The 144,179-nt window shown below is 38.7% G+C and overlaps 4 protein-coding genes, 1 long non-coding RNA gene and 1 pseudogene across 21 annotated transcripts in view; 4 read left to right on the top strand and 2 right to left on the bottom strand.

Moving 5' to 3' along the window:
• The window catches only part of LOC5574086 (collagen alpha-1(XVIII) chain), a 980,207-nt gene extending 941,055 nt beyond the window's left edge, over positions 1-39,152 (top strand). For 10 of the 16 annotated variants that reach the window (XM_021840445.1, XM_021840446.1, XM_021840452.1 and 7 more), the window contains 6 exons: positions 14,836-14,862; positions 20,465-20,482; positions 22,368-22,498; positions 26,113-26,292; positions 35,316-35,540; positions 37,522-39,152. In XM_021840445.1, the coding sequence (XP_021696137.1) occupies positions 14,836-14,862; positions 20,465-20,482; positions 22,368-22,498; positions 26,113-26,292; positions 35,316-35,540; positions 37,522-37,591 (651 nt within the window). In that variant the 3' untranslated portion in view covers positions 37,592-39,152. Of the gene's footprint in view, positions 34-14,835; positions 14,863-20,464; positions 20,483-22,367; positions 22,499-26,112; positions 26,293-35,315; positions 35,541-37,521 lie in introns of those variants that run through there. The other 6 variants (XM_021840451.1, XM_021840456.1, XM_021840444.1 and 3 more) reach the window with 5 other exon arrangements.
• Positions 39,153-62,708: 23,556 nt separating this feature from the next.
• On the top strand, positions 62,709-101,641 carry LOC5574085 (trafficking protein particle complex subunit 11). Of its 2 annotated transcripts, XM_021840441.1 has the most exons (10): positions 62,709-63,224; positions 75,631-76,651; positions 87,468-88,522; positions 88,584-88,735; positions 88,798-89,321; positions 99,478-99,772; positions 99,890-100,294; positions 100,355-100,521; positions 100,578-100,907; positions 100,970-101,641. In XM_021840441.1, the coding sequence occupies exons 1-10, from the start codon at positions 63,082-63,084 to the stop codon at positions 100,985-100,987; spliced, it is 4,110 nt and encodes a 1,369-aa protein (XP_021696133.1). In that variant the 5' UTR covers positions 62,709-63,081; the 3' UTR covers positions 100,988-101,641. The 2 variants fall into 2 exon arrangements, with proteins under 2 accessions (XP_021696133.1, XP_021696132.1); XM_021840440.1 differs by having other exon boundaries at positions 99,478-100,294.
• Positions 101,642-120,435: 18,794 nt separating this feature from the next.
• Positions 120,436-121,420, bottom strand: LOC110675431 (annotated as a pseudogene).
• Positions 121,421-121,608: 188 nt separating this feature from the next.
• LOC110675432 lies at positions 121,609-122,468 on the top strand. Its single transcript, XR_002499486.1, has 3 exons — positions 121,609-121,691; positions 121,873-121,996; positions 122,060-122,468. It is a non-coding gene; the product is annotated as an uncharacterized LOC110675432 (long non-coding RNA).
• Positions 122,469-124,118: 1,650 nt separating this feature from the next.
• On the top strand, positions 124,119-125,410 carry LOC110675430. The gene is made up of 2 exons (XM_021840438.1): positions 124,119-124,214; positions 124,282-125,410. Exons 1-2 carry the CDS (start codon positions 124,205-124,207, stop codon positions 125,376-125,378), a joined length of 1,107 nt encoding a protein of 368 aa, XP_021696130.1. The 5' UTR covers positions 124,119-124,204; the 3' UTR covers positions 125,379-125,410.
• Positions 125,411-125,419: 9 nt separating this feature from the next.
• LOC5574084 (transcription factor grauzone) lies at positions 125,420-138,455 on the bottom strand. Its single transcript, XM_001661106.2, has 3 exons — positions 138,065-138,455; positions 136,720-138,003; positions 125,420-125,660 (listed from the first exon to the last, which is right to left on the bottom strand). The coding sequence occupies exons 1-3, from the start codon at positions 138,161-138,163 to the stop codon at positions 125,502-125,504; spliced, it is 1,542 nt and encodes a 513-aa protein (XP_001661156.1). The 5' UTR covers positions 138,164-138,455; the 3' UTR covers positions 125,420-125,501.
• Positions 138,456-144,179: the final 5,724 nt, after the last annotated feature.

The raw sequence follows: 144,179 nt of genomic DNA, 5'->3' as shown, positions 1-144,179 counted from the left end.
CCGTAATTTATTTTTATATATCAAGCGCGTGCTAGAATAAGGGCGTTAGTCGCATGATCGATTTCTCTTCATCGATCCTTTCTTCTGTGAATAAAGGTGACAATGGGCGGTCCTCCTCCCCCATTAACCCTTACGTAATTAATGGGTGGCCCCCAAGATACAAATTGGTTAGAATTTTTACACCTCAGACCACTTGGCATCGATGCAATCTTGCGTTCTAAGGTGAAAAAATGCTAACCAACTTGCATCTTGTCACATTCATTCACAGAAGAGAGGATCGAGGAAGAGAAATTGATCAAGCGGCTTACGCCCTTATTCTAGCACACGCTTGATCTGTGCTGTTACGTCAATAGGGCCTATCTAACATGAGCGATTCGCTAATAACTTCGCTAAATTAGATAAAAAAATATTACAGATTATATTTTTTGTTAATCAAGCATTTCATGTCAAATCGGTCAGTCACAGAACTCGACCATCTTCGATTTGGATTAAATTTTGCACAAGTTTTTGGTATGGTAGAATAAGTGTTTTCCATAGAAAAATTTATCATTATGACTCAAGTGTAAATTTTGAAGATGGCCTATAAATTTTTGCATACAACTTATTCGAAAAATTCCAACTCCGAAACTAATGATTTTAGAGAAAAATGTTCTATGAAGAAGTTGTAGTGAACCTTTTAGATTATAAGAAAAAAAATATACACTGAAAAAATATTTTATTTATTTTCATAGAAAAATAAAAAATAAAACTTAAATTTCAAATTACACAAAAATTCCATTTTTAATTTTTTTTAAATTTTTACCATAGAATCTTGATAGTAAAAAGATGTTTGGGACAATGTTTCATGATGGAGAAATTTTTAATAAAAAAGTTTTTCTAAGAACAATTTGATTTTTTGTCAAAATACGATGATCGTGAAATGATTCTAAGCCATGATGATTGTATGAATAATTTCTCTAGAAGTAGCCATTTTCGAATTATATCGAGTTAAATGCAAAAAATATTGTTTAAATATTAAAATCGGCCATTTTCATTAGTTATTCGCTTTACATACAAGAAAATTCTCAAAAGATTAGTTCCGTTTTCAAAGATACTACGGATTCAGACAGTGCTAAAAGAATTCCTCCAGCAGACCCTATGTTTATTTTTCTAGCGTTTTTTTCCAACCATCTTCACATGCACATGAATCTTTTCAAGAATATTTCAACAGCTTCTCTAAGGAATTTCCCCGGAGATTATTCCAGAACTCTCAAAAAAGATCCTTTATATATCTCGGTGGGAGTTTACCCGACATTCCGAACAGGGGATTATTCGTGCAGTTTTTCCTAACTTTTCTCCAGTAATGTTTATATAAGATTCCACACTAGCGAAGCAAATATCGTTAAGAATTCTGCCCAATATTTTTAAGGCATTCTTGAATATTATTTAGGGATTAGATTGATTATTTTTCCAATAATTGTTCAAACAGTTCATCTGAAAAATTCTCTTTGACTTCCTCAAGAATCCATGAATTTGTTCAGTATTTCCATAAAAAAAATTCATCAGAGTTGTGTTTATGATTTTCTCCACAGTTTTTTGTTTCGGAAATATCTCCAATAATGTCCGAAGGAAATCCTTGATAATTCTCTGAAAGGATTCCTAGTAAATTATGTGAATTTTTCTTAATTAATTTACGGAAGAGTTCCTGAAGGAATCATAAGAGAAAACTCTGGAGTAACTTCTGAATGTCAAAGAATCACTGGATATAATCCTAACTTTGGAGTTTCTAGAGACATTTCTGAAATAGTTCCTAACAAAATCTTTACAGTATGTTTTGGGGCTATCACTAAAAAATCTAGTATGAATTCTTGAAGTTTGACTTGGACTTTTAATGAAGTTTTTGGAGGAATTTCCAAGTCCGAATTGGTAGCTCGTAAAATAATCACTCAATGGACTCCTAAATAGATCTACGAAATAATGTCCGGAGGAAAATTTAAGCAAATAGAGTGGTTCATACAGTGGTAGTGTGTGTCCAATAATAGTGATGGAAAACTACTTTTCTGTATCCAGCGATTACAGTTTTAAATTTTATTAAAGTAACTTATGAACCACTTTAAGACGCTTTGAAAAGGCGTTTTTGCAGAGCATAGAAGAAACTCGCTTTCTCTTTTCTTTCAGGAATATTGACGTTTTTCTTACAAAAAACACGTCTACTTCAAATGCGAATATCTCTTACTAGTGTAAAAATATAAAAATTTTTAACAGCATCCGAATGTCTAAAATTTGTATGTAATTTTTCTGTCGATATATTCATCCACTTCAACGGAACGATAGTAAAGATAAACACAACATTGATCCCATTTTTTTTAAATTTTCAATGTTGTACAGTCAACTCTCCATAATTCGATATTGAAAGGATCATCAAGTTAGGAAGGTATCGAGTTACAGAACACATAAGCAGTTCAACTACAATCCAACTACCAACGAGTTAGCCATTAAAACCAACTTTCACTATGGTTCGCTAACTCGATATTGAGAAACGAAGTGTCGTGTAAGGCAGAGTTGACTGTATTTAAATAGTTCCAGGATTTAAAAGTTATTGTAAATTTGGATTTTGTGATCAATTTACAATAATAAACCTAAAAATGGAAACAATTGATTGGGCTAGTTCTTCTTTTTCTTTCTGGCGTTACGTCCCAGCCTGCTTCTCAGATTAGTGTTCTTATGAGCACTTCCACAGTTATTAACTGAGAGCTTTCTTTGCCGATTGACCATTTTTGCATGTGTATATCGTGTGGCAGGTACGATGATACTCTATGCCCTGGGAATCGAGAAAATTTCCTTTACGAAAAGATCCTCGACAAGTGGGATTCGAACCCACGACCCTCAGCATGGTCATGCTGAATAGCTGCGCGTTTACCGCTACGGCTATCTGGGCCCCTGACTGATTGGGCTAGTAGGTAACCTTTTATTGGGTTGTTATGGATAGGGTTAAAGTCAGTTTTTTATATGTTCTGAATCTACCAATAATCTGGAACCACCTGAAATTATTTCTAAAATGTATTTGAAGTGAATCACTTTTGAATCACCCCTCGTCAAATTTTACTTCGGGATGAGCTGTCAATATGTGAATGGAAGTGGCATTGTGCTCTTTCGAGAAATCTAAAAAAGTGTAATTTTTTCATCACTTTACAACCCTATTTAAGCTCATTCCATGGAAAACTTAACATTTTAGGGGTGAAATCAGACAAAAATGTTCTATCTGTAAAATTGGTTTGTTTAGGAGTAGGTATCCATTTTTTTATATATTCTGATTGATGTCCGGACATTTGACCGAATCTCGTTTGGTCGAACGCTATTTGCGGGATGCCATCTGGCCGAAAAGGTCGTTTAGCCGAATCACGAACTTAAAATGATGTGCATATTTCACTGAGCAGAAAAATTAACTATTTAGTTTGAAGGTTTTTAATGATCTTTCCGGACATGTTTGGCACTACATAGAGCTCCAAGTGAAAGATAAAATCGACTTCTTAATTAAGGAATAAGCTCTGAATTCCGCCTACCGTTTTGAGACTCTTAACATATGGCTGGTTTATGTTTGGGTTACTAACGGTGTGCTAAAGCTAAATTTCAATAATTTCATCAGAAAATTTTCCTCCTTTTAATACATAGACATAGGCATTACTATTAGCAAACTTTAGCTTACATTTTATTTAGGAATTTATCTTCTTTGAGTCATTGGCAGCTTTTGGTAGTTATATTGATATAACGATTGTTTTCATACAAGATTTTTCCTTCTTTTGATCATAGGATGTTCTTTCAAAACTTACTATTCTCATAATGATTGGCAATGAAGCTCATAAAACGATCTTTAAAAGATTTTTTTTTTTTCAAAACATACATGTTCTATCCGACTTCTGCCTTTTAAGTGAATACTGGCGTAATAAATGATAACATTTTCATCCGAGAATTTGCCTTCTCTCATAAAAATTTATTCTTTCAATTTTTGCGCCTTCCGCACTGGTTATTTTTTAACTCATACTAGCTCTTCAGTATGAGTCAAAAAATAACCAGTTTTTTGTTTATCAGTGATGAGTTGTTTTTCTTTAAGAATAAGCTGTACTATGGGGGGCTTCCTTAGATGAGTTGTTAGAGTCCACGACTACAAAGCAAAGCCATGCTGAAGGTGTCTGGGTTCGATTCCCGGTCGGTCCAGGATCTTTTCGTAATGTAAATATCCTTGACTTCCCTGGGCATAGAGTATCATAGTACTTGCCACACGAGATACGAATGCGAAAAATGGCAACTTTGGCAGAGAAAACTCTCAGTTAATAACTGTGGAAGTACTCATTGAACACTAAACTGAGAAGCAGGCTCTGTCCCAGTGAGGACGTAAGACGCCAAGAAGAAGAAGATGCAATGTAGCTTTAGAATTCATTTGAAATATACATACTTTACTTAACTGATTTCATTTACTTACGGCATTCGCAATGGAAATGACAATGACATTCGACCAAATGACCCGCAAATGTTTGCAGTTGGTATGTAAATCGCTTTTGAATCACCCCTCGGAAAATTTTACTACGGGACGAGCTGTCATTGCGAAAATTGAAATGTCATTGAGTCTACAGATTGAAATATTCATTAAGCATTAATAATGTCAAAATTAAGATATTGAAGCGCAATATAATTGTTGGTTGGTTGGTTTGACTTTATTAATGAGATTTTTAGCCCTGGGCTAGTTCATCTCGGAACCAACGGCTTTACTTCCCTTCCTAAGGAAGTCGTCACTATAACTTTTTACGTCATAAGTGACTATGTCGGGGACGGGATTCGATCCCAGGTCCTCGGCGTGAGAGCAGCCCTGTCGTCCTGCTTAGTCGCGCTTAGTCGACGACTAAGAAGCTTTTCTCAGACTTTTTATTAACGCCCTTTGGGACATCAGTTGAGAATTCAAGCTGTATCATCGACCTGAATTAATTTAACTTTGTTGCATGTAGATCAGGTGCAACTAAACGCCCTGTGTAACATCAATCGAAATTGTCAAGCTGTATCAACGCCCTGGAGTAATTTGACCTTGTCTCAATTAGATCAGTGGCCTTTAACGCCCTGTAGGATATCATTAAATAATTACAAGCATATTAACGCCCTGGAATAGTTTGAACTATGTAGATCAGGTGCATCTTAACGGTCTGAAACCATCAATTCCTAGTTGTATCAACGCCATGGAGTATTTTAATTTTGTTCTATGTAGATCAAGTGCAGCTCAACGCCCTGTATGACATCAATCGATCAAGCTGTATCAACGCCCTAGAATAGTTTGACGTTATTATACACAGATCTTTTCGAAATCGGGAGCATCTTTATGCCCTGTAGAAAATCAATTGAAATGTCTCTGTATCAACGCCCTGTAGTTATTTGACCTTATTATGTATGTATATCAGGTGCATCTCGACGCTCTGTAGGACATCGATTGAAATTTTCAAATTGTTTCAACACCCTAGACTAATTTGCGAGATCTGGAGCATCTTTACGCCTTGTAGAAAATCGATCTAAATTTCCGAGCTGTTTAAACGCCCTGGAGTATTTTGACTTTGCCCTATGTAGATCAGGTTCATCTCAACGCTTTGTAGGACAACAATTGAAAATTCCAAGTTTTATCAACGCCGTGCAGTAATTTGATATTGTTTCACGTAGATCAGATGCATCTTAACTCCCTGTATGAAATATACCGATCCATCTGTGTCGACGCCCTGGAGAAGCTTGACGTTATTCCACATAGATCTTTGCGAGATCTGGAACATCTCAACGCCCTGTAGAAAATCAATCGAAATTTTCATGCTGTATTAACGTCATGGAGTAATTTGAACTTATTCCATGTAAATCTGGTGCATCTTGACGCTCTGTAGGACATTAATTGTAAATTCCTATCTTTTTCAACGCCCTGGCTCTATTCGACACAGCTCTTTGCGAGATCTATAGCATCTGAACGCTCTGTAGAAAATAAATCCAAACCTACGTGTTCCAGGGCGTTGGAGTAATTTGAGCTTATTTAAACATCAATTAAAATTGGTAAGCTATATCAACGCCCTTGAGTAATTTGACTTTATCTCACCTATATCTTTGCAAGATCTGAAGGATCTTAAAACCCCTTTGGAAAATCAATCGAAATTTTTCATGCTGCTTCAACACACTGATTTTTTTTTATCTTGTGTTATGTGAATCAACTGCATTTTAACGCCCTGATTAAGATCAATTGCAAATTCTAATCGGTACATACAACAAATTTGACCTTATCCTATGTAGATAAAGTGCGCCTTGACGCCCTAAATCAATTAAAAATTCCAAGCTGTATCGACGCCCTGGAGTAATTTAATTTAAGAAGATCAGGTGCATCTTAACGCCCTGAAGGATATCAATTGTAAAATACAGTACTGGACAGAATAAAGTACGCATTGGCCGTTTTTCCATACAAAATGATCAAGTTTGGAGTCTTATATCTCGGTTTCTAGTTGTCCGATTGACCTGAAATTTTCACCGCAGCTTTTTTTTTCCTCTGTGGGGACATGATACCACTGCGACCATTAAGTTGATCTATTGTGGTGTTATCCTCTTTGTTTTTGCCGTACTGTAGAAATATGTTTCTACATGAAGTAACTATCTCCACAGCTATTGGCGTGCATCCCAATCAGGTACTACGTTTCGGATAAAATGTAGTACCTGTTTTGGATGATAGTACTGAATTTCATTAGGCTCTAGCAAGCCTTTACCTAAATATCTACAACGCTTATGGTATAGTGCAACACACTTGCACAACAAATGTTCAGTGCTTTCGCTTTCTAATTTACAGAAACGACACATGTCTTCTGGCAATTTACCTATAGTTTTAAGGTAACGTTTGCTGGGGCAGTGGCCTGTTAATAAGCCAGTATAAGTACTTAGATCGTGTTTATTGAGGTTTAACAACCTCAGCGTTTGATAGGCGTCTGGTTCGATGAATCGTTTGGACTGACGAGAGTCCATTGCGTTCTTAAAGTTTAGTTTAATTTTTGCCTTCATCCAGCTCTTTAATTGCATTTTCAGAGCACAAGAGGCCATTCCGAAGAACGGTTGAGGCCCTATAAATTGCATGGAAGAACCTTGTTTTGCTAACTGATCAGCTTTTTCATTTCCTTCTATTCCGCAATGGCCAGGAACCCAATATAGATTAACCTTATTACGATAGGACAACTGCTGCAGTAGCTTGGAACACTCCCAAACAAGTCTTGATGTGTAAGTTCTAGACTTCAAAGCGTTCAAGGCTGCTTTGCTATCCGAACAAATACATATATTAGCATTCCGGTAGCGCCTTTTAAGACAAATGTCAGCGCATTCAAGAATGGCATAAATTTCGGCCTGAAAAACTGTTGGCCAACTTCCCAGTGCATAAGATACATTTACTCCTGGGCCAAACACTCCTGACCCTACCATGTTATCTTGTTTTGAACCATCAGTGAAAAAAATTAATGATCCAGATCGGAAAGTTGGTCCTCCTGTGTCCCAATCCTGGCGAGTTACATCAGCAACCCAAAAACGATGATCAAAAAAGTTACGCTTCAACATATAATCTTCGTTCACTAAGTACACTGGACTTATTTTGAAGTGCTTCAATATAGTCATATGTCCTTTTAGTTCACTATCAGCGCTATCTAAGGACCTTCGGACTCTGATAGCACTCTTAACTGCATCCATTTGTATATAGTCATGAAGTGGAAGAAGATTTAACATTGCGTTCAACGCATTTGAAGGTGTGTTTCGTATTGCCCCAGTAATTGAAATAGTAGCAAGCCTTTGTAGTTTATTTAACTTAGCTTGAGTAGCGACTTGTTTGGTTTTTTCCCACCAAAAAATTGATGCGTATGAAATAATGGGTTTAACAATGGCCGAATAGATCCAGCATATCATCTTCGGTTTCAGACCCCATTTTTTACCAAAGGTTCTTTTGCAGCCCCAGAAAGCATTTCTTGCTTTTTCTATCTGTTGTTCTATATGCTTATTCCAAACAAGCTTACAATCTAATACAACACCTACAAATTTGGCACTAAGAGATAAGGATAGTTTAGTATCTCCTATTTTGAGAGCTGAAATGCAGACTTTACGTTTTCTTGTAAACGGTACTATTGTAGTTTTATCAGGATTTATACTTAACCCTTCATTATTGCACCATGCTAAGGTTAAGTTGAGTGCTGTTTGCATTCTCTCGGAAACAGTTTTATCGAATTTTCCGCGGACTATAATAATAATATCATCTGCAAATCCAATTATTTCGAATCCTTGAAGCTTTAGCTTTACAAGTAGGTCATCAACAATCAGAGACCAGAGAAGAGGAGAGAGAACTCCCCCTTGCGGACAGCCTTGAACAGCTGTTACCTTTACAACTGAATCTCCTAGATATGCTGATATTTCCCTTCTAGATAGCATCTCTTCTATCCACTCAATCATTTTTTCAGGGAAATCTCGATTTCTCATGGCGTTTTTCATCGATGTAAAACTAGCGTTGTCAAACGCGCCTTCTACATCGAGAAAAGCAGCCAATAGTATCTCCTTAGTGTCAAAAGTTTTTTCAATTTTTGAAACCAGCGAATGTAGAGCTGAAAGTGTCGACTCACCAGTCTGATAAGCGAATTGAGCTCTACTTAATGGCTTATTTTTAGGTATATTTGATTTAATGTACTCATCTATAAGCTTTTCCATTATTTTTAAAAATATTGATGTAAGACTTATTGGTCACCGCAGCTTGAAAGTAACCTCAAATTTGCTAGGCTAGAAATTCATAGTTTTTCATTAACGAACTTTTAAGTTATAGCAAATCTCAAATTTCGACAAAAATGACAAAATTTTAAAGTAAAAATAATTTTTATATGAAAATATTTAGAGCAATATGTCCTTCTGCAAAAATGTACAATTTGATAAGACACACAAGTTTGTAGAACATCATTTTTCGGTAAAACTGATTGTTTTCAAAATATTTTCAAAATTAAATTTTGCAATTTTTTGCAAATTGAGAGATTTTCAATAATTTAAAAGATTGTGTTTCAAATGCAGTGATATTTTAATTGAGTGAAATCTTTGTTATATCTAGGCTGTGGTGAAAATTTCAGATCAATCGGACCACTAAAAGCTGAGATTCAGATCTCCAAACTTGACCATTTTGTATGGAAAAACGGTCAATGCGTACTTTATTCTGACCAGTACTGTACATGCTTCTAAAACACATTAGAGTAATCTGACATTGTCTTATGTAGATCATTTACATCTTAACACTCTGTATCATTTGAAAATTTCAAGCTGTATCAAGGCACTGGATTTATGTGACCTTTATGGCATCAATCAAAATTGTTAAGCTTCATTAAAATCATGAAGTTTGATCATGTCTCATTTAGGTCAGACCTGAGGACATAAGCTGAAAATTCAAAGCAGTGTCAACGTTCTGGAGTAATTTGACTTTATTATATGTACACTCCCGTGCAAAAGTTTGGGTTCACCCCCTCAAAAACATCCAAAAGTGTTCTGTTCATATCTCTGTGATTACACGTCCAATTGAAACTCTTTAAGCCGCATTAGAAAGGCAAAGAGTTATTCTCACTTCGTATGTATTTTTCCAAAAACATTTTGTATACTAAATTTTTAATTAAAGTTGTTACAATTTTCAAAAAACACCCTAAAAAATCATATCTAATTTCCTCAGCCCAGAATCGTAATCTTATATTCCTTGAAGAGACCCCACGAAATTTTGGCGGACAAATCAGGAAAGTATTCAAAATCAATGAAACAGTCAGTCAAGTCATCGTGCAAAAGTTTGGGTTCACCTGATCCGCACGTACATCATTTTTGTCAATATCTCGGCCATTTTTCAACCGATTTTAATAGTTTAAAGCTTTTTTGAGCGCAAATAATGGCGCGTACATGATTGGTCTGAGATTTTACAGATTTAAGTAAGTTCAGGTGAACCCAAACTTTTGCACGATACACCATACTGAGGGGTGAACCCAAACTTTTGCACGATGACTTGACTGACCGTTTTATTGATTTTGAATACTTTTCAGATTTTTCCGCCAAAACTTCTTGAGTGCCTTCAAAGTATATAAGATTAAGATTCTAATGACACCTTGATATAAAATTTTGGTCGATCCAATGCTGAGGAAATTAAATATGATTTTTCAGTGTGTTTTTTGAAAAATGTCAAAACTTTAAGTACAAATTTAGTATACAAAGTTCAAATAATATTTTTGGAAAAATACATACGAAGTAAGAATAACTCTTTGCCTTTCGAATGCGACTTAGAGAGTTTCAATTGAACGTGTAATCACAGAGATATGGCCAGAACACTTTTGCATGTTTTTTAGGGGGTGAACCCAAACTTATGCACGGGAGTGTAGATCGGCTGCATTTCGTCGCCCTGTAGGGCATCAATTAAATATTTCAAACTTTATCAACGCTCTGAAGTATATTGACCTAATTCCATGTAGATCATATGCATATCAACGCTCTGTATGGTATGAATCAACATTGTCAAGCTGTATAAATCCCTTGGAGTATATTTTAGATCAGCTGCATCTTAACGCCCTCTATGACAACAATTGAAACTAACCCGAGCTGTATTAACGCACTGGAGTAATTCAATATTGTCTCAGTAACTCAAAATCATCTCAAGTAACTCTTGAAGTTTGATGAGATACATGAAATTTTTAAGCAGAAAAAAATAATGTACCTAATATGTTCTAAAGACAATCAGTTCGTATTCTTGTTCGTTTTGGGCCAATAGTTTTCATGAAGTTCGAACCTCTTGTTTAATCCAAAAATAAGGTTCAAACTTTCTAGATGTCCTGCTTCAAAAAACCTTGAGCATTTGTTCGTGATTTTAATTTTTCGATTCTATTTTTATATAAAATAATATAGAGGAATTTACGCATTTTCAGCATTCTAAGCCAATGCCGTGTTTCATTTGTAATTTTTTCCCACAAAATTGGCCATATCTCAAAAATGAAAAATAAAGTACTTGTCAAAAATTTCAGCGATGAAAGCTTATGAAATTACCTTCTCAAAAATAGATTTGGAACATTCTTCGGCTTTTCTTTACGAATTTTCTCAACGGTGGAAAATTTTGTGGAAAACTTTTTCCAGTTAATTTTTTTTATTCCTGAGAAAATTAGCTTTAATTTTCATAAAAAAAAACTTTGTTTCTATGATACTTCGTTCTTGAGTTATGATTTTTCAAAGTAAGTAGTGTCAGGGGAAAACAAAAAAAAAATACAACTGAGTTTTCCGGGAAAATAGGCGACCATGAATTTTTCTCAATTTTTTTTATTCATATAATGATGAGCCCTGCCTGTGCAAAAAGTTTCATGAAAATCTGAGACCTTTCGGCCCAAACCCGTACGAAAATAAGAAAAAATCCCCGTATCCTAAAACACAAATCAAACTGAGAAAGTATGTAGCTTTCATATGCAATAATTTTGGTCATTTTAAACTTGGTCATCTTGAATTTTATCAGAAAAAAAAAATCACCATTAGTGCACCATTCGTTTTTAATTTCACCATCAAAAAGCTAACTACCCGAGCAAAGTTGAATAACAAAATGATAGTAAATCTTGTTACCTGGTTATTATCATTTGATAACTGATTTTGTTATGATCTTGGCTGAATTAACAGTCAACATAACAAAATTGAGAACTCAAATTTGTTTGTCAAATAACAAAGTAATAGTAAATTATGTTATCTTTGAGTTCAAGTTGATAACTAAATTTAAAGTATCATATTTTTAAGAAGTTTATGGTCATAAATCACGGACAAGTTTTGGGAAGTGAGTGTTTTGGATTAGACTTATGCTTCAAATAATTTTACAAAATTTTGTATGGCGAAAAGTCAACTTTGGAAAGAAGTGCGGTAACATATTTTGTTATCAATCTGTTATCAATAATGTCTGTCACGGATACAATTATAACCAATTTTGTTATCATTCGGTTATCATTGATAACAGAATATCAAATTGATAACAGTGATAATGAAGGTAGCTATCATTTTGATATCATCCAGTTATCCGCCTTTGCTCGGGTAAGGTGTCACCCAAAAATGACATTCATCATTTGAGGGAGGGCGATGGTCTACGAAAGTGTGACAGTGCTTTTATTAGGTATTAAAAGGCATGAAAGAGGGGGTGGGGGGTCTAGAAATCCCGAAAAATGATGGAAGTCATATTTGAAACTTCCCTAAGAAAGAACAGCTTCAAAAACTAGGTGAGCAATGGTATTAGCCGTTTGAAATGAACGATTTTCTAAATTTATGGAAACAACATATTTCGTACAACAAAGTAAAAAGTATTAAATCGCTGGTTCTTTCCTCGAGTAAACTGTAAAATGCGATTAAATTTTGGGTAAAAAATCTGGCGGCCGTCTTAATTTTAAGCAAAAGTATGAGTTACATAGTATGATGATACTCATCGTGTTGAAATGAAATAAAAATTGAGTTGAAGCAAATACTCTCCATTTTGAAAAACTGTGTGAATTTTGATCATTTTTCCCTGGTTTTGAAGATATTCCGATGTATCTAAAGGGTTCGACATAATACATATATTTTTTTTAAATTATAGGTGTTTCTCCGTTTCACATTTGAATTGGAATGAGCATTGAACACAAACTAAACACGTGCAAATGCATATTAGTTTTCATGTGTTTGGAATATATATTAATTTGATGCAATTTTCGTGTGAGACTCCCTCATTAACGCCTTGGAGTACAACCGCCCTCTGGGCTATAGCAACGCCCTCCTCAAAAGGGAATGACTAAGAAGGTCAAATTTTACGACGACAGGGCTGCGTGAGAGGCGAGTGTTCTAACCACTACATCGAGTCCGTCCCCACAATATAATTGTGTTAAACTTAGACAAATGTGCTCTTTCGACCAAGCTATGAAAACGTATAACTTTTTCATCTCTAACTAAACAACCCGATTTTCATGCAAGAAATTTGAGAAAGTCAAAGAAATTACAAATTATCAAAAACGACGGAACAATACGGAGAGAACATAAAAATATTCAAAAGAGTCAAAAATCAATGTCAAACTGTCTATCGAAGACATAGTTTTAGAGATATCGAGGAAGATCCATTAAGTCCCTTGTTACACTTATGCCCCAAATAAGACTAAGCTAAGCTGAACCAACCGAAGCATGAACAATGTTGTTGTTTCGACGGAGCTCATCTGGCTCTAACGTAAAGGGCACCGGTCCCAACATCGGTCCAATCGAGTGAATCCCACGAACCATAAGTTACTGCCGTCAGAAAAAGCGGTCCAAGCCCGGATCCCTGCTCCCGAACGAAAGCGTAGCCATTGTATCCCGTCCGGAATCCACGTTCCCCAGCATAACGCTGCTTCTGGATCCTGCGAGCAGATTTGGACGCGATAAGCCCCGCGGGATAATATTTTCATCTCTACAATTTCTCTATTTTATGCGCCCGGTGCTTTGTGGCCGCCAACGAGTATCCTCTGTCGTGCAGGCAGGAGCCGGCCACCGTCAGAGTCAATCCCACGTGGGAATTTCATAAAGCGACTAGTCTCTTTTTTCGCCACCGGAAAACGCGAAAAAAATGACAATCACAAAACAGCTGGATCGTGATGGGGAGGAGAGGCGGTTTTTAATATGCCACGCTGAATTTGAAAACTGTGCAAATATCCGCTAGGAATATCCTGTTATAAAAATTTCAGGGAATTCCCTTCGGGCTTCATATTAGTCTGATGTTCTAGTAGATTAAAAAACAATTTCGAAAAAAATCTATTAATATAAAATACGCTATAGATTCAATAGGCTTGCGGACATATGGTTGAGTAATATATTTTAGTATGTTTTAGCACGATTTTAGAGTTTACCAAGCAAAAGACGTCACAATATAGGCTTATTCACAAGACGTTCCAAATCACCTGATCGGGAAGCGCTTTGTCAGTTCTTCTATGGAAATGACGACCTCGTGTTTGCACCGGTCCTCCGCCGATGTAAACAAATGCATAGACGGATCTATCACATGAAAAGGCCTACCCATGGCCGAGATTACAATCAGAAATTTCTTTTGTCCACAGCCTTCAAAAGCCTATTATGAAATCTATAGTGTCTGTAATTTATATGCGATCCTATTTTTCTTCTAATTTGTCTTTGCTTTGCCCCTCTTACGAGAATTATGTAAATTGAGCATCCCCTGAAATATATTTTTTCCGTCAAAAAGTTCATTTGTAGGGATGCTCAATTAATACAATATACAATTTTGTTCAGAATAATATCAACGAAAGCCGAAAAAGCTGAACTTTGAAATGGTGTAACTTTGTCCTCGTTTAAGCAATTAAAATTTTTTTTCTAGTTAATTATTAACATGCTCAATTATGTTATCATTGATTATTATTATTATTATCTTTATTATCGAGACTTTCAGCCATTGGCTGATTCGTCTCCGATCGATATCATTTGTTGTATTTCGACTAAAAATCAAAAAAAAAATCATAAAAGTTAAAGTAAGAATGCAAGTTGAAGACGACAGATTTGAAGAAAATTATATATTTAAATATTTTAAGAAACTTAGTATTTATTAAGTGTATTCCATTACAACAAAAAATCATCATCCAAACGTTACTAAAAGCACGCAAAGATTGTGTAAACTCTAAGCCCAAACTAACATTGGTAAATAAAAACCTCATTTTCCTTTCCTCTTTTCATCCGCTGTCGACCAAATGTAACAACCTCCCACGTCAAATACTAACCAACGAACCCAACAACCCGAAAATTGCGTAAACACCACCTGCATGCCTGCCTGCCACGCCTTTCACGCCCGCATAGTTCACAGCGTCCCCGGAATACGAATCGGTAAATATATCCTTTCGCTCTATTTCTCTCGAAGCATCCATCCATCCTTCGTAGTGACCTTCCCGGAACCATTAAGGTTGCAGGGAACATAAATCGGCGGAAAAAGCTTTTCATCTTCAAGCCTTCCTACGCGGAAACCCCAACTCCCCCACATACAATATGTTACAACTGCTGCAAGCGTTTACTTTTGGATCCTAAAGGCCCAAACGCAATGACAGCGTAACGGCAACGGAATGCGGAACCGGCTCGCCAGCACGAATCACATCATCTCGACTGAGCTGTCAACGAATGAAAGTGAACCAACACTGTGTCGACTAGCATGTTATAGTTCATCCTAGCGGACCGGTTCCGCTTTCCGTTGCCGTTCCGCTATAATTGCGATTGGGCCTTAACTTTTTCTTTCGCTTTATTTAACCTTTCAAATCCCGAATTACAGTTGCACATCTCAGTTATTTAATGGATTTTCTCTTTTTTTCATCAGAAGCACATCATTTCACATAGAATCATTTCACATCAAATCACACTCAAAATGGGTTTCACGCTTCCGGTGCTAAGTACATACAATCCTGTCGGTTTGTGTTGAATTTTTGTAGGAGTTCAGTCAAGATACCGGGTACCCCTGTTTGATCACATTTATTCTGAACACACAGGGTTCAATGCTAATCTACACAAAACAGTCAAAGAGGTGACCAGAAGCACGGTTGTAGGGTGACTAGAAATTCACATGAAAAGTGAACCCCGATGGTTTGCATGAAGTATAAATTTGCGGGGTGTACAGTACCATTTTTTTATCAAACCTCATTTTATTCGAAAGGGTCCGTCCATAAATGACGTGGAATTTTTTGGTCACCCCCGCTCTCTCATCATAGCCTATTTTCCCATATCTAATGCATGGTCCGTAGCAAATTTGTAGACTTCCCCCTCCTCTCTAAAATGCTGCGTCATTTATGGATGGCCACAAACATAAATAATTTTATTAATTATAGACGGAATGAAGTTTTTCGTAATACAGCGGGTATTTGCTGGTTGGGACACTACTGCCTTCCGACTAGTGAATCCGACCTTTTAGTTGGAATTACTGATACCTGGTGAAAATGCTCCATATTCACGCATCTGGAGAGCAAATCGTCAAGAAACGCAAATACACATGCACATTTGTTCTACATAAGGAGACTTCAATGCAACGGTTCTCAGACGTCAAAGTCTGAGTTTCTTTTCGCAGATTCAATTTCAATTTGTACAATTGACACGTGCCGTCGTGTACATGTAAACTTCAAAACGTCGAAACCTTATAACAGCAAGATTCCTTAGGCGCCTATAACTTGACCATTACTTAACTGTGCGAGTCAGTTTGACATCTACTCTTGACATTCGAGTGCTTTTTAGTTGGATTTTTTTTTCTAACCACCGAACATCCAACGATAGAGTCATTCCATGTAGCGGAGCCCCAACGAGTGAATCCCCACCGTATGCCGTTTTGATTTCATAGAATTTTTAGAAAACACAGATTTCAATTTTTGAAATTTGTCTACCAAATACCCTTGTTCGAAATTTATGTAAAATCAGCATATCTTGTTGATTAAAAGTGTTCATTCGTAGAGATACTCAATAGGTTTGTCTAGTATGGTATCCTGTTTTTAACATATCCTGAGTCAATGTAAAAAATCGAATAATGGAAGAAGTTTCAAAGTTGATAATAAAATGCTAAACCAATCACTGTGTAATACACAGAAAAAAAATATCTTAAATCATCGAAAGTAATCTGAATTGTTTGAAAACAAATATAACAAATAGGCTCCTGTTGGAAACATATAAACGCAATGATGAATTTAAACATCGAAAACTAATTGAAAACAGTAAAAACACATTCAAGACTGCCCTGCCAAATCACACTTTCGCAAAAGGCATAAAATTTCAATTTTTGTCCAGATCAACAATTTACATAATATCCCCCTGCGGCAATCAAACTTGCCCAGCCTTAATTGCTGTCGACACTGCGAAACGATTCCGATGAGCCGACAACGACAGTAACGAAAAGTTATTCCCGGCGTGGTGGATGATTGCGAGATTTCCAGCCGAAGGCGTGTGAAAATTATGACCTCAAACTTTTCACCGTCGTCGTCGTCGCCACCACCGTTTCTAACCAACATCCACCGGGTTTTTACCAAATGTTAATGGTTAGAAGGAAAAAAATCGCTCTTTCTCCCGTGTCTCGAAAGGACAATTGCTTGTCTCCGAAAAATCTGACAACTGGTCAAAACTTTTTCTTCGTACCGAGCGCTTTTGTGGAGCAGACTATCGAGACAGTCCAATTATTAAATATACTGTTTTTCTCGATTTAATATCACCTTTACATTGTATTCAAAAAATACAATAAATTTTAATGATTTTCGAAATTATATGTTTGCATTTGTAACTTATAGTGTCTTTCTGTGTTGAAAAACAACATTTCGCAAAAGTTTTAAATTTTGAGCATCCCTAAAATAAATTACATCGAAAAAGTGCATTTCTGCAAAGAATATGCAAATTGAGCATCTCTATTTATAAATCTTCTAATGAACTAATCTACGATGACGTCACGCTGCAACTTCCAACGAGAAGAAAACCTTTACTGCGGGCCGTGTTTACAAAAAATGAACGATTTCGTTGTACATTCATCCACTTCGTGTTCATTCGGTGAACATTCGTGGTCCGGATGTTGGTCCGGATGTCATTTAATGTAAACATTGCCCGCATTTAGAGCAGAAAAGAAAAAGAAAGTCGTGGATAAAAGAAGACCGTGGATAAGTCCTTTTTAGCAAAGCTAGTTTATAGGGATGTTCAATAAACATGATATTAGTTCAAAATGCGAAACAATAATTATATGAAGATTTCAAAAATTACTAATACCGTGCATCCCCGCTCATTTGACTCAAACTATCGGAATTCATTTTTAATTTGAGCCTCTAGTCCTAAGTTTTGATTCTGCGTTTCGTTTCACGACGTTTCATTTAGCAGGAGTTAAATTGGAAAGCGTTCAGATTAAAAGCGCTCGAACTAACAGGAATACCCGGTACAACCAGAGCACAAAAAAAGGAATATCTGACAATAAATAGTCTAGGTTTTAGAATCGTCTGATCCCATTGTTCAATCATGGCCACTGCCAGACAAACCTCCGCTGATGGTCTCCGTCAGCCAAAAAGTATCCTAATTTATGATAATAAACGATAATTTTATAGCCGACATAATTTTCACTGCGCTGTTGAAATGTGACGACTGCCGCTCGACTATACGACAAACTCCGGAAAAGAGCTTCAACTTTTCCTATTTTATTCGTTCATTTGAACAACGGCAGTAGAGGGAAAAAAACCGACAACCGAAGAATAACCACAAATCGCTTTCGCGCGTACGAATAATGGCTTTTTTCGTCGGTCCAGATGAGCAAAACTTGTTTTTCCGCTGCTCGCCGCGTGGCGTGTGGCTTGTGTGCACTTTGAGCTTCAACTTTGGCCCCACTTTGGCAGCAAAAAAAAGAATAACGACGAACGATGGTGGTAAAAGTTTAAAAGCCAGGTTTGACCAGACCAAGCGGATCCTGACTGACCAACTGACTGCAGCTGTCATCGAGATTTCGGCTTTCACGGTTTTTCGATGGAAGAGACAGTGGCGGTTTGCTACACCGAAAAAGTGCTTTTTGAATCATTTTTGGCAGTTTTCATGCTTTTTCATTTCTCTTTTTCAGAGTTCGATAAGTTTTTGACAACAGTTTCATAGAAATGGTACGATATGTTCATAGTGGAGTGCTAGAGACTAAAGACTTAATTGTAAGAAGGGAAATAGAAGGAGAGGCAAACAGCATGTCATAAAGGTAGAAAAATTTAAAGTTGGGAAGATATGAAGATAGAAAACAAGGTAGCTAGATTACCAGGCAAGGAGTAAATTAATAATGAAGAAAGATTGAAGTAGGTTAGAAGAATATAAAATAGAAAAAAGGAAAACAAAGATAAGATGCCTTGTCGTACAATTAAAATTTTGCTAATTGGTGTGTTGAAGACAAAACCATATTACTAAACACTAGAAGCAAATTAATAAACTAGAAACTAGTAGCTAGATAATGATAGGAAGTAGAACAGATGAATTAAAACTAGAAACTAGAATAGACGATAGAAACTAGAGACAAGAATCTAGTACCAGAAAAAAAGTAGAAACAGGAACAAGTAGAATGTAAAAGCTAGAGCGTAGATTACTGAAAGCTCGAAGTTTTAGTTAAACTTTAAAGGTTAAAAGCAAGAAAAGACACAAGATAGACGTTTAGCAGACGAAAGATTATTAACGACTGACGACTCACGATTGGCGATTGGCATTTGACGAATGAAGATTGACAGTTGATTATTGACGGTTGACGAATTAACGACGATTAACGATTGATTGTTCTCAATGTTAACGTGATACTGATTGTTCGTCAGAGATTGCAAACTATCGATCATCATTCTTATGTACGAAGATCATACAAATTGATCAAACCGTTGAAGCTTTCACAGTACAGTTCAAAAAATGTCTTTACAATAAGTATAATTTATAACAAAATCAAATGGGTCATTAAAATAACCAAAACGGCCGCTATGGAAAGCATAGATAGCGCCACCGTAGCCTTGTGTGTTTGACAGAACAGCAATGCTGTCACAATGTTAAATCCCATATACAGTGGCGCCATTGTTTTGATGCGGTGAGCACTGGCAAAAACTGCCTTCAATGATCCATTTGCAAACAAAAACTATTGTAACTTATGAGTAGCACGAATAAAGAATAAGTAATAGCATCAATAATCATTTGAAGCGCATAATAACAAAAATTTAGATAAGATCCGACGGAAATGTACCATCTATGTGGATGAATGCATTCTCATCAAACTTTTTCTTGATTGAAATCCATACCAACAAATCGAATTACCATCTACACGATTCATTAATAGCACTGCAATATCAAAAAGCACTCACTTCCACCTCATTTCCCATCTAAATTAAAAACGATCAATAACGATTATGATCTCACAACTGCAGTGTGACCATTTTCTTAAGTATTCCAAGGGTACCATAATCATCTCCCCACCATCATCAGCAAAAGAAAGCTCTCTCTCAACATCGAAGCACCGAAGTAGAAAAATCATTTCTTCAGCCTTGGCTGGCCCTTCCCATCGTCATCTAAATGTCTCTTTTTAAATCCTGCCACCATCATTAGAATCACGATTAAAATAATTGAATTTCAGCAATTACAATTCCAGATAACGACCCACCACCGCCTACCCTCACAGAGCTTTCACCTTTTGCTTCCCACTCACAGATCGCGCGCTTGCTGCACCGTCGTTTTCAGTTTTTTTTTTCGTCCTTCATTTTTATGACACTGATTCCTATCGACTTTTGTAGGAAAAATCTTAAAAGCATCTTCTTGGGGAAGGCTTAACCTTTCTGTTCTTATCTCTGGCATTCTTGTCTTTTCTCTTTTTCTCCTGTTTTCACCTCCGTCCTGCCTCTCGCGACTTGTCCCTGTTTGTTGAACCGACACTCCAACTCCCTTCACCTGGGTTGGAATGTGGGTGCGGATCCGGTTGGAACAAAAACCTAAGCAGTGGTATCCCCGAATGGTAAAGGAAATGGCAAAAATTCAAATTTATTACACATTCTCTGTGTTGGTTGGTGTGGCCCTTGTTATACGAAAAAAGACCCTCCAAACAAATATAGCACACGCACCCTCATCGCATACATAGTACACAGTAGAGACACAAAGCACACGAGGTTTGGTCATTTGTCATGAGGAAATATGATGGAAAAACTTATTGAAAAATGTGTAATGGTGCCCATTTTTTAGCCCTAATTGAGTATTTCCGAGAGATCCATTTCATTTTTACATTTTCCTTTGAATGACGATTAGTTTTTTGATCTTTTTCTATAGGTAGTTACTACTATAATATTCATCGAAAATAATGGATATAATTTTCTTAATTCAAATTCATCTTTTTTTTTTTTCATCAATCCAACACACAATCTTTATTTTTTTTTCTGGCAATCCTTTTTAATGTTGCTGTAGTTTGTATATGCATTAAAGATCTTTCGAAAAAAAATGGAAACTTTTGTTTTACACATGCATTGTTCTCGTTTTTCTACTTCAGTACGAGAATAATAAATATGGGCATCCCTAAAAATGAACTCTTCATGAATGAACTGCGCAGTCAAAAAGTCATTCATAGGGATGTCTATTACGATTTTTTTTTTCATAAAAGTGTTATAAAAGGGAAAGACCACAAACGTGAAAAGATTACCTTTCAATGTAAACATTACAAAAATCAAGTGTGTGCTAGAAAAAGGGCGTATGATACATGATCGATTCCTCTTCATCAATCCTCTCTTCATTGAATAAAGGTGATCATATGCAAGTTTGTTGGAACCTTTTCACCTAAGGACGCAAGATTGCATCACTACCAAGCGTCCTTAAGTGAAAAATTGCTATCAAACTTGCGTCTTGTCACTCGATCATGTTACATACGCCTTTATTGTAGCACACGTTTGAAATGTGAGCGCGATCCACGTATATGGCAACCCCAATCCCACCTATTGGATTTGACAGTAGCCAAGATCAATGGACCTATGCACGGGTTCACCAATCTGACGTTTGAGCGGTGCCAAATTCACGCGTTGCCATGGGCACATAAATAACATGGACCGCTCAAACGTCAAATAATGAACTCATGCACTGGTCCATTGCGTATCCGCAGCACAATGCATTGTAGTATCCAATGGTTGCTTAGAACATGTTGGATTCAAAAGATGACGTTTTAGCGGTGCCGTGTTATTTATGTGACCATGGAAACCAGTTCACCAGGGTTCACTAATTTGACGTTTGAGCAGTGCCAAATTCATTCGTTGCCATGGTCACGTAAATAACACGGCACCGCTCAAACATCAAATAATGAACTCATGCACTGGTCCATTGCGTATCCGCAGCACAATGCATTGTAGTATCCAATGGTTGCTTAGAACATGTTGGATTCAAAAGATGGCGGCTTCGCATACTGGTGGCACGATCTCTCATCATTCAGGGATGTTCATTAAGTTTTCAAATGGGCGCTGAAAATAAAAAAAAAACGAATGTTCACATCGTTTATGACAAATGACCAACATCTTCAAAAAATACTGTAGCCTCATAAGATGACTTCTTGACAAATGAGGAACAATTTCACTTTTTTCACTTTCAATGTTTGTTTCTTTCGATTCTGTTCACTCATTTAAGTTTGGCAGTGTTTCCGAACTCAGTTTTCCCATCAGTTAGTTTTGTTTGTTGATCCCGTGAGTGCGCATTTATAAAGCATTCTACTTTACGATAATTTGATTATGCTCCCCATGTCCCCCATGATTGTTGTCTTGCCCGCTTGTTTTTAAGAGACAGCCAAAAAAAACAATCGAAAAGAGAGACAAAAAACGCCGAAACAAATCTGATCGCAATCTCATTTTGTATTCCACCATCACCCACAGCTGCGGATGGGAGCACTTAACGAACCGTACTCGGGCGACATCCAGGGCATCCGTGGAGCAGATTATGCCTGTTACCGGCAGGCGCGACGGGCCGGGCTCCTGGGAACGTTCCGGGCGTTCCTGTCGTCGAGGTAAGTTGATCGAAAAAGTTTCAATCTTTGTTTTTATGAACCATGACGTAAGTACAGGGAAAGCTGCGGCATTGGGAGGGGTTGGAATTAACAAAGAGATTGAATGACTGAATGAATGCTCATTGCAGGAAAAATCTATCACACTTTAAAAATTTACGAAAATTTCTTGAAGTTAGAATTCACATTAGGACTAGATGGTATATAATTTATGTTTTAAAATGACAGTAAAGTTGGTTAAAGGAAATATTTTTGACAAGAAATAAATTTTACGATGTATTTGTTTTGTACTGCATTTGTAGTTTTATGGCAATAGATAAATGACCTCAAATTTCAAATATATTATTAAAAAAAATCCAAACCTATCACAGTTGTATTTTAAGTATACTCTTGAAATGTATTTTTAATTTTCAAATTTCCGCATTTTTTAATATGAAAATAATATTTTTTTTAAATTTTCAATTTTTTGTAAAATTTTAAACTTATTAAACAGTTTTAAATTGAAAAACATATATGTCTTATTAGTTTTCTCAGTCTTTTTGTACATCTTAAAAAATAAACTCTTCAATCCATACGTTTTCAGACTACAGAAAAAAAGTAATTTCAAATGATCGCGGATGAATTTATTTTTGATAAACTCGTTCAAGCACTAAACCGAATGACGCCTTCCATTTTTTACTAGCTCTACCATTCTTGTACGTTAATCCTGATGTCGGAGATAGTGCGCTGTTTAGTGCAACTACATCCAATTTAGTCAACAGGCACCTCTTTTGAATATAATTTTCTTTCAAGATATTCTTGAAAATATATTTTTGTCATAAATAAGAATGATTTTTCATTCAGTATTAAAAAGATTTGTCTTGTAAATTCTCATCCCCATTCATCTTTTTGCCTTAGCCAAAAAATATAATCAGACATGATATCTATTGAGTGAAACGGTTTGACTTCAACCTACTATCTTGAGAATCTACAAATCCGAATAATGATTATTGTATTTAAAGTTGTATTACATGTAAATTCTCCCAACAGCGACAGTTGAATGGGTCGTAAAGAAATTCTCTTCCACAGTTCCGTTGCCGACATCTGCCTCACAGAAGCCACGACATTATGCAAAAAACACTTCTTAATTAAATTTAAAACAGTTTCGGGTTTTCTCAAAACTGGAGCGTTCTTTCACAGTCGCTGCAACTGGTGAAAGGATCTCGGTTTCCAAGAGTTCGTACTCTGATGATGCGTGGAAAAGTTTCCACGGAGCACTTGAGTCTGGAAACGACGGAGACGTGTCACGACCAATGCAATGAGTAACACAAGACTCGACATCTTTTCATTACAGGTGTATGTGGAAAGGGACGAATGTTGAATTTTGTGAATATTGTAAATTTTGTGTGAAGGTGTTTAATTTAATTTTCAGTTAAATGGAAGGCTAACGGACATATTTTTAGTCTTCAGTACACAATATTTTATATTAAAGTACAGCGTGCTATCTATTTGAGTGTATGAAATTTTTTCACATTTTCTTTTGTGAACAGAAAATTCGAAAGAACTAAGTTCGTGAAACCTTAAAATTCAGAACTGCTTGGAGATTTCCCAAAAACAAGCCAGTCTTAGCAAATTTCCATCCACATGTGCAATCGTCTACAATGATGAAATTTTAATAACCGTCAAATGTTCGCATGTTCTGCTTGATAGGTACGAATCTCGATCCAGACTCTCGTTTGAATTGCATAATAGATAGAACCAAGAACGAAGCCAGTCAGGCAACGAAACATCTCTTGTTTGTTGATATGGCCTAGTTCTCTTTTACAGAAAAAAAAAATATGGGAAGAACTCGAACAGTGAAATGGAAAAGTAGCAAAAGCGAAAATTGAAGTCATTCAGAGGAAGCATGCTGAATTGTGTGTCTCAGTCCTTGCCTGCGCCGACCGAATGAAAGTCTAGCCTTGGTGCAGGTGATGATACTGATGATGATACTCACTAGAAGCAATGATACTGAAATTTCAATGAATAATAAAACTGCACAAATGCATCGCTAAAATATTTAAATCAATTGATATAGATACAGGTACGACGAGACTGAGAGAACTGCTTCCGAAGCAGAAATCTCCGTTGCATGTGTAACAGATATGAAACTGTAGAACTCGATTTGCACCATTAGGAATCTTAATTTTTCATGTGAATTCTACTTAGAGTAGTGAAGCATTGAAGAACTTCTGTTCTGTTTTCTTGGATGTGGTACAGCATCTTAGTTCTAAATGCAAAGGCTTTCTTTGGAACTTTGAAAGATGATTATTTCGGAATCACAGAACTGCCATGAATCGCAAGTCAGTTCCATCTGTAAAAAGTAGGCATTGAAAAAATGAGCTGTGAATTTTCCAAACTAGTTTTCCATACAAATATTCATAAAATTCCAGAAGATTGGAACATGTTCAAATCTTAATGAAACTTCCACAGTTTGCTTTTGACTAAGATATCTTTCTGAGAAAAATATAAAGATGATCGAACCACGGTTCATTTTTGTGTTACACGGTGCGAAAATTTGTAGTGGGACTGATATGCGGTTATTTTTAATTATGGGACTGACTTGCGATTCACGGCAGAGAATAGCTACGCAAATTGTGATCAATTGGAACTTATTCGTAATGTTTCGTTTTGAGCAAACATAAAGCGAATTGAACATCACTAGAAATGTACTTTGCGACGAATAGTAATTATCACGCCCAATGGTATGGGTGCCCTAGTGTAGAAGTAGTTGTGAACCTTAGAGGAAAACAATATGCATATGTCTCGAAAAACACCTAGAATCCTGGTGTAAATCTTTCAAATTGGGTAATATTTCCAAATGCATTTTGATGAGTCTGGAAAGCGTGTGCAAGTTTCTTTGAGGAAAACAAAAACAAACTGTGTATGACGAGCGTATGCTAGTCTACGTGTGTTCAAATGTCACTAAGCTCTATTGAATCACTAGAATGAAGTTTATTTCTAGATATGCTCAATTATTTGCATAATTTTCGCACAAAGGGAGTTGACGCTTTAAGTAGCTGATAAAGACAACCAAATGTACATATATCATACAATATAAATAGCTATTGAATTTGATAATAAATTTACAAGTTTGTTAGAACCACGTAAGTACACAGAAAAAATACTTCTTTATTTCGAAACTGTGTCGGTAGATGTTTTAAATTTCCTTGGGGGAACGATACTTAACCCACGTCAATATCTCACTATTTTTTTTTTCAAATTTTTCGTCATTGTTTTTGTTCTACTTTTCGAAACAATAATTTGATAAGAGTGTGTAGTAAAAAAAAGAAACAAATTGGTACAAAAGTTTTTGAGGAATGAGCAGCATATATGTATTTATGCAGCATGATGCCATTATGCTCGAACAAAAATCTTAAAAACTTTAAAATACGTCTAAATTTCTTGGAAACAACTCAACTGATTTGTATGTATGCCGCCGGTAGAAAGGTTAATAAAACCAAATTCAGTCTACTGAAAACGGATCAAAAACATCAAAGATTCCTAGTCATCTGCTCTGTTTTAAATTCACATCAAATCAACATCATCACATGTGACTCACAAGATCCACTCGCTTCTTTCTCTACTATCATCCACAGAATAACGAATCTGGACACCATCGTGCGGATAGCGGACCGAGAGCTTCCAGTAGTGAACACCCGAGGCGATGTGCTATTCAACTCGTGGAATAGCATTTTCAACGGCCAGGGTGGCTACTTCCCGCAGACCCCGCGGATATACAGCTTTAGCGGGAAGAATGTCCTCACCGACATCAGCTGGTAAGTGTGTCAATCTGTTTTCTCTGCCCTACAGCCCCTGTCGCCTTCGGAGGTACACGTGGGGATGTTACAAATGGTGGCTTACGTGACCGATCCTCCCACATCCGCATGTGGCCCCAAGCTTGATTAACTTCCTATGATGGGGTCGCATTAGCTGTCAAACGACAGTCATAAATTTGGAAACAATACAAGCTCATCATGTTGAGGCGATGATGAGAGGTGTCAAAAAAGGGCACAGCATAAAGCCGAAAGGTCAACAATCAATCAGATTGACATCCTCTCAGTCTCGAGTCCCAACATGTATACGTTTCTAGATGAAGGCATTTACAATGGTAGACGATAAATGTGCAACAGAATGGGTTTCCCTTTCCCTTACAGAAAACTACCGTTGTCATTTCTTGATTTATCGATTCCAAGGAAATATTTGTTAATTTTCGATATTATCAACATGTTTCGAACCTCTTGTAATTCTAAATGTAAATAAAAAAAAAACATTTTATACAATTTAATACAAAAGCTAAACGATTTGGGCATCTCTACAAATGAACTTTTCAGTCACGGTAAATGGTCACTGGTCAGTATTAACCCTCTAATACCCAAATTTTTATTTTCGATTTAAGTATTATTTTTCGTTATCTAAAATCGTTCTAAACACGTTTTGGGCAATTATTTATTTTTATTCGCAAATTTTTAAATTTTGGTTTTTGATTTTTATAATTTTTATATTTGAACATCCCTAGCTTTTTTCATTTTTTCTTGAAGCCTTTTCAAGTTGTTTATTATTGGCAATAATAAAAATTTGAATTTTTACGGCACTTTTTAAAACATTAATTTTTTTTTCGGAGCGTATTTTATTTTTCGTGTAACTAACGGAAAAACAGGTTTGAAATTATATTAATACCATCAGGCTCTTCTTTTGTAGGTTATATAAGAATGCAATTTTACAAACAATTTCTAAAAATACAAAAAAGTTTCAAAAGTCATAAAAAACTTTTCTAATATGCCTGTTGTTGAGTCAAAGTATAAGCCAAAAATAAAAACATTTTGATTTCCGAGCTACGAAAAAATATACAAAATTCCAAAGTGTACCCCGTCTAAAGGCGGGGTTGAGTATTAGAGGGTTAATAGTTCTGCTCCTGGATTTGCACTACTGTACAATCTTGACAATATCAAAGAAACGGTTCTTGAATTCAACGTTGCATTATATAGCTTGAAAATAAAAAAAAAGTCAAAAGTCCGTTTGTATTAAATTGTATAAAATGTTTTTTTTTTATTTACATTTAGAATTACAAGAGGTTCGAAACATGTTGATAATATCGAAAATTAACCAACCCAGATTTGAACCTTCATCCTCGGAATGCAAATCTTCGACACCAAATCACATCTGTTGGAAGTGGTTGAAATGGGTTTTGGTAGCTTTATCGAAAGAGCACATTTTTCTAAGTTAATTCAAAAGTGATACCCATCTATATATGGTCGGCGTTAAGTCAGAGTGGACCAAGTGACATTTTTGATATTTTCAGAAAAATGGGTTTAAAGTCTAAAGCTCTGTAATTTTTGAACTTGTTTAAATTTAGGTTCAATATTTCTACACGCCTTTATGTTACTTCCAAACAATATAATGTGAAGTGATAATCATGAAAAATCATAATCCAAACCACTAATAGAACGATTTTTTGATGGACTATGTGTACTTGGTCCACTCTGACTGAACTAAAGACCACCATTCAGTGAGTTGGTTCACTCTGACTGAACAATTTCTAGGAAAATTACAATCATTTCATGCTTGCATGGTCAAATTGGGTGCATATCTCTAAGATAAACAGATTATCGAGACCCTTTTAAACGAGTATGATGAATTCCTAAATAATGCATATAGTAAATACCAACGTCAGTGACATTACGATAGCTTGAAAATGAAGGTTTCCCAGGGTCAGGGCATTGAAGACCAGAAATATTCAAATATGCGTTCAGTCAGAGTGGACCAAGTGAATATATTGAGTACCGACCAAAATATGCTGGCCCAATAAGCGGGTTCTAGGACATGCCCTATATACACTATAGGACTACCGTAAACTTCTATCGGACTTTGAAATTGACTCAAAAAATGCAGTAATCTATCTTTGTATTGCTTTTCAACACTTGGTCTGCTCTGTCTGCATAGAATTTGTTGCAATTTCTGACCACCCATCCGAATATGGTAAATGGTCAAAAATGAAATTCAAATGCATCGAATTAAGCAATATTTATAAATTTCTATTGATGGATAAGTAGAAGAATGATTCGATGTCGAAAAATCAGACAAATCTCCTGAAATATTTTTCATTTCCTCACATTCCTCAGCGCGCTGATCATTTTCGCTGTTATGGTAATAAGCACTTGGTCCATTCTGACTGCACACATTATCGATTTTTGTTGATCATCCAAAGTAAATTTATTACACATCTCTCGCAGTTTACAGCATTCTTCAAATCTGATCAAAGTGTAACGGAGGTAAGTTAATTTCGCATCTAATGAGAGAATAATCCAATTTTTCCAAGTTTTGTACTTGGTCCCCTCTGACTAAACGCCGACCATATATATAAATAAAAATGGAACGGTGTTTGTATGTCACGAAATGGCTTACGAACGGGTCAGTGGATTTGGATGATTCTTTCTCCATTTTGTTCTTCAAGGGTTCCGACGTGTTTGTGTGTATAAAAGCTCCAGGATATTCACCGAGGAAGTCGAAAAACGAGAGTGAACGGAACTGTCATTTTGTATGGGACGATTTGTAGCGGTTTGCAACAGCCTACTTGGTGACAAGACGAAGTTTGCCGGGACCACTAGTATTAACCTTCCAGCGCCCAAAAGTGAACTGTTATAAATAAAAATTTAATTCCAACGGGAGGTAAAACGTTATGCTTGATCTCGATTTTTGATGAATCGGTTCAATTTACCGATTCACTTTCGAACCGGAAATCAGGAGATAACCGCTGAAGTTTGCTGCTATAATTTGGTAGCAGTTTAATCGTAAATTCAAACGTGTAACTTTTTGAACCATTTCATTCTACCGATCCAATTTTGAATCGGTTGAAACATTCAATTTTATTTCAGAAAATATTCCGTGAAGTTGAATGTTAAAATTTGATAGAAGATTAATCCTACAAATGTAATCTCTAACTTGTTGCACCGGTTCATTTTACCGATTTATTTTTGATCCGGTAAAATAATTTACACAAGATAATTAGAAAAAATGCTGTTTTATTTTGATGGAAGAAAAGTCGTTCGACTGAAATGTGTAATATTTTGAACCGATATTTTTAAAATAATGAGAATTAACGTGTAATGCTATATCTTGTTATTTGATGGGCCGGTTCATTACACATATTGTTTTAATCAAAGTTTAATTTCTAAGTTTTATGAAATAATAAATCTTGTTTTTTGATCAACCGCTTCGGTTTACCGGTTCACTTTCGAACCGGTAAAATCAATAATTTTTAATTCAAAAGATAACCGCCAAAGTTTGCTGCTATCATTTGTAACTTTTTGAACCGATTCATTTAACAGATGCACTTGTGAACCGATAAAATAATTTATTTTTATTTCAGAAAATAACCCGTGACATGTACTGTTATCAATTGATAGCATCGTACTACTGAAATGTGTTGTTTTCAGACCGGTTCATTGTATCGATTCACTTTTAAGCTGGCATATAAGAAAACTTGTGCAATTAGTAATTCTTCAGTTAGACGATAATGATGAAATATGTTTATAAAGATGAATATCAAAGTATAATGATAAATCTTGTTATTAGATGAACCGTTTCAGGAAATGAAATGTTGAGGAAAATCTTTCGTTCTAAATCGGTTTACATTTAAAGCTTAACCAACTAGGTTAAGCGGATTAGCCAACTCATCCATGATGTTTTACGTTTTGGCTATTGAGTTGCGTGAGCTACAATCCATTCGTGAAAAATCTCAAGTAAGAGGTATGAGCATTTGAGATTTTTGCAACGCTGCTTAGACGATAATCGCTGTAGTTTGTTGCTATAATTTAGTATACGTTTTATCGTAAAACTGAAATGTGTAACTTTTTGAACAGGTTTTTTTTCTATAAGATAGCCCGTCAAATTTACTGTTATCATTGGATAGCAAATTAATAATACAACTGTAATGTTGTACTCTTTGTACTTCATCACTTCTGATCCTGTATATTTTTCATTTTTAGTTTTTAAGATAGTCAGTAAAGTTTGCTGTTTTATTGTGATGGAAGTTTGTAACTTATATGTAACTTTTTGAACTGGTTCATATTACCGTTTTGTTTTTGAACCGATGAAACCTTTCATTTCTTATTTAAAACGATTTCTTTCAGAATATAAGCGGTAAAGTTTACTGGCATTATTTGATGGATATTTAGTCGTACAACTGAAACGTGCTATGTATTTGATCGGTTCATTTTGCCGATTCCCTTTAGATCCAGTAAAATCATTTTTATTTCAGAAGACGACAGTTAAAGTTTGCTGTTATAATTTGAAAGCAGTTTAGTCGTACAACTGTAATGTGTAACTTTTTGAACCGGTTCATTTTACTAATTCACTTTTGAACCAGTAAAATAACAATATCGGCATTTAAGGGAAGTTGTACAGTTAGTGATTCTATTTTGGTTGTACGTATTTTCATAATAGTAAACATGTAGTGTAGTGTAATAACATCTTGTTATTTGATGAACTGGTCTATTAGTCATGCCGATTTACTCTTGAATTGGTGTTTTTTTCTCTTTGCTAATATCAATTTGATTGTACGACTGGAATGCGTACTGAAATGCGTTACAGATTTATTCTTGAAACGGTCCATTTCATCGCTCCCAAAAGCGTTATATATGAAATAAATGTCCCTATAAATGGCATATACGTCATGTAATAAAAGAAGATTGTATTATTAACTTTCTGTTTTTTGTATTTTGATAATAATAAGAATTCAATAACGTACATTGTTCTAAAAAGAAGTTGTAGTGAACTGTTTGGCCTACAAGAAAAAAAATACACACTGAAAAAATATTTGATGTTTTTTCAAGAAGAAATCAAAAATAAAACTTAAATTTAAATTACACAAAAAAGCCATTTGAATATCATTAATAATACGTTTTCAAGAGTTAAGACCATACTTCTTTGCACTTACTTATTTTCCTTGATGGAGAATCGCGAATAACTAGTGAAAATGGCCTATTTTAATATTTAAACAGTTCACTTCAAAAACATTTTTATTAACAATTTCTCCATCATGAAACTTTGTCTCAAATATCTGTTTACTATCAAGATTCAATGGTGAAAATTTGAAAAATTTTAAAAGTGGGGTTTTGTGTAATTTAAAATTTAAGTTTTTTTTTTGTTTTTTTTTTATGGAAATAAATAAATTATTTTTTCATTGTGTATTTTTTTCTTATAGTCCTAACGGTTCACTACAACTTCTTCGTAGAACATTTTTCTCTTAAATCAACAGTTTTGGAGTTAGATTTTTTTAAATGATTTGCTTGCAAAAAATTATAGGTTATTTTCAAAAGTTATTCTTTAGTCAAAATGATCAATTTCTATGGAAAACACTTATTCTACCATAGCAAAAACATGTGCAAAATCTAATCCAAATCGAAGTCTATCGATTACGATCTTTATTTATTTTTCGACACTTCTGGATGGAAGTCGTCTTTCGGGACTCTGAGGTGCTTCCCAAAACAGGTTCTGGGTACCATAATAAAGACTGCGGTGGCCATTTCTGATTTTTCTCGACATCTTACGACTATTATTCATCGTTTCTCACAGTTACTTTCTGAATATCCATTGCCATGTTAAATGCATAGACGAAAATTTGTCAGAGATGAAAAAATCGGACTAAAAAGACATACTGTGTCCAAAAATTTAATACCTCAAATATATTTGAAGCACATCTGAAAACAAATCAAACCACGTTTGGTTTGAAATAAAATGTCGTTTTGATTTCCTTTTATAATAGAAAACAGAAAATTGACTTTTTCTGCTTGGAAGCGATTCCCGGTGACCACGGTTCTCTGTTAATTTTAAATCGGCTGATCAACGTAAGAAAAATCGGGTTGCGTACACGCATGAAGTTGTAGGTGTAGTGGAAATGGTGAATTAAGAAACTATTCCTAAATTTGTTTATAGAAGTAAATGGTGGACGAAAAATTTTCTTTGTTTGAAAGTGTTTATCGCGGATGAGCGGATGGGCAGAAGTTTGGTGCTGACTTCCCTGAAGATTACGAAGGCTCGCGTTTGCAGTTCCTTGGAGAGTTTGAATTTAGTATTGAAGCTAACGACAGAAGTGACCGGAATAATCAAGAAAGGATCTGCTGCTGGTGCTGCAGTTTGAACTTCATCAGAAGGCTTCTGTAGCTGCATCAATGCCTTCAGATTGTGGAATCTACTTAAGGAACTTGGTGAGAGATTTCTAATGAAAACTTTATTTGTTATATTAATAATTGTTTTTGCACATTTGCACATTTATTTTAATTTGTAGTTACAATTTCTGTATAACGGGAAAGGGGCAAAATAAATTTTCATCTCATTTCAGAGAGCGAGCAAAGGCGCTTAAACCAAGGCTGTAGGGCCAGGACATGAGGAAGAAATGCCTATGTCCCAGCCCAGGAGAACAATAATGGAGTGTGCATTAACTTTCTTAGCAACGCCACTCCCAACAATTTTACCTACAACCCTGAATAGAAACGTTTGGTACGATTGTCCCCGTTTCTTCCTTTCTGAATTGAAAATGTTTTGGCTATCAATTTTTTCATGCGTGAATAACCTGATCGTCATGATTTTTATCAATTATCTTCAACCCCAAAGTCTGCACAGTGGACCTGGCCATTTTAATATTTGTATCATATCGCTGATATTCTGCAAATATTAATGCTGACAAGAAAATACCTGAATAAATTTAGGTATTTCCAGGATGCTTTTCAATATTGGCTGTGCAAGCGCTTAGATTAGATTAGATTAGATTAGAAGCGATTCCCGGTGGCCACTCCGGATTTGACAAGCAAAACAAAACAGGTGACAGTGGGCGTTGGGGGGTTATTTAAAATAAAAAGGAGTTTCAAAAATAGTTCCAGGGCACGAAAAAAATTGGAAACTTCAGATTCTGGCTGAATTTTTAATGTAGAATCATAAAATGTAAAAATCTAGATACCCCTATACAAGCTGATTGAACTCAAAATACGTCTACAATGAGCTGTCAATGATTACTTTCACACAAGAGAAGTAATGTTCAAAATTTACAACTTTTCACACTTCAAACTCTAGTGCTAAAGACAGTAGTGCTTATCCAAAGTAAAAATGATTAAAATCACGGGGATTTTTTTTATTGAATTGTGTCAAGCGTTCAATCCTTATCGATCGTCCTGTTTTCCCCTTGAGGTTGTTCATTTCTAGATATGTGAATTTTAACAATGTTTGTTCCCGAGATGGAAAACAAAATCAAGTTTCTTTATTTTTCAGTAGAAAGAAGAAAACATGTTTCCTTTCGAAAAATAAAGACTATTACGAACAAAAATTGCCACTTTCAAAAAAATAATTGTGGGTAACATTTGCGGTACAGTTCGGATACCGACCGATCGTTGGATTCTAACTTGTCTGAACGAACTTTTTTTCAGTTTAACAGTTCGTCCAGATCATGATCTGAACTCCAAAAACTAATTGAAAATTCGAAAATAAAATTTCGTAAAGCTCGACTCTTTAACTAAGATATAGAAATATTTTACATAGTCGTATTAAGGAAAAAATAATCTTAAGATGGCTCTAAAAATATTCTTAGAAATGAGTTTTTAGTCAAACTAGGGATGTTCAGGTTTTTTTTGTGTCAATCTAGAAACAGTGAATAAGTTAAAAATAAAAACATTTCAATTAATAAATATTTGTTGAAGAAACATAGAGACAAATAGAGGTCCTAATGTCCACCAACAATACCAACTATAAGAAAAATCTTTACAGAAACGCATGTACCTTCTGTATCGGTCTGGCAGTAACGGCTAAAGAAGCTTCTTAATCATTATGTGATGCGTGTTGCGGCCCCATCTTTCGTGGATGAGGAGTTCTGCTCGTTGTTCCGTTTTTCACCATAGTACGTTTTTTTTCTTGTTTCGTTTGACTGCCAGATCTTTGAACGATAAGTTGATATATATTTTTCGCATCTTATCCAATTAATCATCGGAAAATGAGTGAAATTTATTACCAAACGCAGACGTGCGACGATAATGTACGCCCTGTTGCAAGACAATCGATTGTTGTTATTATTTTGGGTAGAGGCCCACAAAAATTAAAGAATAAGATAAATGCCTCAATCTTTTCATTTGTTTTTTTTTTAGGAATTATCAAATTTTTTACTATTTTCTATCTGTTTCTCTTTTATTCTGCTTTTTTTTAAACCTAACTGTTATTTCGACTGGGTTTATGCTTAGCGATGCTTCAACCCACGGTAAAAAGAAGCAAGGTATTATACTCCGACAAATGACATTTGGTAGTGACGTCATTCCTAAGGCAAACAAGAACGAGTGCAAAAGAAAGCAAGGCCTACTCTCCTTTACTATCATCAAGGCCTCATGCTTGACGATAGGAATGACGGCACATGTTTTGATGAAAAGCCATTGTTTATAGGTGGGAATAACCTACCTTGTTATGTCTACCGTGGATTCAACCAAGGCATTTGAGAAATAGCATAAAAACTCACAGCAGAGTGAAAGAGAGGTAGATAGAGAATATTCATAAATCACTAAAATTTAGTGATTCTGTGTCTGTCCTTGGTGCGAGAATGAACACGAAGATATAATGACCTATGAACTTTTTATCCCAATTTGCACATATATTAAGTATATACCTAGTTCTCGTAAATGTGATCAAAAATGTAAACAGTTTTTAAAAAATGTTTAAGAAGTTTGTAAAATGTTAACCAAAGCTAAAATAATTTCATCTTGAATGACCATTTCTATTTCTATATTTTCAAATCTGTGAATGACCGTTACCCGTTTTTCCCCCGCAGGCCCCAGAAGCTGGTGTGGCACGGTGCCAGTGCCCTCGGTGAACGTGCGATGGACACGTATTGCGACGCGTGGCATACGGCCTCGCCGGACAAGGTCGGCATGGCCAGCAGCTTGCTCGGCAATAAATTACTCGATCAGGACCGGTACTCCTGCGATAATCGGTTCATCGTGCTCTGCGTTGAGGCGTTACCCCATGACCAGCGACGGAAACGGGACACTTATAGGTATGTATCCTATAAGAACGAATTGAGGATTGGAAATTTATGTATTTAGTGAGCATGTTGTCAAAAACAGTGATGTGTGAGGTATTTCGGAAAATGCAGCGATGCTACTTATGCTTAGTTCTATCAAAACAGACTGGATTACTGAGCAGAAGAAGAAAATTAGTCACGTCATTTCATATTAAACACGTTTGCAGAATAACCTATAGCTGGCAGACGTTTTAAGATCTATCATGTTTTTGTCGTTTGTGAGGATAACTGTAACAGCATCATTTGTAACCATATCTATACCATATGGTTACTCATAAAACGGAATGTTTTGGAGCATATAACGAAAAATGTGAAGTTTTTGCCGTGTACAGGTTTCCAAGTATCGTAAATATTCAAAAACTGTTTTTTCGTAAAACTTTTTTACAAAACGTAACGTAAGTTAAATATTTTCTTAAATACTGATATCTAAATTCAGACATATCATAGGCTCTACACTAGACTGATGCAAATTTTGAAGTTTTTGCTCCCCTATGCTTAAACGATGTCAATTATGATGAAAATGATCCTCCCAAAATTTAAAGCGATTCGGAAGAAATTTGGTTGTGCACACGCTATTTAAAGTTTATATGGAAATTACTATGGGAAAGGCAAACCTTTTGTATTCAGTCCTCTAACTGCTCGTCATAATAATCTATGGAAAAGTGAACACACTCATCTCATGTGAAAACTTCCCAGCTACAACTTTGCCGAAGATCACATTTTGATAGGACGTAAGGATAATTTGTTATTATTGATAACAAAGTCTAAATCATGCTGAGATGATCATTCAATTACATTCAGAGCAACACTGCTTTTTTGCTGTAGAACATAGTAGCCTGGATTACTTTGATCTATTCTTCCCGCCAGGAGCACCACTGTTGCCTGCCGAATAGTTGGTGGAGCATGCTACATGCAAACCAACTTTATGATGATGAATAACAATTTATCCTGACGTCCAATCAAAAAGTGGTCTTCGGCAAAGTTGTAGCTGGGAGAATTTCACATTAGAAGAATTTGTTCACTTTTCCATAAAATATTATGACGAAGAGATAGAGAGCTGAACACAAAAGATTGGCGTTCTCCATAGTAATCTCCATATAAACTTCAAATGGCTTGTGCACAGTCAAATTTATTCCGAATCATTTCAAACTTTGGGAGGATGCTATTTACCTTAATACAAATCGTTTAAGCATAGGGGAGCCAACATTTCAAAATTTGCATCAATCTACTCTACACTGTACAGTCTACAGTATATGAATGGTATTACAACCATTTTGTGCAACGTTGACGTATTATTTTAAACTTAATTTGCATGTTTTTAATAAGTACAATACAAAACGAATACATTCTAATGTAAATTGAATTCTGTTTATTAATACTGTTACCAAGATTCAGATAGGTGTACTAGAGATTCTACAATATATACGAACCACCAAGTAAAAATCGAGTATTTTTCAAAACTCAACAAATTACGAGAAAACTATTGCTAAACTGTTTTTTCGTCTATTCATAACCGTTCTTTTTCTTTCGTTCACTATATCGATTTTGTTAGTTTTTTCCCACGTTTTGCTCATTGACAGCTCAATGTCTATTTCATAAACGCTTGATAACAACAATCGAGGCAGAATGTGGATTGAACGTAACAGGAAGTATACAATGTATTGTTCCATGTTGAGAAGAAATGACGCGTATAAATTTTCACATACGATACATTCTATCGAAATTGATGTATTCTTCGGTGATTGAAATGTTTTATCGTACAACAAATGGTTTATTTCAATATGAGCTATAATGAACAATGACAATGATTTTGAGCAACATAAACAGGTTCTAATTTGTTGGAATGCTAGCTATTTCCCTTCCAAACAAGGATAAACCAAATCTAAACTGGTTCACTGAATTCAAATCTTGCTTCGAATATAAGATATTAACTAGTTTTTTTCTTTCATTTTAGTCACACGTACGAGTTTACCAATGAGCACGATTACAGCCGCCATCTTGCCGAAGTAATGAAGCAAGCGTAAGCAGACACGACGCGATATCGGCAACCATAAGTCAAACCGAGAGTTACCCATCCTACAGAGCCACAAACATTCGAGTCACACAACAATATCACACGAACAATAAAACAAAAAAAAAAACAATAGTGTATAGAGCCCCCCACTAGAGATTCATCACAAGGACGATAAAGAAGACGTTAAGACAAAATGCAACCCAAGGCTGCCAAAGTAAAGTGAACGAGTGATACTACTGGTGGTGGACCCTCCGCCACAATCGACGAACCCGCATCGAAAGATGAGAATTAAAAATGAAAACAATATTAAACAGATCGATCATGGCCTACTGCAGTTCCATGAGTCAGGCGAATGTCATTGTACGCGCGAAGAGTGGATTGGAAGTGTTCAGTAGGGGAGAGGTTTTTTTCTACAGGTATTTTTCATGAACCGCGGAAATAAAGGCCGAGCAAACAATGCCAACAATATTGAATATAAAATAATTAAAGCAAAAATGGACGATAAAATTGTACACAATAATGATGATAAGAAATGTAGTCAAATTATGGTTATTATTAATGTTTCGCTCCTCGCTTGTAAGCCAGAAAAATAGGAAGTTTTCCAAACGGAAAGTTCAAAAGTGCCATAGCGCGTTTCGCCCAAAAGTATTCCACAAAACCCATGAAACAGAGTGTTTGGTACTTTTGAACTTCCCAACAGTCATTGATTGTAAAAATGAATTCTTCTGCTGCATTTAATATAGTAAAACTTGTTTATTTTCCCGTGCTACCATATGAATGCGAAATGCGTGAATGTTTGAACGATATAATCGAGAATTTTACAACCAAAAGAAATGAGAAAACTTTATTTATTCTTCCGTCTCTTCCATGAACGAAACTAAACAAGTGAAAATCTACACGTGTGTAAACAATGAAAAAGTCTCTAGATTTAAGCCGAACATTGTATGTAGAGAATGAAAGATTTTGTTGAACGTTTTGAGCAAAACATAAATAAAACAAGCGTTGTGAGACGGAATACAAAACATCCGTACAGTGAACCATTTTAGTCATTTCCATTTGAGAATCGAGATACTTCGCTTTAGAAACACAAATCAGCAAAGTTTTCCACAATTTGATGTCAATTTATTTTTCGTTAGTATCTAGAACAACGGAGAACAAAACTACTTTGGTGTGAAGAAGAGAAAGAAATCAAACAAAGAGAAAACACTTTAGCTAATCTAATTCGTTTGCATTATATGATCAAAAATGTTGCAAAAAGATAACAAATTTGATAAGTACGAATGGTTAGTTGTATTGGAAAATGAATCTTTACGAATCAAACTTTTATCACTTGTCATGATTTGTATCGCTGTTTTATTTAACTACAAAATTGAAAAAAGAATACCAAGCCAGTTCATTTTGGAAAAGCGATTTAGATAAAATTTGGATTTAGCATTTCAAGAATTAAACGGAGTATAATCCACAAAATTGAGATGAAAAAGAATGCTCTTTAGTGTTAATGGCGGAAGCGCTAATTGTAACAATAAGAAAGTTTTTTTTTTGTAAATAAATGAGTAAGATCAACATCTGGAGTGAACTTCGTTTTATTCAATCCGAAAAAAGAATCACATGTCGCCTTAGTGCAGCCTACTGCCCGGATAAAAACGTACCATTCATTGGAATTCTTTGTTGTGGTGACGATTCAATCGATGCATAACTGATAAAGGAGACCAAAACGCAGTATTTTTAAACTAAAGTTTTGTTTATTAAAAACCTTTCCACATTAAATTTATCATTATTTCTCACAATTTACAGTGCTTCTTTCCTCTTACTACGTTTCATTAATTCTTCTAGATGTATAAAAACAGTCTTTCAATTTCTAATTGAATTGTCGTTCTCGTAACTATACTCTTCTTATTAGTTTTCTAATATTATCATTTAGGGTGACCATATATGGCTAGCGCGCAAACACCATGATTATATAATTTAACGAAAAGGATACAATACAGCGTATTGTAATTGAATATTGAAAAAAGTTGAGATTGGCTATTTCAAACTTATTATCTTGGTCTAAAACAAAATAAAGCATTAGTTCAAGCGTGTGCTAGAATAAGGGCGTAAGTCGCATGATCGATTTCTCTTCGCCTTTATTCTAGCACACGCTTGAGTTGTTTTCACAAACGTCAAAATAAACAACTATTTTATTTTGGTCGATTTTTAAAAACTTCACTAAAATAAATAAATCTGCAATATTGGTTGTTGATGAAGCAAGATATAGTGATCCTAAAGCACAAAAATATGTTACGAAAAGAGTTTCTGCAATAACGCAAAGAGAGCAACAATGAAGAGAAATCGGTGAATGCAGACAAGCCCTTATGAAAAAACAATCCAGAATCACAGACAAACAGATGTAACACTTAGAACAAATTTCTTCAAAATCCATCGCCCAGTTTACACTATCATCATCTGGTGAGCATGTTGCACGAAAAGGTGTAGAGTAACACAGCGAGATTTGTAACACAGCGAATTTGAAATGACCATTAAATGAGTGGTCGATGAAAATTTCGTAAGTGTTACGTCTGTTTGTCTGTGCCAGAATTGTTTGTTTCAACCACTCCAAGAGGTTGAAAGAAATTAAAATTGTGTTTGTGCGACATTCAACCTAAACTTTAGTTTGAAAATAACTAGAATTTGTTTGCGTTAACCATTATTTTTTCTCCGTGATGGTACAGGGGATAGGCAAAATGATTGAGATAGGCATAATTTTGCCCAAATTCAAATGCTTATAACTTTATGAAAAATGGATGAAATTGGATGCATCTGGAAGCAGTCGACGGCAAATTTGGTCCAGTTTTAGGAACTTTCTGGACCATGCATATTTGCCACTGGACACCGGAGATGTTCCGGATTTTCTGAGGTCATGTCCAAATGTCATTTTTTCTGTCGCTTGTATTTTTGTGCGGTGTAAAGTTAGATAGATGTTTGCAATTTTCCTAGAAACTAGAACTAATAGGAAGTTGAATGCCACTGGACGCATTAAGATTGGTTGGAAATCTTCTGAAATATGACCATTTCCGTAAAACTGGTTCCGGAAAGCATGGTCAGTCATGTTTGTATTTCCAATCATGTTAATATTATCCGGAGCTATATCCAAGTGGACATCAACCTTAAAATGATGTTTCCTGCAGCGTATTCAGAACCATTAGATGCACAGACCACTCTATAGAAGGTTCCAGGTACCCCGGGGGAAGTGGTCAATTAGGAACATATCCGGAACCATATCAATATGGGCATCAAACTTCATGATTTTCAAAGGTTATGCTTTCCGAAGCATTTCCAGCATCACCGGCTGCCATGACCTTTTTATAGTCGGTTCCAGGTTCCCCGGGGGATGTGGCCAATTCAAAACATGCCCGAAAACACTTCAATATGGGTATAAACATCAAGATTTTTGAAGGTGATGCTAATAGAAGTATTTACAGCGCAACTTATTTATACGACCACTGTATAGTAGGTTCCATGGGCCCTGGGGGATGAGGTCATATTTCGAATTGGCCACATCTCTAGGAGCCCCTGGAATCTACTATAGAAAGGTTATTACATCATGTGGTTATTAGAATGTTGATTCAATGAGTGGAATGCCGCAAGTATGCTTGAGGAAAAACTTCCTCCACAGCATACGTCAGCCAACCAAAGTGGACGAGGAAAGAGTCAGACTGTGCCTGACTTCCTCCAACCAAGCTAGAAACACAAAAGACTTTTCTCATAAAGTTCGATGGTAATCCTACCACTCGAACATCCATAAATAGTACTCAGAAATTCTTAGAAAAAGTATAAAACTATGTATTCACAAGAATTCTGTACATATACAAAGGATACATTGATTAGTCATGAGGTCCCTACTACCTATTGGACTACAAGGTACATTAGTGATTGGTATCGTTATTTTACTTGTGTACACTACAGACGGGAGAGAGCAAAAACTAAATGAGAGAGATATTGCTCCGCCTTTGGCGGTGAGAGAAAATCTGATTGGAAATGATCCCTACTAAATCTAAATGATAAATTGAAATTTAACACTTCCCCTCAATTTTCATATTCAATTCTTTTGTAAATCTGTCAAACTTTGCTCTAGCTAGAGGTTTAGTAAAATAATCAGCAATTTGGTCAACGGTCGGCACATATTTCACAATAAGCTTCTTCTCCTTTATCTGTTCCCTAACGTACATGAATTTTACGTCCACGTGCTTCGTCCTCTGATGTTCTCGTGGTTCCTCTGCAATTCTAATACAGGGTATATTGTCTTCAAATATAGTGAATGGAATTGAATGAATTCCAATCTCACTCAATAATTTGGACAACCATACACCTTCTTTAGACGCATTGCAAAGAGAAACGAGTTCGGCTTCAGTTGATGAAAGAGTCACAACTTGTTGACGCTTGCTGCTCCAAGATACGACGTTTCCATACACCATAAATAGGCATCCCGAATTCGATTTTCGTCCTTCTTCGTCGTTTGCAAAATCGGCGTCTGCAAAACCGGTCAAGGGGGCCGATTCGTTCGACCTTTCGTATATCATCCGTAGCTGCTTCGTTCCTTTGAGGTAACGGAGAATACGCTTGAGTCCTGTCCAATGTTCTTCTCCCGATTCACTCTGAAATTGACTAAGAATACTGACTGAAACGGTTATGTCCGGCCTTGAGATGAGGGCCAAATATTGCAGACATCCAAGCAATTCTTTAAACGGTTCTTTGGTTCGATTACCTGATTTCTTCCATTTAATATTCGGATCCATAGGAATAGAAACCGGGTTGCAATCAGACATACTAAATCTTCGCAAAACCTTATCGATGTATGATTCTTGGGATAATGTCATTCTTCCAACAGCTACATCAAAATGAATATCCAAACCAAGGAAATTACTCACCTCATTCAGATCCTTCATTTTGAAATGCTTGGAAAGTTCATTTTTGACCCAACGAACCTCTTCCAACTCTTCCCCAAAAATCAAAATATCATCAACATATAAAATGATAATGATTTTTCCGTTTTTACTTACATAAACGCAAGAATCACTATTTAGTCTCCGAAAATTCATTTCTTTCATTGTTTGGCAACAAGATTTGCGCCCTCCTGTGCCGTAGCAATGCTTACCTCGTCGCAGTCCCACAAATCGTTAAAGGCGCGCATTTCTCTGAGCATGTGCTCCGAGGCACCACTGTCCAGGAAGCAGGGGAAACTCGTTGGTACCTTCACTGGCATCTCGTGCATCGCCATATTCCGGAGTCGCTGATCTTGCTTGATGTCTTCTTTCGTCTTCCATTCCAAGCGTGTCTCGGATCTCTTTTTGCCTTCAGTGGCCACAGAGTAGGTCACCGGTACACGTACCATGAACGACCCCCCTCCGCGAGCTACTAAAGCCACACGCTGGGTCGAAATGTCCCGCGTCCTTGCTGATTGGTTTGGGTCTGGTCGTTGCTCCCGTGCCTTCTTCCGCCGCAAGACGAAGCATGACTTCTTCTTATGGCCAACATTTCCGCATTCGAAGCAAGTTACTTGTCTTTTCGGCTTCTCTCGGGGATCCATTCGCTGACGGTTACCTACCAGTGCAACAGGCACTCTTCCGTGGTTCGGGCCAGCTGCATTGTCGCGCTCCACTTCCGCATCCAGGAACATTCTCTTCACTGCCTCCAAAGCCATCGCCTTCCGTAAAACCGAGAGTGCTGTCACTACATGCCGATATCCACTGGGGATGGCCACCAATAGCTTATTAAGCTTATCCATATCCGAAACTATTTCACCCATACCCTCGAGCTGCCGGATCAATTCATCATGTGCCTGGAATAGTTCCCTTAGTGATGCATATGAACCATCTTTCAAAGTATACAACCGGGAACGAAGCCCGAGCATGGCTACAGTTCCTTTCGGTTGGTAGATGCATTTTAGCCGATCAATTATTTCTTTGGCAAATTTGCATTCAAATACATGGGCCATGGCTTCATCACCAATAGCCATAAAAAGTTCATTAATGGCGGCGCCATCATCTTTTAATCGATTTTGCATTTTTATTTTCCTTTGAGCCTCAGCCGCAGCATCCGCTTCCGGCGTGGCATAGACTTCGTCGCTAGGAAGTTTTTCGAGAGTGTAAAACAATTCCTCTTGTAAAAGGTGGTGTTCCATTCGTTTGAGCCAGAACGGAAATGATTTCTCATCTCCTCTGAATACCGGAACCATCACACGCCTTACTTTGTCCATCTTTATCAGAAGCTCGAATCCAATAGATCACAAGTAATAATCTTATTAGATTTAACTTCGTAGAAATCTTATTGGATTCTTATTCTGGGCTCATAACCTATTAGAATGTTGATTCAATGAGTGGAATGCCGCAAGTATGCTTGAGGAAAAACTTCCTCCACAGCATGCGTCAGCCACCCAAAGTGGACGAGGAAAGAGTCAGACTGTGCCTGACTTCCTCCAACCAAGCTAGAAACACAAAAGACTTTTCTCATAAAGTTCGATGGTAATCCTACCACTCGAACATCCATAAATAGTACTCAGAAATTCTTGGAAAAAGTACAAAACTATGTATTCACGAGAATTCTGTACATATACAAAGGATACATTGATTAGTCATGAGGTCCCTACTGTTGAAGGGGACAATGCTCACCTCTCCGTAAGCACACCTTGTTCCTTTTGCACAACCCTATCACACACACACATGTGCATGTACGGGGCACGCACCTCGAGCCATGTGTTGCGCGCCAACAGAGAGGTCATTCTGTGTTCGTTTGCTACCGAGTATGCAACTGTACTTTTCCATTCTTATTTTTCGCTCATTAAAACCACGATATTTAGTTAGTAACTTCGCGTGTGATTTCTCCACCAAATATCCGAAACTCCTTTAGGGTATTCCACTGCCGCAAGTTGGAATCTGCCAACAGGTTTTGGCCCCAGCAAGCGACCCAGAAAGGAAGAAAATTTGTGTGGAAAGATTCGGCCGGGAAGAGCCGAATTGGTCGTCGTGCGTTATTTTTTCCGCTGCTGCGTCAGCTCGGAAGGTGCCGCGTCGTGGAGTGAAAAGTATAGCAACGAGTTGCGGACAGGTGTTCCACTCCAGGTGAGGGTGAAGAAAATTGTTTTCCGAGCTAGTGCTCGAAGAAAGTGACGAAGAGTGTTTGCTTCTCCGGGTAGAGAGAAAAGCGATTTCCGTGCAAGGGACGCTCGATAAAAGTGTGTAAAAGTGATTACTTTTCCAGGGGGAGAAAGGGAAGGTGTTCCGAATCACAGTCATTCGAAGAATAGTGATTGCTTCTCCAGGTGGAGAAAGAGACAGTGTGTCAAGCATCATCGCTTGAAGAAGAAGAAGAAGCAAAGTGTGTTCCCCAGTGCATCTAGCCGCCGCCGCTCGAGGAAGGGAAGAGAAAGAAGAAGTGCCGAGTGGAGCTGGAGCAGGTGAACAACAACAAAGTGGTTGCCAACCGGTTCGGTTAGTGTGTTGACTGATCACCCGAGTAAAAAAAAAAAAAAAAAAGTTTTTGCCGGTCAGAATGAGTGACGCAAAATTCTCGATTCCGAAATTAAATGGTTCCAACTGGCAAACATGGAAAGTGCGTGTGGAGATGTTATTGGCTCGTGACGATTTGTGGTACGTTATCGACGAGCCGGTGTTCGAAGAAGAAGAAGATCGTACCGATGAATGGAAGAAAGACAACAGAAAGGCCAAAGCGACGATCATCTTGCTTCTCGAAGACAGTCAGTTACCGTTGGTTAAAAATTGTGTCCTCGCGCGTGATGTGTACGATGCGTTGAAGCGATACCATCAAAAGACGACACGATCGGTTCGGGTGTCGCTCTTGAAAAAGTTATGTGCCTGTGATCTCGCGGAAGACGGTGATGTTGAAGCACATCTACGTGATTTTGACGATCTTTTCGATCGTCTCGATGCGGCTGGTACGACCTTGGATAAGGATACCAAAATATGCATGCTACTCCGAAGCCTCCCGCCGTCATTTGACGGTCTAGTTACCGCATTGGACAGTCGCTCAGACGACGATGTCTCGCTCGATGTTGTTAAATCGAGATTGATCGACGAGTACAACCGACAGCTGGAAAGGAAAGGAGGTAAATCTGCCAAAATTGAAAAAGCGCTGCGGTCCACGGAAGGCAAACCGGACTTCGAATCCCGTGTCTGCCATTTCTGCAAAAATCCCGGTCATATCAAGCGGAACTGCCGGAAGTTTTTGGCCACGCTGAAGAAAGAAGTAGACTCTTCGTGTACCTGTTGCGGAGAATGTGGCAAAGCGAAAACAGCACATAGTGATTCGCGGAGTGTTGCATTCACCGTCGGTGGAGGAAATTCGAGTTCCTGGGTGATCGACAGTGGCGCATGTGCGCATATGTGTAGCGACAAGTCATTTTTCACGACCTTGGAGAAATATGCTGGTGATCACGTCGTTTTGGCGGATGGGAAGAATATTCCGATCAAAGGTGAAGGAAGTGGTGTACTGTATGGCATAGACGGTTCAGGCGAAGCCATGAAGATCGAAATGAACAAAGTGAAATACGTGCCAGAACTTTCAGCAAATCTTATTTCCGTCGAACAGTTGGCACAGAAGAAGTTCAGAGTACTATTCACCGGTGATGGATGTGACATAGTGAGCGCTGATGGAGCAGTTGTTGCTACAGGACACCAACATGGCGGGTTGTACTATCTCAACACGATAACTCCTCCGACCGCCTTGGATGGTCGGCATCAGCAGCGAAAGCAGTTAAATTCCCGTTATTGGATTGAAACTCAACGTGTGCCGAAGGAAGAATCAACCGTGGACAACGGTTCTCCGTCGGTGAATGTGTCATTTCAGGACGAAGTCGTGTGGTACGACGCAATCGATGAACCGGAGGACGACCGGATTCTAACCGGAGGAGGAGATGATTCGGTCAACAGCAAGCAAAGTCTAACAGAGCGTTCCCCGACAAGCTTGACACCGACGGGCATCATGGACAGGAAGCTATGTCTCATGAAGTTCGAGGGATTGCGTAAGCTGTTCAGACTTGATAAGAACAAACCAGGTAATGCGTCTTCGCATTGAGGGGGAGTGTTGAAGGGGACAATGCTCACCTCTCCGTAAGCACACCTTGTTCCTTTTGCACAACCCTATCACACACACACACATGTGCATGTACGGGGCACGCACCTCGAGCCATGTGTTGCGCGCCAACAGAGAGGTCATTCTGTGTTCGTTTGCTACCGAGTATGCAACTGTACTTTTCCATTCTTATTTTTCGCTCATTAAAACCACGATATTTAGTTAGTAACTTCGCGTGTGATTTCTCCACCAAATATCCGAAACTCCTTTAGGGTATTCCACTGCCGCAAGTTGGAATCTGCCAACACCTACTACCTATTGAACTACAAGGTACATTAGTGACTGGTATCGTTATTTTACTTGTGTACACTACAAACGGGAGAGAGCAAAAACTAAATGAGAGAGATATTGCTCCGCCTTTGGCGGTGAGAGAAAATCTGATTGGAAATGATCCCTACTAAATCTAAATGATAAGTTGAAATTTAACAGTGGTTTTGAAAATGATCGCCATTTTCCAAGTCCCATGGATCTTACTGTTTATGGTAGAATGTGATTCTAAACACATGAACGGACATGTTCCGAATCGGCCACATTCCCCGGGGCACCTGGAACCTACTATAAAGTGGTCATGGCAGCCGGTGATGCTGGAAATGCTTCGGAAAGCATAAACTTTAAAAATCATGAAGTTTGATGCCCATATTGATATGGTTCCGGATATGTTCCTAATTGACCACCTCCCCCAGGGTACTTGGAACCTTCTATAGTGTAGTCTGTGCATCTAATGGTTCTGAATATGCTGCAGGAATCATCATTTTTAGGTTAGTGTCCGCTTGGATATAGCTCCGTATAATATTAACATGATTGGAAATACAAACATGACTGACCATGCTTTCAAGAACCAGTTTTTCTGAAGATTTCCAACCAATCTTAATGCGTCCGGTGGCATTCGACTTCCTATTAGTTCTAGTTTCTAGGAAAATTGCAAACATCTATCGAACTTTACACCGCACAAAAATACAAGCGACAGAAAAAATGACATTTGGACATGACCTCAGAAAATCCGGAACATCTCCGGTGTCCAGTGGCCAATATGCATGGCCAAGGAAGTTCCTAAAACTGGACCAAATTTGCCGTCGACTGCTTCCAGATGCATCCAATTTCATCCATTTTTCATAAAGTTATAAGCATTTGAATTTGGGCAAAATTTTGCCTATCTCAATCATTTTGCCTATCCCCTGTATATGAGGTTTTTACAATATACCTTATGGATTGTTAAACACAACACATTTTTTCTTATTTCTTTGTTATTGTGGGTGGATTTCCTTATCGAACACGACGGTTCGAAACGGTCGTAAAAATAGCCGCTTTTTGCCTTCACAGCTGACTTCACTCTAAAATATGTCAAAACTGACAAATCAACCACGTTTTTTTTTGTTCACTCTTTTATTGAGATTTTCCTTGGCCACTGGAGTCAAAGGTCGGTTTAACTTCCTATACTCCACTGCACTGTGACGTCACGCATCAATTTTGACAGGTACTGGTCCGGTTGTTTACAGTTTGCACTTAGTACTTTTTTTTCGAATCATTCTTAATTTCGTGAAAGTTTGCTGCGAGGAGAGGTCAAATCCACTGCAGATACCCAAGGATCGTATTATTTTATCTGCCTACCGTGGAAAATCGTCACCATCAGCATGCTGGTGATAGAAATGCGAAGATGAAAAAATGATGGAAAAAACGACTAAGTCCGAAACGTAAACAACAGGACCAGCAGCTGTCAAATAAGTGAGGTTAGGCTCGTCAAATGCAGCGCTCTATATTGGAACCCAATGTCATATATAACAGGTCCGGCTCTTAGTATGTGTTTGCTTGTATTAGTCACGAAAAAGATGTAAACAAAACGATCAGCTGATGGTGACGACAAGGCTGCGAAAAAATTTGTTCGCAGCTTGCTCAACGTGACATCGTGACAACGTGTTCGATAAGGAAATCCACCCACAATACTTTTCTCTGGTTTCTCTTTCTTTTTTCGATGCAATGACATTATTGTTTTGGGGGGGGGGGCAAGGTAAGAAAAATGTGGTGATTGATGAAAACCAAGGGTGATTTTGGGATATTTAGAGGTGTGCGCAAACATCAAATTAGTATTTGTGATAACATCAGTTTTGAAGTGGTAGTTGCGCAATGCCAACTTCGGCGAGCCGAATGTTCACGAAGTAGCCGAAGATGTCACGTTGAGCAAGCTGCGAACAAATTTTTTCGCAGCCTTGTCGTCACCATCAGCTGATCGTTTTGTTTACATCTTTTTCGTGACTAATAAAAGCAAACACATACTAAGAGCCGGACCTGTTATATATGACATTGGGTTCCAATAGAAAGTTAAACCGATCTTTGACTCCAGTGGCCAAGGAAAATCTCAATAGTATTATTCCAAACATTACATTCATTTCTTATATCTAGGTGTTCTGTGTTCGATAACACTATCATCCTAATTTGGTAAAACAAATTTATGATTTTATTAACATTTTGTTAACAACATACAGTGAAATGACCATTAAATGAGTGGTCGATGAAAATTTCGTAAGTGTTACGTCTGTTTGTCTGTGCCAGAATTGTTTGTTTCAACCACTCCAAGAGGTTGAAAGAAATTAAAATTGTGTTTGTGCGACATTCAACCTAAACTTTAGTTTGAAAATAACTAGAATTTGTTTGCGTTAACCATTATTTTTTCTCCGTGATGGTACAGGGGATAGGCAAAATGATTGAGATAGGCATAATTTTGCCCAAATTCAAATGCTTATAACTTTATGAAAAATGGATGAAATTGGATGCATCTGGAAGCAGTCGACGGCAAATTTGGTCCAGTTTTAGGAACTTTCTGGACCATGCATATTTGCCACTGGACACCGGAGATGTTCCGGATTTTCTGAGGTCATGTCCAAATGTCATTTTTTCTGTCGCTTGTATTTTTGTGCGGTGTAAAGTTAGATAGATGTTTGCAATTTTCCTAGAAACTAGAACTAATAGGAAGTTGAATGCCACTGGACGCATTAAGATTGGTTGGAAATCTTCAGAAATATGACCATTTCCGTAAAACTGGTTCCGGAAAGCATGGTCAGTCATGTTTGTATTTCCAATCATGTTAATATTATCCGGAGCTATATCCAAGTGGACATCAACCTTAAAATGATGTTTCCTGCAGCGTATTCAGAACCATTAGATGCACAGACCACTCTATAGAAGGTTCCAGGTACCCCGGGGGAAGTGGTCAATTAGGAACATATCCGGAACCATATCAATATGGGCATCAAACTTCATGATTTTCAAAGGTTATGCTTTCCGAAGCATTTCCAGCATCACCGGCTGCCATGACCTTTTTATAGTCGGTTCCAGGTTCCCCGGGGGATGTGGCCAATTCAAAACATGCCCGAAAACACTTCAATATGGGTATAAACATCAAGATTTTTGAAGGTGATGCTAATAGAAGTATTTACAGCGCAACTTATTTATACGACCACTGTATAGTAGGTTCCATGGGCCCTGGGGGATGAGGTCATATTTCGAATTGGCCACATCTCTAGGAGCCCCTGGAATCTACTATAGAAAGGTTATTACATCATGTGGTTATTAGAATGTTGATTCAATGAGTGGAATGCCGCAAGTATGCTTGAGGAAAAACTTCCTCCACAGCATACGTCAGCCAACCAAAGTGGACGAGGAAAGAGTCAGACTGTGCCTGACTTCCTCCAACCAAGCTAGAAACACAAAAGACTTTTCTCATAAAGTTCGATGGTAATCCTACCACTCGAACATCCATAAATAGTACTCAGAAATTCTTAGAAAAAGTATAAAACTATGTATTCACAAGAATTCTGTACATATACAAAGGATACATTGATTAGTCATGAGGTCCCTACTACCTATTGGACTACAAGGTACATTAGTGATTGGTATCGTTATTTTACTTGTGTACACTACAGACGGGAGAGAGCAAAAACTAAATGAGAGAGATATTGCTCCGCCTTTGGCGGTGAGAGAAAATCTGATTGGAAATGATCCCTACTAAATCTAAATGATAAATTGAAATTTAACACTTCCCCTCAATTTTCATATTCAATTCTTTTGTAAATCTGTCAAACTTTGCTCTAGCTAGAGGTTTAGTAAAATAATCAGCAATTTGGTCAACGGTCGGCACATATTTCACAATAAGCTTCTTCTCCTTTATCTGTTCCCTAACGTACATGAATTTTACGTCCACGTGCTTCGTCCTCTGATGTTCTCGTGGTTCCTCTGCAATTCTAATACAGGGTATATTGTCTTCAAATATAGTGAATGGAATTGAATGAATTCCAATCTCACTCAATAATTTGGACAACCATACACCTTCTTTAGACGCATTGCAAAGAGAAACGAGTTCGGCTTCAGTTGATGAAAGAGTCACAACTTGTTGACGCTTGCTGCTCCAAGATACGACGTTTCCATACACCATAAATAGGCATCCCGAATTCGATTTTCGTCCTTCTTCGTCGTTTGCAAAATCGGCGTCTGCAAAACCGGTCAAGGGGGCCGATTCGTTCGACCTTTCGTATATCATCCGTAGCTGCTTCGTTCCTTTGAGGTAACGGAGAATACGCTTGAGTCCTGTCCAATGTTCTTCTCCCGATTCACTCTGAAATTGACTAAGAATACTGACTGAAACGGTTATGTCCGGCCTTGAGATGAGGGCCAAATATTGCAGACATCCAAGCAATTCTTTAAACGGTTCTTTGGTTCGATTACCTGATTTCTTCCATTTAATATTCGGATCCATAGGAATAGAAACCGGGTTGCAATCAGACATACTAAATCTTCGCAAAACCTTATCGATGTATGATTCTTGGGATAATGTCATTCTTCCAACAGCTACATCAAAATGAATATCCAAACCAAGGAAATTACTCACCTCATTCAGATCCTTCATTTTGAAATGCTTGGAAAGTTCATTTTTGACCCAACGAACCTCTTCCAACTCTTCCCCAAAAATCAAAATATCATCAACATATAAAATGATAATGATTTTTCCGTTTTTACTTACATAAACGCAAGAATCACTATTTAGTCTCCGAAAATTCATTTCTTTCATTGTTTGGCAACAAGATTTGCGCCCTCCTGTGCCGTAGCAATGCTTACCTCGTCGCAGTCCCACAAATCGTTAAAGGCGCGCATTTCTCTGAGCATGTGCTCCGAGGCACCACTGTCCAGGAAGCAGGGGAAACTCGTTGGTACCTTCACTGGCATCTCGTGCATCGCCATATTCCGGAGTCGCTGATCTTGCTTGATGTCTTCTTTCGTCTTCCATTCCAAGCGTGTCTCGGATCTCTTTTTGCCTTCAGTGGCCACAGAGTAGGTCACCGGTACACGTACCATGAACGACCCCCCTCCGCGAGCTACTAAAGCCACACGCTGGGTCGAAATGTCCCGCGTCCTTGCTGATTGGTTTGGGTCTGGTCGTTGCTCCCGTGCCTTCTTCCGCCGCAAGACGAAGCATGACTTCTTCTCATGGCCAACATTTCCGCATTCGAAGCAAGTTACTTGTCTTTTCGGCTTCTCTCGGGGATCCATTCGCTGACGGTTACCTACCAGTGCAACAGGCACTCTTCCGTGGTTCGGGCCAGCTGCATTGTCGCGCTCCACTTCCGCATCCAGGAACATTCTCTTCACTGCCTCCAAAGCCATCGCCTTCCGTAAAACCGAGAGTGCTGTCACTACATGCCGATATCCACTGGGGATGGCCACCAATAGCTTATTAAGCTTATCCGTATCCGAAACTATTTCACCCATACCCTCGAGCTGCCGGATCAATTCATCATGTGCCTGGAATAGTTCCCTTAGTGATGCATATGAACCATCTTTCAAAGTATACAACCGGGAACGAAGCCCGAGCATGGCTACAGTTCCTTTCGGTTGGTAGATGCATTTTAGCCGATCAATTATTTCTTTGGCAAATTTGCATTCAAATACATGGGCCATGGCTTCATCACCAATAGCCATAAAAAGTTCATTAATGGCGGCGCCATCATCTTTTAATCGCTTTTGCATTTTTATTTTCCTTTGAGCCTCAGCCGCAGCATCCGCTTCCGGCGTGGCATAGACTTCGTCGCTAGGAAGTTTTTCGAGAGTGTAAAACAATTCCTCTTGTAAAAGGTGGTGTTCCATTCGTTTGAGCCAGAACGGAAATGATTTCTCATCTCCTCTGAATACCGGAACCATCACACGCCTTACTTTGTCCATCTTTATCAGAAGCTCGAATCCAATAGATCACAAGTAATAATCTTATTAGATTTAACTTCGTAGAAATCTTATTGGATTCTTATTCTGGGCTCATAACCTATTAGAATGTTGATTCAATGAGTGGAATGCCGCAAGTATGCTTGAGGAAAAACTTCCTCCACAGCATGCGTCAGCCACCCAAAGTGGACGAGGAAAGAGTCAGACTGTGCCTGACTTCCTCCAACCAAGCTAGAAACACAAAAGACTTTTCTCATAAAGTTCGATGGTAATCCTACCACTCGAACATCCATAAATAGTACTCAGAAATTCTTGGAAAAAGTACAAAACTATGTATTCACGAGAATTCTGTACATATACAAAGGATACATTGATTAGTCATGAGGTCCCTACTGTTGAAGGGGACAATGCTCACCTCTCCGTAAGCACACCTTGTTCCTTTTGCACAACCCTATCACACACACACATGTGCATGTACGGGGCACGCACCTCGAGCCATGTGTTGCGCGCCAACAGAGAGGTCATTCTGTGTTCGTTTGCTACCGAGTATGCAACTGTACTTTTCCATTCTTATTTTTCGCTCATTAAAACCACGATATTTAGTTAGTAACTTCGCGTGTGATTTCTCCACCAAATATCCGAAACTCCTTTAGGGTATTCCACTGCCGCAAGTTGGAATCTGCCAACAGGTTTTGGCCCCAGCAAGCGACCCAGAAAGGAAGAAAATTTGTGTGGAAAGATTCGGCCGGGAAGAGCCGAATTGGTCGTCGTGCGTTATTTTTTCCGCTGCTGCGTCAGCTCGGAAGGTGCCGCGTCGTGGAGTGAAAAGTATAGCAACGAGTTGCGGACAGGTGTTCCACTCCAGGTGAGGGTGAAGAAAATTGTTTTCCGAGCTAGTGCTCGAAGAAAGTGACGAAGAGTGTTTGCTTCTCCGGGTAGAGAGAAAAGCGATTTCCGTGCAAGGGACGCTCGATAAAAGTGTGTAAAAGTGATTACTTTTCCAGGGGGAGAAAGGGAAGGTGTTCCGAATCACAGTCATTCGAAGAATAGTGATTGCTTCTCCAGGTGGAGAAAGAGACAGTGTGTCAAGCATCATCGCTTGAAGAAGAAGAAGAAGCAAAGTGTGTTCCCCAGTGCATCTAGCCGCCGCCGCTCGAGGAAGGGAAGAGAAAGAAGAAGTGCCGAGTGGAGCTGGAGCAGGTGAACAACAACAAAGTGGTTGCCAACCGGTTCGGTTAGTGTGTTGACTGATCACCCGAGTAAAAAAAAAAAAAAAAAGTTTTTGCCGGTCAGAATGAGTGACGCAAAATTCTCGATTCCGAAATTAAATGGTTCCAACTGGCAAACATGGAAAGTGCGTGTGGAGATGTTATTGGCTCGTGACGATTTGTGGTACGTTATCGACGAGCCGGTGTTCGAAGAAGAAGAAGATCGTACCGATGAATGGAAGAAAGACAACAGAAAGGCCAAAGCGACGATCATCTTGCTTCTCGAAGACAGTCAGTTACCGTTGGTTAAAAATTGTGTCCTCGCGCGTGATGTGTACGATGCGTTGAAGCGATACCATCAAAAGACGACACGATCGGTTCGGGTGTCGCTCTTGAAAAAGTTATGTGCCTGTGATCTCGCGGAAGACGGTGATGTTAAAGCACATCTACGTGATTTTGACGATCTTTTCGATCGTCTCGATGCGGCTGGTACGACCTTGGATAAGGATACCAAAATATGCATGCTACTCCGAAGCCTCCCGCCGTCATTTGACGGTCTAGTTACCGCATTGGACAGTCGCTCAGACGACGATGTCTCGCTCGATGTTGTTAAATCGAGATTGATCGACGAGTACAACCGACAGCTGGAAAGGAAAGGAGGTAAATCTGCCAAAATTGAAAAAGCGCTGCGGTCCACGGAAGGCAAACCGGACTTCGAATCCCGTGTCTGCCATTTCTGCAAAAATCCCGGTCATATCAAGCGGAACTGCCGGAAGTTTTTGGCCACGCTGAAGAAAGAAGTAGACTCTTCGTGTACCTGTTGCGGAGAATGTGGCAAAGCGAAAACAGCACATAGTGATTCGCGGAGTGTTGCATTCACCGTCGGTGGAGGAAATTCGAGTTCCTGGGTGATCGACAGTGGCGCATGTGCGCATATGTGTAGCGACAAGTCATTTTTCACGACCTTGGAGAAATATGCTGGTGATCACGTCGTTTTGGCGGATGGGAAGAATATTCCGATCAAAGGTGAAGGAAGTGGTGTACTGTATGGCATAGACGGTTCAGGCGAAGCCATGAAGATCGAAATGAACAAAGTGAAATACGTGCCAGAACTTTCAGCAAATCTTATTTCCGTCGAACAGTTGGCACAGAAGAAGTTCAGAGTACTATTCACCGGTGATGGATGTGACATAGTGAGCGCTGATGGAGCAGTTGTTGCTACAGGACACCAACATGGCGGGTTGTACTATCTCAACACGATAACTCCTCCGACCGCCTTGGATGGTCGGCATCAGCAGCGAAAGCAGTTAAATTCCCGTTATTGGATTGAAACTCAACGTGTGCCGAAGGAAGAATCAACCGTGGACAACGGTTCTCCGTCGGTGAATGTGTCATTTCAGGACGAAGTCGTGTGGTACGACGCAATCGATGAACCGGAGGACGACCGGATTCTAACCGGAGGAGGAGATGATTCGGTCAACAGCAAGCAAAGTCTAACAGAGCGTTCCCCGACAAGCTTGACACCGACGGGCATCATGGACAGGAAGCTATGTCTCATGAAGTTCGAGGGATTGCGTAAGCTGTTCAGACTTGATAAGAACAAACCAGGTAATGCGTCTTCGCATTGAGGGGGAGTGTTGAAGGGGACAATGCTCACCTCTCCGTAAGCACACCTTGTTCCTTTTGCACAACCCTATCACACACACACATGTGCATGTACGGGGCACGCACCTCGAGCCATGTGTTGCGCGCCAACAGAGAGGTCATTCTGTGTTCGTTTGCTACCGAGTATGCAACTGTACTTTTCCATTCTTATTTTTCGCTCATTAAAACCACGATATTTAGTTAGTAACTTCGCGTGTGATTTCTCCACCAAATATCCGAAACTCCTTTAGGGTATTCCACTGCCGCAAGTTGGAATCTGCCAACACCTACTACCTATTGAACTACAAGGTACATTAGTGACTGGTATCGTTATTTTACTTGTGTACACTACAAACGGGAGAGAGCAAAAACTAAATGAGAGAGATATTGCTCCGCCTTTGGCGGTGAGAGAAAATCTGATTGGAAATGATCCCTACTAAATCTAAATGATAAGTTGAAATTTAACAGTGGTTTTGAAAATGATCGCCATTTTCCAAGTCCCATGGATCTTACTGTTTATGGTAGAATGTGATTCTAAACACATGAACGGACATGTTCCGAATCGGCCACATTCCCCGGGGCACCTGGAACCTACTATAAAGTGGTCATGGCAGCCGGTGATGCTGGAAATGCTTCGGAAAGCATAAACTTTAAAAATCATGAAGTTTGATGCCCATATTGATATGGTTCCGGATATGTTCCTAATTGACCACCTCCCCCAGGGTACTTGGAACCTTCTATAGTGTAGTCTGTGCATCTAATGGTTCTGAATATGCTGCAGGAATCATCATTTTTAGGTTAGTGTCCGCTTGGATATAGCTCCGTATAATATTAACATGATTGGAAATACAAACATGACTGACCATGCTTTCAAGAACCAGTTTTTCTGAAGATTTCCAACCAATCTTAATGCGTCCGGTGGCATTCGACTTCCTATTAGTTCTAGTTTCTAGGAAAATTGCAAACATCTATCGAACTTTACACCGCACAAAAATACAAGCGACAGAAAAAATGACATTTGGACATGACCTCAGAAAATCCGGAACATCTCCGGTGTCCAGTGGCCAATATGCATGGCCAAGGAAGTTCCTAAAACTGGACCAAATTTGCCGTCGACTGCTTCCAGATGCATCCAATTTCATCCATTTTTCATAAAGTTATAAGCATTTGAATTTGGGCAAAATTTTGCCTATCTCAATCATTTTGCCTATCCCCTGTATATGAGGTTTTTACAATATACCTTATGGATTGTTAAACACAACACATTTTTTCTTATTTCTTTGTTATTGTGGGTGGATTTCCTTATCGAACACGACGGTTCGAAACGGTCGTAAAAATAGCCGCTTTTTGCCTTCACAGCTGACTTCACTCTAAAATATGTCAAAACTGACAAATCAACCACGTTTTTTTTTGTTCACTCTTTTATTGAGATTTTCCTTGGCCACTGGAGTCAAAGGTCGGTTTAACTTCCTATACTCCACTGCACTGTGACGTCACGCATCAATTTTGACAGGTACTGGTCCGGTTGTTTACAGTTTGCACTTAGTACTTTTTTTTCGAATCATTCTTAATTTCGTGAAAGTTTGCTGCGAGGAGAGGTCAAATCCACTGCAGATACCCAAGGATCGTATTATTTTATCTGCCTACCGTGGAAAATCGTCACCATCAGCATGCTGGTGATAGAAATGCGAAGATGAAAAAATGATGGAAAAAACGACTAAGTCCGAAACGTAAACAACAGGACCAGCAGCTGTCAAATAAGTGAGGTTAGGCTCGTCAAATGCAGCGCTCTATATTGGAACCCAATGTCATATATAACAGGTCCGGCTCTTAGTATGTGTTTGCTTGTATTAGTCACGAAAAAGATGTAAACAAAACGATCAGCTGATGGTGACGACAAGGCTGCGAAAAAATTTGTTCGCAGCTTGCTCAACGTGACATCGTGACAACGTGTTCGATAAGGAAATCCACCCACAATACTTTTCTCTGGTTTCTCTTTCTTTTTTCGATGCAATGACATTATTGTTTTGGGGGGGGGGGGGCAAGGTAAGAAAAATGTGGTGATTGATGAAAACCAAGGGTGATTTTGGGATATTTAGAGGTGTGCGCAAACATCAAATTAGTATTTGTGATAACATCAGTTTTGAAGTGGTAGTTGCGCAATGCCAACTTCGGCGAGCCGAATGTTCACGAAGTAGCCGAAGATGTCACGTTGAGCAAGCTGCGAACAAATTTTTTCGCAGCCTTGTCGTCACCATCAGCTGATCGTTTTGTTTACATCTTTTTCGTGACTAATAAAAGCAAACACATACTAAGAGCCGGACCTGTTATATATGACATTGGGTTCCAATAGAAAGTTAAACCGATCTTTGACTCCAGTGGCCAAGGAAAATCTCAATAGTATTATTCCAAACATTACATTCATTTCTTATATCTAGGTGTTCTGTGTTCGATAACACTATCATCCTAATTTGGTAAAACAAATTTATGATTTTATTAACATTTTGTTAACAACATACAGTGAAACCTCCATGAGTCGATATTGAAGGGACCATCGAGTCATGGAATTGCAATCCTTTGGAGAGCTGTTTTAAGGGACCATGATAGTAACCATTAAATTTTGTTTCTAGTATGGTTCCATGAGTTGATATCGAGTCATGGAACATCGACTCATGGAAGTTTCACTGTATTCCATTTCATTTGCCGTAGCAGTGCAGATTTTTTTACATGTGAGTTGTTTTCACCTGCTTATAAGAGAAAAAAATGCTTTCAATTTACTTAACCTAACTTAACCAAAATATTTAACGCATTAATCGTGGCAATTTAAGATTGTAACGATTTTTGCATGAAATTATTAATTATTTTATTTGACATTTGTTCTAATGTTTCAACATTGGATATTCTATGTTACTTATTGGTACTGTACAAGGGAAGAAGCTTCAGAATCATTTCAAAATTTATATTGGTGTTGGTACATCATACAACATGGCTGGCCTGAAAATTTGTATGAATATCAAAAGCTTGTTCTTAAGACAGAGTTTTGATGTCCTATTAATAAGGGGATAGTGTGATCAGAGCCGTAGCGTGGCCTCATGGCGCCCTTGGCGAACCGCAATTTGAGCGCCCTTTGTTCAAAGTTCTTTATTTTCCGCAGATCTATGGCTTGTTCATTTATTTCATAATGCTAAAGTTGGTTATTTGGGACACCCACTCACCCCCTTGTGACGCTTTTTGTATGGACCGATGCACGAGTTCACTATTTGACATTCTAGCGGTGCCGTGTTATTTATGTGACCATAGTAACCGGTGAATTTGGCACCGCTCAAACGTCAGATTAGTGAACGCGTGCATTGATCCATAGATATTTTTCTGTTTCGAACCGTAACATCGCAAGGACACCCACCTACCCCCTCCAGCGTTATGAAATTTGTGAATGGGCCCCTACGTAAAGTTCCAGAAGATTTTGAAGGTTTTTTTTATTTTCTAGATCGTTTCCTGAAAAAATTGTCGTCCATCGAAATTCTCAAAAAATAATATGATAAAGCTCAAGTAATACTTAAACCACAGACAAACAGACGTAACACTTAGAACAAATTTCTTCAAAATCCATCGCCCAGTTTACACTATCATCATCTGGTGGGCATGTTGCACGAAAAGGTGTTTCGTGCAACAAGACCGGCAGATGGCGGTAGTGTAAAACGTCAAACGCAAAGAAAAACGATGCGCGCGCCTCTGGTTGTGAGATTTGTAACACAGCGAATTTGAAATGACCATTAAATGAGTGGTCGATGGAAATTTCGTAAGTGTTACGTCTGTTTGTCTGTGCTTAAACATTAGCTAACTATGGAAAAGCTTTCGCTAGAAGTCATACATCTTACCAATATCTGATGTTACAAAAATACCCCATTTTATTGTTTTTCATGTGTCTGGGTCATTTGACATAAAGCCATTTGGCATAATGGTCATTAGGCATAACAGTCTTTCATGCCAAATGGCCCGCTCCCGGTTTACACTTATGTTCTTATTTCAATGTTATAAAATTATCTGATAATCCTTTTCGGGATTCTATGATAATTTCGCTCAAGATTGAATCAAATTTCTCTTTGAAATTCAATGCAAATTAGGCTTGCTCTTCGTTAGCTGATACCAAATAATCCTGCTTCAAATTCTGCTCAGAATCCGCCTAGTATTATTTTTTGATATTGGTTATTAGGAGTTATTTATGATTTATTTTTTGTGGGAATTGTGTGTCGAGTTGTGTGGGAATCCTTCCAACTATTCTGTTCTATTTTAACTACCAGTTGGCGGAATCTACATATGGTTTGCGGATTTATTATATAAATTTTAAAAGTAGGCCCTGTGCATAAGCGGATTTATCATTGCTATGGAGAACTGTTTTTTAAAATATTGTATGAGTTTTTATAAATAAACCCGTCTAGGGTTTCTCAGAAAGTATAAGCACAACTTAACCATACTGAAATTTCGAGAATAGAGCAGGTATAATCTGATTTTCACACATATTATTTTTGCACTTATTATGTATGAGCAGATTTTGATTTTCGAGCGAATTCTTTCGTTACCTGTTTGTTGATGTTTGATATTTCTGGAAGCTTCTCTTATCAGTGTTGCACAAATTGCGTTATATCTGAGCGACCTTGTTTACTAAATTTGTGCTAATTCATTGATAAAAATCTGAAAAAAATATATTCATTATTGCCAATATATTTTTAAAAATTATAAACTTAAGTGTATAAAATTTGAATAGAAACTTAAAATCCAATTTCAGATGGTCTATTTTTTAAAGGTTCAAAATTAAATTTTTGCATCTCCGTTAAAACATGTAAAAATCTTAAATTTTTGTTGTCTATCCAAAAGTATAGATAGAATTCTTGTGATTCATTTTAAATGAAATGTACTTTAACTCATCACATCGAAGGATTTCGATAAAAAGAATTATTACTAGTTATGTTCCAACAACGCTCAAAAGTTGGGTCTGTGCTGGCTAAATAAGAATTGATATTCTAAAATAAAAAAAAAATCAATGTAGAAGGTTGTTTTATCGAACGAAATTTTCACAGGCAGCACTTAAAATGACCCAAGGAAAAATACAAAAATATATAACTATGAATTTGTGCCCATACTTTCTTAGACACCCTAAATCACAGGAATCACAGGTGGGCTTCGTAGCCGTGCGGTTAGCGGCGTCAGTCGTTTAGGCGTATTGTGCTACAGAGTGTGGGTTCGATTCCCGCCCCAGTCGGAGAAAACTTTTCGTCAAACGAAAAATTCTTCATTGGTCCACTGGTCGTTCCGTGTGTCCGTTGTCTAATGTAAGTTATGTTCAGTCTGTGCAGCCTATGGCTGAAGACGGTGTAAATTGTCTTTTTAAATTGTCTTTTATTGACGAATCTTTCAACGCCTTCTGAGATGTTTCCAAAATATTTTGTAAATATCGTTCCAGAAATAGTTTAAACGCAGACAGACGTTCAAGTTAGACTCAGCCACTTGTGTAAAAACATGGCCGCCACAAATCGCCTATTGGCAATCAGCTAACAGATGGCGTTAGTGGCGTATGCGTCCCGCCACCACCCCGATCACATTTCGTTGACAGCATGACACACAACCGCTCCCACAGCCGGCGAGCTCAACGCTAAAAACTATGCACCTTTTTTTTGCGCTAGGTTGGTGATGTTCCCTTTTGGATCTAATTTCTCATGTAAAAGTTAATTAAATCTTTTGTAATTTTTACCACAGGTTGACATTTAATTTACTCACAGATTCATACTAGTATAATAACCTTGAATGATCGTTAGTCACGTAAAATAAAATGGCGTGAAAGTATCACAATAGGGTCCTAAAATTTTGAATGAAATCTTGTTTTAATTTAATAATACGCAACCACTTTAGCAATTTTTCCTGTTCAAATAACGGTTATATCACATTTAAAATTTAATTTTAAAAATAGGTTCAAATTTGAACCTTGACACTTAAGATCATGTTTGACATTCACTGAACTGGCAAAAACGCCACAGGGGCTCATTTTTTTAACACTGGGGTTCTTCCTATTTGACATTTCGGAAGGGACACGTGAAACAAAATACACTCAAAATTTGAGTTTAAACCAAAAGGTGTGACAAAATCTCAAAAATCATAAAAAAAATGTTTTTTGGTCGTAAACCAACGAAAAGCATTCAAAAATTGTGTAAACATGTGTTTCTGGCCTGAACTTAACCGTCTTGTACTAAAATCAGGACAGGGCTTTAGGACCCTATAGACCAATCCAGTTGCCTGCGTAGTAGTGCAATGTTGACTAAATTTTCTTTGTTTGCTGTGAGAACTGTCACAACATTGCTTTTGTTTGCTGTGAGAATCCAAATATAAACAGAATTGCTGCAAAACAACCACTTCCTTGTTGGCCTGCTGTTGACCGAAAGCTCAATAACGTCAAACAAACATCGATACATTTTCATTCTGAGGAAATCGACTTGTGTAAGATTGATTGTGCGTTGGTGTTCGTGGCAGTTTGCTTGGGGACCTCTATTGTGTGAATCATTTTTAAAGTGATTGTTTTGATAGTTTTGTTCAGTGGGTGGTGGATTGGGTGGTAAGCGAGAAATAGATGCCACGTGCTTTTACGAACTGTCACTGTACTGCAGCAATTTGCTCCCTAGGTGACACCACGGTAGAATTTACACTGGAATTTTGAATAAATTTGTTCCTGCTTAAACGTCTGTCTGCGATGACATATTGAATTTGATTGTTCCCATAATCGTGCATCATGAATAGTTTACTACTATTTTTCCATTTTCTCTATAATACTAGAGCATCACCCATCATTGCATACACCCTGGCCGAAATCTTTACACCCATTTTATTTCCACTGGCCGCGATGACAACATCTCACGCACACTAATGCACTTCCAACCCGTCGTCAATCGGGAACTGTCATCATCGTCGTCATTAGCTCATCATCTCGGGGTTTCTGTGCGAAAAATTTTGTCATCATCCGTGTTCCGCGACGATTGTCCGCAGGTTTTCCCATCGAATCCTCCCCCAGAATTCGATTCCGTTCGTTAGTTTCGTTTCCGCACCACAGTCCATTGGATTGATGTTCCCTGGGAGAGCGTGGAACGCGTCGCGAGTGAATTGTCGGTGATTATTTCGAGGGCTGGGGAAATCTGCATCGGGGCTTCGGGTTTGATAAGCGAGAAAGTAGTGTCATCATCAATCGGCAACCTTGGACGAGTAATTTTTAGGAGGAGCTAACCGTGCGACAGATCGGAGGCCGGAATCGTTCCGAAGAGAGAGGGAGGAAGTGATGACCCTGGATTCTAGCGTGCTGCCATCGGAGCTGGTCACAACTGCTCAGCCACTGGTTGGACTGTCCGGATTGGAAGTGCACCGAAATGCCACCCACAAAACCATTTGGGATGCGTTCCACAACACCAAGAAACCGGAGAGGTACGGATTTTAGGACTCTTTTTGTTGTCTATTTTCGTGAAAGTCTCTAAAAAGTCGATATTTTTGTTGGAAGTTCCCAAAGTTGAACCAAAATTGTCTTTAAAGTCACTATTTTCCTTCTCTTTGTTGTTAATTCTGATACAAAACTCATTATTCAAAATTCTTTACTACACGAAACAGTTCCCAAATTACTATTCCAAGTTTTTCTTCAAGAATTATTCCGACCTTTCCAGTAATTTATCTAGAAGATCTTCCAAAGATCCCTACAGTGTTCCACCAAGAACATCCCAATGCTTTAGGATTGAGGGATTACTCAGGAACCCATACAGCTTTCTTTATAGAGACTTGGTTTCTATATTAATGCAAGTCTCTAAAAAGTCTTAATTTTCAATGTAAGGTCTCTAAAGTATCTTTTTCAAACAAAATGGTCTCTAAAGTCACTATTTCCCCTTTTCTCCATGCAGTACATTCTGATGCATAATTCTAGAGGCTCCAGAGAAATCTGCAGAGAATCTTTCGTGATTATTCTTATATTTCTCGAGAAAAGACTTCACGAATTCTTTTAGTTTTCCAGAGATTCCTTTGAGAGTACTTTAAAGGGCTCCTCCACCCGAGCAAAAGAAAATAAATACTGAATACCAAATTGAGGTATTCCATACCAGATAATTTCCAATACTTACAACCTGAATGAGGTATGAATGAGCCCTGCATTAGTGGTAAAATACCTCAAATAATACCTTCTGCCTATTCTACAAATACCAAGCTGATAACTAGACCAGGTATTGTAATACCTAAATAATACGTGATGGATTTTCATATAAAAGTGATTTTTTTTTTCAAAAGTAGTTCAATACCTCCAGCAGTCCTCAATAACTATCGAATACCAAAATGAAGTATTTTTAATTGTTTTAAACATTTTTTCAAATACCATTATAATACCAAAATGAGGTATTGACAACTGAACAATACATAATTATGGTATGATACCAAAATATGGTATGCATAAATTATTGCGAGTTATTCTTTCTTCCTCTCGGGCAATCATTTCTTTAAAATCCTATAGTAAATTGTTTTATTTTTTTTTATTCATTAACCCTGTCAGTTACAAATCCTTTGATCAAGTCAAGGTAAAGATATAGAGATTTCCACAATTTGTCTCAGAAGTATTCCAAGGGATGTATAGAGCAATTTCTCCAGGATTTGCTCTAGGAAATGCAACGCAACGGCCTTCAATAATTTCCACAGGGATAACTCTGACAGTTTTCCCAGATCCTATTCCAAGATATCTTCCAGAGATTTTTCCATCGTTTTCCCCAGTAGTTACTCTAACAGGTCTTCTTCTTGCATCCTTGAATTGCTATTGCACTTATTGCAAACAATTCTCCAGAAATTTGTCATGTGAAATATCTATGGATTCTTCAAAATTAAATGCTATTAATTACTATGTCAATTATTTCGATCATGCCTACACAAATTTCTTCAGCGATTCATTTAATGTTGTTTTAGGCAGGGCTGGTAGCGGTCATAAAGCAAAATAATAATGACTAGTGACCAAAATGATCAAAAAAATGACCCAAAGGTGACTTCAAAACTACTAGTATCAGTCATAAATACTCTAGAAATGAAAAAACGTTCTATGTGTACATTTGTGTACGTTATTAGTTATATTATTTATATATTCTAAATTCATAGAATGTAGAGAATTTTCTTCTCTTTATTAACATATTTAGTCAGAACCTTTTATTTTCATCTCAAGGTCTCTATCCTTTCCTTCCTCGGTCATTTTGTTACTAAATGATGGTATTGATGGTAGTTTGTCTCGTAGTACTCTTCCAAACATTAAAGCTGATGGAGCAACTCCGGTGGTTGAATGTGGAGTCGAGTTGTACATCAAAAGATACATTCTCACAGGGTGTCCATCCATCCGGGAAAAGCGGGAAAAACCCGGGAATTCCAATTGACCGGGAAAAATACGGGAAATATCCGGGAAATTGTAGAACACACCGGGAAAAATATGTATTCCCAATATAAGATTATCAATTGATTTGCCACAATATACACGACTACCTGAAACTCAAACTTCGCATTACATATAACTATTTTTTGGAGAGATGGTTAGCGATTTCTTTTTTTTTTTTTAATAAACTAAATTTGTCGGTTTCTCAGAGAGATTTTTGCAATTTATACTCGTTTCTTGTTCGATGAATTAAAAATTTCTGATAGCAAAATATAGAGTCGATTTAAAGGAGATCATATGAAACGTCATTGAGATCCTTGAAAAATTTTAGGAGGGCATTTTTTATTCCCTACAATGTTCTTGTTGAAATCCTTAATAGAGTTTCATTGAGATTTATGGCGAGTTCTTAGTGAGATCAGTGCGGTAGTTCTTAGTGAGATCATGTAGATTTTATAACAGATCCTTGGCTGATTCATTTAAAATTCTTAGCAGATTCCAAGTGGTCGCCGGGAAGCTAATATAAAACAATTGTTGGTACATTTTCTTGGGGGAACTTGATGTTTCCCTACTGAAAGCCTATGTTAAAATAATTTAAGATTTTTAATTATTCCTGTTTGGCGGATTCTTGGAGATACTCATTCTTAGTTAGAATTTGTGTGAATTACTACCCTGACTAATACTTGATCTATGACAAAGGCCTTATAAGATCCTGAAGAGTCTTTGAACAGATAACTACATATTTGCAGCGAATTCTGGCAGCCATTTTCTTTTAGGAGATCTCTAATGAATTCATGGTGAGATACTTTAGCTACCCTTGGGCAATGAGTTCTAAGGCGTTCAAACTTAGCTCTTATGTAGGACTATGGTTAATTTTTAGATTTTTACCTAACAGAAAATAAATACCTAGTGGAAGATTATTATACCATGCTATTTATTTTTTCTTTTCACCAGATCCACAAATTTTAAGTAATTGTTTTTAGCAAACATTTGAATTGATCTATCTAAAATATCGAAGACCTGCCTGTGAATTCCGGCGAACAACGACTTTGAAGAGAAGAAATTTTCTTTCATTACTCACCATCAGGAAAATTTTCTTTTCTTCGAAAAAATACGCGCCGGAATTCGCCTACTGGTCTGAAAGTCATTTTTAATTTTTGAAGCTTGCTGTAAGGATCTTTAGTGTTGATCTTTTAGACTTTCCAATAAATCTTCCATATCTGTTTGTCCAAAACTCTTTCGAAATTCAAATCGGGACGGACCTGGTGTAGTGGTTAGAACACACGCCTCTCACGCCGAGGACCTGTTATCGAATCCCATCCCCGAGATAGTCACTAAAAATTCAGTGACGACTTCCTTCGGAAGGGAAGTAAAGCCGTTGGTCCCGAGATGAACTAGCCCAGGGCTAAAAATCTCGTTAATAAAGATAGAAAAAAAATCGATATTGTTTGGAACCCAAAGTATTTTAAAAATATCATTTAAAAAATCATAAATGACTTAAAGTGACTTGTATTTGCGACAGCTATGTTCTCTTCTTCATGAGTGGTTTTCTAACTATTATCAAGCTTAAAATAAGTATCAAAACTTTTATAATTTAAGCGCATCTTACTCCAGACTTCCAGAAGATTTGGCTGACGAAGAAAACAAATGGCCGAAAATTTGTAAATTTGCTTAGATCAAGTCCAGAATTCGAACACATGGTATGAAAAATAAACAATAAAGCTGCGAATGCTTTGCTTAATTCTGTAACATTCTAGAGCAAGGAGTTGCGGAATTTATCCCATTATTCTATCTGTTAGATTAGATTTTAATATTTGTTAAATTCTCTATTTCATTTTTTCCAATATATATGTTGATAAAATGGTATTGCTTATATTGTTCGTTTTGTTGAGGAATAGATTCTCATGCACATTTTGAACGTGGAAAAATAAATACTCACACGTCAGTTTCTATGGCACTTTCATAGAAGCACGCAACTTGCATTCAATGTACAATCCAACATAATGCGTTACATGTGCGTTACGTGTTAGTTTTGTTAGCTACGACGCCATCCAATATATGGCAAACATGGTGGGAGAATATTTTGGTGTGACAAAATTATTTCGGTGTGAGTCTATTAGAGGGCAAAATCCTCAATAAATTGTCAATTTTATACATAAAAAATGAAATGATATTCTAATGTGAAAAACAACTAATTTCAACACTTTTAAATTTTTCGTTTACGGCTAATCAGCTGAGTGGTCAGTCGTGTTACCCCAGGGGGCCGATATTATGGCCATATTTTGTTGCCTCTTATCGAACGCAAGCAGCGCTCACCAATACTATTACGCTATAAGCAATGCAGCTGGTGTGAATGTGGGAAAACGAACCTAGGCACACAAAATCTACGCATATTGTTCGTTATTATTTCCATATCGTAGCTCGCGGTTTAAAATAAAAGTAAGTTCCATATCTATTATCATGAAAATCACATTGAAGTGTTGTTTCCTTCTTTCGGTGTCTATTCTCATAATCATAAGAACAATTGTCACGATGATAACATTTCGCATCACGAGTTTCCAAATAATATCGATGCGCGGGATAGATGGCTAAATGCCATTGCGAACGCGGATTAAACCACTGATAAGTAAATCGAAGACTTTCATTGCACATTCTCACATACCAGCTTTGCGCAGTTTTTGTCTTGTGTGGTGCATTTTGTCCCATTTTCACTCATACGGAAGGTAAACATTCAACAAATATATGAGTGTGCGTGAGAATTTCAACTGGAGTATAAATTTATGCTCCCGATAAGAAGGCACCTGTCAAATACCATAGTGAAAAACTATGATGCCATCCCTCTGTGTTACCCCTACACCATAAGGTAATGCGCTCTCGGCTAGGCATTGCATTTACAATAGAAAGCGTATTGTTTGGATGGGCGTCTTTCTTCCGAGAGAGGTGCGCTTTGCGAAAAAGGACCACGTGATTATTGAGTTGACATCGAATTCAGATTGACTTCTGCGCCCATGAGTCCTTTCCTGGTGTAGGGGTAACGTGCCATATCTAGTGAACAGAGAGTCGTGAGTTCGATTCTCACCCAGAAGACGTGTAACTTTTTTGCAAATTTCACATCAATTGCGAATTATATGTAATGTTTAGTTTTACGGTAGCTGTTCAACAATTTTTAAGTTAAATAAAATACGTTAGTGCTGGTATATACTTTACTAACTAAGTTCTGGAAACTGTCATGCCGAAGGACCATGATGTAACCCGAATGAAAGTTTTAACCACCCGGGAAAAATCCGGGAATTGGAAAAATTATTTTGAATGGACACCCTGATTCTCAAATCCCACTTCCAATCGGAATATGGTGTTTCCTGACTGATCTGCAGAATTTTACTCAAGGCTCTCATTCACCATTCGCTTGAGGCCAGTACAGAGAAGTTTTAACTAATTCGATTCCAGATTCTGCTGCGAATTGATTTAATGTTTCGCTTATGAATTGTGGACCGTTATCAGTTCTCATCGACTCAGGAATTCCATACCGACAAAAGTATTCGTGAATAGCTTGTACCGTCAATGTAATTTCTCGCATAACTATCACTTCTACGAAGCGACTGAAGTAATCAACGAGCACCAACAAGTCCTGTCCTGATGGTAAAGGTCCCATAAAATCATCGGCTATGTGAGTCCACGATTTCTCAGGTATTCTTTGTACTTTGTCCGACCTTTTTATCCATATTCGGCCACCACACTTTTTGTCTCAATCGCCTCTTCATAACTACGATTCCAGGATATCCTTCATGAGCCAGGTGTAACACTTGATCAGGTTCTCGTCGATTTTAGACGTTCAATGTCTCGAGTTATGCATATTCTAGAAAAAAAAAAGTTGATAAGAGTGACCCTTATTGAGGTACAAATTTTGACTCAAACTTTTCTGTTTGATAAAATTTGTGGTCGCGTTTCTGCAATCTTTTAGAATACGTTATTTTCAAACACTTCGTCGAAGACTCTTGATCTAATTCTTTATTTGAGCTATGTAAATTGATTCTGAAAGCTTTAACTTAGGGTAGACCCGAAAAATCAGTTATTTTGGTCTAACTTTTTTTGTTTTCAGCTTTAAGTAAATGTACTTTTCAGATGGATTATTGAGGAAGTAATCACAGTCGACTCTCCATAACTCGATTTTCAAGGGACCATCGACTTATAGAATTATCAAGTTATAGAACATACCGATAACAAAAATTTCAAAATCGAAGGCTCAAATTTCTATATTTCCTATACTTTTATGATCACTTCTGCAAGCAGACAATATCATTTTGTTGATAGCATTTTGAAAAAATATCTTTGGACACTTTTTTTAATATTCGAAAAATCCCTCATTTTTACTAATTTTTTTTTTATTTTTAAGTTTTTAAATTTTTATTACAACTTGCAAGTCCTTTATTCACTGCCAAACCAGAAATGGTCCATGTCTTCCTGTATAAAAATGTGTTTTAGATGGATATCGAGTTATGGAGGGAAATTTTCCTCCCACGTGGCATCGACTAGCGGAGACATCGAGTTATAGAAACATCGACTTATGGAGAGCATGATGCATGGGAATTTGAAGGGATCGCAAAATCCATCGAGTTATAGAATATATCGAGTTATAGAACATCGAGTTGTGGAGAGTCGACTGTATACACATTTTTTTGAACATTGCAAGTTTGCAATTCCTGTGATTTTGTAGTTAATTGCAAATTTAAGTAAAAACCTATGAAATCATTAGATGCAGAAAGCAACTTTTGCTGTAAAAACTGTGAGTCGTCATTTTTGTAAATTTAAGAAATTCACTTCAAAAATAGACTTAAAAAACTAGAAAAAAAAACTAGCTCACAAGATTTTAAACCTATTGGCGAGCTTGAAATTTTGTTTGGAATTTCCTTTGAGGATTTCCTTTATTTTCAGATTTTCTTGGAATTACCTTCGGAATTGCTTTGGTTTTACTTCGGAATTTCCTATGGAATTATCTTCAGAATTTCCTTGTGGTATTTCTTCCGAAATTCCTTAAGAATTTCCTTTTTTTTTGAATTTCCATTGAAATTTTTTTAAATCTCGATTACTTTTTCAAATCGACGTAAGTAACTTTTATACGGTTTTGAGAAAATTAATTAGGAAAAATCACAATCTATCTTCTAAAACTGTTTTAAAATGAATCACCTTTTAAACATTTTTTTGCCGTGTACTTCGCTCAAATTTTGCATACACTCAGCTCACGTTCAAAAACTAGGTAGTTTCTATTATTTCCCACAAAAATAATTATAAGAAAATGATAAGCCGTTTCATTCAGTTACTTTCGACGTTTTTCTACCAGTGTAAAATCGGCTCAAGTAGTGTTTTGTTTTGATTCGTGGTTAAGTCACTTTGTCTCTCCATACAGCGGGGCGGCGAAAGTAGTGGTTAGGTTGCGAAAGTTGAAAATATTACTTTCGTCGTTTTGTAAATCCGGAAATTAAACGTTCTAAAAGTGAAAAGTTGAGTTGGTACAGAGCGGTACGTGTAGAATTCCGCCTGCTTAACACGTAGGATCGATAAAGTAAGTTTGTATACTTTTTTGACTTGAGTCTGTATGAATAAGTTTTCGAGAAATGTATTTTTTCGGAATTTCCTTTGAAATTTCTTTTAGAATTTTCTTCGGAATTTCCTTCTGGAATTTCATCCAACATTTCCTCTGGAATTTATTGTTCGAAATTTACTTTTTAATTTCGTAATTTCGTACGGAAATTCATTTAGAATTTCGTACGAAATTCTCTTTGAAATTTCCTTCGGATTTTTATTCGGATTTTTTTTTTTTATATAATTTCTTAGAATTATCTTCGAAAAATCCTTTAAAATTTTCTTTGGAATTCTCTCCGGAATTTCCTTCGAACGTTCTTTCAGAATTTTCTTTGAAATTTGCCCTACAGAATTTTCCCTGAATTCCTTTTGGAATTTCTTCGGAATTTCCTTTAGAAATTCCATTAAAATTTCCTTTGGAATTTCCATTAAAATTTCCTTTGGAATTTCCATTTAAATTTCCTAAGGAATTTTCTTCGGAATTTACTTTGAAAAACTTCTTTTAGAAGTTCCATTGATATTTTCTTTGTAAATTCCTTTATTCTTCTTCTTTCTGGCGTTACGTCCCAACTGGGACAAAGCCTGCTTTTCAGATTAGTGTTCTTATGAGCACTTCCACAGTTATTAACTGAGAGCTTTCTTTGCCGATTGACCATTTTTGCATGTGCATATCGTGTGGCAGGTACGAAGATACTCTATGCCCTGGGAATCGAGAAAATTTCCATTACGAAAAGATCCTCGACCAGCGGGATTCGAACCCACGACCCTCAGCATGGTCATGCTGAATAGCTGCGCGTTTACCGCTACAGCTATCTGGGCCCCTAAATTCCTTTATTATTTTTTTCGAAATTTTCTTTGGGATTTCTTTCGGAATTTCCTTTGAAATTTCCCTCGCAATTTCCTTGAGAATTTCCTTCTGGAATGTCCTCTGGAATTTCTTTCAGAATTTTCTCTGGAATTTCCGTTGAAATTAACAGAGTAATTTCCTTTGAATTGAATTTTCTTTTGAATTTCCCTTGAAGATTTATTTTAGAATTACCTTCGGAATTTCTTGGAATTACCTTCCGAATTGCTTTGGTATTTACTTAAAATTTTAATATATATTCCTAAGAAAATTTTAATGGTGATTCCGCAGGAAATGCCGAAGAAAATTTCAAAAGAAATGCCGAAGAAAATGCCAATGGAAATTCCAAAGGGAAATCCAAAGAAAAAAATCCGAACGAAATTATGGAAGTTCCAAAAGAGTTCCTGAATTCCTGAAATTGCAAAAAAAAAAAATGAAGGCAATTCCGATGGAAGTTCTCAACGAAGTTCAAATGAAAATGCCAAAGTAAAATCCAGAGGAAATTCCGAGAAAAAAATCTAAAAGGAATTACGAAGGGTGTTTCGAATTCCGATAGAAATGCCTAAGGAAATTCCGAAGAAAATTACAAAGTGAATTCCGAAAAAAAAATCCGATGGAAATTCCAAAAGAATTTCTATGGAAATGCCAAAAGAAATTCCAAAAGAAATTTCGAACAAAATTCTGAGGTAAATTCTAAATAAATTTCGAAGTAAATTCCAAAGACATTTTTATGAAAATTCCACAGAAATTTCGAAGAAACTTTTAAAAGAAATTCCGATGGAAGTCCCAAAGGAAATTTCAAAGAATAATTCTGAAGTAAGTTTCGAAGGAAATTCCAAAGGCTAAAGAAGTTCCTAAGAAAATTACGAAAGAAATTTAAAAGGACAATCTGATAGAAATTTAAAAGGTATTGTCTGTTTCATTCACAACAAAACGCGCCGCCAACTTTAGAACAGACTGAAAAAAATCATCGCCAGCAAACCAATCAAAGCAGGTGCTTTGCTTTTGTGTTGGCAAGACTAGGGAAACGTCAAATGCCAGAAAATAAATCAAAGGAGGTGATTTGCCATTGTGTTGGTAAGACTGGTGTAACGTCAAATTCACAGCGGTTGCTTGGCTGGCGACGATTTTGGCGACGGTTTCACCGGCGACGATTACAAATCGTCGCGTCCGATAGGGTGCAAAATTTACAATAATTCAGAAAGAAATACAAAAAGAAATTCTAACAGCAAAGGCAAATCCTAATTCAACCAAAAATCCAAAAGAAATTGCGATGGAAATGCCGAAGGAAAATCCAAAGGAAATTTCAAAGATATGTCCAAAGGCAATTACTAAAAAAAAATCACAGGTAATTCCGAACCAGAAAGAAACTACAAAGAAAATTTAAAAAAAAAATCTAAACGAAATTCCAAAAAAAATTCTGAAGGAAATTCCAATGAAAATCCCAAAGAATATTTCAAAGAAAATTCTGAAGGATATTTCAAAGAAAATTCTTAAAGAAATTCCGAAGAAAGTTCCAAAGAACATTTCGAATGGAATTCCAAATGAAATTCTAAAATAAATTCCACGGAAAATACCGAACGAATGTCTAAAGGAAACTTCGAAAGAAATTTCACAGGGAACTTCGAAGGAAACAACAAAGGAAGTCACAATTCCGAAGAAACATACCGGAAGAACATTCCGAAAGAATTTCCTGCGGCAACTTCCTGGAAAAAATTCCTTTAAAAGCTTACGGAGGTATCTCATGGATACACTACCAAACGGAACTGCTGGAGAAACTACACGGAAGAACTTTCTGATGGAACCACCAGTACGTACTTTTTCCGATAAACATCTGGAAGTGGAGGGTTTTAGAAAAAAAAATCTTCCTAGAGGAACTTCCGGAGCTGTAAGATTGCGGCAACGCGGCGAAGTTGGTCAAAAATCGAACTTCGCACGTTGGTTCATCCATTTTCAGTCGCGAAGCAGTATATCCAGTGTGAATGGGCTTCGTGATACAGTGCTTGTATCTCATGATACAACTCCGTAGTCTGAACAAGGCACTAGTGAAATTTCTGATTAAAATCTTGATAGGATGTTGAGAGACATTCCTCCAGAATTTTCTACAAGAAATTGCTCAGCACTTCAACGCTACTTTCTTTCGCAATTTCAACAGGAAACAGGATTTCCTCCAGCTAATTTTCCAGTTATTGTTCCACTAATTTCTCCAGTATGAAGGAGATCGCAGCAAGCCACGCTCGCGGAAGGTTGTGTTTTGGATCTACTGTCATGTTTTTTTTTTTTTTCGTCTCCGTGCATCATATAAATTCGGCGGATGCAATCGCAAGTTGGCCGCAATCGTTTTAAATTTGTCGAATTGTTTTTCGTGACAGTGAAAAAGTGGAAATCTTCTTTCGGCGTGAAATTGTTGCTCTTGCGCGTTTTGAATGTTGTTCAGTTTCGCGTTGAAAAAATAAAATCGAGTGCATTCAGTTTCTGAACCTGGGAAAACAAATACGTTTCAACTTGGATCAAGAGTGGGGTGGACCGGCGTCGCGGCGTGGGATTAAGTAACTTTTTTTGCAAGCATTTGGTGAGTCCGTTCCTTTTAAACAGAATACCCGAATTTGTTTTAGATGTAACGGTTTCGTGATCAGATTTTCGCGATTCGGAATGCGACATGTTTCTGCGGTTGTCCCGGGTGTTTTTTCTCTCGCTTATTTGAAGTGCGGCAATTTACTCGTTTCAACCGGTCGCTTATCGTGGAATAGGCTATGCATTGTGAGTGCATTTTGGTCGGTTATATGTTCATTCAAATGACAGCTCCATGGGAATCATAACAAAGTTTTTTTTTCTTATTTAGATGACCCTGGAGGGATCTATCCTGCTTTTTACTAGGTAGAAAGCGGATCGTTATTACCGTTGAACGCGTAATCGACTATTTTGACGTGAAACAACATTCTTTATACTGTAAATCAAACATTTGTCCTCTTTTGATAGCCGGCATTCAAGAGATTAAGTCAAAAACAATTAAACAAAAACTACTTTAGGTCTATCGCTAGCTTTTCAGGCGAATCCTGATGACCTAATACACCTCCCAACCCCCAACTCCGTAGTACTTATGAGGGTGTCGTTGAGTCGGAGGCCTCTCATTAAGTAAGTGCTACATCAACATTTCCTTCCCCAATCCCAAGTTACGGTAAAGAAGGGCGTGGCCGGGAATAGCAATATTCATGGTTTTGGTATTCTTATTTTAGATTGGATGAAGGCTTATTCCCTAGCCTTGGTCCTGAAGGCATTCTAGATGAGATTATCAAAAGAAAAAAAAACATGAATGTTGCTAGTATCCAATCTACGAAGTATACCGTAACTACGCTAACGCTAACGCTAACTAATTTCTCCAGTATGAACAGGAGTCCTTCCAAGAAAACCAACCAGAAGAAATTCGTTTAAAGATGTTTCCAGCTATTCTCCCAGTCATTTCAATAAAGATTTCTTCAAAAATTCATGCACAGTTTTTTTCTAGAAATTGCTCAACATTTTTCGTCAGTGTTGTTCAGACCTTTTTCTTATAATTATTCCCAGACCTTTTTCTTATAATTATTCCCAGACCTTTTTCTTATAACAGATCCCGGTATTTTTTTTAATGAAAACTTTAAAAAAAATGCTCTATTGACCGACCATTTATATTTCACAAAACATACTTATGTCGTTTTCGTTTTTAGGAACTGGGTCGGTGATCAAGACATAAACAAACAAACGTCAAGCAAATTGTAGTTCGGTCGAACCTGAATCGGGTTGGGGTTGGAACTGTGATTCAGAACGGGTTGCGCCAGTTCCAACCTAGGTTTAAAAACGAATTCGACATTACAATACACGGGTTCTATTAAAACATGTCTTAACCAAACCAACAAACTGAATCCCGATATTTGATTATTTTTTTCTCGATAGCCTAATGCTCTTACTTTAAAGGCAGTCGCTACCAGCCTTGGGATTTGGGAAAACATGGGAACATTCATATTAACTCTTGAATATTGATTTCATTTCAGCGAGTCGATCCAGTACAAACTGCTTCCGGTGAACTATGAGTTTCCGGTTTCGAAACCGAAGCGACAGTCCTACGAATGGTACCATCCCAAAGGGATCCTCAAACGGAATTGGATGCTGAAGCATCTTCACGTTCTTCCAGCCGTGGTGGTTCTCTTTCAAGATTTAGAATGGAACGACCCGCAGTGGAGCGAAAAGCAGCGGGATTGCGCTTCCATGATCCAATCGATGAAGAATTCCCTCCAAGGTCGTCACACTCGGCTGGTGGTGGTTTTGCTTCAGAAGGGTTCCTCACTGCCACAAGGTAGCGATGACCTCTTGGCCTCCGAACGGGCTGCCCATCTGACGAACAATTGCGACATCAACGCCAAAATGCTCTTTGTGCTCACACACAACGACCACCTGATGGGCCAGATTATGCGATTGCAGTCCGCCTTCCTGGAGCTGGCCCAATCCTGCTACACGCAAATCATGAAGCAAATCCGCTCGCACAGGGATCAGCTCACCGAGAACCACAAGATGCTCAAGATAAGGCATCTGTTCAAGTTGGGATTCATCTCGGAGCTCAAACTTGATCAGCTGAATGCCCTGAAACACTACCGCCAAACCTACGCCAATCTGGACGAGCTGCGGATCGTCGATACCAATTGTCTCGAAGTTAAAACCATCGCCGGGTTCGTCAACTACAAAATCTGTCGGCTGTACTTCAAGGTGAACGCCCCGAAGGATTCGATTTCCCACTTCAAAACCCACATCAACAAGTACCGCAGCCGGACCGGATTCAAGGAACTGGTGTTCGAGCACTGGGCCTGGCTCAGCGTGCAGTACAGTGCGTTCGGGGAGCTGTTCTGCGAAGCGGTCAAGAACGGGCTGGCTCCGCTGCAGACGCAACACCCGGGGATCTACTTCCACAAGGCGGCCGAATACATCGGCAAGCGGAAGGAAGCGTTTCTGCAGTGCACGGCACTGGGGCCACCGCCGATCGGGGGTGGCGACGGGCAACCGGCGGGACCGGATGGCAAGGTGAGTGGCTATCTCTGTGTTTGTACGGGATTTGACGAGGGTTTTGCTCCTGCAGTTTCAACGCGCTTGAAAAATTCCTCAGAGAATACTTTCGTAGATTACGCTAGAAATTCCTTCGGAGATTTCTTTAGAATTTCTTTCAACAATTATTCAATGAATTGCTTTAAGCATTCCTGCATAAATGTTTTTAGAACTCCCTCCAAGACTTCCTCAAGGAATGTCTTGAGGACTATCTCCAGAAATGTCTTCAAGACTTACTCCAGGTATGTCTTTAGGACTTCATCCAGGAATAACTTCAGAACTTCCTCCAGAAATGACTTCAAGGCTTTCCGCAGGAATGTCATCAGGACTTCATACAGGAATGTCTTCAGGTCTTCCTCCAGGAATGTCTTCAGAACTTTTTCCTGGGATGTCTTCAGGACTTCCACTAAGAGTGTCATCAAGACTTCCTCCAGGATTGTTTTCAAGACTTGCTCCATGAATGTCTTCAGGACTTCTTCCAAGAATGTCTTCAGGACTTCCTCCAAGAATGTCTTCAAGACTAGCTCCAAGAATGTTTTTAGGACTTGAAGAATGTTTTGAGGACAAAGGATGTCTTCAGGATTCCTGGAGAATGTCTTCAAGACTTCCTCCAGATATGTCAGAGGACTTACTTTGGCTATGTCTTCAGGACTTCATCCAGGAATGCCCTCAAGACTACTTCCGGAAATGTCTTCAGATTTTTCTCTAGGAATATCTTCAGGACTGTCTTCTGAACTTTCTCCAGGAATGCCTTTAGGACTATTTCCAGTAATGTCTTTAGGAATTCCTCTATGAATGTCCTCAGGACTTCCTCTAGGTATGTCTTCAGGACTACCTCCAGGAATAACTTCAGAACTTCCTCCAGAAGTCTCTTCAGGACTTCCTCGAGGAATGATTTCAGGACTTCTTCCAGGAATGTCTTCAGGACTTCATCCACGAATATCTTCAGGACTATCTCCAGGAATATCTCCAGGACTTCTGTTTGCTGGTTCGTGTTGCCAGGCGTAACATCCTCCCACGCGTTGAAATGGGTCATTTCAAGAACTTGGCTCTTGCGAATCTACCTCGGTGTCTAAGGGAAGTAGACAGATTTTCTTAACCGCTCGCGTTGTTTTTGTCCCATTTGGTAATAGCAGGCCAACCACTCGTGTGTGGCCGTCCTTTCCTGGAATCAGCTCAGTGATACGAGCCAACATCCATTGAAGCGGCGGAACGTTCTCGTCGATGATCAGCACTAGCGCGCCAACCTTGAAAGTGGTGACCTTGAAGTCCTTCTGGCGCTGTTGAAGCTCGTGAAGATAGTGGGTCATCCAAAGGTTCCAGAATTTTTGCTTCAGATCTTGCAGGAACTGCCACTTGGAGAGTCGACCAGGAGGAATCTTCTTGTACGATGGTTCGGCGATTGCTTGGAACTCCCGGCCGATCAGGAAATGGGCAGGAGTTATAGCCCGAACGTCGTTCGGGTCGTCCGAGACAGGAGTCAGTGGTCGGGAGTTTAAAAGAGCCTCTATCTGCGCAAGTACGGTAGTAAACTGTTCAAACGAGAGATTGTGCTCGGCAAGGACTCTCTTGAGGTGTAGTTTGACAGACTTGACACCCGCTTCCCAAATTCCGCCGAAATGTGGGCTTCGGGGCGGGATGAAGGACCACTTTATTCCTCGCTGCGTACAGAATACGTCTAAGCCGCGTCGATGTTGCTCATCACGAAACAACTGGGCGAGAAGCTGCAATTCATTGTTGGCACCGGCGAAATTTGTCGCATTGTCGGAGTAGAGGTTCTCTACAAGACCCCGACGACTGACGAATCGTTGCAGGGCTCCAAGGAAGGCTTCAGAAGTCAAGTCTGACACGGCTTCTAGATGAAGTGCACGGGTAGCCATGCAAACAAATACGCAGACGTACCCCTTTATCGTCTGGGCGCTACGTAGTTTATGGCTTGAACGTATCTTGAATGGACCGGCAAAGTCGAGTCCAGTGCGTGTGAACGGAAATGAAGGTCGGACTCGGTAATCGGGTAGGTCACCCATCAGCTGGGTGGCCTTTGTTGGTTTCGAACGATAGCAGGAAATGCACTGATGCACAACCTTCCGGATAATGTTCTTCGCTCGCAGAGGCCAGTATTGCTGTCTAACTATGGCTAGTAGACCTCGCTGACCAACGTGAAGGTTATTTTGGTGCAGGTATTGAATCAGGGTAACAGTCAGTGGATGTTTTTCGGGTAGTAGAGCAGGATGTTTGTGATCATACGGAATTTGAGCATTTGATAAACGACCACCGACCCGAAGCACGCCATCGTTCAGATCGACGAAAGGATGCAAGTTGCCGAACGGTAACTTCGAGTCCGAAGATTTCATTCGTATAAGCTTCAGTTCTCCAGCAAATCCTTCAGCTTGCACTAGCTTCACGATTAGAGTGGATGATCGCAACATCTCATCAGTAGTCGGCAAGCCCTTTGTGAGCTGCTTTCTTCCACTTCGCACGTAGTCGCAGAAGCGCACAACGTAGGCCATTGCGCGCTGGATGATCGGGAAACGGCTGATTCTATCGAAAAGAGGAAGTCGATCTTCCCTGGTCACTGCAACTAGCACTATCTTCTTCACTTCTGGTATTTCTTCGTCCGCTATTGGTGGCGGCTCATCGATGACAGGATCGGCTGCATGTAGCGTCGGTGGTCCAGTCCACCACAAAGAATGAGATTCCATGTTCTTCGGTGCAATTCCTCGGGAGACGCAGTCAGCGGGGTTCTCTTTCGACGGGATGTATTTCCAGGAGAAGTTTTCGGTTGAATGTTGTATTTCGCGTACTCGATTGCCGACGTATATCGCCAGCTCTTCGGGTGCCTTGCGGATCCAGCACAAGACAATTTGAGAGTCACTCCATAAATTCACACTATCAAATCGGACTTCGAATGCTTCTAATATCTTCACCACCAATCGCGACAGCAACACTGCGGCCAACAGCTCCGCGCGTGGAGTGGTGATCTTCTTCTGCTTCTCCTTTTTTCGTGGTAACACTCTTGACTTACTGCATACTAGCTTCAATTCTGCTGTGCCGTCACTTCGCTTCAATCGAGTATATATACAGGCGCCGTATGCGAGATCCGACGCATCTGCAAACCCGTGAAGTTCGATGCCGCAGTTGTCTTCACACAGGATCCATCGTGGAATTTTTACGTTTTTCAAGCAGCGCAGCTGTTGTGAGTAGTCTAGCCACAGCTGCGCCATATCTTGTGGAACCGGTTGGTCCCACTCCAAATTCAACGACCACAGCTCACGCATAATCAGCTTAGCTGCAGTAACCGCCGGACCTACGAAGCCCAACGGGTCGAATATCTTCGCAATTTGACTCAGGATCGTTCGTTTCGTGTGGATGACGTTCTCGCTGACTTGTTGAGTTGGAAATACGATTGTAAACTGATCATCCACAGGATTCCAGGCCACGCCTAGAGTTCTCATAGTTACGTTGATGCTGGGATCCTCGATGTCGATGCTGCGTTCCCGCTGCTCGTCGGGAACATCCGCCAACAGTTCACAGGAATTCGACGCAAACTTGTGTACGCTGAAACATCCCTTCTCTAGAAGACCGACAATCTGGTTCTTCAACTCAATCGCTGTCGGTAGAGTGTTGGCTCCTACTAAAACATCGTCCATGTAGCAGGATTTCTTGATCGCATGTGCTGCCAGCGGATACTGGTCTCCTTCATCTTCGGCCAGCTGGCGGAGAGACATCGTCGCAAGGAACGAGGACGAAGCGAGTCCGTACGTCACAGTTTGTAAGTCGTACGTCTTCACGGGATCGTTATTGGTTTGTCTCCACAAGATTCTCTGATAGCGTCGGTCATCTTCGTGTACACCGACTTGCCGATACATTTTAGGAATGTCGGCTGTAAAGGCAAATCGGTAGGAGCGAAAATTCAAAAGAATTGATACCAAATCGTTCTGTACGATTGGTCCGATCATCTGCGTTTGGTTTATGGAGACACCTGAGTCCGACGCAGCAGAGCCGTCGAAAACCACACGTAGTTTTGTAGAGGTACTAGTGGGCTTCAGTACGTAGTGATGTGGGAGATAGAAAGCCTGATCACCAGGCGTCGGGTTCTCGATCATGTGATTCGTAGTCTTTCAGAAATGCATTGTACTGCTCTTTCAGCTTCGGAGTTGCTTCCAGGCGCCTCTCCAACCCGTGGAACCGCTTCTCAGCCATACGTCTGGAATCTCCCAGCTGGGTTTTCTTCTCATTGAACGGCAGACGCACCGAATATCTGCCTTCGTCGGTGCGCTCGTGTGTCTCCTTGAAATGTTGTACACACTCCTCTTCCACCGTCGGATTAGACTGCTGGACCTCTCCGAACGATTCGATTTCCCAGAACCTACGCACCACTGAGTCAAGGTTCTCATCCAACGTAGTAGTGCAAAACGAATGGACAACCTGGTCATCTTCGGTTGAAACAGGACCACTCAGTACCCAGCCAAACTGGGTTTCTTGCAATAAAGCCGAACTTCTTGGTAGTTGAATTCGACCAGACATCAACATCTCGAAAAACACATCTGCTCCCAACAACATGTTCACTTTGTCAGGAACGTAGAACCCGGGATCGGCGAGCTCAATGCCGTTCGGCAAGTCCAGAGTTGCAATATTCACCTTACTTGTAGGCAATAGTCCGGTGATTTTTGGAACCACCAGCAGTTCCAAGCATACCGTGTAATCCGTTACACGCGACGTCACTTGGGTGTGGATCTTGAGACGAACTTTAGTGTGGGTATCGTTCAAGCAGCTGATGTTCACATTCGTTGGTTCCTTTTTCAGTGCCAGAAGAGTCGCGAAATGCTCCGTTACGAAGCTCGTATGCGACCCGGAGTCGAGTAGCACTCGACAGGGATACTGGCGACCACTCTTGCCATAGACGAGGACAACAGCGGTAGACAGGAGAATCTGCTTTCCCCTGTTCTTCGGCTGCGTGCAGAAGTTGGATTGTTGTTCAACCTGTAACGCAGTTACAAGCGGTGAGCTCTTGGTTGGATGTTCAGGTTCCTTCGTTGGTAGCTCCGGCTTCGTTGCGGACGTTGGTGCGTGTTCGGATTTCTTCGTACCATCATCTTCAGGATGCAGCAGGGTGTGGTGAGATTTCCGACATTTCTTGCACGTGTTTTTCGATGAGCAATTGATCGTTCTGTGCCCCTTCTGAAGACAATTGAAGCAGGCCCGAGGCGTCGCAGTGTATTGTACTTCTCAGACAAACTTACGCTTTTGAACGCTTCACACCGCCACAGCTCGTGAGTTTCCGAACATTGTGGACACCTTTCAGATGTAGCGACTAGGGTACTCGCTTTCCCCTTCATATCTGGAACGTTTCGTACGGGTTTCTGAATCTTGGGTAGTTGCTTAACAACGGACTGGATTTTTTCTAGTACCTTACACCTCTCGCGCAAAAACTCAAGAGTGTCGTTGTAACCTGGTAATTCATCGTCGATACTGTTCAATTCCCAGGCCTTTCGAGTTTCCTGATCCAGTTTGGAAGCGATACGATTGATCAACATGCATTCTCCTAACCCCTCCACGGGAAGACCGAGGTTTTTCAGAGCGTCAACGTTTTTCGTGCATGTGTCAATGAGTTTTCGAAGATCAGGGGCGTTTTCGTTTGCTAATTTCGGAAGATTAAAAAGCGCATCAATGTGGGTGGGGATTGCTCATCAAACCTTCCGGTCCGCCTCATAGTTACGTACTATTTGGTGCTGGGTGTAGTTCTTGTTTTTCCAGCTGTATTGAAAAGCATGAGCCATAGTCTTTGACATACAATCGGATCTATCTTTAGCAGAAAAGAACCGAAATGTCTATCGACGACCGGTGATTGCTAGCAGATATAGTGGAGAGCTTGTCTTGAAACGTTCATCGCTTCAAGCTAGTTGAAAAACTGAATACACTGATTGCCTGTCGATCAGAGCCGAACTAGGCATAGATCGTATATACATCTGAATCTACATGTGTCCGATGTATTACTTCGTTCCAGGTGGGAGTTATCTGATATGTGAATATGGTACCATAACAGAATTTTCCATCTGAACGAAGTGATAAATCATAATATTCCGCAAACTGTATCACACATCTACAGAATGTATTGCGTGAAGTTAAGACACAGCAGAGTATTGGGTACATAGGACCAAGTCCCTGCCGGGTGGCGCGAAACTGATGAGCGATAGACAATAGAATCAACAACACTGCCATAAGGGATAGTAAGCATGTGACTATTGTCGAAACTATGATTAGGAGGCAAATCAACATCCCAAGATCAAATTTTTGTTACAACCCAATGTAGGTATTATTAAATTAGGCTGTAGGAAATGATAAATAATCTGATCACTAAGGAACCTTGCAACAGGTAATAAATGCTCGTAGTCTGTTTTCTTCGAATACACATGTATAAATTGTTAAAATTGCCGAATCATACGCGGAATTTATTAAACGGATCATGAAATTAGGATTGAAATCATAATGATGATAGATTATCAACTTTCCTTTCGTCTTGCTATTTATTACCGTTAGAATCACCAAACTGATTGGTTTCCCACTACTTACACCAATACAACAGCACGAAAACTGAAGTATTATAATCGCGCGTTGGAACTTTCAATATCCATATATTACATCAATAGTGAATTCTTGTATGTAGCCAGTATAAATAACAGAATCATCAACTTCTTGAACATTCTTTAACTGAAAACAGGATGCTTGTTTTATCAAACATGCTCAATCTGCACCTAAAATCTCGGATCCAAATAGTTTTCTAAATAAAAATTGTGTCTAAATAAAACGTGTAGGCCAACACAACATAATTGAGTAGGAGTTTACAAGTTACTTAGCACATGAAAAGCAGTTTAAATTAATCTATTACTAGATCAACACTAATGCTCACATTTTTATATTCTCATTTCATCATGGTCCTCATTGCTCGAGCGGAGACGAACACCCTGGAGATGGAAAAAAATCGACAGCGCTACGATAAGGAAACGTAACAGATGAGAAACTATCGATACATTTATCAATTATAAAACCCCGTTTTAATGCTAACACTTTGTTTCTGTTTTTTCTGTTTTTTTCGTTTCAGCAATCAAATAACCGAACCAACTCTACTATCTTTTCATTTCTTCTTCGTTATACTTATAGTCCTTCTGGCACTGAACCGAGTGGTGCGCCTTCCGCTTTCTTACTGGTGCTGTTTTTCCTGTACATTTGGCATAGTGTCGGAGGTGGTGTACTGTATTTGCTATACAACGCGCTACTTTCGATATTGTGCTTGGCGTGTGGGGAAGCAGTACTAGTGGTGAAGCGGAGGGCGCCATTCGGTTTAGTGCCAGAGGGACTATATCTATTTAATGTATCTGAAGCTTGTGGGACCGCTTTAATTCCGGCGCCTGCTTGTGGAAGATCCCGGTGTGCTAAACGGTATAGGACATGTTAACGGGGGAGGCTTGGTAGGTCCTCACCCAGCCCGTGTCTAGATGGGCGGATAATTGTCTGCCAGGGTGTGGATTGAGCAATTACAATTACAATTAAAAAGCGCATCAATGTGTTTGTCGATAATGAGCCTTTTGTCTTCGAAACGATCAATCAACATCTGCCAGGCCACATCGTAATCATTATTATTGATGATTTCTTGGTCGATAATACCTGCGGCCTTTCCTACTAACGAATTACGAAGATGGTACAATTTTATGGCTGGAGATTCGGTGCTGTACCGCTTCATAATCGTCTCGAACATCGAACGGAAGGCAAACCAGTTCTCATAGGTTCCATCGAATGTGGGCAGTGGAACCTTCAACGGTGGTACGTGGAACGGGGTATCAGCAGCCGCGGTCAAGGAACTCGGTACTGGCTGGAAGGCCGACACGGCTGGAGCTTCATCTTCTTTTTTGATGTTGTCGTCGATCAATTTAGAAAGAAAAATGAATAACTCACCGTATCGCTGCTCAAACGTAACGTAATCTACCTCTGCCTCCTCTCGTACCTCGTCACCAACGTCCGCTTCGAAAACACGCTGGTGGAGCTGAGTATACTCAGCAAACGCGTTCTCAACGGTTTTCAGCTGCAACTGCAAGAACTGCTTGCACCTCAGGTTCGGATTTGGAGCTTCTTCACTTGACTCCAAGCTCGCACGCACTCTCAGCAACTTGCTTTTGACCGAATTCAATCGGATCTTCATCACTTTTAATTCTTCCTCCGTTTTCTTCATGGCTTCTTTTGCTTTCATTTTCAATTTTTGTGCACTCACTGACGGGGTTTTTTCTTCGGCATTGGTGTATCACACGACATTCACTACCGATTTGAGTCTGTACATCATTGTTCTTATTTCACTTGTGCCCGAAAACCGCACCCAAACGGTACATTCACAAAGCACACCGTGGTGTCGTGGCTCCGTCAAGAGCAATCACCAATACAACTGAATCCACTAAAATCACACTTGATCCGGCTGCACTGTTGCCGTCGCACTTGTATAGCGGTCTCTTTCCACACAGATGTGGAGCGGTTTCAGCATCATAGGTTGATGCTTTGGATTTTTTGACGTGGGATTAGGTATCCCACAACAGGAATTCACAAACACAACGATCGAATTCAACCACGTTGAATTTTCCGAAGTCAACCACAATCGGTGGTGGCTCCGCCGTTCGAGCGACAACTTCAACAAATCACTTCGAATTCGGCCCCACGGGGCGTCCTCTTTTCGAATCACACTGCACAGTGATCACTCGGATATTTTCTCTCCCCTCACGCCGAGCGTTCAAACTTCAAAATGGCGTCGTTTGAGAATGCTGTCTGCCGTTTTTCACTGCGCAATTGCGTCACTTTTTGCGGTCACGATTCACAAGTACACCAGTCGGGTGTACTTTTCACAGTTTCGTATCACTACGATTCACTCGAATTCCAACTTTTCCGCGCGATAAGTTGGTCAAAATGTCCGGAACAGGCACAATCCGGTTCGAAGGACCAAAAATGTGCTGTTCGGCTAAACAAAATGGACTGTATACGGGCGAAATAAAACTCGCGTCTGCTCTTGGAACAGTCAAGCTCATAACTAACTTTATTTTAGAAACATTACAATGGTATGGGTATGGATCAAAGTGAAACAGTATTCATGGTGTGTTCATCTCGGGAGGTGGGCTTGTTTGCTGGTTCGTGTTGCCAGGCGTAACAACTTCCTCCAGGAATGTATTGAGGACTTCCTCCAGGTATGTCTTCAGGACTTCATCCAGGTATGTCTGCAGGACTTCCTCCCGGACTTTCTCCAGGAATATCTTCAGCACTTCCTTTAAGAATGTCTTCAGGACTACCTCCAGGAATATCCTCAAGACTTCCCCCAGGAATGTCTTCAGGACTTCCTCCAGGAATGTACTCAGGACTTCCTTCAGGATTTTTTTCTATGCAATCCATCAGGGATAGCTCTGGAAATTCTTTCAGAGATTTCTCTAGAAATTCGTTTGAGGATTCCTCCGGAATTTTTTTCAGGGATTCATCTAGGAATCCCTTTAGGAATTCCTCCAATAATTCTTTCTAAAATTCCGATTGCTCCAGGAATTCATTCATGGATTCCTCCAGGAATTCCTTCAGAGATTCTTCCAGGAAATCCTTCAGGGATTCTTCCAGGACTTCCTTCAGAGATTTCTCCTGGAAATTCTTCAGGGGTTGCTCCAGGAATATCTTCAGGATTTCCTTTAAGAATGTCTTCAGGACTTCCTCCAGGAATATCCTCAAGACTTCCCCCAGGAATGTCTTCAGGACTTCCTTCAGGATTTTTTTCTATACAATCCTTCAGGGATAGCTCTGGAAATTCTTTCAGAGATTTCTCTAGAGATTCGTTTGAGGTTTCCTCCGGAAATTTCTTCAGGGATTCATCTAGGAATTTCTTTAGGGATTCCTCCAATAATTGTTTCTAAAATTCCGATTGCTCCAGGAATTCTTTCATGGATTCCTCCAGGAATTCCTTCAGAGATTCTTCCAGGAAATCCTTCAGGGATTCTTCCAGGACTTCCTTCAGAGATTTCTCCTGGAAATTCTTCAGGGGTTGCTCCAGGAATATCTTCAGGATTTCCTTTAAGAATGTCTTCAGGACTTCCTCCAGGAATATCCTCAAGACTTCCCCCAGGAATGTCTTCAGGACTTCCTTCAGGATTTTTTTCTATACAATCCTTCAGGGATAGCTCTGGAAATTCTTTCAGAGATTTCTCTAGAGATTCGTTTGAGGTTTCCTCCGGAAATTTCTTCAGGGATTCATCTAGGAATTTCTTTAGGGATTCCTCCAATAATTGTTTCTAAAATTCCGATTGCTCCAGGAATTCTTTCATGGATTCCTCCAGGAATTCCTTCAGAGATTCTTCCAGGAAATCCTTCAGGGATTCTTCCAGGACTTCCTTCAGAGATTTCTCCTGGAAATTCTTCAGGGATTACTCCAGGATTCCCTTCAGGGATTACTCCAGGAATCCCTTCAGGGATTACTCCAGGAACCCCTTCAGGGATTACTCCAGGAATCCCTTCAGGAATTACTCCAGGAATCCCTTCAGGGATTACTCCAGGAACCCCTTCAGGGATTACTCCAGGAATTCCTTCAGGGATTACTTCAGGAACCCCTTCAGGGATTACTCCTGTAATCCCTTCAGGGATTACTCCTGTAATCCCTTCAGGGATTACTCCTAAAATTCCTTCAGGCATAACAGTTGAGAACTTATCGACCTCAAGATTCATCTAGTCGTTTGCTTTGAACCTACAGCTAATAAAACGTTTTCCATTCCGCCTATCATTCCAACAGCCCACGACCAATCCGAATTCCGCCCTGTACAGTGACTTTTTCGGCATTCGGGGCGCCAAAACGGGTGAACCCGTATCGGAGCAGCAAATCATCTGTCTGGTGCAGGAGATGGAGAAAGCCTACAACCATTCGGCGGCCATCATCATCCTACTGGGGCAGGCGATGGCCCAGTACAAGGTCTACAAATGTCTGCGCTTCCGGAAGAAACTTGCCATCGACATGGCCGAGGAGTACCTCAAGAGTGGCGACCACTCGAAAGCCCTCACTCTGTACTCGTTGATGCTTTCGGACTATCGGGTCGACAAGTGGTACACCATATTCACCGAAGTCCTGCTGAAAACCCTCCGTTCCGCGTATCTTTCGGCTTCGGTGCCTCATTTTGTAGAGTGCAGCATCGAATCCCTGTCGCCTCGGATCGCCATGGACAAAGCGGAACGTATCTTGATTCTGGAAAATCTCTGGAAGGTCTTCCACAACGTGTCTCCGGTGTCGAGCAGTCAGATAGCTCCGGAGTTGTCCGCCAACTGGCAAACGGCTCTGACGTCCTTCAGCAGTCCCATCAAGCTGGATCTCGATCGATTGAACGATCTACTCGAATGCAAGATCACGTTCGATCAACGCCAAATCAAAAACGATGAAAAGTTATGCCTGCAGTTGTATGTCCGGTCCATTGTAGAAGTTCCTTTGAAGTTGAAAAATTTCTCCGTCCTCCTGACGGATCTCAAGTCCAGCGCAGTCCGAGTTCCGGCCATACAGTACTGTGAGTATGCTCCGAACGAAGATATCCCAGAGGGTGCTCTGAAACCAATTGAGGAGTTCATCTTGGAACCCCACAAGTGCTACAGAATTGTATTCGTCGGCGAACGGTACCAGTTCATGGAGAACGTCGATGTCCACATTTTCCGATTGGAGATGCAAATGGGCTCGGATCGAACGTATGCGGTTTTGTCCATGAGAGAGAAGCTGAACATACAAAAGGGATTCAAAAACTACAATCCGCACCAGGATTGTATGGAGCAGATCGCTGTGATAAGTTCGTGTTATATCATTCCAACGTAAGTACGGTTGACATAAGATACAGAGGACAATTCCAAGACATTTTAATATTTTTTTCAGATTCCATCTAGGATCGCAAACCAAACAAAACAGTCAGCCAATGTTGACCAACGAGTTCTATCGAATTACGACGAAAATTATGAACAATTCGGATCTCTGCCTACAGAACGTTGGTGTTAGCATCAATGTGCCGCAAAATTTGCGAAATAATGGTGAGTTTAAACTTGTGTTCCCAATCGATCCTCCTTGTGACTGACTTCCTTCTTCCATACAGTATTCCTTACAACCGATTTGGGCAGTCCTCTTCAGAAAATTAGTTCCCAGGTGCAGATCGACATCGGTGAACTGCAGATGCAATCCACCAGTAGCGTATCGTACTACGTAACCAGTCTGGTCGAGGGTAACATTGAACTGCGCCAGCGATTGTACTACCAAACGCAGAATCTCCACCAAACGAAACCATCGCTGGTGCTAACGAGCGTGACGGATTCGCCATCGACTCCCAACAGCGAGAAGGAGGATCTGGCCAAGCTGCTGGCCAGCGATCGCACCGGACAAAAGTATACCAACAGTCACAACGTGAAGATCGAGAATTTGAACGAGGAACAAGTGCGCAAGATCAAGGAGGATACGATCGTGGTACCGTGCGTGGAGGAGATCAAACTGAGCGGTCGATTCTACACGCTGAGCCGACAGTCGCTGACGAGGGCATACAAGAGCGAAGACTTCCTGCTGCGGGTCAACATGGAGGTCAAGGCCCCGGACGGTGTGGACGTGCTGGAGACGCAGTTTATTAGTGTAAGTATGCTTTCATTTTCAGCGGTTTCGTTTACAGGGGTCGTTGTAAATAGGTCTCTTTTAGGAGACTTGGTCACTATTTAATGCAACTCTTCAAATGCCTTTAATTTTGTTGGTGGGACTCGAAAGTCTCTCTTTCAATAAAAATGGCCTCTCAAGACACATTTTCTGCATCTGCTTGTAGTAAATCCTGATGCAAAATCAACAGAAAAACCTTCAAAATTATTATCTGACTATTCTTCAAATATTTCTCAAGGAAAAGCTTCAGGAATTCATGAAGCGATTTCTCCAGGCATTTCTTCTGGACTGCTTCCAAGAACTGTTCTATGGAATCCTTCAGAAATTTCTCTAGAGATTTTTACGGACAATTACAGATTAGAGGATTTTTTCCAGTATTTGTTCCTGAAGTCCTTGAGCACTCCAACGCTACTACTTGTATTGATTTCCACAGGTTTTACTCAGTTTTTTTTTTCAGGATTTGCTCCACGGATTTTTTTGCTATTTTTCCACCATTTATCCATTTATCTAGGAGATCATCCAAAAATTCCTAGGGGAATGTGGGGCAAGTTTGTGTCGTTCCTACCGATTTTTTTCAATACATTATTTGGGGTTCTGATGAATATCATTAAATTGATATGATGGCCATAAATTTCAGCTAAAAAATCAACAGAACAACGTAAATTTTGTCCAAAATACATAGAAGTCCAAAAATGTACCTTTTCATATAAGATTTGTTCATTTAAAAGTGATATTTTTGTTGCGTAAACAAATTAATTCATACGTTTTTGGCCGTATAGTTATAGAATAATCATTTGTAGATAATCAGGAGCAAAACTTTTTATCAAATTTAAAAAATATTTCAATTGTTTTAATTATATTAATAAATTTACACCCTTGGGGCAAGATGAGCACCATGTTCAAAATTAAGTAAAAGTGTGAAATTATAGAACCACATTTAGCTGTGAGCTTGACTTACGGTATCTTCTTTGCAAAAAACAATTTTTCTAAAAAATATACAAACAAACAACAAATTTAATCGTTTTTTAAGTAAAATCTTAGCAATTTATGAAAAGTTATTTATTTTCTGATAAAAGTTTTGAAAACTAGGCTAGTTGAAGATATATATTATCAGATATTAAAGATAATATCTTGGGATATTGCAAGCATTGAAAAATAATAGTTTTCTTTAGTAAATTGCATCTTTTTATGGGGGTGCCCATCTTGCCCCGCAGTTTTTTTGACCGATGATAAAAAAGCTATTTTTTAAAGTGTTATTTGGAAAACTATTTATCACTTTTGAAAACTTTTAATGGTTGGAGGTCAAAGTAATAATGTAAAAGATAAGGATGGTTACCAATTTTACCAAAATAATAACGTTTAAGTAGGCTTAAATCGCGCTTATCCTTAGGGTGCTCATCTTGCCCCACCTGACCCTACATGTGTTCTTCCAAGAAAATCCACAAAGGTTTATTCTACAGTTTATAAGTTCCTTGAGATTTTTTTTCTCCAAGGTAACCCTTCAAGAATTCCTTCACGAGTTCCTACGCCGATTATTTCTCTTTTTATATGGATTTCTTCAAAAATCCTTACACATTTTTTACCAAGAATTGCTTCAAAAATCCTCCAGTGATTAATCCAGGAAATCTAAGAGCACTTTTACAAAATCTTCAAAGTCTTCCTCAAGAGTTTAGAGGTTTTTTTTTATTCAGATGTTCCTTACACGATTTCATCAGATATTTACTGAAGTTTATTCAGTGATTATTTTGGGATTTGTTTTGAATGTACATTTTTCTCCAATAATTTATGAAAAAAATCTTTGACAATTCTCTGGATAAATTCACTGAGGACTTTGGGCCCATTCACAAATTTCATAACGGTGAAGGGGGTGGGTGGGTGTTCTCATGATGTTACGGTTCATACAAGTATTGTGGAGTATTCATATAAAAAGTGTTGCGAGGGGGTGGGTGGGTGTCGATGATGGCCATTTTAAGCGTCATGAAATATATGAATGAACCCTTTCTGGAGGAATTCTAGAAGGAATCTCTAGAGTAATTTCTGAAAGTATCTTTAGAGAAATTCCTGGTTGACATCTAAAAGAAATCCTGAACGACAACTTTGGAGAAAATCTTATAAGAAATCGTTGGATTCATTTCTGAAAAAAATTCTGGTTGAATTCTTGTACATGTCATAAACAAAATTCATGAAGAAAACCTTTGAGAAATCAATCGACTTTCTTGGGCAAATTTCTAAAAAAAATCAATGGACATATTCTTGGTGATAATTTTTGGGGAAATATTCCAGGTTTGATTATTGAAGACTTCTTTTTTTTTGCAATCCGTTTATTTAAAGGCTCACCCGCCGTACCCAGCTTAACAGAGCCGATTTCTACTTCATAAAGGTACAGTACCTTAAACTAATTTTTGTTCGGGTAAATTATTCTTTTCACCAGAAAGTGAATCGATTTCCGCATGATCGGTGTTTGGAGAACACTGATCAGAGCAAGTTTTTTTCGTTGCACACTCTTTGTTAGCCCGCCTTGATCGCAGTCGCTTATTTATTGTTCCATTGTGCTCGATGGATGAGCTCGATGTATTGTCATCATCAGTCCACTCGTCGTCGGTCTTTTGTTTTGCTTCTGTTTTTGTTGAATGTGGTTGATCATTAGGTGGAGTACTTAAATCCGGACATTTGATACCAGCATGGATCGGTTATTGGAGCATACTTCATGGGGTCCTAAGGTTATCGAGATCAAATCTGTTTTTTAAGCTTAAATGAAAGGTGGCCCATTTTACCCCGTATGATTATACTGCCCCGCCTTCCCATATATAAAAAAGATTTACACACTCAAAATAATCCAAACGTCATTGTTACGTGAAAACACACGTGATTTTTTTCCATCGCACTTTTCACGTAGCTCTTACGTAACTCAGAGGTAGCCCAGAATGAACGCATGAACTTTGGAAGTTCGTCCATTTCACCGTCGCTAAACTTAAGAGCTACGTGGATTTTCCGGTAGACTTTATGAAGCGTTTCAGTGAGGTATGTTTTCAGGATTACATCAATTCAAGGTAAGCTTATTTACAATACTGAGATATCGGGTATGCAACTCAAAGGTAAAGGGAGACTGTAGAATAGATATACGATAAAATGAATAAGTGGATGAGCGTCAGAAACAAAAGCGACAAGATTGAAACTGATTTAGGTAGTAAAAAGTAAGCAAAACATTGGAGAATCTGTAAGCAAAAACAAAAAAGCGTCTTGTAGTTTCTTGACTGGAGCAGGGTTGGTGCAAAGCTAATCAGATCAAGCCGGAAGTGTTGTAACTCAATATGCATGTATTGCAGAAAAGCCATGAAAATAAATGATGATGTCGCGACACAGTTTGGAAAATATTTGTGATGCATATAATGAAATGAAGTTATAGACCATCTTCTTGCAAATGGTATTATCGGGCGGTTGCAGTTGGATTGCATCGCTTATCGGTTGCACGTTTTGTATTAATTATAGACAGCAAGTCGTAGGGTTCAAACACCACATTATTTTTCTTAAGCAATAACAATGTGTCTGAATTTTACTTTAACAAGAGTGATTAAAATTATGTGAAATTGCATAAGTAGACTTATGGACAACACAAAAATGTTGCAGACTGGAATAAAATCAAGGACGTTGAGATCACTTAGCCCGTGATTATGTCTCAAGGCCTAACTTGTGTTGCAATACGAGGTCTGATGCCTGCTTATGAAATTTCGAATTTTAAAAAAGCTGTTATGTTTATGTTTCAAAAAAAAAACCCCTATGAATTTCTTAAATCCGTTCATCTGAATGAGATGTTCAGTAACTGTTATGCTTTGATCGTTACAATCAGGATATGGGTATGAGAAATAGTGAGATATATAGTCCATAAGTTAGTAAGAACGGATGGATAGTATGAAATAATCAATCCTTTGTGCCAATCGCATAGCGTAGCAAAAACACGATGTTTTAAAAAGAGGACAAACATGTATGAAAGTGATTTGTAATTATTGAGGGTTCAGGAACCAACATTTGTTCTTGGATGAAGCAAGATTACTAGCCAAATATTACATGTGAGTCTTGCAAATGAAAGCAAATTATTGTTTATGGATTAAACAATAAGAAAGAAATCAAATTAGCTCTATTGAATGATGTAAGAAAAAAAACATTAACGTACTTGAATGGTTCGTAAGAGGGAGAAAAGTTTTCCGTTTAGAATCATGCGAGTGAAAAAAGCAAATTATCGTTCTCAGTTGATGCAAAAGAAAAGCAAACAAAAAAAGAGAACGCTCTTGAGTGATGCTAATGAAAAACCCAGATAATAGTTCTAGAATGAAAGAAGAAAAAGATAGCTCTAGATAAAAATCTGATGATCGCTCTTGAATGATGCGAAATAATGAAATAAAAAAAAAGATCGTTCTTGAATGATGCGGATGAAAAATTGGATGATACGTCATGCAAATGAAAACTCAGATGATCGCTCTTGGATGATGCGAAAGAAAAAAGATGGCTCTAGATAGAAAAAAAAAATCTGATGATCGCTCTTGAATGATGCGAAAGAATGAAATAAAAAAAAGATCGCTCTTCAATGATGCGAATAAAAAATCGAATGATACGAAATGTGAATGAAAACCCAGATGATCGCTCTTGGATGATGCTGAAAAAAGAGAAACATGATCGCTCTTCAATGATGCGAAAGGAACTCTAACTATCGCTCTTGGATGAAGCGAGAGAAAAAAGATGGCTCTAGATAGAAAAAAATCTGACAACCGTTCTTGAATGATGCGAAAGAATTAAATAAAAAAGATCGCTCTTGAATGATGCGAAAGAATTAAATAAAAAAACGCTCTTGAATGATGCGAATGAAAAATCGGATTATACGAAATGCGAATGAAAACTCAGATGGTCGCTCTTGGATGATGCGGAAAAAAAGAGAAAAATGGTCGCTCTTCAATGATGCGAAGGTAACTCAGATGATCACTGGATGGTAACAAAGGTGAATCTAGATAGAAAGAAAAATCATATAATCGCTCTTGAATGATGCGAACCAATGAAAAATAAAAGGTAGCTCTTGAATGATGCGAATGAAAAATCAGATGATACGAAAGAAGACCAAATGAATGAACGCTTTTAGATAATGAAAAATAAGATAAAAAAAAACGAGGAAAAGAATAATAGGATCGTTGTTCTTGATTTTGAAAAGAAAACAAATAAATTATGGGGAAAGTATATTTGAATTTCTGAGATGATAAAACGATTGCTCTTGGATGATATCGAAAGAAAACTGGATGCACTCAAAAGAGGCGGTTTATCTGATTTTCATGAAATTGGCGTTATTTTATAAATGTGTGAACTATGTACGATGTATTATTACAATTGAGACGTTTTGTAACACTTCTATGATTTCAAAATCTTAATCAGTATAGAAACAATTATCGTTCCTGTTAAAGTTGGAGAACTTGTGTTATACATTTTGCGACAAAGACAGTCACTAATTTTATAAGAATAATACGACTCAAATTTCATTTCATATGGTGTACCTGAAGCTGACTAATGATCTTTAACATTGATGTACGTTTTGACACTTTAGGTTCGTTGAAAAAAAAATCATTCTGTCGATCGTCACAATTACGATTACGTGTACGAGATGTGTAAAATAAACCAATAATAATTGTAAAATTATTTTGAATATTTTCTTATGGCATGAGTTCAAAACACACATGAGTGTAACAAGAAGTGAATGAAGATTTGTGATGTTCTTGTATAATCTGTAATTCATGCCTACTTATCTCATGTTCTATGTAAACCTTATGGGCCGCCGCACAAATATGCGTATAACTGCAGCATAAATGTGTATTAAATTTAGGTTTACATAACTTTAGGGTGTTCCAGCAGCTGAATATTATTGAGCAACACCAGCCACTAAATTCTCGAAGTTCGAGTGTCATGAAATGGATACAGTAAAATGATTATTATGACAGACAACAAATGTAGATAACAGCGAACCTCACAGCAATATAAATATAACGGATCATTCCAGGAGCTCGGAAAGAACAAAACTTCACTGTAAATTTTCGACTTCTTTCAGAACAGTTAAAAAAAAACTGCATATCCACACACCAGAGGTTTGTGCTAAAACAGATCTAACTTTTCAGGTTTTCAACTACATATTTACGTTTACGATAAAGAAATAAGACTTACGTTTATGATAAAGAAATAAGAGTTAGCGTTTCCCGTTGTTTAGAAAACTTTTCGAATGGAATGTAATTTTATGTATGTCTTGGTTTGCATACAAAGTGATATGAACATCATACAACGTTCCTCTGAATAATTAGGAATTCAAAAATTTAGAGATTTTTGATTGACGAATGCTTATGAGAAGAAGTAACTGCTTCGAATGAGTTAAACAATTCATCATTCATCCTTTGTTTAAAAATATATCTAGAGCAGGAATTGCAGATTTAAATCAGCCCATTATCGGCAATGTTTCGCAAGTAGCAGACTTGATGGATAGCAACAGCGAAATAGATTTCCAAAGAAAGAGTGCTATAATGGAACCAATTTTCCTAGCTTAGTTATTCACTAGCAGGGGCTGGTGTTTTGTTATGCTGGCATGATCAACAATACTCGAACTTCTGGAGCAGTAGTGTTTGAGGTTCGTTGAGATGGGGTTTGTTATGCACCGGTGTCCCCCTGATCTAGTCAGAGCTGTGACCGAGGATGATAAACAAGTTCTCATGATGTGTTGTGGATCGTGGTGGTTTCAGAGAGCGATGGGTGAAAGATGTTCTCAATTTCCACATCATTCTTGATCTAGACTAAATTTTCTAAAGTTTTTTTTATTTTCTATTCTGCTTTCATGAGGGCCAAGGCCAGTGTTGACCAGACTCATTTCCCCGAAATTCGAATTGTGAAGCCATGAACTGTTATAACTGTGCGTTGTATTCCTGAGATGGAGGGGGAGGTGGTTGGGCTTGAGTGTTGCACATAGGATCTAGGTGGGCCGCAATTCAAGTTTCGGTGAAATGATTCGCACTCACTCACTCACTCATTTCATTTCACCGAAACTTGAATTGTGGCTCTCTGGGATCAAAATTGATCGATTTTGTGTGCAGTACTCAAGCTTAACCATCTGCTTTTCTATCTTAGAAGAATAGAGCATGGTTGTAGTAGTTCGTGGCTTCGTAGTTCGGAAAATGTTATTTTCGGGGAAATGAGTCTGAACAACACTGGCCAAGGCTCACACAAGAAAAGCTTTTGGGTTAAGAAGCAAGAAACGAAACATCAGAAGTCAACCGATGACTTCAAAGACAGGGTTTTCAATTATATCGTAGAGCATAGGCCAGATAAGAATAGATTTGCATGAATAAATGATTGAGATGTTTGCTGTTCTTAATATTTGAAATCTATCCCATAGTATTATTCTTAACGGTTAATCATGCGTGTGACTTGCATTGTCCATGGTTAGTTCAAGCTATCTAAAATGTGTCGCAAGTTTGGTAAAAAAGAAAAGAAAAATAAATTATAATAAATTATAATCTTGTTATTATAATGCATTATTTGATGTTGTTTTTTTTATACTCTTCTATATATCCTCTACAAATAAAAACACCCAGAATACTAGGAGTCATGTTCACATACATCCAAATAGCGAGATTTTAGCATCAGTTTTGTACGAAGCATACATTCATGTGTTAAAAAAGAAAAGGCAAGCTAGTGTAGAATAATCAGTGATTCGAAACTTGTAACAAAGCTAAAAAAAAATATTAAAAACGAGAAATTCTGAGAATCAGAAAAGATAGGCTATGTTGTTGTATTCCAACCATACGAAATTTATTTAGTACTCAACACCTCAATCAGCTAATAATTGAAGAGAGTTGTAGGTATTGTTTCCATTGTTATGAGTTTCCATATAATAAGCAGGAGTTTGACCCAGTGTAACTTTAACTCGTTAAAGGAGTTGAATATTTGTAACCAAATCGATTTGAAAAATAACTTAGAAGAAATTATAGTTATTAATATTCTTTTTCTAGAGAGAAGGGGATGTGGTAGAGCCTTTATTATCATTCGTTAGCAACTGTACGTTATATCAGAGTCTATGAATGGAGAGTTGCGCGAAGAGACTTCTTTGAATGGTTGTTCTTCTTCGTCTTCGAAAACAGCCCCTATCTGTTTTGCTGGTCTGCTCGATAGGTAGACGGTTTGACAGTTCGATAGGTAGATTTGGTATCACTCTTCGCGCAACTCTCCATTCATAAACTCTGCGTTATATATGTTCCCCGAACGACATCCTTCCGAATGCCAAGTGATGCATTCAGTCAGTCGTTCTCACACCTTGAACGGAGACAGTTCGTTTAGCTTCGCAGCGCGCGTGCCATTTATATTCTGTGTGCCAAGGTCGTTACCACATACACTATGCAGATGTCAAAATGAACTTAGGCACCTACGTGAATTCCACGTAAGTGCGATAGGTAACCTCAGTAAACATTACCGAGTCACTATTTGGTGGTTATGAATGGTTTAGTGATCTTTATCTTAGTCAGGTGAAGTGGAGGTAAAATGAATTTGGAATGATCTACGTAATTTTTCACGTAGCAATGACGTTTGGATTTTTTTGAGTGCAGAAAACCGATGCAACAAATAGCCATATTCTTAGAGGCGTTGGCCGTTTCGTTCATCAGTCTGTGGGCGCTGAACTTCCCAATCGTCGTTTTGATCTCCTTCTCCTGGCCATCTTGACAGTTGCTCACTAGCGCCATTTAGATATATTCTTCTTCTTCTTTCTGGCGTTACGTCCCCACTGGGACAGAGCCTGCTTCTCAGCTTAGTGTTCTTATGAGCACTTCCACAGTTATTAACTGAGAGCTTACTATGCCAATGACCATTTTTGCATGCGTATATCGTGTGGCAGGTACGAAGATACTCTATGCCCTGGGATGTCGAGAAAATTTCCAACCCGAAAAGATCCTCGACCGGTGGGATTCGAACCCACGATCCTCAGCTTGGTCTTGCTGAATAGCTGCGCGTTTACCGCTACGGCTATCTAGGCCCCTGATTTAGATATATATTATGAACTAATTTGCGCTTCAATTCACGCAAACAAATTTTATCGTATAACCTACTGAATCCATATATAGTCGCGCGCCCACTAAATCGGAACGCGCGTGTGGGACACGCGACGTGTGACTCGTTCCCGACATAACTGTCATAATGACATGTGTGGCGCTGCATTCTTACGATGTTTATGAACACAGCACACTATTCAAGTATTAGTCGCGACGCTTGGAGATTGAGAAAAAATATATTTTAAAAAAATGTTTGTCCTTATTTCTGTCGGATCCATAATAGTAGAATTAAGAACTGCACCAGCGATTCTCAACCGTCTACAAAAATCTTAAGTTTACTAAAATCTGGTAAATATCGCTGAGTAGTACGGTAAATGTGACCAAGTCCATAGCTTAGAATTTCAGTGTAACCTGTTGAACATCTCTTAAAGATCCGAACAACTTTCATTAAGACGTAATTATTGTAACAAGTAGAGATCACGAGATACGCGAATGTAAATATAGTGGTTACTGGAGGACCATCATTTATGATAGCCAATCGTAGATTAGTATAAGTTTGCTGTGTCTACGCTGCACATTATTCTCTAGATTCCAACCGTGTGTTAGACACAGCTAGTTAGGCTAGACAGCTTGTCGGTCATAACACTTTGGACATCTCACGAGTCTATTTACAACACAGCGGATGGTAGCGTTCAGTGCAGAGTATATTTTGAATTCATTTGAATATTGCAGAACGTGATCAAGTTACCTCAATGGGTAATAAAACTTCAAACCCATTCCCAGCATCAAACCTATCACTCTACATGCAATCAAGCACTTCCTTTCGGTAGAGTTGATACCCGTACCCCTGTTCAGAGAAACGAGAGCCTTCTTCAGTGTTCCACGATCGATGTCCATAGAGTATTTACCTATGAAATCGCCTGAGAAATCTCATCCGCAGATGATTTGCTGGTCACCTGATTCTTGATTTATTGAAATCTAGGCTATTCGTCTTGGATAGAGAACGTATTTGTCAATAGCCTTACACCACATGCCTTACATCTTATGTTTAATGTCTGCCACTTTGTAACCGCCTTTAGGACCACAACATAATCGAGAAGCCTTACAAAGGTCAACAGCGCATCGCGGGGACAAAGTTGCGCCCGGGAACCCGTTTTGAAGACCTGCGACTGCTGAACTCCATTAACTGCAGCCGGGATTGGATCATGCAAGGCGACTATCTGAACAACGATGTTCAGCTAACTTTCAGCCGCAGCCGGACTCCGGATCATGGTGCTGCCCTGCAGGTGCCAGCGTCGTCCAATCGTGTACCACCGGACGACCAGTTCAATCGGAGTTTGCTGGCAAAACTCCCAACCAACGCAACTATTATCGGTAGCACCAATGCAAACCTCACGAATCAGTTGAGCCTACCACTAACGAGTTCATCCTCATCTTTCAATGCTGCCTCCACGGGATCTTCTCCGGTGCCTCCTCCTCTCCAAAACCCAGGATCCGCCATGACTTCCTCGACCGGAAGTGCCGACGATTTTAAGGTGAAACCCTTAACTACCTCTAGCGGATCAGGACCTGGAGCAGGTGGAGATCAGCAGATGGAGGATTTCGGGAAAAGTTTAACCAAGTTGAAGAACATCTACAACCACACGATTGACTGTGTTCAACTGACCAACAACGAACGAAATGGGTTCATCAATGCTGCGCTATGTACCGTGTCGCCTGTGGTCGTTCCGGTAACAACAGGTGCACCTAAGGGTCGTCCTGTAGAAACCACCGGGAACGACGTAAGCAGCACGTTAAGGGAGAAGGTGCTAATCTTTGGTGTCTACTGCATCCGGTGGTGTCGCAGCAGTTCTCCCAACATGATCAATGAGGCAAAATTTGTGATTAATGGCATTGGTAAGATACATGTACTATGTTTCAAAATGACGATCAAATTACAAAATGTTTCGATTACAGAAGTGATAGATCCTCCGCTGAACATCTACTGCTACTTGGAAGAGAAGATGTACGTTCGGGTGCCGATGACTCTGCGAGTGACCTTAAAGAATCCCACGCGGAGGATCATCCAACTCCACGCATTGCTGAACAGCTCTGATAGTTTCATGTTTTCCGGTCACCGACAGGTAAACGAGTCACCAGATAATTTCACACAAAGCACTTACACTATCCACCTTTACAGCTGAATGTTACCATATTTGCCTTTTCGTCGTACGACCTGCTGTTCAATCTGTACCCCTTGAAGGCGGGTTGGCAGCCGCTTCCAGAGTTACAGCTTAGTTATGTCCATCAAGTTGGTACCGGTGGAGCCCCATCAGTCAACAGTGGACCACAGTCCGGGAAGGGAACTCCAGTGCCACCGGGAATGAACAGCACCAGTGATTCGACTAGCAATACTCAACCATCCGGTATCGATCCGAGTGATCCAACCGGTGAAAATGTCGAGGCGAAACTAAAAGCCGAACTGGACTCGCTGGTCAAACGATGGATGCCCAAAATGGTTTTCATTCATGTAAGTATTGCTTTGTAGTTCGATTTTCGATCCCCATTCCATAAAGATTATATTTTCAACAGCCTCCAACGCGGAAGTAAAGAACATTGGGTGAAGTATTGACCATTTATCGAGCCACTCGTTCACGCGTTATCGATGATGTGGCGATTCTTCCTCTATTTTGCATTAGTTGGTTGATTGTAGAAAATAGTATTTAGTAGAAACAAAACATATGCTAGTGAGTTATGATCAACAAATTATATTACAACGGAATCATTATCCCGAATAGATATGTTATTCGACAAAATCTTACTTGGCGGATGGGTAGACGCATGGAGTCTCCTAAGTACGAGTGTTGAATAGATCGTATTCTTTCTATAGGTAAGCAGATATAATTCATAGGCTTTGATGATTCAGTTTTAAACAAATCACTCTGATGGCAGGAGGCAATTGATAATGTAATTATTAGGTAAGACAAAAGGTACGAACGATAGGCACGACTGATCGTAGGGCGGAATGATGATTAATCTAAGGTTGACATGGCACCGTTAGATCGATATTTAAAAAGTTGATTCATTCGGTGCACTGGCAACTCAGAACTATGTATATTAGATGAAAAGGTGTAATTATCACAAAAATTAGAAAGTTGGTAAAATGTGACGATAGATGGTTTTGATGTTACAACATCCGTAGAGTGTTGATAGAAAAGTTGAAAACGATACGAGTTACAATATTATTTATTGATTTGGACTGTTGCGCCGCGTTGGTTACTTTTGAATCAATATCACACTCCCGTCTCATAATATGATTTACGGTTTGTTATTTTTCTGTCGGTTTCTTATTATTTATTCTAAGCAAAATTCTATTTGAAATTAAATGGTACAGTCATCTGGTGTCCATGTTGATTGTTGGACAACTAGTAATTTGACTTGAAATATTCTTTTCTGTATAAAAATACGTTCAAAGGTAATAAATTTGCAAATGTTGCAAATGTTGAAAATACTTTATTTATTACTTTATTAATTATTTTTTACTGATCTATAAAAGTATAACAATTGGCCCATTCTCACCACTCTGACCCATTGTCACTACCATCAACGGATGTTGAATTTTCAAGAAATTTATGGCAAAACTTTTGGAAGACTTCTAATGGAACTCACGAAGAAATTCAATTTTCTTCAAAAGGAAAATCTGGGAAAATTTTGGAAGAAACTCTCGGAAGATGTTTTCAGCCAACTTCTGTAGAACTTGAAGAAATTTCAAAATAAACCCCAGGAAAAATAAGCTGCTGGAATTTTTTTGGATAGGACTTCCTTATACGATAGCTTAGCTTAGACCAGGCCTGCTCAACGTACGGCCCGCGGGCCACATCCGGCCCGCCGCCTCATTTTGTGCGGCCCGCGAAGAGTTTCAAGCTCCTTCTCATATCTGGCCCTCTTGTAGCACAACCAAGTAGATGTTTCAGCATTCCAAAGCTAATTATTACAACTATTGATTCTTCAATTTTAGGCTATTTTATTTTGAAGATCCTTCACCAGTGTTTTTTTATATGTAAAACAGCTTCGTTTTCAAACATTAAGCCAAAATTATTTGAGGACTAAATACAAGAAATCTAGTGAATATTTTTTTTTACCAACACATGTTCGAAAAGTTTAAGGCCAAACACATACTCGCTGAATCATTAAGTGGAATGTCGCAAACTCCTGAGCATAATTTAAATTTAAGGTACAGAAGAATGATTATAACAAATATGAAGCAGATTAATAGATTATAAAATTTAATACGAATTTTCAAGAGCATAAATCTAGAGAACCTGTCACTGGTCACTCGCTGGTGGTGATCCCAGGTGATGACCAATCAATCAAATTTTCAGTGAAACGATTGTCTGGTTTTCTAGATTTGTGCTCTTGAAAACTCGAGGTTTGGTTCCGTTGTATCTCCATCTTCAACGACAAACTTGGGCAGGAATCTTACCAAATGTAAAGCGAAATTTCACAAAGTTTTTCTTATGATTACACAAAATCCCATGCAGGTTTATTGCCGAATCCTGGACATACTTAATCCTGTGAAAGTTTCTCATACAATCCTTAGTGATTTTTTTACATAATTCTGAGCAGAGCAGACTTCTTCAGATTCTAAAACAGGATTTTATATTAAGTTTTGGGTGGGTTCTGAAGTATAATTTTCACAACCGGGAATTCATTCTTATAAAACTTTGAAGAAGAATATCAAATAATGCTAGATGATGAAAATTGTGGATAGAACTCTGAGAATGTTTTTGTTATAAAACCCTGGACAACATTCTCACAGGGTTCAGGACATTTTTTTAAAGAATGCTGGACTGGACGTCATCATGAGCACGATTCTCACAGAATCTTTGACAAGATGAACATAGATGCGAATATCTATATCAGTAAAAATCTTTATTACATACTGTTCGGACAAATCGCCGCCTCTACTGGATGCATAGTCGGTGCAGAGCTCTTTTATCGCTACCTCTACATGAACACACCCCAAAGCATTGTGATATATTTTAGTCTGTAACACAACGTAGGATATTGTAGACGTCTATTGAATGTAATTAGTTTAAGTTAATAAATCAACATGTAAAGCAGTAAAAACAGTTTTGTCGCGCGAGAAATCGAGCCGAAATCCTACCACTTGCTCGATCACATACTTTCATTTGATTATGCCAAAAAAACATCAAATTTTGGCATCAAAAAAAGCTTGGCCCGCCGCAAAATGTAGTTTCTGATATTTTGCTCGCGATTCAAAAAGGTTGGGCAGGCCTGGCTCAGACTGACTACACATATCAATTGTTGCTATTCCGTGATTGACCGACGTCAGTGAAGAGAAGATGCACAAAGAATCAACTAAAAGTTCGTCTGGGATTAGCCAGTGTGCATAATTCAGTGCATCTATTTATACAGAATAAATAATGGCACCAACCACGTCCTTGCAATCAAGTGGGATTGGGGGAAGGAATGTTAGTGTGTAACCTTTGCTATTCGACTCACGCGCCGCGCAGCATTGAGGTCTCCAAGCAAATTGCTACGAAAACCAACGCACGATCAACCTTACACAAGTCGATTTCCTCAGAATGAGAACGTATCGATGTTTGTTTGACTTCATTTGAGCTTTCAGTCAACATCAGTCCAGCAAGGAAATGAATACTCGGCAGCAGTTCTGTTTATGTTTGCTTTCTCACAGCAAACAAAAGCAATGCTGTGACAGTTCTCACAGCAAACAAAGAAAATTTTGTCAACATTGCACTACTACGTAGGCAATTGGAATGGTCTATAAGCACGATTATGCGGCGGCCTATGGTGATGACCGTAAGGACGTGGCCGGCGCCGTTATTGACTTTTTAATGTTTGGAGTTCTTGAAAGTGTACATTGAAGATGGAAAGCTGCTCACAAGGTACATCTCTTGGTTTCTTGTACAACTTCGATTATTCTGGTCAATCACGGAGTAGCAACATCTCTAAAGCTTATTTTCTATGATTAAGGGTTCATGCACATAGGGGGAAGTCCTCTATGCCCGGACACTTTTTGTTTATTGGTAATATTTCAAAATCTACCACAGTTTTACCGTTATTTTTTGTACAGTATTAAATTATTTTGAGTAAAAACCCACATGAGAACAAAAATATACCTTTACAATTCATTTTTATGATAGATTACATTATATTCCAAAAACGGTGTGCACTGAAATGTCCCTCCCCTTGATTATGCGATCTTGCCGCGATGGGAGGGCATAATCCATTATCCCATATGATGGAAACCAAAGGCGTAACCTGTAGTGGTGGTATCACATTTTGGCATTTTTTGCTTAAAGCCGCGTCATAATTCATATGGCATAGACGCTTTAGTATCTCGGATGTGATCCAACGGACATTCTGCGTCATTGATAGAATTGATGCCCATTTCAAATAATTAATCTATTCGATGTGGACATTAATACTATTGGTGACGATCAGTTTGCCTTTTTGCTAACCAGAATGATCCGTAGCCACTCTTACTATTAGCTAGCTAAACACATCGTTATCATGTACGACGTAGGGAATATTACTCTGCGGAAAATGACTAGTAGATTCACTGAGTAGAAATAAGTGGCGACAATCTTATTTCAATATGGTTTTTACATTGCCATAAAAAGAAATACCTATTTTGTAACAACGATATAAATAATTTAATGCCAGCTTCATTTTCGCAAAATTTACTAGTAGAAAGTAGGCGTTGTGAAGCATTGCATTTGCCACCGAAAAGTGAATCTTGTAGGAGACTGTTATAGAAGCCTAAGATAACTTTACTCTTAAATATTCACTTTAAAAATGACTATGGAAAGTAAGACGCTGAGATCGATCATTAGGGTTCACTTGCTAGGTTCGAGAAATTGTTGAACAGGCAAGGAAAGTGACTTTTTTCTTTAAGGATATATGTACGTAATGACCAAAAAAATACTTTTAACAATAAAAATTTAATTAACTAGAACTACTACTAAACAGCCTAATTTTGTTAAGACTTCACGACAATTGGATCCTAAAATTTTTAATGAAATCTCGCGTAACATTACTAAAGGACCTATGTACAAATGAGAGATTCTCTCCTCTCTCGTTCTCTTTCGATTATAACAGTGGAACACTAAAGATTTTGGGAAGTTTTTCACTATAGATCGAAAGTCAATTTCCTTGACTAGCGTTTCATACAAAAAACGCAATAGATGAGATTAATGTGACTCAGTTATTAATGAAAGAGAAAGTAAATAAAGGAATAGGTCGACCGGCAAACGGAAAAGCAGTTAAACGCCGAATGAACGAGAATTAAGAAAATGGTTTATTGTGCTAAATGCGACTGGTCGCTACAAGTGGTTGTTAAGTACTACTAAAAATATTTGACATGACGATCGTTTCAAAAACTCACGGACTACTCCGTTAACACCCTCTCTCGATCGACATATCCTACTAAGCGTTTTGAGTTCTTGAATTGTTTCGCGAAAGCCACAAGCGTTATTCCACGAGAAAGTTTGCTTCGATTTCGTTCATGCTGCTCCTTATGTTTACATAAAAATTGTCTTCCAGCTCTCTTCGAAATATTAACTGCTAACATCACCTCAGGTCTCACAACTTCACTGTTGTCATTAGTGTTCAACTGCGATCCACAATCATCGTCATCACTGTTGCATTTCGTTGCAGCACCGTGTTCGATTTCTCTTCTCTTTGTAGAATAGAGGTAATAAACTATAGAGGAAGAATGTCGCTGGCGTCACTGCAGGAACATCTTTTGCTGGCGGAGATAGGCAGGGCTATAAATGTCAACGCGAAAAAGTATGCAGTTTGACACTTATGTACCCGACATGTTTCTGAGCGAGAACAAAGGGAACAGCAGCGACATTCGTCCTCTATAGTTTTCTATCTCTATTCTTTGTAGCCTTCAAATTACGCCGGCCGAACGGAAAGGACTTCTCTGTTAACGTACCGCCTATTGCACCATCATCGGAATCTTCATTGTCGGCTTTAATTCCATTGTCAGCATAATCATCTTCATCTTCCCTCTCTTGCTGATAACGAACCGGTATCATCAAAGGTTCACACTTCTTTTCATCATTTCTGATTGATTTGAACTTCTTTGGTTTCGCCTCGATGTTAACGTTCAGTTCCAGTTCATACAGATTGTTTTTGAGATAGGCCACAGCAATTACACTGCCCTTAATCATCAAAACTGCTTTTTCTCTACCATCGTTGGTGAACAAAACATCTATTCCTGCCTTCGATAATCTTTTCACCGATAACAAGTTACCTCTTAGCTCGGGTAGGTACACCACGCTCTTCATTTCAAATTGAGTACCTTGCTTCGTCACTCCTGTTATTTGACCTTCTATTTTTCCTTCTAGCGACACTCCGTCCTTGGCTACATCTACTATAAACGGATCTTCCAATTTCCGAGCATATTGCAAAAATCGCCTGTCATTAATTAAATGATCACTGCATCCCGAATCGACGTAGAAAACAATTTTCCGCCTCGTATTACCGTTACTTCTGTTTGCCTTAAAGGTTACTGCTTTTCTACTACTAGCCAGCTCCTGTTCACTATCAGAATCGCTCACATCGCAATCTTTTTTTCATGTGTCCAGATTGTCCACATCGGTGACACTTACCGGAAAATTTCCTCGATTTTTTCCATCCTCCAAGAAACGCTACACTGTCATCGTAGTAGTCATCAGATCGATCAGCACGCTTCGATTCTTCACCTAGCAACCGTTGTTTGACTGTTTCCAAGTTGAGTTCATTTTCACCAATGTTTTCCAGAGCAGTCACGAGGGGATCATAGCTGTCTGGAAGTGTAAGGAACAGCTGCGAAATCAGGTCACTCTCCTCCAGCTTTGCTCCCGCCGTCTTCAACTGACGCACCAGGTCATCGAAAACGTTGAAATGACATCTCATCGACGTTCCATCTTTCATACGAAGCCTTGCTAGTTGCTTACGCAAGAGAGTCTGGCTTGCCACAGATTTCTTCGCAAACGTAGATTCCAAGGCGTTCCACATACCCTTAGCGGTTTCCTTGTCCCGAACGACTCCTAGGCATTCGTCTCCTACAAATCCGACCAGCATGGATTTTGCTCTACGGTCCATCTTCAGGAAACTTGCTCTTCCAGCAACGCCTTCGGCAGGAACATCCGCTTCGAGTACTTCCGCAACCTCAGCAGCTTTCAAAAACAGCTTCACTCTGAACTTCCAATTTTCAAAATTAGTTCCATCCAGCTGGGGTATTCCAGCGCCTTCCTTTACTGCTGGGCCCATAACCTAAAGGAATAGGTCGACCGGCAAACGGAAAAGCAGTTAAACGCCGAATGAACGAGAATTAAGAAAATGGTTTATTGTGCTAAATGCGACTGGTCGCTACAAGTGGTTGTTAAGTACTACTAAAAATATTTGACATGACGATCGTTTCAAAAACTCACGGACTACTCCGTTAACAGTAAACAAAGAGAGCCTCTCAATGTTAGATAGGTCCTTTAGTAATGTTACGCGAGAAATCTTGTTTTTATTCAATAACAAGAAAGAGCATCTTACTGCAACTACTTTAGCAATATTTACGGCTCAAATAACGGCTATATCATGTTTAAACTTCAATTTAAAAATTGGGTCCATAAATGAACCTTGACACTTAAGATCATGTTTTACGTAAGCGAACGTCGACAAAAACACCACAGGGGTTTTAGTTTTACCACTGGGGTTGTTCCTACACGCAAAAAAATTGTGCGGTAAAAACTACCATTTTAGGGGGTTAACTTAAGCGCTCGCACCGGCAATTTTCAGCAGACCAGAAATGCGCTTGATTTTACCATGTCTGTAGTCGAAATCAGATTGTTGTAAATTATTTCTGTCAAATGTACCAGTAATGTGGTGGGATGTACCGTAAACATAGTAAATTGGTCTGAATTTGCATGGTAGTTTCAAGAATGGGCGTAGTCAGCTAAAATAGTAATTTTTACTACAGAATTTTTTTCCGTGTATCTGACATTTCGGAAGGGACACGGAAAACAAAATACACCCAAAATTTGAGTTTAAGCCAAGGAGTGTGACAAAATCTAAAAAAATGTTTTTTAGACTCAAACCAACGGAACACATTAGAAAATTACAAGACAAATACAGCATATGACGCATATTAGCGAGATCATAGGTCAGTTCCTGGGAGGGAGGCACCGATACTACACACGAAATATGACATGATTTTTTTTTTTTTTCAAACTGCAAGAAAACTCCAGCTTGCCAACGACAATCAAGGCAGACTTGATGAAATCGCTAGTTTTCTTTTGTTGTGTACCTTCCACCTTTTCGGACAAACATTGAAAAAGGGCCAAAGTTGTCTATGCATTTCATTTTCGCTTTTATTAGAAAAAGTAAAATAATGCGTATTTAAGTACTCATACTATTCAATCAGAATAAAAGGTGCTATCGTGACATTACTTTTGAACAGGCATGAATAGCTTATCAATCGATTTTTTGTCACATTTGATGAAATGCCAAAATATGTTTTGATCAATTACGCGCTTTTTCCATGTTTGTCCATTGTTTGAGATCCGGGCTCACAGTGACAGTTCGTGACAGCAGAATCTCGGCTCACTATGACGTACAGAAATTTCGTATCGGTTTCTCCCTCCCAGGTCAGTTCCATAAACTCCTTCTTGATCAGCGCCATAGATCGATTCGTCATATGTCGCCGTCTATGTTGCATAAGCGGTTGTTCGTATTCAGATGAAAATATCTTCGAGAATTCAACGAGTTTATAGTTCTTCGCAATTTCTTCAACTCGAAGGTTGAAGTGTGCTCTTAGCAGGGCTGGTAGCAAGTCACTTTTTAGTGACTTGGTCACTTTTTTCGACCTGGTCACTAAAAAGTCACTATTTCCAACAAAAAGTCACTAAAGTCACTTTTTTCAGGAAAATGGTCACTAAAGTCACTTTTTTTCGTGATCTGATGATAATGAAATTTAAGGCTGGGTTAGCTTTTGAAACTAAAACAACAGCAAATAGATATTTGTTATTATAAAGACAAGAATAGTGTGATTTTGAAATCAAAGTGTCAAGATTCTTGACTCAAGAAAAGTAGAGACTTCTGGCTATCTATATTATTATTGAATCCTTATTATGGGGATGTTCGGCCCGAGACTGGTTCATCGCCGCCCACCCAGCTAACTTTTTGGAAGAATTTAAGTGAATATTCTTCCTTGACCTGATTTAAAGTGTAACTAACAGGCCTACGTTATGTTAATAAATTACAATTACAATTACAATTACAATATTCCGTAGACATTTCCGATAGAAAATTAAAAAAATTCCTGGGAAAAACTCTGGAGAACATTCTGGCATTTGAAGACCACAAGATTGATGAGTTGAAAAGTATTGTGCAATTCCTTAAAGACATTAACGTTAAGCTGTAAAACCGGAAAAAACCTAGCAACATAGGGTACTTCCACCCTAAATCAACATCAAAAACAACAATTCACAAACGCAAAGTGACAACAAAAGGCAAGATGGACCAACCCATGGTCTAAGCCAAAAAGACAAAAAAAAACATTCTGGCAAAACTTAAAAAGCAACATTAGGATAAATGTGTTGTCCGAAATATTTTATTAAATTTTGGCGAAAACCAGAACCAATATCTGATATGAGTAATCTACGGCTATACAAGAAATCCAAAACCAGGTTTCTGAAAATAAACATCATCAAAACTCCTCCGGAAGATAAGCCAGAGACGGCTAGGAATGACAACCAAAATAAATTATAAAACTTTGTTAGAAACTCGTCCAGGACTTCAACAGCAAGTACTATTATTGCTGGAAATCATTTCAGATATCACATCAGAAATTCCAACGTGGTCGTGTGGTTAGTGTAACCAAGCATTTAACCGCATCGAGTCAAGGAGTGTGGGTTCGATACCCGCTTCAGTCCGGAAAACTTTTCATCAGGAAAGTATTTCGAATGTGCCACTGGGCGTTGCATGCTAGTCCGTTGTCTAGTGTGGTGCTTCCTTCAAAGGGCAAATCGTCCACTGGAAGCATTAATGTGTCGGTGTCTTTTTTTTTTAAACATGTTTCCATTGATCAACCCTTGACACTGTTTTTTACACGACTTTGGTCAACTATTTCCAAACAAAAAAACATATTTCTATAATGAATTATAGAACATTGTTGGACGATAATAATTAATCAATAGTGTTATCAGTGGTTATTCTCTAACCCAAAATCCACCTGTTCATGAATTTCAGCAACAAATATGTGCTTTCTATCGTTTACTGTTTACTTAATAATTTAAATTTGCAAAATTAGTCATTTCAAGGTAGTAGATCAGATGAAACGTGAGGTTACGAGTCGCCACTGATTAATGTGATTATTTTCAATAATTCATTTATTGAAATGCCAATGAAATTCTTATTCTTTATGCACGACATTCAACTAATTTATTCTCGAATACGTTAATAATCAATTGTGTTCTGGAGTTATTGTTTATTTGGATATTTTACTGAAATTCTGCCACAAATTTAGCATGCGTTTCTATTTTTCGTTTGTTTTTGAACTTTGAATTCTGTCAAGATATTTTTTTCAAAATGTTCTGAAATTTATTCTCAATTTTCGAATTCTATCACGAGTTTGTTTACCAAAGTTCATGTATTAAATTTTCTATTTTTAACTGAAATCAGAAATATAACCTAGTAACCTTATTTTAAGCTAATGTTCGTCTCGTAAATAATGATAAATTAAATCTCGAAAAAAGTTATCTTTTTGACGATTTATGACAATCAAGTCTTATCTTGGACAGATAACTGTTACGAAAGATTTGAAATTACTGCAGTTCTCTACATTCTAAACTCGCCTAATATGTAGAGTGGTTAATATTCACATTGACCATATTGTCATTTCTAGTCACTACAATGACTTGTAGTTTTCAAGTCACTTTTTGGCCACTTTTTGGTCACTATTTGGTCACTTTTTTGATCATTTTGGTCACTAAAGTCACTATTATTTTGCTGTCTGACTGCTACCAGCCCTGGCTCTTAGGTACAGTCAACTCTACCTTACTCGACCTCCGTATCTCAATATTTAACCATAGAGAACCATAGTAAAATTTTGTGTTCATGGCTACCTCGATGGTCCCTTGAATCGCATATTTGCACTGTTTTAGCATTCTGTAACACGATATCTCTATAACTCAATGGTCCCTTCATTATCGAGAGATGACTGTACATCAGGGCTGCCCAACGTACGGTCCGCGGGCCGCATCCGGCCCGCGACCTCATTTTGTGCGGCCCGCGGAGGGTTCAAAGATTCTTCTCATATTTGGCCCGTTGATTATCCTACCAATCCGAAGTTAGAAACTATTCAATTTTAAATTCAATTTCAAACTAATTTTTTATTTAAATTGTTTTGTTTTCTTCAAATTTTCTTAGGTACTTAATTTCATGAATGATTCAAATTCTTAATCTCAAATTTTGTGTGTTACAACAATGTTTCTATCATGACTTTAAAAAATACAGCCTGAATAAAACTCATGGACAAGAGGCTGTTCTCACAGAATCCTGGAAATAAATTTTAACAACACCTCGGCGTTATTCAGGCAGATTCCTTGACAGGATTATAAAAAGGCGGGATTGTTAGAAAAATCTTGAACAGGATTTTTTTTAAATTCTGTACACGGCTTTCACGGATAACATTGGCAAGATTCTTACAGAATTTTTACCAGAATTCCATAGACTTCTAGCCCGGCTTTTCAACGAATTCAATACATAATTTTCTGAAACCCTATGTAAGATTACAATATATCACTAAATAACATTTTGCTAGAACCTTAAGCGAATTTATAATACTATTTTGATCAGGTTTTGAAATACTTTTTAGCATTCTCAAATATTTCGAAATGATTTTTCAGTTAGATTCCGAAGGTATCCTAGGCACGATTCTTGTAAAATCCTGGACATTCTGACCAAGATTTTCGTAGAAGCTTGATCAGAGTTTTAGCACATTTCGCGGCGAATTCTGACAGAAAGCGGAGTATGATTTTTATAAAATCCTGGGCATTATTCGCACAGACTATATTTTTTTTGGGGTAGATTCTTCAAAATATTCTGCAAGAGATTATTAAATAGTTTTGAAAGAAACCCTCACAATATCCAGCAGAAAGATTAGCAAGAATTATCAGTTTTTCGATTTTTTTCAAAGTAAATCTACTTCATTCGTTGAGTTTTGTCAGATTTCATGAACTTCATTTATTTGCTTTTGTCAGACTTTATGCGTATTCGTATCAATGTGGCCCGCAACACGAAATTGTTTTTGTGATTTGGCCCGCGGTTCAAAAAGGTTGGGCAGGCCTGCTGTACATCATATCTTGTGGCTGCTTCTCGTGCGCTCATTTGCATTAAAAGCATCTTGCTTACATCACTGTATAAGGCCTCCAAGCACCGAAAATTTTGTTGTTTATGCTTTATTTTTGTTGCTGTCTGTTTTTTGTGCTCTACGTATATGAAAAAGCGAATTATGCTTTTCTATGAAATTCTTCATTTTCTAATAAATTTTGCATTGTGATTGATGCAAAACTTGCTGAAGTCAACGTACGGAAACAATTCAGCTTAAATTATAAGAAACATTTGTGGCTACACTTGTATGAAATTTTATCGTTTCACATTTTTTCGGTAGAATGTATCAGAGTGAAACTTTTAACAGCTACTGTTTGTTTACGTTTGGACATGAAAACGTCATAGTTTGTATACACTGCAAAAATGTGTTTTGGTATAATCCTGAAATACTAAAATCTTAATATCATTATTCGTTTTTGGAAAATTCAAACTGTCTGGACATAAGGCCTGTCCGGCAATAGAGGACTTCCCCCTATTTCATAACGCCGAAAACGGCAATTTTTGACACCCACCCACCCCTTCGTAATGCTTTTTGCATGAACATTCTACAAATTGTGTATCAGCCGTAACATCAAAAGGACAGCCACCCACTCCCTGCTGCGTTATGGAGTTTGTGAATAAGCCCTAACAGTATTTATTAATATTCAGCAACCTATGGTGGGCTGGCTATCTGTTTAACTTTATTGTCAATATTTATATATGTTCTGCATTTTAGCAAGTGTTCTCAGAAATATAGTAGAAATCCGATAGATTTACTTCGAACCTAGTCGGTTGTAAAACCAAAAACTTAAAAAAGATAACAAAATGTCATAACTACAAAAAAAAAATAATTTCTCATCTTAAGCTTTTGTCGCCTTGCACTTGCCAGATGCACTCTTCAGGTACCACTTGTCCAACGTGTCCAGTAGTTCTTTGGCGTAGGTGCAGTGTCCGATCCTTTCCAGCGCCTCGCCCTCGACGGACATACAAAACTCCTCGATGGCATCGCAGTCCCGCTCGCAACGAGCCTGATACCACGTTTCGCGCTCGGACTTATCCATTATCTCGGCGGGAAGCGGTTCTTCCGGTGGCGTTCGCTGCAGCGTCGATTCCAACCCAAGCCGTTCCAGGTGCAACAGCAAGCGTTCCCTCCACTTGCTGTAGTCGCGCTGTTTTCCACCACGGAACACACCCACGTGGTGGCGTAACTTGATCTTTCGCTTGGTCGCCTCGTCCGGCACAATGGGGCAAGATGCGGCGTCCGTGAATTGTTTCCTCTCCGCTTTAGTTTTGCAACACACTTTGTTAGAGGGCGATGGTTCCATGACCGGCAACTGATGCTGGACAGGTTCGATGGAAATGTAGCTCATAGCGGTTCTTCAAATGTTAGATAACGTTTTGGGATTTATGAACACTTTTTCAGCACCGGTGCAAAGACTCAATGAGTTATCGAAGATCACCTGATGCGATCGATTCTTCCTTGACCTGATTTTAAGTGTAACTAACAGGCAGCGTTGCCAACCTTCCAGATTTGTCTGGAATATTCCAGATTTTTGAGGCCCCATTTTACAAAAATCTGGAAGATCCAGATAAAATTTTAAATGAATTTGTAAGGTTTTGTAAATAATTTGTAAGGTTCTCCATGTACGACATGAGCGATCAAGACTTTTCCAGACAAATTTTTAAAATCTTCCAGATTTTTGAAAAATTGACTTGGCATCCCTGCTAACAGGCCTACGTTATGTTAATAAATAACAATTAAAACTACAAGGCTGATCGATGCGATTCGATCTTTGATGTTGGGCGAAGACTTCATTTGGCTGCGTGCTGACTTTGTTTGTGATAAACAACACTAGACTAAATTAGCCTGTGCGTTTTGTTAGCTTGTGAACACCTTTTTTGACAATAAATCTTCGAGCTGATTATTGGAATACCTATTGGCTAAAGAGTCTAAATTATAAAGAGACGAAATCTGATCATATTCAAAATAAATCAGCTAGCAACTATGCCAAATCTATTACGCAACACTGCCAATGTTGAACCCCACGCTAAAAGTGAGTCACAGATTTTATGTGTTGCGTTTTCACAGGTTTGGGTAATGAATGAAAAATTGACTGAATGTGTGGAAAACCAATGTAATAAGTAGAGCATTCTTTATGCAAAGCATGAAAATTGCAACCGACACTCAAGTATTCAGAAAATATGCTACTTCAGAGGAAGCAAAATTTTCGTGGGCGGTAACATTTTTGTGTGAGCCGTTTTCAGCTTGTGTGAAAAAGTGTTTGACAAGTCTCCTGCTCGATTGGAATGACATTGACAGTAAACTTGGAATTCCAATTGGAACATTTCGCTTCTTTGCATATAGTTTCTTTACTATTGGCGAACAAAAGAGAGGCTATATTGCGAAAGTTTTTCAAACTGAAATGAATTTTTACGGTTTGCTGTGCCTTAAATTGCAAAAATCATGCCTGTTAAATGAGTGCGGTAATTTTTCTTCTAAAGTTATTACTAGACATGTTTATTAAGTTGCACTAATCCCTATTCTACGCATTTTAGCTTTGCGTTAGATCACCAATAAAAAAATGGAAAATCGAATTTAGTATTCTACCATTTAATTCCAGCAGAGTTGGTGTCCTTTGACAGATGCGCGTATTTCGATCTCAACTGTAAGGCCGTCTTCAGTGTCGTGTATTAGACTCGACTAATTTGAAATTTATCTAAAATTTTTACCAAAATTTTTTATCATAGGGTGCAGAGCCACTTGGGCACTTTCATGATTCACTTTGGCATGGGGGGTTTTTCTTGGCCGAACAGTCTGAAACTTTGCAATAAGGAGCACTCCACTACGACGCATATTGTGGCCAAATATAAGCTTTGTAGCTTTAAAAAAAGCCAACTGCCGAAGTGAATCAAAAGTGCCAAGAATTGGGTCCGGCTACTTGCCAGAAATATGTTCAGGATCTAGGCCCATTGTAGTTCAGAAAATTATTAAGGAATTAGTTCAAGATTTTTTGTAGAAATTTTAGCAAATGTCTCAGGCAATAATTTAGGGATTAAGCCAAACTCCTCTTAACCCACGATTTCGATTGATTTTTTCTATTGCTTGGGCGAACGGTACTGAGATACTTCGAGTACTGAGTAATATCTATATTATTGTATTACGTATAAAATCATTCTCCAATGGCACAATAATCTCTCCTTTAGTTCTTCTCGAATCTCGAGTTCTTCGAAAATAGATAATGCTTTGGAAAGTGAGGGCAAAATTTTATATTAATTCCTTCAAGGATTTATTCTCTTTTATTTGCGAGGAACTCTACGAGAGCCTCCAGAAATTCATCGACAATTTTTGTAAAGATTTCGCTAAACAATCTTCTTGTATCATTGTAAATTTACTCTCGAACTCTTCCTGAAATTTTCCCCGAAATGCATGAATCATTTTTTCCAGAAATTCATTTGGTAACTTTGCAAAAGCTTTAATGAGTTTTGGCGATTAAGTTCCCCATTAATGACAAAGAATTTCGCCATATTTTTTTCAAGAGTTGATGAGTTTTAAATTTCTAGGAGCTTCTCTCTACTGACTGAGATTCGAGATTTAAAGTTGTCCCTCCCAAAATTTGAACTCATTATGATGAAAACTGAGACTGCACAATCATTTCACTATTAGAAAAGCAAGCAATTCATTCATAGTGTGTGCCTATGTGCTCTTTATATACTGTCAAATACATTCATCAGTTACAACTTTGCCCAAGATCGTATTCAAATCGGACGTATCAGCAAGTATCCATTACAAATTGCAGTCTCAGTTTTCATCCAAATTAGCTCAAATTTTGGGAGGGCACTCATAAGTGGATCTTGAATCGAATGAGTGATGTGGAGCGAAAACTATTCTTTGAACCACCCTAATGCCTAACGTTTATGTGCCCGTACAAGACTAAAGCCCAAAGCACAATGTGAGCGGCAGCACGGTACAACGGCAAAAAGGCAAGCCCATCTTGAGCTACATTCTACTTGTCAATTCAATGTTGAAAAGGATTTAGTCAACACTGGATTGATGAGTAAAGTGTAGATCTAGATGGACATGCCGTTTTGCCGTTGTGCCGCGTTGCCGTTCACATTGTGCTTGGGGCCTAAGACTAAGGGGCCCAGATAGCCGGCTCTGTCCCAGTCGGGACGTAACGCCAGAAAGAAGAACAAGACTAAGATTTAGATTATAATGGGTTTGTAATATTCTTGATTATAAGCACCATATTTTTTTGAACTTTTATTTAAGAATAATGTTTGTAGGTTTGAAGTCACTTTATAGTCACTATTTGGCCACTTTTTAGATAATTTTAGTCACTAAAGACACTATTATATTGCTGTCTGACCGCTACCAGTCCTGTATTGGATACAGCGTATTATAAATTAATGTCGAACGAACATTATTCTTGACAGAATATACAATTTAATGTATTGTAACAGAACACTGTATTGGATACAGCGTATTATAAATTAATGTCGAACGAACATTATTCTTGACAGAATATACAATTTAATGTATTGTAACAGAACACTGTATTGGATTTTTATGGTGTTAACCTTACAATTTTGGTCGAATTCTTATTTTCGTGTGAAACAGCGGTTACTTTTTTCTGTGTAGCAAGAAATCCGAAAAGCAAGAAATATTTGGTGAAAATAGTTAAACAGTAGAAATATTTTTTTTTTTTTTTTTTTTTTTAAATCTTTATTTGAGTGTATTTTAACGCACGAGGGCTAGTTCTACACTTAGTAGAAATATTTAGTTTTGTAAACATAAGTGATTTTAACTATGCTTTACAAAGGACATGCAACTATGTTGAAGACTTATACCTCTATATAGGAGTTGAAACCTTTTTTGTTACTGTTAGTTCAACTATTACCGGATACCGGGTACCCCCGTTGGTTTGACCTCATTTAATCTGAACACTTTTTAATCTGTACCCCGCTAATTTGCACATCGTTCAGATTAAAAATGGTTCAAACGTCATTTAGCTCATGGAACGGAGTGAAGTGAAATGGAACACTGTGGAACGGAACGCAGAATCAAAACAAAACAGTGAAAGAGGTAACCAGAAACACGTTTCTAGGGTGACTAGATGTTCAAATTAAAAATGAACCCCGATGGTTTGCATGAGGTACCGTTCAAATTAACGGGGGTGTACGGTATTGGACACAATCCATAAAAAAAACACTAATTCTATTCTTTCACCATTTCTCGCAACGAGCTACACACATGGCTACCAATGGCTTTTAGGGCGTTATCTCAGAGTATGCGAGATTTATCAATATGCATTTCGATGAATTGTTTGTGTATTGCAATACAACACACAAATTGCCATTCAAAACAATATTGTTTACAGTAATCCAAAAAATTTACGATACTTAAAAACCCATACATTATATTATAAAAACTTCATATACCGAACAATGAATTGTTCAAAACAATATTATGGATCCGACAGAAATAACGACAAACATTTTTTTTTCTAAACCTCCGAGCATCGCGACTAATACTTGAATAGTGCGCTGTGTTCATTAACAACGTAAGAATGCAGCGCCACACATGTCATTATGACAGTTATGTCGGGAACGAGTCACACGTCGCGTGTCCCACACGCGCGTTCCGATTTGGTGGGCGCGCGATAATATATTGTACTGTAACTGTTTTGTATTTTACAATGTACTGTATTGAATTTCCAATGTTTTGAGTGAAACTGTTAAAATACGTTATATTGTTTCAGTATTGTATTTTTTATCCGGGTAAAATTCTGACGAAATCCTATGGAATTCTGAGAGTAAAGTCAAGTCAAGTTGACCAGAAACTAGTCGAGCAAAATTTTTGGTCGACAGTGACTCCACCAAAAATTTTGCTCGACTCGGCTCTTCGAGCTTATCGACAGTTATTTCACTCTATGTGACTGGATTACTATAGGGTTCTGCACTGTTTTGAATATACATGGAGTTTTGACGTTTACTGGCCTTGTTGTTTACAAATTTAATGAAAGAGTGAACGAGAGGGAATGAATTTGATGCAGAGCCCCATGGGAGTCGACGGGTGACATCTGAAATATGCATGCTTACTTTGATCGACAATGACTACAGACGAGTCACATGAATCCACTCGATTTAGAAAATGACTCCTAGTTAATATAAAATCCTAAACAACATTCTCGCAGGAATAGAGGCAGATTTTTTAAAGATTCCGTACTGGAATCAAGAGCACAATATTCTCACTCAATCTTCGGTAATATTATCACGGAAGCAAATATCTATAGGCAAATCTGGTGATCAGTAGAAGAACAGTCAAAAAAGGAGTGTGGGTTGAGAACGCACCTCGGAATAGTTATGTTGTAGACGATCAGAGAGCACTAATACAAATAATAACCATTTTCATAGGCAAAACACTGGAATTCACTGTGATTTTCATATGAATAATTCAAATTCGACTAATTTCGCGGAATTCCTCAAATCTCGCGGCTTCCGCGAAACCGCGAATTTCCATTGTTCCTAGTTATAAACTTCCGGATACTTTGTTAGTGGTTGAATTTGTTGTAAAATCACGCGTATCGCAAAAATAATGGTTCAAAATCATTAAGGCAATAGAAAAAAAAATTCAAAAATCGGTTGATTATGACTCAATTTTTAAGTTGAGAAATTGAATTTTGGACGTGAACCAAGGGGTGGCTCACTTCTGATGCATCTGATATATTTGAATTATTTCATGCATTCAAATGCATTTAAATGCACACTCAACAAATTCGCATTTCATGGCATGCTCTAATGTTTATTCGCTATCCTAGTCTGAATGTCAAACTCATTTTTCTACAAGCTCACAAGAAAAGCTGCTGCTCACCCCGAAAAATCACTACCTGTAATACTTCATGGCGTAACCGATTATGGTAATCCTTTGATCTGATTGACAAAGGAGTGACCCGCTTAGGACCCGCAGTGAGGAAAACTACAACAACCTTACACTTTATAGGCTGTGGAATGGATGCTTCTGACCAGTTGCTGGCACTCATCGGATTCATTGGAGCACCGGATATTAGCATTTTTGGCTTCACTCTCCTATGTGAAATAAATATAATCCTAATCCTCTATCCTGACCTTGAGTTTAATATTCAGTACCTTTATCTCCAATCAGTCTGTAAGATGGACACACAGTACCAGGGATACCCAGCGAATTTTATAGTGAGAATTGTGATTTTGAAGACAGATCTGAGTTGAACGACTCATACACTATTTAACCCCTTTAACTACACTCGTGCCCCTCAATTTGATCCAAACGTTGCACCCGCATAAACAAGAACTATATCAGTACAGTTTCCCGAAAGGTCCACAACAATTTGCAACAATATCTGAATGATTTTGGTTACAATGAAAAATAACAATATATCCACCATACCCGAAACGTTTTTAACAATTCGACAAACGGTAAATAGGAAAATCACAATGTGGGGAATAGGCGGTTAAGTTATGTAACCATTTGAAAACGTTGATTTTCTCGAACAAAATTTCTCATCAACAGTTTTACAAAAGGTAGATATACTGTCCATTTTTCGGCAAAATCAATGTAAGCCAAACAGTGTTGATACATTTCAACCATATGTTTCTAAGGGAAATAAATAACGTATGCATAATTATTGGATTGCGGTGCTTTATTGTATTTTTACCATATCCTATTATGTTATGTAATATAATGCAAGCACTTGGATAATTTCTGAGACTTTTTCTCGAGGAATTTGAGAAGAAATTCTTGAAGAATCAGATGAATAGTCACGTAATCAACCTCTTAATTTTGCACTTTTTAAAGACTCGATTTAAATAGAAAACCAGACCCGCTACCAGCCCTGCGGTGAATCGATTAAAGTTAAAAATCACCTCAAGGATATTCTTTCATTCTTTCTGAAACTCACGGAATATCGCCTTCCAATGCATCCATGTATTGACCGATTCCCTTAAAAGATAGCATCCAGCAACCGGAAGCAGCGCTGCAATCACTCGAAATCTTCCACTTGTCGCCCTGGGCTGTAACCGTGAAAGTCTTCTGGAAGGGTTTGGTAGAATTGTCCTGGTAGATGACCGTTCCCGAAACCTTGATGATGAACGTCAACTGCGAGGACACAGCGTCGCCAATGATCGGCTGAGCGACCAGGGTGTTCATAATGTGCTCGAAGAGGGGCAGTTCCTGGAAGTACTTCTGGATGTTGTCCTTCCCGTTGGCAACATTTCCGTTCCACACCAGCAAACCGTTGACCATGTAGAGCCGGATCATCTGATGCCGCTTCTTGGCTATTTTTTCGTTGTACAGTTTGAATTCCTCCTCCATCCGGCAAGCGGTATCGATTTTGGTGCGCAGTTCCTATGGGGATTGGGTTTAAACCAAACATCCAACAAATTGGCGAAAGATATGTACTTACTGGGTCGATCGAAGCTGTCATTTTTTATGTGAATTGCTGTTTTGTAAACTTAATTTAGGCTAACTCGACTTTTATAAATATTAATTGCAAGCTTTGAACAGTTTTAACAGTAGAATAAGAAGTAAACAATACAGCTTGACAGTTTTCCTTCGACGGCGATTTTTTTTCTACACTCAACGCTAGATTAAATGTCGCCTACAAATACCAACAAAATGTAACTATTTGTCGAACTGTTAAAATGTAGTTCAATATTGTCAAATGCAAATGTATGAGTGTGTTGCACAAATTTAAACAAAAACAATTTGCCGAATGGAGCCGGTATATTTCCACCATATCTTGCTTGAATCCATTCCCATATAATTTAACAATATCAGAGCAGTATCATATATTGTTACTGATAGGTATGGGTTGATCTTACTGTTTGAAATGGTGAACAGCTTTGAAGTCCATATACACGGAGAAAATTGAAAACTCTAGTTAGTATAATAAATATTATTTATTTATGTTTACACAACTTTATTCATTGTTGCGAATAAATGATATACACTGTAGTAATATATTTTAAGCATTCCTAATCTTTTTGGAAATTTATCATTTTCACTGCATATTGCGCGCCTGATTTCACTCCGGGACTTAACGAAACCGAATTCGATTCAGACATTTTATTTTTGTGTGTCCTCAAGCTCGGTGATCGTGCCTCACAAAATTAATAACTGTTTTCACGAGAAAAACGTAATAAAATAATAAATAGTTATTTGGGAGCGAGAATGTGTTGCTATCGGTAAGTTTTCTTTCACTCAGCGGCTCCGTGACAGCTTTTATTGCGACATTTTTGTTCATTTAGAATCCCACCCAAAACTTCCGGCCGTTGGATCTGGAGTGAAATGACGAACATCAGCGGAAAAATTGCCAACGGGATTTTCTGAACTAACAGAACTAAGCAGATAATGCGAATGGCGCGGAACTAGCTCGAGTCCTAGTGGACAGATAGAATAAGTTGCAGCGTTCTCACCACCTTCATACCATGATAAAAAAAATTAAAGTTTTATAAATAGCGACGGGATGACGCTCATGTCGCGTCAGCAAAAAGCTATTACAATAAAATATAAAAAAATATATATATATCATTTAGTTTCACTTTTAATTTTGTTGTTTTGTTTTCATATTTTCAAAACAAAATGAAATCAGTTTTTATGAAATTCATTGAATTTTCCTTCTTTATCAGCCCAATGGATTATTCCCGTGATAAGCACGGTCATATATAAAAAGCGTTTATACTAGCAATGCATATTCCTTTTTAATTCATTCCAATGAGTGAATAGACCAAATACGGTTTTAGAATGGTATTTAACTTATTTAGTATTTTATTTCCTTAGCGTGTAGTTATACATAAAAGCAACTATTTCTGATACATTAACAGTAACCGTTACAAGATGTTTATTGTTCTTAAACTAAGACAAACTGTATTTTGCTATGCGGGCAGTGATTCAACGCAAAAGACGATGAAGAAATATCCATTCTGCAAGAGATACTTGAAGGAGGCGAATACCAAGCTTAAGAGCTTTTAGTTCCTTTCCTAATCCCAAAATCCTTTTCCTATATTGAAGGAAATAAAACAAGTTATTAAGACATTAAGATTTGTTATATTTGTTTCATTTTGTTATCCTTTATTTAAGAAAAAAATGCGGATTTCTTTTTGCCCCCATTAAGCCAAAGAGAAAGAAATTCTAAAAGATCTAGTTAATCCTGATTAGTTCACATGAGTTGGAATAATGTACTCCTGCAGTCAATCATCATTTCCCCACTGTGCATCTTTTGATCGTTATTGAAGGCATTAGAAAGCCAGATACCTAATGACTCAAAGGTCTATAAACAGCACTAGTTAGGCTTCTAAATATAATATATGCTCTCGCTTCAAATCTACATCTTGATCTTGATCTGAAATGAATAAAATTTGTAATTAATTGAAGAAAATGAGTGTAGAGTGAAACTTCCAAAACAAACAATGACGCGTTACTATAGTACGATACAATAGTATCCAGATTTTTACGAGCGCTAATGGCTGCCGCAAATAGGCTCGCTTTCTGGTAGGGATCAGTCGATATGACGTTTGGCTTAGGTCCGTTCAATATAAAACGACCCAAGCCAAACGTCTAATCGACTTATCCCTACCAGAAAGTGAGGCCGTTTGCGGCAGCCATTAACGCTTTTAAAAAGCTGGATGGTTCAGGGCTAAGTTGATGAATTTATCGAAAAAATGCATTTAATGCAAATCGATGTACATTAGATGCGCACCGAACAAGTGATCCACCCCTTGGTTTATTCACAAATTTCATAACGCCAAAAATGGTAAGTTTTGACCCCCACCCACCTCTTCGTAACACATATTGAATGAATATATTTCGAATTTAATAAGAGCTGTAACATCTTAAGGACACCCATCCACCTTCAGCATTATGCAATTTGTGGATGGGCCCTACAAAGTTCATATTTGGCCACAATATGCGTCATATTAAAGTGCGTGCTTCTTATTGCAAAATTTCAGACATTTCGACCGGTGAAAATCCCCCATGCCAAAGTGAATCATGAAAGTGCCCAAAGGGGTCATGCACAAATTACGTCACGCTCCAAGGGAGGGGGTCGAGCCAAGCGTGACAAGCCTTACAACATTTTCGGAGGACCCATACAAAAAGTGTGACAAAGGGGGGGAGGGGGTTGAAAAAGTTGAAATTTAGCGTGACATAATTAGTGTACCATCCCAAATAGCTCTGTACCCTATGTAGAAAAAGTTGTAATTATTTATCGATGTTCACATTTTTGCATTCATGTGAGTATCCCAAAAGAATTTGTTTTAGTGCAGAATTAGGTATTGGTTGCGATCTTGTACTTTGAAGCCATGGAAGCCACTGTCAGAAATCGCATCAGTAGTTTTGCGTATAAGCGTCACGTGGCGAGGTTGCGTATTCTTCCGTCCCAATAAATTGAAATCATGCAATTTTGTAAGTATTCTCGAATTTCTTCATCAATATCAAGCAAATTCAAATTTGTTACAATTCCGACTATCAGCTCAAGAGGAGGTCATCGAGAGTTCGCAGAAATCCTCGCGGGGAAAATGCCGTAGACGGTCGCATATCTCATTCACACAGGCACGCAGATCACTGCGGTCGTCAAAGGTTCAAATTGCGCCACGTCGTCACTCGTCCACCGGGGAAGGGTTCGAAATACCCGAAAGGGCAACCGAGGACAGCGCCGGGAACGTGTCCGGAAGTTTATTCTCCGGCCAGCAAGACCTGCTTAAGCTGTACGATGAACACGAGCGTAAGCGTGAAGACGACAAGGTGCTGGAACGGGTTCTGGAACAATCCCGAAAGGCCTGCGAGCAGCTGAAGCTTCAAACCGAGTCGGTGAATTTGTTTAGCGCAACGGATGGGATTCCGTTGCGGAGGGAAATCGGGATGAACACGGACGTGATAGCGAGGGGTGAGATGGCCATCCAGACGACCTCGACGGAACGCAGAGATTTCGGAGTGCAAGCCGCAACCGAGAAGGTAGTCCTGAAGCACGTGGGAGTCCAACTCTCTCCGATTGTAGAAAAACGATCGACTAGAGATGCTGAAGTTCAGTCGTCGTTTCCGACCGAGGAATCAAAGAGAATGCGGATGACGGACGCAGGAACCAACACACGAAGTGTGTCCTTGGAAGACGCCACGGTTCAAACCAACCCAGTTGAGCGGAGGAATGTAGGAGTCCAGAAGTATCACAGCACACGTGTCCGCGAGGTTGGCAATCAAACGTCTGCCGGGGATTTGAATCGATCCGTCGGCAAAAGGAACGTTTGCGTGCAGCAACGATCTTCCGGAATGTTGGAGCTGAATCGCGAAGCGTCTCTCGCGCTGGGAATCGAACTGAAATGTGACCCCACAAGATTGCAGCGACTTCTGATGCGGGTTGCGGCCAAGCAGTGTAGCAAGGATGGGGGCGGAAATGGAAACGATTCTGGTGAGCAGCAAGTGGATTTCACGGACGAGGATCCGTACTTGGCCAATTACGGGTACTTTATGGAGGATTTGGGTGAGGAGGATGATGGCTCATCGCCCAGCGATTCGGGATTGGGAGAGATTGAGCCGCGAATGAGCTGTAGCATTGAGGAATCGCCCTGCTAGATGGACGTAAACCGATTTGGGAAACACAAACTGAATTCGATGTACTTTTCATAATTTATTAAATCGAAAAAAACGCACTCTAGTTTTTAGCTTACATATAAATTACGGTTTCAAGTCTGATCTCTACATATCCTTCATGGCTCGTCGGCGCATCTCCTCTTCGAACTCGGCCGGGTGGCACGTCTTCCGATGTAAGCACTGCTTGTTCTTGTTGTTAAACCGCTCGGGACAATAATCGCATCCATAGAGGTCCTCACCGGTGTGATGGATCGCTTTGTGTTCCTAGAAGAAAAAAAAAAGTCAATTCAATCCATAAACTAGTAATAAAAAACTTAAATCTTAAAAAACATCTTAAAAATAAAGATTAGGTTTAGCTAATAGGTAATCAAACGGGGACGGACCTGGTGTAGTGGTTAGAACACTCGCCTCTCACGCCGAGGACCTGGGATTGAATCCCATCCCCGACATAGTCACTTATGACGTAAAAAGTAAGAGGTTGTTTGCGAGATACGACCGCCAAGTTGACGTTGGATAACGTTAGCTTCTTCTATTTCCTGATTTAGGACCGTCACGAGCTTATGAAAGATTTCTAGGAACTGACAAAAAATCTAATCAATTTTCAAACTATTTGTTGAATGTCAATTTTGATCTATTATGGACATTGAGTGTTATTATTTGGTTGGTTCGATTAACACTTCAACACCGATAGAACCGGTCGATGAAAGATGAAGCATGAGCGGTAACTTTTGCTCTCCAAACAAATATACCGGTTGAACGTTATGCACCCCACAGACGCTCAGACGGTTTGACCAACATTGACTCCGCCCCCCGGGTTGATGCTCATGTTGGTGCTATGTTTGACCGTGTGTGATGCTGCTTGACGAACCAATTTGACAGTTTGTGAAACCGATTTGACGGTTGACGAATCGGTCGGCCAAAATCAAACGAGTTTGATTTTGCTCAAACCACCGGTGGGCGGAGCCAAATGTTCGACGAACCGATCGTACCGTCTGTATGAATGTTGCACGAACATCGACGTCATCATGTCAAATTGAAGCTTCGACGTCCCATGATCTTCCCATGCAGATGGGTGGAAAGTCAAAATGCGTGAATTTACGCAGCGTCGGTGCCATAGTGATTCATCAAATGCGCGCTCTATATATTGTTTCTATATAGATAGTGAAATATCGTTTCCAACTATCTCTAACCGTTTTCTTTAGCAAATTCATCAAGCATTCTTTAATTATTCCTGAACCAATTTCTCCAGAAATATCTTCAAAGAATCCATCAGCAGTTTTACCTGTGATTCAAAAAAATCCATCCATGGCTTGTATTTGGATTTGTACTACAGGGATTCCATCAAGAATTTTACAAGGAATTTCGCCAGGTAATTCCCTTGTAATATTTTTTGGAATTCTTCCAAAACTCCTTCATGATTCCACCAGTTGAACTTTCGGTAGGAATTTATAAAGGAATTCTTACAGAAATTTCTTGTTATCACTAGACAAAATCATGATTGGATTTCTGGAGGAACTCCAGAAATTTCGGTAAGAATTCCTTTATAAATTCCTACCGAAAGTTCAACTGAAATTCCTCATGCGATTCTATCAGGAGTTCCTACAAATATTCCATCAGTGATTCCTCTGAGAATGAGGAGTTCTTCTTCTTCTTGGCGTTACGTCTTCACTGGGACAGAGCCTGCTTCTCAACTTCGTATATCGTGTAGCAGGTACGATGACACTCTATGCCCAGGGAAGTCAAGGAAATTTCCATTACGAAAAGATCCTGGACCGACCGGAAATTTAACCCAGAAACCTTCAGCATGGTTTTGCTTTGTAGCCGCGGACTCTGACCACTCGGCTAAGGAAGGCCTCTGCTCTAGAGTCAGGAGTTATTCTAGGGAATTAAACACAATTTCATCCAGGCATTCCATCAGGAGAACTTCTAAAGATTCAATCATACATTTCACGAAGGTTTCATTTAGCAGTTCCTTCAGGGTTTTTATCAGGACTAGCTCTAGGGATTCTAGTTCCTCTAGGAATACCATCAAGAATTCTTCTGGGGGTATCATCAGGTGTTCGGCTAGGGATTCCATCAGGAATTCTTTCAGGGATTTCATCTGAAATTCCTCCAGAGATTCGATCAGGAATTCTTTCAGGGATTGCACCTAGAACTCAACTAGGGATTTCATCAGAAGTTTCTCTAGGGATTCTATCAGGAGATATTTCAGAGATTCCACCTGGAATTCCTCCATGGACTCTGTCCGTCGTTGCTCTAGTTCTAGGAGTTCTTCTCGGGATTTCAACAGGACTTCCTTCAATGATTCCATACAGAGTTCCTTCAAGAATATCTTTACAAATTCTTCCAAGGATTCCTTCAGGAGTTCCCCCAGGGATTTCATCAGGGGCTCCTGTATCTATATTATCTGTATTTATGTATCTGCATCTGGATTCTATCGGGAGTACCTTTAGGGCTTTCATCAGAGTTCTTCTGGAGATTTCATCAGGAGTTCCTCCAGGGATTCTATCAAGAGTTCCTTCTGAGATTTCACCCGGATTTTTTCAAGAGATTAAATCAAATGTTCCTCGAGGAATTCCATCAATGTTTCTATTAGAAATATTATGAGGAGTTCCTCTAGGGATTCTATCAGGAGTTCTATCTGGAAACTTATCAGGAATTCTACCAGGGATTTTATCAGGAGTTCCTAAAGGGATTCCATCAGAAGTCCCTCCAATGCTTAGGAGTTCTTTCAAGAATATCTATAGATAGGAGTTCTTCCAAGGATTCCATCAGGAGTTAATCCAAGGATTCCATCAGGAGTTCCTATAGGGATACTATCAGGAATACCTTTAGAGCTTCCATCAGATTCCTCCAGGGTTTCTTCTGAGATTTCACCTGGAATTCCTCAAGAGATTCTATCAGGAGTTCCTTCAGGAAACTTATCAGGAATTCCTCCAGAAATTTCATGTGGAGTTCATCTAGAGATTTCATCGGGACTCCTGATTCTATCAGGAGTTCCTCTTACAATATCTTTATATTCCTCCCAGTGGCGATTCCCTAACCTCAAATCTACCTGTCCCACGAATATAAATTCTTGAACTTCAGCAACAAATTTGCATGCAATAAGCAGAGATTTGTTAGAAAGCACGATTTCAATAATTTACTCTTTGATTACATTTTGATTTATATTCTAAATTTGTCGAAATAGTCATTTTCAGAATCATAGAACAGGTTGAAAATGAGGTTATGATTCGCCACTGATTCCTCCAAGGATTCCATCAAGAGTTCCTCTAGGGAATCTATCAGGAATTCCAATACGGATTCTATTAAGGACTGTTCATTTTATAAAGTGGACACCTTGTGCATACTGTATCTTTTTAATTTATCAATGAAATTTCAATCTGTTTTCTGCACATCGTTCGACTAGTATTGTACAATGTTGTGATAATAAAAATTCTCCAAAATAATTAATTTTCACGCGAATATGGAACAACGATTAGAACGGTCGATTTTTTGGAGGTTATCAAAATCAATGATTGTTAGAAATTGGCTGGAAAATTCAAAAACTTACATTTTTTATTTTCAAAAAAGGCTTGTTTTTCGAAAGCATCATCAATCAGAAGCCTGAAAAATCAAGTTATTTTTGGAACAACAATTTTACAGATATAATAAAATCATTTTTATCCCATATTTTCTAGAGAAACTATTTTAAATTTGAAGGGAACTGATATGAGTAGAATCTTTTGATTAAAAGTACGTCCTGACGGAAGTCCTAATATAGTTTTAATATGAAAAATAACTTACGCCTGCAAAGAGTTACTTATGTAGTCCCCACGTCACATTTAAAGCACAATAGAAACACAATTGCTTTATTCTTAGAAGACCTTTCAAAGTACATTGACAATCATCAAAATTGGCAACACTGCTGTAATAAAATATATTTTATTTTCCACATATTATTTTCATAAAATGTTATTCTAAGATTACCAATTGAAATATTCGGAAAAAAACATTTACAATTTGCTGTAGATCGATGAATATGAGTACACGATTTTAAAAGTATGAGACTTTCTAGTAAAACTACCATAAACAGTAAAATTTGTACTTAAGACTGTGGTTTAAACGCACGATTTAGCTTTCGTTTGTACAAATATAGTTTCTTTAGTGAAACAAACTAGTTTTGAACACACTTTTTGCTTTTCTCTTTTACTGGGAGTGATAGGATGGAGTATCAACAAATTTGACCATAAATGAGTAAATCACTAAAGTTACCTAATGTCAGAGAATGGTGGAATATAGTGAATTTTTTTAAAGCTATACCTTTAGTAGAATGGTAAAGGATACAAACATACAATTTGTTCATAAAAATTGAAAGTTTTGTTTTACGAAAAATAATGTTGAACTTTGACGAACAGCTTTTATTAGGAGTTTTTGGAAAAAACTATTTAGCTCTTCAACCAAAAGCATTTTCTAAGATCTTATATTTTCATAGCATTGTAGAATAATAGTTAAACGATGCACAGAAAACCGATTATGATTTTATCAATAAATAAAAAAAATATAGCATAAACAAAGTGTCCACTTTATAAAATGAACAGTCCTTAGGAGTACCTTTAGGGCTACCATTAGAGTTCTTCTGAGGATTTCATCACGAGTTCCTCCAGGAGTTCCATCAAGAGTTCCTTCTGAGATTCCAGCTAGCATTTCTTCCGAGATTCTATTAGGAGTTTCCCCAGAGTTTATATCAAGAGGTCACCTACGAATTCTATCAGGAGTTCCAGCAGGAATTATATCAGGAATTCCTCCAGGGATTTCATCAGGAGTTACTGTAGTGATTCCATAGGGAATTCTTCAAGGGATTTCATCAGGAGTTCCTCCTATGATTTCATCTGGAGTTCCTGCAAAAATTCTTCTTCTTCTTGGCATTAACGTCCCCACTGGGACAGAGCCGGCTTCTCAGCTTAGTGTTTTTATGAGAACTTCCACAGTTATTAACTGAGAGCTTTCTTCGCCAAAGTTGCCGTTTTCACATTCGTATATCGTGTGGCAAGTACGATGATACTCTATGCCCAGGGAAGTCAAGGAAATTTCCTTTACGAAAAGATCCTTGACTGACCAGGAATCGAACCCAGACACCTTCAGCATGGCGTTGCTTTGAAGCCGCGGACTCTAACCACTCAGATGAGATGCCTCCCAAAATTCATCAAGGAATAAATATCTCCAAGGATACTTGAGGGTTATCAGGAATTACTCTTAAAATTTTTCCGGAAATGTCTCAGGATTTTATCACCGGAATAACTCTACAGATTCCTTCAGGAATTTCTCAAGGAATTTCTCACAAAATATCTTCAAAGATTCTTGGGAGTTTTCAGAAATTGTTTCAGCAATTTTACCACAAATGTCTTATAAAGATTTCACAAGTAATTAGGGAATCCATCAGTATATCCTCAAGTGACTCTATGAGGAGTTCCTCCTAGGATTCAAAAAAGGAATTCCTTCAGCGATTCTTCTGAGAATTCGTTCATTGAATCCACCAGGAATTGATTCGAAAATTTCGCAAGGATTTCCTCTAGGCATTCCAACTAAAAACCCTCCAAGAATTTCTCTAAGGATTCCACCAGAGGTCCATCCATGGATTGGATCTGAAATTCGCCCAGGTAATTCTCTATGATTTCCATCATGAAAATCTTCAAGGAATGAGCTGAAATTCTTATAGGGGTTCCACTAAAAATTCTTTCAGAAGCTTCACCAATATTTTTCCGGTGATTTCACCGGAAATTCAAGAAAATCTTCTAAAAGTTCTTCAGAACATTCTGGAAAAAAATCTTTCGGTTCCTTCAGAGATTTCACCAGTATTTTCTCTAACTATTTCTTCCGGAATGGTGTTTTTTTAAAGAAATTTCGCCATGAGTTCTTCCAGAATTAAGAATATCAATAGAGTTTCGCTAAAAATTCTTTACCAGAAAAATCTAATACAGCTTCGCCAGAAGTTCTACCAGAAAATACTTCAATGATTCGACTAGGATTTTCCTTCTTCGAATTTTTCAGGATTATCAGAAATTCCTCCAGGGTATTAATAAAAAAAACGCAAGTTCAAATGACTTTTTTTTCTGGAAAACCGCGAGAGAATCGACCAGCAATTCCACGAAGGGTTGAACTTCATGTTGAATCCCTTGAAGGATTTTTTGGAAAATTTCTGGACAAAATCATGGAATAATTTATACTGAAATCATTGGAGGAATCACCAAAGAAAACACAGGAGAAATTCACTGGGGAAATTCCTTAACACATCTCCGTAAGAACTTTTAAAGGAATCCCTGAAGGAGTTTCTACAGGATTCTCTAAGGCAATTCCTGGTGGATTCCTTGGAAAAAATCCTCCAAGATATACTGGAAGGAATTGCTGGATAAATTCCTTTAGGAATCTTCGAATATTTCGGTAGATTCTTAAAGTAATTCCTTCAAAAATTCAAGGTCGAATGCCTCGTAGGTTCCCTTAAGGGATACAAAGAGAAATCTTTTAAGGAAACACTGGAAGAATGCATAAAATAATTTATTGAAGAATCCCCTGAAAGTAACCTGGGCAAATTCTTTTGCAGTATTTCTTGCTGAATTCCCGAAAGCTTCCTGGTGAAATCTCAAAAGGAATTCCTTAATGAATCTTTGGAGAAATTTTGCGTGGAATCATTGTAAGAGTTCCTGAAGTGAATCCCTACATGTATTTCTGTAGAAGTTTTTGAAGGAAATTCTAGCAAAAATCGCGTTGGAATCTCTGGAAGAATGTTTGGGTTAATCACTGAAGAATTTTTTGGAGGTGTTCCTAGGGAAAGGTTTTTGATACATAGGAGAAATTCCTGGTGGAATTATTGACGGAATTCCTGTAATAATTTCTTGAGCACTCTCTATAAAAATTTCTAGATGAAATCCTAGTAAAAGCGCAGGAAAAAATCCTTATATAATCTGTATAGAATTTCTTGAAGTTTCGATGGAGGAATTCCTAAATACATCTGTGGAGGATATTTTGGAGGAATTCTTGAAGGAAGCATTGGATGAATAAATCCCTTGGAAGTTTTTGGGTAAATCTCTGGAGGACTATGTAGAGAAAATTACAAGAAAGAATCGCTGAAGAAATTCCTTTTGGTTGAATTTATGGAGGAGTCCTAGGAGAAGCCCTGAAAAAAGTTCTGGTGAAATGCTTATGGGAATTTCTGGTGATATATTTATTAAGAAGTATCTGAAATAATTCCTTATGTGATTCCTGAATAATGATAGACCTTTTAGAGGAAATAAAGGAATCTTTGAATAATTCGCAGAAAAATCTTTGAAGGAACCTCTGGAAGAAAGCCAGCCTGAAGAATTTTCCTCGGAGGAATTTCTGGGTAAATCTGTGGATAAATTTCTAGAGGAATTGTTGATGAAATTCCTGGTAGAATTCCAGGAAGACTTTCTGGTGGAATCCCTAGTATAATAAATGGTTCTGGAAAGACTTCAAAGTAGATTAACTAGAGGAAACCGCTAAAGACTCCGGATACAAACTTTGAAGAAATTACCATAGCCATTCTCATTTCGATGACTGCTGAGAATAATCCCCGATAGAGATCCCTCATAATTTTAGAGTTCTGCCGGAATACTTCGTGCGAATTGTAATTGTAATTCCTTCTCAATATCCATTTCTTCCGGTATTTAAATTCTGAAAGTTCTGCTCTTTCTCACAACGATTATTGCCATAGAAATATTCACCCCCACAGCCACAGAAATCGAAAAAAATAACAATCACATATTCACTAGGCTTGCCGAGAGTATTCAAAACATGCGAAGAAATATGGTGTTGCTGCAACGAACGTTGACAGTCGGTCAAACGGTTGCAGAAACATGAATCGGTTTGACTAACTTGGGGGCGGAGTTAATGTTGGTCAAACCGTCTGAGCGTCTGTGGGCTGCATTAAGTCCATTCATGATCCACTAAGATTGGTTGCTTTAGTGGATTCCGAAGCCAGCTTGAGGTTGAGGTTCTTGTCCATGAAGTCCGCTAACTCTGTGTACTCCTCTTTGCTCAAATCGATGTTGAAGTCTCCTTCTGATGATTGGCATGGTCTCCTTCTGATACTCGAAGAAGTTCCGCGCCATGAAGAACTTCTTCTGCTTCATTGTGGTATCCGGAGAAATGTAGAGGCAAACCAGTAGTGCCCGACAAATCATTATAGTGATCTCGGCAGCGCAAATATCACCATAATCATCTGACAAGCCCAGCTCCACATCATAACAGGTGTAGAGTTTGCGAATCTTGTGCGCCACAGCAATCGTTGTTGCTGGCGGTGAAAAGGATCAGGACTTCTTGAATAAGGCCACGGGACGGTGTTTTAATCGCCCTCTCCATTTGAAAAGTTCCACTCAATATATCGATGCGAAAATGAATCACTAGCATTATATCTATGTAGTGCACAACCCATTAACTTTTCAGTTTAATCGGTTCACTAAAACTAGAGATTTGCTTCTGCAAAGTTTTGATGATAATTGTTAGAGTGAGACTAAAGATAGGGAAAATAACACGGTCTCGTGGCCTAACTGGTCGGTTTGTTTGAGGATACCAACCTGTACGCGATCCACGCCAATGTAATGCGAGGCAAACGGTGATGGATTCTTAATTCAAGTGCCGTTCGCGATTTATCCTACTCATGCACACACTATCGACGATTGTCTGCGCGCGCGCAATGGGAATTTTGTTTCTTGACACTGTGATTCTCGAGAAGCATTATTTAGCCGTGATAAATGATTGCATGCAAATTACTGATCAAAATCTGAATCAATCACATTCAATCACCAGTAATGTCGCTCTTCACGGTGGAAAATTCTCACAACTCTTTCAAAATGAAATGGTCGTCCTGAAAAGGACGGTTGGGGCTAGTTACCGTCGATCAAACTGGGTTGTCAATCCATTGTTAGACAGAAACACACCAAAAGATTACCGAAGACGATTAAATCGAAATGCGGTCGGTAATTTTGTGCTTCCTTGTTTTCGTTGGTTTTCTCACTCCTCCGACGGCAATTTTCAAGGTCTCTAGACGCGTTATCCACGAATTTGATGGTCTAGCTGGATGCCCATGGCCATAATGAGCGATTTCACGGAACCCGCAGCATTTAGCTTGGATTGGGAATAAACAAGAGCAGAAGCAGCGGCAGCGACGAATGTGTAAAATTCAGTCCGATAGGAGTCCTTCTCCAATTGCTGGTCGACGATTGACTGATGTGCGCGGGGCTCATTGAAGCTTGGTTGGCTTCGACTGAATACGATAGAATAAAGAGGAGTAAGAAGAAGATCGAAAGGGGCGTTTCCCTTTGCATGACGAAAGAGGCTAAAGGCCCAAACGCAATGATAGCGGAACGGCAACGGAATGCGGAACCGGTTCGCCAGCATGAATCACAACATCTCGACTAAGCTGACAACGAATGAAATTCGACCAACACTGAGCCGACAAGCTGATTATAGTTCATGCTGGCGAACCGGTTCCGCATTCCGTTGCCGTTCCGCTATCATTGCGTTTGGGCCTTAAGATATCGAGCAATGATGTCTGTGCTAGGAATACACAAGTAAAATGTGCTTTTGTATGGAAAATAAGACATGCCTTGATATTTATCAATTTTTCAATAGTTTATTCATGAAAATCAATAGTTTTAATTATTGGAGTCGATTCGTAGAAAGATTTCCAATATTTAATGGTTAGCTATTGATAATCAATAGTTTTCTTTTGTATGAAGGAAAGTTTATGATCCATGAGTGCCAAAATGATGAAAATTGTTCAATGAGAATTTCTTTTCAGAAGCATTCTAAATATGTCGCAATTTTGTTACATATGTTCTCATAAAATATGGCAAGTCTAAGAAGCTGTTGGAAATGCCACTCGTTGTAAAATGTTGTGACGGCACTGCAGCAGCGACCGTAAATACAGTATCAAATTGTCATGCCATCAATTATTCATGACAAATTAAATTTTGTATGAAGCTATGATATTGATTGAGGAATATAAAATGTAATAAGGTCGGAAATATTATCCAGATTTTTACGAGCGCTAATGGCTGCCGCAAATAGGCTCGCTTTCTGGTAGGGATCAGTCGATATGACGTTTGGCTTAGGTCCGTTCAATATAAAACGACCCAAGCCAAACGTCTAATCGACTTATCCCTACCAGAAAGTGAGGCCGTTTGCGGCAGCCATTAACGCTTTTAAAAAGCTGGATTCTTTTAACTCTTTTCCACACATTTGATGGCCCTGAAAAGCGCCGATTTGCTTATACGACGAACCAGCTAAATGACGTGACGTGGATGGCGCACAACAGCAACGGGTTGTGGATTACCAGGCATAAGTCGAAATCTGCAAACGATGCTCACTCTTAAAATCTTGAGCGATTTCACAAGTCCGACGCTCGATTAGCAGCAGCTCCTCGGATCAGCAACTCAAAGAGCCTGTGGTATTCCGTTCCTACCGGGCTTGCTTCTTGACCACCGATGCTGAATTCAAAGTCGAAATCTGCAAGCGCGGATAAATTTGCGGCGGCAATGACGAGAAGCGCCCAAGCCATCGTCAACGCCGCCGCAAATCAATCTTGCGTCTTCCTCTTCCGACGACACAAATTGGACTGTGACGCGGGTGCAAACGCAAAGCGAGAATGACTCGCCCGACCGTGTTCACAGTGCGACCGCAAAAAGAAGACTGAGGGAAGAAGCAGGGACCCGTTTGCTTTTATAGTGGGAAGCGGAACCCAAAAATGTGCTTGAACGTGATTGGTTAGATAAGAAAGGGGTCAACATTTTACGATGTTTCAATAGTTTGTTGCCAATAATCAATAGTGTCCTCTATTTGAATTGACGCGTATATAAATTTCCGATCGATTGGTGTATAAATATTGAAAATCTATCGACAAATGGCTGAGTTATTAGCGGTCAAAACCTGACCATTTTTCGTTACATGCTCAATTTTTCGTTTTTTGAAATTGTACCCCCATATGTTGCCGAAAGACGTTATCCAACGTCAAAAGTTATAGTGACGACTTCCTTCGGAAGGGAAGTAAAGCCGTTGGTCCCGAGATGAACTAGCCCAGGGCTAAAAATCTCGTTAATAAAGTCAAACCAACCAGGTAATCAAACGTAGTTTGTTCTAGCTTCAAGTTGGTAGAAGAACTTCGTGAACCGCGCAAAACGTAGTCGCGGGTAAGATGCGATGAACCTTTACATTTTTGGTGGTATTTCAGCACCGTGATTTTTTTCAAGAGACCATCGAAAAGAAATCGTGAATTCATTTGTCGATTCTGAGTGGTCACCCCGCTCTACAATCCCCGTCAACTTACCCTCATGTGATGCGGTCGCTTGAACTTCTTGAAACACACGTCGCACTCGAAGCGACTCTCGCCGTGGGCCCGGGTCATGTGGTGTCTCAGCATGACCTGGTTCCGCTGGGCCCGGCCGCAAATCTCACACGATACCACTTCGTCCGCGTTGGTGTGAATGCGGCGCGTATGTTGCCTCAGGCAGTACTTGTTGGTGAGCCAGGCCATGCATAGGGTACACTGAACCCTCTCGGCTTCGAACGTTCCCAGGTGCATTTTGACGTGCTTGTCGAAGCAGGGCTTCGAACGGAACACCCGGGCACACACATCGCAAACGTGCTGTTCTCCCTCGCCGTGCATCATGACCATGTGCTTCTTGAGGGATCCTTGCGAGGCCAGTAGCTTGTGACATTCCGGACAGGGTATTGATCCGTGGGATACCATCAGATGGGCACTGAGGGCACGCTGGGTGGCAAACGGCTTGTGACACGTTTCGCACTTAATGGAGCGTTCTTCGTTTGGAGTGTGCACTTCCTTGGTGTGCTCTTTGAGCACTCGACTAGAGCTGTAGCTCTTCCGGCAAATGGCGCAGTGGAACGTATCCGGATTCAAATGCACTTGGATGTGTTCGATCATCCAGCATTTCTTCGTGATTTTCTTGTTGCAACAGTTCAAATAAGCCGGTTGGTTGTGAATGTTCTTGAAGTGTCTCATCAGCTCAGCAAATCCATTCAAGGGCTGATTGCAAAGATCACAACACAAATTGTAATGCTGCAGGAGCTGTTCTTCAATTTCCGATTTCGGGCTTTCGTGCAGCTTGGTTGGTTTACTCGGCCCAGGTTTCTTAGCTTTAGGAGTGGCAAACTGCATCCTTTGCTGCTCTTCTTCCAAGTATTCTACGTCCTCCATTTCTTCTATTTCAAACTCAACTTTATGAGTCTTGGTCGGTTTGACTTCCTGCTCATCGATAGGGTCTTCATCCTCGTCCGGAAGTAGCCATTCTCGGTCTCCTTTATAATCAATATCCTGGTCATCGTCGTCCATGGAATCCTCCGCATTCGTCATGCTAGTTTCCAGGTACGCAACCGGTAAGGGAGGTTCCTGATCTTCATCAATATGTTCCCTCTTGGCAATATGATGAATATCTGGCTCAACCTTTGATACGATTCCACTGGTAGAGGGCACCGAACTCGCCCGCATGAACTGCTGGTTCTTCCAAACACTCTCGGCGTACTCGTGAAATCCGGCTACCGTTTCCCGGCAGGTTTCGCAAACCAGCGTCAAATCCCCGGGATTGCGGAAGATCTGGAAATGTTTCAAACAGTTAAGACCCTCACTCGTCGTTATCCATAATACACAGTCAAACCTTGAAGTAGAAAATCTTATCGATCATCCAACGCAGCTCCTCGTCCTCCACAAAGGAAAGGGGACATCCCATCATGCACAAACGACACTTTCCGGACATTTTTGTTTCCACCCTCCAAAGCTGGAACTTTCACTTCCCAACACTAACAGCGAGGGTAGTTATACAACACCCAACAAAAGATTGGGTTGCAAAATTTGAGGAGTTGATTCGCATTCACAACATATCTTCATTCATATAACGCATGATGCCTTGAGCTTATCTTTAAAACACTTTAAACGTTAATAAAATAAGTTTTCAATAGTAATTTGCGATAATTTTTAGAAACAAGTCGAAATTTACGCGAAGATGCCACCACGGCTTGTCTTTTTTATCGCTGAAAAACCGATAAAGTAGAACAAACAGCTGCTCTGCTTGGGAAATGTCACACTGAATGCGCCCATGCAGCATTTAGAGAACGTTCAAAAATTACGTCCATCTTTTTACGGCAGATCTTTTGAAATAAAAATATTGTAAATAACTTTCGCACCTTATCGAACGCGACATTTTTTTAGCTGTGTTCAACGAGCTGCTCGAACTTGGTTGCAACCACTTCCCGGATAAAAACGTATGATTCAGTGAATGGAATAAACCATTAATGTACAATATAACGTATTGGATACAATACAGCGTATTGTAATTGAATGTCGAAGCAATATTATTCTTGTTTGGATATACAATTCAAAAACAATATAATATATTGTAACAGAACATTGTATTGTTTTTAATTGGTTTTATACCTTACAATTTTGGTCAAATTCCTATTTTCGCGTAAAACAACTGTTGCTTTTTTCTATGTAGCTTTGCTGAAAGAAATAAACAAAACAAGTTCAGAAAGCAAGAAATGGTGGGTGGAAAATATTCAAAAAGTTAAAATAAGTAGTTTTTTAGAAGTCACTTGACATTAGCTGTAACGACGAATGCAACCATGATACAGTTCGTTGAATTGTTTTTGTATAGTACAACAATACACGAATTGCTTATCAAGACAATACATGAACATTATATCGTATTGTATTTTCAAAATGTTTGTATGAGAAAATATCTATATTTGTATTGTTACGATACTTAACCACCCATACATTATATTGCAAAAATCTCATATACCATACAGTGAACTGTTCAAAACAATATATTGTACTGTAATTGTATTGTCATTTCACATATACTGTATTGTTTTTCCAATATATTGAATGGTACTGTTACAATACGTTATATTGTTTTTGTATTGTATTTTTTATTCGGGTTGCGAGTCAGCTTTTGGTGTTCATTGAGCCACTCCAACCTACTTCGAGTCGCTCGGGTTTGTGTTCATTGAGCCGAGTCCAACCAACTCCGAGTCGCTCGAAACAGGTTGGAAGCTAGAGTCCGAGCTAGTTCAACCAGCTCGCAGTAGCTCGTGTTTTTGACGTTTAAAACGTAAACATTGAGAAAAAAAAGCAAAATTCCGAAGCGATACGGATTGTTAAGTGCGCGAATTTTTTTTCACGTGGAATTCCGGTAAATTTGTAAAAAGAGTAAAAAGAGCGTTCATTGAGAAAGCAGCTTGGAGTTGCTCGAAGTAGCTTTGACAGTTATTTGTTGACAAAAAATACGAGCTAGTACAACCAACCCCGAGCAAGTTCGATCAAAGTCATTGAACACAGCTTTTGTAATCGTCGCCAGTCAACCAGCCGCTGCGAATTTGACGTTTCACTAGTCTTACCAACATAACGGCACATCACCTGCTTTGATTAGTTTGCTGGCGACGATTTGGTTGGTCTGTTTGAAGGTTGGCGGCGCGTTTTGTTGCCCATGAAACAGACAATATTGACAATAGGGTCCTAAAGCCCTGTCCCGATTTTAGTGCCAAACGCTTAAGTTTAGGCTAAAAACACATGTTTCCTCAATTTTCCAATGCTTGCCGTTGGTTTAGGTTCGAAAAACATTTTTTTATGTTATTTTAGATTTTGTCACACCCCTTGGCTTAAACTCAAATTTTGGGTGAATTTTGTTTTCCGTGTCCCTTCCGAAATGTCAGATAGGAACAACCCCAGTGTTAAAACTAAAACCCCTGTGGTGTTTTTGTCGACTAAGCGAACGTCAAACATGATCTCAAGTGTCAAGGTTCATTTATGGACCCAATTTTAAAATTAATGTTTAAACATGATAAAGCCGTTATTTGACCGGGAAAAATTGCTAAAGTAGTTGAAATAACATGCTCTTTCGTGTTGTTGAATAAAAACAAGATTTTATCAAACATTTTAGGACCCAATTTGAGTTGCAATTAAGTTCGGCGGTCAAAACTTCGGCGAAGGTCGTTGAAAAGAAAATATTTCTGTTTCGGATCATATGCTTGCTAGCAACAGGCATGTTGATACACTTCCAGTCCATCTCTGTCCGGTATAACGGGATTAATATCCCCACAACTACAAACCTGATCATCATTTATGGATAGCAAACAGTTGCACCTTAAGCATCGCCAACACATTTTTAATCGGAAGGATTTTGGCGCGCTCGAACTGACAAATCCTCCGTTGGGGTGAAACTTCTTCCGTCGACGTGATGTCGGGCTGTTTTCAAAAACAGTCGAGATGAAAGCCGAGCCGGCAGCGTTAGTTAGTTCAAAACTTCGCTTCGGAAGTCCAACCGGCGAACTCCAGATTGGTGCTGTGAAGTCAATATTTTTATTTCTCTCAGTGTTTGGATTTTTATCCGAATAATGGCCGGTACGCTGATCATAAGTACTGTGCAAAAGGATAGGACAAGAAACGGTCAAGGAATGATTCCGCTACCGAAATTACTTGAGCTGTACGCAGCTGAGAAGTAGAGCTGATTTCATAACGTCGGTAACGCCTGCCGTACAAATCAAAGGGAGCTGTCACTTTTCCGAACGGAAAAATGTGCCGCTCAATTATTCCGTAAGTAAAAGTGACATTTCGCTCATACTGAATCAGCTGTCAAAATTACTTGGGTAAAAAGGAGAAATTTTACTTGAGCGATTTACGTTTCAGGTCCGTACTTGGCTTAAGTCGATCGAAACATATTCGGAGAGTGTTACAGTTCGCGAACCATAGCAGTTCGTGGCATATTGCATTCGGAGAGCCCTATAAATGTAAACATTCACTCTCTCGTTTGGTACGTGGTACGAGAGCGTTCAAGAGCTGGGATGGAGGCACCGATATTACTCACGAAATATGACACAAAGTTATTTCGAATTGCAAGAAAACTCCAGCTTGCCAACGACTTTCAAGGTAGACTTGATGAAAATCGCTAGTTTTCTTTTGTTGTGTTCCTTCGATCGTTCTGGACAAACATGGAAAAAGGGCCAAAGTTTTCTGTACATTTAATTTTTGTTTTTATTGAAAAAGTAAACTAATGCGTATTGAACACTTTATATTCAATCAGGATAAATGGTGCTATTATGACATTACTTTTGAATAAGCAAGAATAGATTTTCAATCGATTTTTTGTCACATTTGATAAAATGCAAAAATACGTTTTAATCAATTACGCGTTTTTATCATGTTGTGAGCGACAATCTCTTTCGACTTCATTTCGATGAGCACACAGTTACGCGTGTGATGCAACTGTATGCTCTTCACATCAGAAATCTGGAGCTTTATTTCATTCTCCAAAAATTGCTGTACATTTGCCACATCAGGGCGAATGGGGAGAACACTGAAGTCAACCACTAGAGTGTTATTCCGAGCACTGCACATTTTCCACAAACTGCAAACGAAAGCGAGAAAGGCAAAGAAGTACGTCCTAAAGAGTCTAAATTATATGTCAATAATTGAATGATTTTCGGTTTGGGACATGGAAAGAATTATTATCCGTCAAATATTGCATATTATTCATTAGTGATATCTCGCGTAACTTTTCAAAACGGCCTATCTAACAATTCACACATTTCGAGTAAATCGAGCTTGAAGGTTGTGAAAATATATTTTGAAACTGTATCAAAACGAAACAATTTTTCCCCACTGTGTTGCTTGTAGAGGGAAGCAGTGTAATAGAGTTCAACGTATGAAATGAAATTTTGTCAATTTATTTGGAAATTACACTGAAATCTATAAAAACATCAGATAGGACGTTTTGACCAAATATATGTACATAGGATAAATCACATAGGTCGTTCTGTTTCAACAATTCTCGCGTAACTTTTCAAAACGGCCTATCTAACAATTCACACATTTCGAGTAAATCGAGCTTGAAGGTTGTGAAAATATATTTTGAAACTGTATCAAAATGAAACAATTTTTCCCCACTGTGTTGCTTGTAGAGGGAAGCAGTGTAATAGAGTTCAACGTAAGAAATGAAATTTTGTCAATTTATTTGGAAATTACACTGAAATCTATAAAAACATCAGATAGGACGTTTTGACCAAAAATATGTACATAGGATAAATCACATAGGTCGTTCTGTTTCAACAATTGTTACATTGGACATTCACTTCGGTCATTTTGTTTCAGTTATAGTAACATCGGACATTTTGATTTGAGCACACAGCAAGCATGTTTTATTTCATTTTGTATCCACGTGCGTTGAACTGCTTTAACATGCAAATTGAACTGCTCATTTTGTTGCAGTGTGATAATCGCAGGCACCAGCTGTGCTTTGTTTTGATTCATTTGAAGAAGGAACGAATGACCTTCGGGTTAAAGTCCCTCACAAACAACAACAATTTGATTCATTCAATGCCACGCCGTCACTTTTTCCCCTCCGTCTATGTATCCTATGTAACAACAGAAGGAGGGGAAACGTTGAGCTGTACATGGGACTTTTTGCTTTCTCGCTGTTTCTCTTTCAATCTTCCCCCCGTTTCAATGCTGGTTTCGCCCACACTTGTTCGTGCGTGAGTTACCCAATGCACGACGGGTGGTGACGGCTGTGTTCATTCGGCACCAGCCGTCGGCGCAAACAAGAAATAGCAGTGGGAAATGATGACGATGACGGCGCCGTCGATTGTGTTGTAGGAAACCAATGCCAAACAAATACATACAGCTTCTCCGCTCTTCGGTGAATGATTGCTCTGCAAATATATGTGCGCAAGTCGCGCATGCACGTTGCTCGTGTTGCTGCCTTACCAAAATACAGTTTTGTGTACCTCGTTCTCTTTTTGTTATTAATATTAATATTAATATTTGAGCGTATTCAATATTGCGAGGCAGAGCGACACTGAAAATATCGACATTTTGTTGCGGTGTGCTAATCGGAGACACCAGCTGTGTTTTGTTTTGATTCATTCAATCCCACGACGTCACTTCTTCCGCTCTGTCTATGTGTCCTATGTAACAACACAAGGAGGGGAAACGTTGAGCGGTATGTAGGACATTTTGCTCTCTCACTGATTCTCCCTCAATTTTCCCCCCGTTTTTATGACGGTTTCGCTCACATGATCATGTGTGAGTTTCCCACTGCATGACGTGGTGGTGGTGACAGCTGTGTTGCAATCAGCACCAGCCGTCGGTTGAAACAAGAAATTGCGGTGGGGAATGATGACGATGACAACGCCGTCCATCTTGTTGTAGGAACTTGAGAAAGGAGCCCACGCCTAACAAATGCATACAGCTTCTCATCTCTTCGGTGATTGATCGCTCTGAAAATATGTGTGAGCAAGTCGCGCATGTACGTTGCTCGTGTTGCTGCCGGGAAGCATATTTATATGCTTGATCGATCATGCATCTGAATCAGATTGATACAATGACATCATGATGCTCAATCTTGTGCTCAATATCATTCCCACAATGCGCTAATGATATGAAAAGAGAAGTTGCAGCTAATCCAATCCAGCGAAACGGTAAAACATGGTATGGCAAAAAGACCAAAATACAGTTTTGTGTAACTCATTCTCTTTTTGTCACTTGAGCGTTTTCAATTTTGCGAGGCAGTGCGACTCTGAAAATATCGACTGAAATGACTGAGAACCAGTTATTATGGCATTCTATACATTTAAGTAGTGTCTCAGACACGCTTCTACAAATCATTCTACCTTTTAAACTCCATTTCAAAGCTTTATTCAGGAATGTCCAATGTAACATTAGAATCGTGTTTATTCATAAATGTTACATAGGACATGTGGTTGGTTTTCTGATCA

This window comes from Aedes aegypti, chromosome 2, assembly GCF_002204515.2.
Source record: "Aedes aegypti strain LVP_AGWG chromosome 2, AaegL5.0 Primary Assembly, whole genome shotgun sequence".
NCBI classification, from domain to species: domain Eukaryota; kingdom Metazoa; phylum Arthropoda; class Insecta; order Diptera; family Culicidae; genus Aedes; species Aedes aegypti.
The sequence above is the reverse complement of the archived record's forward strand: the minus strand, read 5'-3'. Positions and strand labels throughout refer to the sequence as shown.

Excerpts from the sequence above, each read along its gene's own strand:
- LOC5574084 (XM_001661106.2), bottom strand. The coding sequence starts at position 138,163 with ATGTCCGGAAAGTGTCGTTTGTGCATGATGGGATGTCCCCTTTCCTTT. Across the intron at positions 138,004-138,064 it reads ATAAGATTTTCTACTTCAAG|ATCTTCCGCAATCCCGGGGA; the intron begins GTTTGACTGTGT and ends AAACATTTCCAG. Across the intron at positions 125,661-136,719 it reads AGCGACCGCATCACATGAGG|GAACACAAAGCGATCCATCA; the intron begins GTAAGTTGACGG and ends TTTTTCTTCTAG.
- LOC5574085 (XM_021840440.1), top strand. The coding sequence starts at position 63,082 with ATGACCCTGGATTCTAGCGTGCTGCCATCGGAGCTGGTCACAACTGCT. Across the intron at positions 100,295-100,354 it reads ATTTGTGATTAATGGCATTG|AAGTGATAGATCCTCCGCTG; the intron begins GTAAGATACATG and ends TTTCGATTACAG. Across the intron at positions 100,522-100,577 it reads TGTTTTCCGGTCACCGACAG|CTGAATGTTACCATATTTGC; the intron begins GTAAACGAGTCA and ends CCACCTTTACAG.